Consider the following 141983-nt stretch of genomic DNA (forward strand, 5'->3'; position numbering starts at 1 on the left):
GACGGACGGACAAACAGACAGACAGACAGACAGACAGACAGACATCGCTAAATCGGCTAAGAATTTAATTCTAAGCCGATCGGTATACTAAAAGATGGGTCTATGACAATTATTTCTTGGCGTTACATACAAATGCACAAACTTATTATACCCTGTACCACAGTAGTGGTGAAGTGTATAAACAGGGATGGAAAATGCAGTTCTATAGTACTTTTTTCAAAACTTTTCACCCAGTCAGTACCATAGTACCCCCGCGAGTTATTTAGTACCTTTTGTTTATACAGTTTCAAGCCGATATCAGATTTATAGTACAATATTTTGAGAAAGTCGTAAACAAACTTTTATATTTGACAAAATAGACAAGTTCATGCGGGAAGAATTTTCTTGAAGAATGTTTTGGTCGGCATGCATGTGATTCTATATATCGCTTTCACACGAACACTTTATAGATAAGAAGTTATCGATCGCGCACTAAAATAATGCGAACCATTAAAGCCACGGTTTAAACTTGAGACAAAAATAATGTAAATCGTACCAAAAAATATTATTTTGCAAAAATTTATTTCTTCGGAAAGTTTTGTTTTGTGTTTCTATAGAAAATGTTGTCAACATTTTTTCTTTTGGAAAATTGGTCATTTTTTCTATAGAAACTTTTGTAAAATTTTGTTTATTTTTGTCAAAATTGTATTTCTGTATATAGAAATAAATTGGAGAATTTGTCATTTTTTATATAGAAAATTTTTTAAACATTTTATCAAATTTGTTTGCTATAGAAAATTTTGTCAAATTTGTTTGTTATAGAAAATTTTGTCAAATTTTTGTTGAAATTATATTTCTATAGAAAATTTTGTAAAAATTTCATTTTTATAGAATATTTTTTAAAAATTTTATTTCTATAGAAAATTTTGCAAAATTGTTTTTGTATTGAAAATTTAGTCAAAATTTGATTCCTATAGAAATTGTGTCAAAATTTGATTTCTATAGTAAATTTTGTCAACATTTTATTTCTATAGAAAATTTTGTCAAAATATTATTTCTATAAAAAAGATTTTATTTCTATATATAGAAAATTTTGTAAACATTTTTTTTTTGTAAAAACTAAAAACTAAAAAAAAAAATAAAATTCATGAGTTCACAAACAAAATTTTAGTTTCTTTAAAATTCAGTCTAAAGGAGCTCTTGACAATAATCTTCCAATGGAATTTTTGATAAAATTTAGTGAAAGTACTTTTTCGCTCAAAAAATGCCTTTTTCGAACATTATTAAAATTGTATTTTCCATCCCTGTTATAAAATCAATTTTAAGTTATGCGCTTTACAGACTATCATTTATTCCGGATTCGGTGTTTGTAAAGAATCTTACCATGTGTCGAATCGATACGACTTGTCGGCGATGACTTAATAATCGGTAAATGTGTTATCGATCCCATAAACATGCAGCAGTATCGATTATGCCTTCGGACTTAACTTATAATGTGCACAATATATGGGATATGTTCGACACGAGCACTGTCGTCCGGAATAACTGATAGTCTCCCAGCAAAAAAAGAGCTTCCAAAAAAGTAGTTTGGATCCCCAATGTGTGATCCGGAAGTAGTGCAAACTTGGATCATCTCCAATGAATTTTACACGGGCAGTACTCCCTTTCTGGATCCTTTGCATTGCTTTAGAAGTTGTGCCCTGGAAGTTAATTTGAATGAAGAAATTTGAAAAGCGAAAAAAAATGTTAACCAATTTCACTTTTTTTTCATCCATATGTTTTATTACACCATTATTTTCCCATTATTTAATTTTTACAAATTGAAAAACTTTTTCGCTGCGACCAGGGGTTGGACCTGGGTTTGCTGGCACCATAACAGAGCGCCTTAGCACACTCAGCCACAAACGTCATTGAACATAAAGCGTCGAAAGGTCAATTCAAATGTTTGTAATATGATCGTAATACGACGCCAAGGAATAACATTCTAATTGCTTCTCGAGATATTATTTATTAGTATGAACGAAAAATGTTTATAATTTTTTTTTTTTTTTATATTATGCATCGTTTTTTTATTTTCGGCATATATTTTCGTATAAATATATTTTTTCCATTTAAAATCAACAAAAAAAATTAAAAATTCTCGCAATTTGCAAAACTTTGTCAAAAGAACTTCCATGGAAGCGAAAAAGCCAAACGGCACATGTTGAAATCCCAGCGGGATTGGGGATTTGAACCTGTGCCGCTTTAAAAAAAATGTTTGTGGAACCACTTCCAATTTTTTTGCTGGGCTGTAAAGCGCATTATTCGAATGGCAATGAGATTAGTTGTTGATTACGGGTAGAAGGTTAAAAACTTTGGCAAAAAATACGACAATTATTAATACATTTTTCTGATTTAAACCGATATTTTTGGTTAATTGGCTGCTAAATTTGAGTCGAAAAGAGTCAACATATTCGGCGTCGACTGGCAAAAAATGGTCGGCAGCGCGACTCGGCGGCTCCATTCTCTGCTTGTGACCATTGCATACAGGAAAAGCAACCCTAAGGGCTTCTGCTAAATAGGACGCTAGTCAGAGATAAGACAAAATTTACTATTTAGACTATTATATCTCTTGCAGCAGTACCCAGCAAAAAATTTTGGAAGTTCTTCCAAAGGCACAACTTCAAAAGCACTCCCAGAAGATGCACTCCCAATGATATTCTTTATTTTAACTTCCCAGGAATTTATTTTAATTCAATTTTTATATCATGTTTTTTTCATACTTTTAATGGGTAATTTTAACTTTTTTCGTTTCAAATAGGTTGCAAACAAAGCAAGAATTCATAAAATGGTACAAATCATTTAAATTTAGTCAAACACAAGTAAGGAAAGTCTAAAGTCGGGCGGTGCCGACTATATTATACCCTGCACCACTTTGCAGATATAAATTTTCGATACCATATCACATCCGTCAAATGTGTTGGGGGCTGTATATAAAAGTTTGTCCCATATACATACATTTAAATATCACTCGATCTGGAAGAATTTGATAGACTTCTACAAAATCTATAGACTCAAAATTTAAGTCGGCTAATGCACTAGGGTGGAACACAATGTTAGTAAAAAAATATGGGAAACGTATAAATCTGAAGCAATTTTAAGGAAACTTCGAAAAAGTTTATTTATGATTTATCGCTCGATATATATGTATTATAAGTTTAGGAAAATTAGAGTCATTTTTACAACTTTTCGAGTAAGCAGAAGCGATTTTACAAGGAAAATGTTGGTATTTTGACCATTTTTGTCGAAATCAGAAATACATATATATGGGAGCTATATCTAAATCTGAACCGATTTCAACCAAATATGGCACGCATAGCAACAATGCTAATTCTACTTCCTGTGCAAAATTTGAACTAAATCGGAGTTAAAAATTGGCCTCTGTGGTCATATGAGAGTAAAACGGGCGAAAGCTATATATGGGAGATATATCTAAATCTGAACCGATTTCTCCCAAATTTGGCACGCATAGCAACAATGCTAATTCTACTTCCTGTGCAAAATTTCAACTAAATCGGAGTTAAAAATTGGCCTCTGTGGTCATATGAGTGTAAATCGGGCGAAATCTATATATGGAAGCTATATCTAAATATGAACCGATTTCAACCAAATTTGGCACGCATAGCTACAATGCTAATTCTACTCCCTGTGCAAAATTTCAACTAAATCGGAGCAAAAAAATGGCCTCTGTGGTCATATGAGTGTAAATCGGCCGAAAGCTATATATTGGAGCTATATCTAAATCTGCACCGATTTCAACCAAATTTGGCACGCAAAGCTACAATGCTAATTCTACTCCCTGTGCAAAATTTCAACTAAATCGGAGCAAAAAATTGGTCTCTGTGGTCATATGAGTGTAAATCGGGCGAAAGCTATATATGGGAGCTATATCTAAATCTCAACCGATTTCAATCAAATTTGGCACCCATAGCTACAATGCAAATTCTACTCCCTGTGCAAAATTTCAACCAAATTGGGGTAAAACTCTGGCTTCTGGGACCGTATTAGTCCATATCGGGCGAAAGATATATATGGGACCTATATCTAAATCTGAACCGATTTCAATAAAATTTGGCACACTTGACTATAGTACTAATTGTTCTTCTTGTGCAAAATTTTAAGCAAATTAGGTTAAAACTCTGGCTTCTGGGGCCATATAAGTCCATATCGGGCAAAATATATATATGGGAGCTATATCTAAATCTGAACCGATTTCTTCCTAAATCAATAGTGATCTATTCTGAGCCAAAACACATACTTGTGCCAAATTTGAAGTCGATTGGACTAAAACTGCGACCTAGACTTTGATTACAAAAATGTGTTCACGGACAGACGGACATCGCTATATCGACTCAAGAGCCCACCCTGAGCATTTTTGCCAAAGACACCATGTGTCTATCTCGTCTCCTTCTGTGTGTTGCAAACATATGCACTAACTTATAATACCCTGTTCCACAGTGTGGAGCAATCGTAAAATCGCTTCTGCTTACTCGAAAAGTTGTAAAAATGACTCTAATTTTCCTAAACTTATAATACATATATATCGAGCGATAAATCATAAATAAACTTTTTCGAAGTTTCCTTAAAATTGCTTCAGATTTATACGTTTCCCATATTTTTTTACTAACATTGTGTTCCACCCTAGTGCATTAGCCGACTTAAATTTTGAGTATATATATTTTGTAGAAGTCTATCAAATTCTTCCAGATCGAGTGATATTTAAATGTATGTATACGGGACAAACTTTTATATACAGCCCCCAACACATTTGACGGATGTGATATGGTATCGAAAATTTAGATCTGCAAAGTGGTGCAGGGTATAATATAGTCGGCACCGGCCGACTTTAGACTTTCCTTACTTGTTGAAAATATTTGAGGTCAAACGTTTCCGACAAGCTTAGAATCCATTAAAAATTATAAAAAAATTATAGAAATTAATTATATCACAGAATTTTTTAATTTACATCCAAAACATTGAATTCGGATCATACCTAAAGAAGTGATGCAAAATCAATGCAACGGCTGTTGAAATGGAGGACTTCCATCCTATGACAAAGCCATGTTAAATTCATCGCTTCTGCGTCAATTTTGCACCACTTCCGGATCCAAAAAGAACATTTTCATTACTTTTTTGGAGACGCTTTTTTTGCTGGGTATTTAAATAATTTCCAGACGTATTTTTACACCTGGTCTAAAAATTTGAAATATCTGGCGAACTGTTTGTTTCGAATCCAAGCGAAATTTTCGGTATGGTTAAATTCGTAAAGTGAAGAAAATTTCGTTAAAAGATGAAGCATTATAATAAAGGAGACTCGTTCGGTGCAATAGCAACCACTGACACCTAAGAGATGTCCTTCGGCTGGTCCAATGTCGATACATTCATTTGAGGGTTTTAATGAGAAACTATTTCCAAATTAAAAAAAAAAATTAAAGCGAATTTTGATCGCTAGCAAATTTCCTTGGAATATAGAGATGGTCTTCATTTCATTCCTTAGAAGCATCGTATGTAAAAAAAACATTGAAAAATAAATATGAAAAATCAAATGCAGCATTTTCTGTCGTCACAAAGGAAAATAAACATCATCAGCCCGCATCAAGGATTATCATCGATGCAAATGATTGTTAGAGGAATGTTGTTAATTTGCGGATCATTAAAATGTTGTTGCCATACTCATGCTGCTCATATTTCAATAATATCAGCATTTAGTTCCACTCTACATATCCTTCGAAGCATTCATTTATTTATGAACAAATCAACTTCAAATCGATACGGATTATTTAGAGCACCATCATTGTTCTTCATGTCATGTCCTGGTTGACAATGTTCAGGGTGAGCAATTATTCCCCACACTAAATGTTTACACAAAGTATAGCGTTTTGTATTCGCACAATCACTAAGCATTTCATAGCGATTAGATGATTGTGCTCAACTGATTTCAAAATGTTGTGGATTAAGTTGTCATTCGAATCGATTACAATTCAATTGAAAATTCATCCAGGGTTCCCGCATCGTACATTCAATCAAATATGAGGAAGATGTGAACGATTGTATCCTTGTGGAATGTGACATTACATTTCGTTGTGGTTATCATTAATAATTAAAACAAAGTTCGTAAGATTTGCTTTAAAAATTTGGTTCATGTGTATTTGAAACATAGTCTTAGACTTATGTTGAGGAGTTTTCATCTTAAAGTTTAAGGTTTTTTGCACTAAAAAACGGTTCTTATAATTTAATGTGTATTTAAATGGCCCATCTGGCGAAAAAATGCCTTCTTCTGATTTTGTTACGTTTACACATTCACTGAAAAAAATAATGTCGTGAGGTCAAGGATTTCATGTCCTTAAAATACGAATGCAAATTTTGCTTAGTATAGAAGACGCATTTCTCTAATATAAAGTTTATTTCTATGTTCAAAAGTCGATAAACTTTTCTATGAAGTCGTGTTGTCCTTATAATTAAGTGATTTGACTTGAAAATGGGTATCATAACATGAAAGAAAAAATTTTTGGACTGAGGCCAACTTGACTTTAATAATTCAGAAAAATTCTTTACTCTTAATGAAATTGTCTTTAAATTTGTTGTCTTTTTGCATCTTGGCTACAAAGCAAAAAATCGTTAAAAAATAGGACATGGTTTTCAACACTTTATTTTAAAGACGTTTTTTACTTGAAACATAGCATAATTTCTGCTGGAAGATGAGTCTGAATTTGAAAAATAAAGTTGTCGTTAATTCGTTTTTAAAGGACTTTGATAGCATAAAGGGTGATACGGTCAAAATTTGGTCAAGGGAAAACGCGTGTAAATCGGTGAAATCGTTTATTTCAAAAATCAAATTAAATTTCTTTTTCAAGTTCAATTAGTATAAAATTCAGGAAAAATATTCAGTTAGGCTTTCGCTTTTCCAAATCCGAATTGCCGGGCCTCACGCTTGACACCTGCCATCAGATTTTGTACAGCCACCTTGTCCACCTTCTTCGCCGCAGAAAGCCAGTTTGCCTTGAACTGCTGCTCGTCCTTAGCAGTTTTTTTGGTCTTCTTTAGGTTCCGCTTGACAATAGCCCAGTATTTCTCAATTGGGCGGAGCTCTGGCGTGTTGGGAGGGTTCTTGTTCTTGGGAACCACCTGCACGTTGTTGGCGGCGTACCACTCCATGGCCTTTTTACCGTAATGGCAAGATGCCAAATCCGGCCAAAACAGTACGGAACAACCGTGTTTCTTCAGGAAAGGCAGCAGACGTTTATTCAAACACTCTTTCATGTAAATTTCTTGGTTGACAGTCCCGGAAGCTATGAAAATGCTGCTTTTCAAGCGACAGGTACAGATGGCTTGCCAAACCAGATATTTCTTTGCGAACTTTGACAGTTTTATGTGCTTGAAAATATCTGCTACCTTTCCCCTTCCTTTTGCCGTATAAAACTCCTGTCCCGGAAGCTGCTTGTAGTCGGCTTTGACGTAGGTTTCGTCGTCCATTACCACGCAGTCAAACTTCGTCAGCATCGTCGTGTACAGCCTCCGGGATCGCGCTTTGGCCGTCGTATTTTGTTTATCATCGCGATTTGGAGTAACTACCTTCTTGTAAGTCGATTGTCCGGCTCGTTTTTTGGCTCGATGCACGGTTGTAGACGATACACCCAGCTTATTTGCGGCATCTCGGAGAGAGAGGTTAGGGTTTCGCTTGAAACTACCGATCGATTTCCCCCTGATCCAGACTTCCTGGCTGTCGACAAACGTTCGCCAAACACTTTATTTACATTTGTAACGGTTGATTTGGCAACTTTTAGCGATTTTGCCAGCTTTGCGTGCGAGTAGCTCGGATTTTCGCGATGCGCGAGCAAAATTTTGATACGCTGCTCTTCTTGCTTGGACGGCATTTTGACAACTGAAGAGTGAATTCCAAAATCAAAATAGGAGCAACATTCTACACACACACCTTCAAAATGAGGGGTGTTCAGGTTTTTTAAATGCAAAATTGAAAGAAATACGTCAAGTTTATATTGATCAAATGTTGAACGTATCACCCTTTATGAAGAAAAAAAGCTGAAAAAACGAAAAATTAAAATTTGCTTCCTAGAAGTAAGTACACAAAACCCAAATTTAAAAGAGAATTGTGTCTTAAAAGTGTCCGTACTTGTATTCTCCGCTTCTTTGGCTCGGAATCAATACCAAAATTTTTAGAGTAAAGACAAAATCTTTGAAATCGGGTATGCTTGTTTTCAGTGTTTATACGATATTAGACGCACGGACGAAAATATTAATCACATTCTCGCCCAGATGTGTGATTTTGCCTTCAGATATCCGTCTGAATCTTGTTAATTTCCCACCATTACGATTTTAGTAGAATTAGGCCCATTGGACACCGAAATGTACTACCTAGAGGATAATGAAACGACTGACCCGTTTCAAAACTGTAACAACTAAAAATATTAAACTTTACGCAAAATCAATATTTAATAGTTCTTTTTTCACCCAGACTATCGTTTGCCTTAAATGCAAAATATTTTATAACTCCAATTGTTTAGCAATGCCATCCAATTAAGTTAATGCAGACAAAAACAAATGACCATCAATTTACTCCATAAATAATGTGTTTCGATTAATTGACGACATATAAACTGGAAAACAAACAAATTGTATCGAAAGGTCAAATGGTGAATTTTCTTTAATTTAGTAAAAACAACTCCTTTGGAAAATTGGAGAAAGGATATGCCTCCCCATTCGTCTTGATAACCCACATACCCAATGTTCAAACGAACGAAGAAAATGATTCAAAAACTATCTGTCGCCAAACCATTGGACAATCTATGAAGATAGGAAGTTATGTTGTTATTTATCAATTGACCAAACTATGGTCAATATGGCGAAATTAAGGGACAATAGAAAGGCGATGTCGTCTCCATCGCATTCTACCATTTCTTTTGTAGAAATAGTGTATATTTCTTTTTGCTATTTGCTAAAGAATTCTACTAATCTAAACGCATAAATCTCTTGGTGTTCACAGCTATAGATGTTGTATGAATGGACGGAAGAACTATGTCATAGTGGGTCAGGATTTAAAATAATTAGAATTATAAGAACACAAAATAAACACGATCATTATTCAGATTTTATTATTTATAAATTTCGCATGATCCGTTAAAACCAGGGATCCGGAGCGGTCCATTTTTTTCGCTCCGCTCCGCTCCCACTCCGGAGAAAAAAAACCGCTCCGCTCCACGCTCCGCTCCGAGAAAAAAAAAATCGCTCCGCTCCACGCTCCGCTCCTCTTCCAGAAAATTATAGTACAAACATTGTATTATTTGTTCAATTGAGTTTTATTTTATTTAGAAAAATCGGGCGGTACATATATGGGAGCTATAGCTAAATCTGAACCGATTTCGATGATTTTTTGCACATATAGTTAGTGCTATAGAAGATTACATTTCGCCAACTTTGAGTAAGATCGGTTGATAAATAATGCTTTTATGACCTAATTTGGCAAAATCGGGCGATACATATATATGGGACCTATATCTAAATCTTAACCGATATCGATGAAATTTTCAGACTTAAAGGGTGATACAGAAGATTATTTTGTGCTAAATTTGACGACGATCGGTTAGTAAAAAAGTGCAACGTGACCCCATTTGTCGAAATCGGGCAATACATATATATGGGAGCTATATCTAAATTTGATCCGATTTCTTCCAAATTCAATAACGTTCGTCCTTGTGCCCAAAAAAAACTCCCTGTACCAAATTTCATCAAAATCGGTTAATAATTGCGACCGAAATCCTGTGAACAACAAATACATGGACAGACGGACACCAAGCGCTAGATCGACTCAGGAGGTGATTCTGAGTCGATCGGTATATATTTTATGGGGTCTAAAACCAATATTTCTGGTAGGCACATTTTTTGGCAGATCAAACTTATTATACCCTAACCACTATGTGGTTTAGGGTATAATGACTTTAAAACAATGTGTTGAAACATTTTATTAATTTTGAAGATTTTTTCAGAAATATTAAATCCATTTTGACTTCATAAAAACGAAATTTGCATTCATGTTAGGATACACATTTTTATGTCGAATCATTTAGCTATAAGGATAAACAGACTTCATTGAAAAGTTTAGAGACTTTTAGACAAGGAAAAACTTTTTTTCAGAGAAATACGTCTTCTATTCTAAGAAAAATTCGTATTTGAAGCATGTGAAGTATTTGGCCTCCCGACAATATTCTTTGCGGTGCACCATCTACTATTTAATATGTGATAGAAACCAAATTTATGAAAATGGACCAAAATGGACCAAATTCTGTTTGGTCTGACCATCGGACCAAATTTAAAAATTAGAACTCTTTTGGACCAATTTTGGTCCGATCGGACCAAAACGGCAACCAAAATTGAAACTATCCATAATTTTAATTAAATTTTCGAGAACTAATATCAGAAATAAAAGAATGCTAGGATATAGTACAATAGTAAAGCAAATATGAAATTCCTTACACTGAAAAAAAGCATGCCCGGTTCCAAAGATTTTGTCTTTACTTTAACAGTTTGGGTATTAATTCCGAGCCAAAGAAGCGGAGAATACAAGTAAGGATACTTTAAAGACGTAATTCTCTTTTAAATTTGGGGGGTTATGTATTTGCTTCTAGGAAGCAAATGTTAATTTTTCATTTTTTTAGATTTTTTCGTCAGTTGTTATCAAAATCCTTTAAAAACGAGTTAACGAGTTATTTTTTTCCATATTAAGACTCGACTTCCAGTAGAAATTATGCTATGTTTCAAGTAAAAAGCGTCTTTAAAATAAAGTGTTGAAAAACATGTCTTATTTTTTAACGATTTTTTGCTTTGTAGGCAAGATGCAAAAAGGAAACAAATTTAAAGACAATTTTATTAATTTTAAAGAATTTTTCTCAATTATTAAAGTCACGTTGACCTTACCTCAAAAATTTTATCTTTCATGTTATGATACACATTTTTAAGTAAAATCACTTAATTATAAGGACAGTACAACTTCATTCAAAAGTTTATTGCCTTTTGGACAAGAAAAAAAAACTTTATTTTAGAGAAATGCGTCTTCATGGAATCTTTGACTTCACGACAATATTTTTTTCAGTGTAGAAAACTAAAAAATTAAATATAAATAAGATCGTTTAATTGCATTTATTTGACGTTCATTACAAACATCTTTGTAGTAATACGGGATGAAATTGATCGAAAGTACTGTTGTTACATTTACAACACATACTAGAGATATATTTTGACATTTGCCGTTTTTGAAAACAATTACTAAAAAAACACGTTGTGTTTTCCCCAATGTACGTACGTACAAAAATACATATCGTACATTTTAAACGTTTGCTCACACTAGCTAAGTACTAGCTAAATTTGAAATTACATACACAGTGTAATTTCAAAGTTACACATTTCATTCAAGTAATATTTTATTCGGAGCGGAGCGGTTTTTCATTTGGAAACCGCTCCGCTCCGCTCCGGATTTTAGAAATGCCGCTCCCGCTCCGCTCCGGCTAAAAAAGGGCTTGCTCCGCTCCGCTCCGGATCCCTGGTTAAAACCCATAGTTATATATATATATATCGTAAACTCTGAAGATTTTAACTCTAATAAATAGTAATTTTTAGGTATTATCTTTTTGCCAACACTGGTTTAAACAGCTGACATACGTTTCGTGTTTTGTTTCACGGCCAAACATCTTCAGGTTGATCTGTAATTTTATTATGAGCCACCCTGGTGCAATGGTTGGCATGCCCACCTTGCATACACAAGGTCGGGGGTTTGGTTCGGCCAAATACCGAAAAGTTTTGAGCTTAACATAGAATCGGGCAGCACTTAGTGATAAGAGAGAAGTTCACCACTGTGTTATCACAATGGACCGAATAGTCTAAGTGAGCCTGAAATATCAGGCTGCCACTATACCTAACTAACCATAATTTTATTATCAAATGCGTAGAATGTTCATCGCGCGGTTCTTATTGAAAAATTGTGTCCAGCGATGAAGCTCATTTTTTGCTCAGTGGCAGAATTGTCGATTTTGTAGTGAAAATCAGCCAAAGACAAAAGCTACCGATGCTTCCAGCACAGTTTTGGGTGGTTTATGGGCTGGTGGCTACATTGGACCGTCAATTGGCCAACATCGTGCGATTTAACGCGTTAGACTAATTTTTAAGGAGCTATGTTAAAGCTCATGTCTACACACAGAAAATAAATTTGTTGTGCCAACCATTTTTTTTGGCCAACCGAATTATTTGGTTCCATCTACTAACAGAATCAAATTGGCATAATTAGTTGTAACAACCAATACAATATAATTTGTTAATTAGGACAATCAAAAGTTGCCTGGTGTAACTGCGTTTACAATTATCAGGGTAACCAATATTTTCCTACCGCTACTATATGTGAATTTCCAAAAGGGTGCAAATTATACAAAAAATTAAATTAGCTTTTCTTAGTTTTCTCTTCATTTATAATAAGATATACAAAGGAAATAAAAATAATTTAAATAAATTCAAAATTTATGCTACTATGACTGTCCACTTCTGAGAGGTTAAGTATATGCTATTCCATACCAAATTTGGCAGGATTAAGAATGTCCGTAACTACGGCGAAAAGCTGTCGAAGAAAAGGATAGCAAATCTAATATTAGCTAAGAGGCACATTCTAAATAATTTTATTTTTAAATCTTACCTAGTTATTTTTAAATCTTACCTAGTTTTGGTGTCCCCTAGAAATATATAATATGCCTACCAGAACCACCGGACTTAGAGTCAGTGTGACAAATTCAATACGATTTGAAATAAATAATTCAAAACGCTTCGGCTTCGGTTAAAAGGCCTCTTGACTTCGAAGGCCGCTTCGTCGCCGATTATCGATTTTTGGCCGAATGCCAAAGCCGAAACCGATTCTTCGGTCGAGCTCTAAAAGACAATAGCGGGGTGCAAGGTGCCGAAAGATTTTTTTTTATCTTATCTTATATAACACTTTTTATTTATAAAATTGTAATTTAAAATAAAAACAAAATAATTTCAAAATAAAGCGTAGAATGTAAAATTTGCCACAATTAGGTTTTATAATATCAAAGTTTTATTTTTAACCCTTTGACTACTTAGTCCACTTAGGAGAACATTCAAAAACGACACCAAACTCTAACTCCCCAATTAGTTTCGACGTTATTTTAAAGTAGACGCTTTATTAAAAATATTTCCATAGTGGTAAAGTGCGTTTTTATAAATTTCATTAACAATAAACGACAAATTCGACATTTTGAGACCATTTTTCTACTGCATATCTCTAGTAAATTGACATGCACATAAGAACTGTAGCTGATATTTTTTTTTTTTCGAATTCTGTTTTGCAGTTTTTCTCACACTTTGATAGTATCAGAATTCAACAATCAAGTTTTCAGAACCTACTCATATATGTCATGAACTAATTGAGAAATGTCCTCACAATTACAATGTTTATACCCTGCTCCAAATCAAATTAATCAAAATAAAAACATAAAGTCAATTAAACAAGTGATTGAAAATATATACACTTTTAATACAAAAATAATTGATACAATCGTTTACTTAATCAAACTAAGAACACAAAATAATTAAGAAACTGAGTAAAAATTTTCGTTTTTATGAAACAATTAATTGTTCCAATTAACAATCGAAATATTTAATCGATGTCGATTGAAAAACACTATTAATTGTTTAATTGATTTAATAAAAAGGTTAATGGAAAATTGGATTGATGTTTAACTATATAATTAACTAAATCAAATTTTATTGATTATAGCAATCAAAATCAATTAAATTTTTAATCGAATCGATTAAAAAATTGATAGAAATTTTCAAATCAAATCAGTTAATGTTTTAATCGAATATTTTTTATGACCCATTAAAACTCTGGTGGATACTATCTTTTTCGTGATTGAAGACATATCAATTAAAAACTTAATTGAATCGATTAATTTCGTGATAGAATCAGAAAAAAATTGTATGTGTAGTGAAATGGTTAAGATTAAAATGTTATAATAAAACTCTTTATTAATGGGAAAACACTCGCATGTACTTTAATTATAAGAATCTCATATTCTTGTTGTACAGGACTTAATCAAATAAAAAAAACAACAACAACAAACCACACTAATATACGTAAATGAATTCATTACATTCGACATGGGATTGTTGTAAATCAAGGTGTGAAGAAGTCAAATGACAACATTTAGTTTTTCCACATTTCACATCCCCTTTCCATCGATTCTATCCTTTGCAGTACTAGTCATTTTGGGAGTGAATATTGGGTCATGGTATCGAATGGTAGAAATTGAGTCTTGTTGTTTTGATATATTAGAGCCATTTATCAAAGTTATCGCAAAGCTATTGCGATGATCACTAAAACTTTTTCCCTTTGCCATAATGCCATCCGATGTAGTGTCGCATGTATTCATCTTTCCCACCCTTTTTCTTCTAAAAGATTGTTGGGTAATCATGGCTATTTGTTAAATGAGAGTTTAAGAAACTCCCCTGGATATCTTCATTGCGGATGTTTGTCATTTATGCTCATCCACAATGTCCTTAGCTTACTCACACACAATTTGGGGTGGCACAAGGACGAGTGTGATTTCTTTATGGGCTATGGTTAAGGTTTGTTTTGAAGGATTGTTACATCATAAAGAAAATCAAGAATATTACAATCCGTACAATTATTTTGCGGAATAATTTTCTGTAATAATAAAAATATTGGGCTGTTTGAATCAATAATGTATTAATAAGGTTTATTTTAGTATTTTGTACCGCCGGAATATACAGTTCACCTTGTATTGTGGATGCAATATCTAAATCTCTGTTCGACGCATAAATAACAAAATCGTGGGAGCTGAACATATCGCGAGAACGGTTGCAACACACATTGGAAAATGAACCTTGATTAAATATATTGACATTCCAAAAAGTGCAAACAGTTACTTCCATTCGAAATTTAACAGTTTGTGAACAAACAAAAGAATTGGCATTGTTTGTGAACAAACAATGCCAATTCTACTCCCTGTGCAAAATTTCAACTAAATCGGAGTTAAAAATTGGCCTCTGTGGTCATATGAGTGTAAATCGGGCGAAAGCTATATATGGGAGATATATCTAAATCTGAACCGATTTCAACCAAATTTGGCACACTTAACTACACTACTAATTGTACTCCTAGTGCAAAATTTCAACCAAATTGGAGTACAACTGTGGCTTCTGGGACCGTATTAGTCCATATCGGGCGAAAGATATATATGGGACCTATATCTAAATCTGAACCGATTTCAATAAAATTTAGCACACTTGACTATAGTACTAATTGTTCTTCTTGTGCAAAATTTTAAGCAAATTAGGGTAAAACTCTGGCTGCTGGGGCCATATAAGTCCATATCGAGCGAAATATATATATGGGAGCTATATCTAAATCTGAACCGATTTCTTCAAAAATCAATAGGGATCTATTCTGAGCCAAATTTGGGTTCTTGTGCCAAATTTGAAGTCGATTGGACTTAAACTGCGACCTAGACTTTGATTACAAAAATGTGTTCACGGACAGACGGACATGGCTATATCGACTCAGGAGCCCACCCTGAGCATTTTTTCCAAAGACACCATGTGTCTATCTCATCTCCTTCTGGGTGTTACAAACATATGCACAAACTTATAATACCCTGTTCCACAGTGTGGCGCAGGGTATAAAAAGAACATTTGTTACTAAAAGTAGGTTCTAAATACTATTTTCTTCACGTTCCGTAAAGCCGGCAGAGAACTGAACTGGGTGGCGCCGACGCCGATATTTAAGAGAAGCGAAGACAAAAACTGGTATTATATTAGAGAAATTTTCCTCATGACTGCCACCTACTGACACAGTTTCGCTTCACAGTTTTGTTCTCTTGTATTTTCATTCTCTCTAAAGTTGGAATTGGTTGTAGTTGCCACATTTGTTACCAAATTATTAAACACGTTATAAAAACGTATAAAGGGGTATTTATACGAAGTAAAATCGGAGGTGTTTTTGGTGATACTTTAGTCAATTAATTAACAGTGCATTACAGTACATGTTGAAAACATAAAAATAAATGGAAATTCAGAAATTTGGGCAATTAAGCGTGAACGTAATTTACCAGTAGAGTTAAAAAAGCGATGAATACTGTATTCCAAAATTTAGCACATGTTTAAATTTAGGAAATATTTTGGATAAAATGTTGTATTAGCTCCCACACAGATACCTTCGCGTTCTCATCTGCATCGGATTAGATTTAGTTATAGCTCTCACACCCAGAGAAGATATATGATCACTTCAAACATGTTTTAAGAGCAGAATGTTATTTTTGGATAATTTTCTCGAAAATTGTGTATCTGGTTTCAACAACAATGAATACGTTTATCGAGGAAACAACATTTTTGCCACCAGAAAGTTCCATTTTCACCACCGGATGCAGTTCTCTGAGCCTCATTAATTCATTGGTTTACTTTTTGTATAACACTGCTAAGGAAAAAAAAACCTCGTGGAAGTGAGAAAGATGTGAGATGCAATCAGGCAGAAATAAAGTTTTTTGAGCACAATCCTTCTTTGGGAGAAAATTCTTCCAAGCATACAATATTTTTGGGCTCAAATGCTTCCAAACATGTAATATGTTCACATAAAACAAACATAATAATGTTTCGGCAACATCCTATAATATATATGCTTCTTGCAAAATATGTTTGAAACGTATGTTAGAGAAGCGATTTTTTGAGGGTGTATCAATGTAGCCGTGATTTGTTTGTGAGTTTGCTCGTGAGCGTGAATTTGCAAAAAATTTATTCACGCACCTTCGCAAACAAATTACATTTTTCACTCACGAAAAGAACGAATAACACTATCTCGTATTTCTATTGTCAAGTTTCTTCTGTTTTGCCGTAATTAAAGAGAATAAATTAATGAAATTGTGAACCAAAATATTAAAATTTTTCATATGAAATGGGTAAATATACGAAATTCTAAAGGCTCCATCCATTAGAATTCTTTAACTCTATTCTTCCAGAACCCTACCGCCGCAATCCTTCTGCAGTTGGAAATATTGAAAATGATTCGTTTGAATATCAGCCTTGTCAAAATAAACTAAAATTAAGACCTGAAGATGAGATTAGTTTGGATAGCATTTTTTCGTCGCTACTGGAAAAAATCGAGCCATCCGATGTCCAGTTTCGAGAACTCACATGGGACATTACAGCTAAAGATATGGTCAATGAGAAACAAGCGTTGCTATTTGAAGATCGGCTTTATATTTCCCAACTGAGAAACAATAATTGCAAATTAAACGAAGATGTGAAAATATTCATGGAACGTGAATTGGAGGAGATAGGAACATTTCATTTCCGCGTAGAAGAAAGTTATGATGGCTATGTGGTTTTCGGCAACAGTCATGTGGCCAAAGGGAAGAGTAAATTTCCCAGTGGTCATACAATAAAGGGCAAATATGATGAAAAGCTACAATTGATTTGCGAAAAAAGAACTGAATATGGTTATGTGGACAAAGCAAGAATTGTAAGTTCATAACAAAATATTTTCGATAATGGCATTACAGTAAGGAATTAACTAACCCTTCGCCATAGACCAAGAAATGTATTCACAGCGCCGTGGTTTGTCTGCACACCGTAGATGCCACTTTTTCGTCTCCAAATGAGTGACTTTCTAATTTGGCTTTAATTTGATTTCTTTCTTCCTCTTGATGAAATACCAAATATTGTAAAAGCATATAAAATTCTGTACATTCACACCTTTTTTAATGCAAATTTACTAATTGTACGGTAATTCTCGTTTTCCAAAAAGAAATTGAGTCACTTGACTGCGCAGTTGAGTGCGATAACTGCGCACTGCAAATAAACAAAATCATTGTGAGTTGACATGAGACGTCTTGGTCTATGCTAGTCAACGTCTTTCTATGATATCTAAACCCAAAGATATGAACTTGAAAATCGACATAAGTTAATTGTTTTTAACTATGCAATAAACAATTGACAAAACATTTTGTTTGGATAGGTTAGGTTAGGTTAGGTGACAGCCCGATGTATCAGGCTCACATAGACTATTCAGTCCATTGTGATACCACATTGGTGAACTTCTCTCTTATCACTGAGTGCTGCCCGATTCCATGTTAAGCTCAATGACAAGGGACCTACTTTTTATAGCCGAGTCCGAACGGCGTTCCACATTGCAGTGAAACCACTTAGAAAAGCTTTGAATTACTGAGCTGGGATAATCCACTGCTGAAAAACTTTTTGGTGTTCGGTCGACCTTGTGTATGCAAGGCGGGCATGCTAACCATTGCACCACGGTGGCTCTATCTTGTATGGATATATAAAGCCTCAGACTCCATATTCCGTTATTGGTGGTCAGATGGTATTTCAAATGGGCCATATCGGAACACTTTTAGGTATAGCCTCCATATAAACCGGTCCCCAGATTAGACTTTGTGAACCTCCTGAGGCCGTAATTCTCATCTAATTTGGTTGAAATTCGCCATAAGATGTCAGTATATGTCCTCTGCCTACACTGAAAAATATATGTACGTAGTATTAAAGATTACCCAACATAAATTTCAGGATGCCCAATTTACACAATATTAAGGGGAAATTTCTTTAAAATAGTGAAATGTGAAAAAGTTTAAAAAATTTGCTTCAAAAAGAAATTATAAAAATTTAGGACACAAATATTGGAAATTTGCCTGCCTCCGATAAAGTCGTATATCTTTGAACTAGGGCAAACTTTCCCTAAAGTAAAGAAATATATTTTGAGGTAAAGAAATCCTTAAATGAACAGAAATATTGAATCATTAGATTTAACATAAAAACGATTCAAATATAGGTTAAGACTTATATTGAGGATTTTGTATCTTTGGTGTAAAATTTTTTTGGGAATTAAAAACATACTATTTACTTGGAAGTATTTGTTATAACTTGGATTTTTAAGCAGGCATTGTTTCTACGTGAATTACTTTATTAATATATCGCAAAAAGAGAATGAAAATTCCATAAATGAGATCTATATCCAAATTTGAATTTTATTGGTCAAACTCGATGATGGGCTATATGGGTATATATCCATATAGACCAAGCTCTTAGATTGATTCTACATACCGCAACTTTTATACGATGTATTTGAAATTGAAAATTTAGAGGTGATTTAGGTCCACAAATAGGTATGCTATATATGGTGTGCATCGGTCCATGTTTTGATATAGCCCCCGATTTGACTCCTTAAGCGTATACACACCGCAATTTTTACCCGATCTGAAATACGAAATATGGGGGTATTTTGGTCCACAAATAGGCGTGCTAAATATGGTGTGTATCAGTTTGGTATAGGCCGACCTCCTGATTTGACTTCTTATGTCTCTACACACCTCAATTTTTATTCGATATGCCTGAAATTGGAAATATATTTTAGATCCAGAAATAAATGTGGCTAATATGGTGTGTATAGGTTGATGTTTTTTTATAGCTTCCATATAGACCTATCTCTCAATTTCACTTCTTGGTCTAATAGACACCGCAATTTTTACCCTAGTTGCCTGCAATCCGAAATATAGAGGTATTTTGGTCAATAAATAAATGTGCTAGATATGGTATGTATCGGTGCATGTTATGGTATTATTCGATATGCCTGAAATTGGAAATGGAGAGGTATTTTAGGTCCACAAATATATGTGCTTAATATGGTGTGTATCTTTCCATTTTTGGACCGATATAATATCTATCACTTGGGTGATGACGGTATCTATAATCAAATCCACCTGGAATTCTTTATATTTCCATGTAACCCCCTACTACGATCAGTTTTCAGGTTTTAAAATTCGGCCCGGTCGAACTTAGGCCCGTATTTACTTGTTTCTTAAATGAAAATATACCACAACTATTTGAATGCATTAAACACTAATTTCGCTCTCATGAAAAGTTTGTGTCCTTCATTGGTGAAATGTTTATATTGGTACAACATTTTTCTATCCCATTTATGTTAGAGTGTGCCTAATAGGGTTTTCTTTTTCCTGCACTTTTTTCATTCCCGGGAAAGCGGGAATTTTTTAGAATTTCCCGGGATCCCGGGATCTCGGTCAAAGGGAAACCTACTTTGATGTGGAATACATTTAGACATTTCAATAAATTAGAAATAGCCTAAAGCTACGGTTATAAGCAGGGCTGTGGAGTCGAGCCAATTTTGCTCGACTCCAGCATTTTTCATCAGCTCGACTCCGACTCCGGAGTCGACTCCGGGTAATATAACTAAATCTCATATTAATACCACTAATTTGTAGTTCTATTGTGGGGGTACCATAAGTGGATCGATATAAAGTATCGATATAAAGTATGTGCAAAAAAAGGTCTTAATTTCACATTAGATGCCAATTGAGCTCTATATTTCAAATTTAGGGCAATGTTTAATAAATAAAATAATGATATAAATACCCATCATAATATGAGAAGATACCAACAGTATATGTACACGCAAAGAAAAAAAACGTTTGGAAAACGTGTACCGAAAACGTTTTTCTTTTGTTATAGTTTTTTGAATTGCTTCGAAAATTTTAAACTTTTATCACCAAAAAAATTCGTTTGTTACAAAATTTTTATTTTTTCAATAAAAAAAGTTATTTTTGAAATAACATCACAGTCCATTTCGTTTATATCAAACACTGTTCTTTTCTGACTTTAGGTCTTTAATAAGACACATTTTACAGTTCAAAATTTAATATAGTACAATGTAATGTTGAACATGTTTTCGGAATCTTCCGAATATATCTGGAATATATGTAAAAAAAAAAACAAAAGCAAAAAAAAACTTTGGCCGAAGCAGGGATCGAACCCACGACCCTTGGCATGAGAGTCGGACGTAGCTACCACTGCTCCACGGTGCCAAACTAACTGCTTGTTTCTGTTAAATAAACTTTGTTTATTCGGTTCGTGGGCGCCGCAAGCTATGCTATATAAATATAACTTATATGGATATTTATCTATTGATGACCATAACAGGTACATAGCTCAGTGGTTAGTGTGTTGGCTTACAATGTGCCTGGTCCGCGGTTCGATTCTCCGTCCAGGCGAAAGGTAAAATAAATTTTAAAAATTTATAAAATCGTATAATTTCTTCTACATTGTTGGTATTACAGGAAAAGGTGTTAAGAACTAAAAATCCTCATGGTTGTGAGAAAGATGTGAGGGACAATGCAATTAGCAAGAAAGTAATGTTTTTTTTTGAGCTAGTCTTTATGAAATTGTTTTTACATCCTGGAAAAGAATAAACGTTTATCACAAAAAGTATATACTTTTCTTCCAAATACACTTCCTTACAGCGAAAAGCAAATGAGAAACGAACTTTGTTTGTCTAAAATTTCGTTTGGGAGGAAAGAATTATTTTTTTGCGTGTATTTGTGGACCAAAATTTTTGATACTATCTGAAATCCTTTAAATTTGTTGCGAGCTATATAAAGATTTATATTCCCATATGCATGAATTTGAATCTGAATCGATTTAGACAAAATTGTATATACTTCTACAAAATCTATGTACTTAAAATTTAAATCTAACGTTATGGAACGTAACACAATTTTAACCAAAAATAAAAATGCTAGGAAAGTCTAAAGTCGGGAGGTCTGATTATAATATACTCTGCACAACTTTATTTAGATTTAGATCTACATTTTGATAAAATCTCAAATTCTACAAAGTCTCGGACAATATTTGGGAAATATTTATAATTGTTTAGACAATTTCGCAAAAATGCATTTATGATCCATTCATTGAAAAATTTGACTCATTTCTACAAGTTTTCGACTTAGCAGTGAGTATCAGTGAGCATACAATTTTGGAAAAATTTTTGTCTAGTAAATAAAATTTTGCAAAATTTTATATAGAAATAAAATTTATATATAGAAATAAAATTTTGCACAATTTTCTACAGAAACAAAATTTTAACTAAATTTTCTATAGAAATAAAATTTTGGCTAAATTTTCTATAGAAATCAAATTTTGACCAAAATTAAATAAAATTTGGCAAATTTTTTTATAGAATTTAAAAAAAATTGTGTAGCAAACAACATTTTGCAAAATTTTCTATAAAAAACAACTTTGAAAAAATTGATATGGACATTAAAATGGATCGATCCAGATGGGCATCTGCTAGTCTAACATTCTAGGAAACATAAAAAGATAGCCGTAATTGGAAGTTGATTTTCATTTACAATCATGCTGTACATTGATCGAATGAATAACGCAATGGAAACTAATTTGCGTAAAAACTTGCTTAGTTACAAAAATGTGAAGTGTTTTAAAAAATTTGGTTTAGCCGGAGTCGGAGTCGAGCAAAATTTTTACGACTCCGACTCCGACTCCAGCAAAATCTTCAGACTCCGACTCCGGCTCCACAGCCCTGGTTATAAGGGAGTAATAATAATAATATATATTATGTTGTTCTCTTACATCAGCCATAAATCATACTAAAATACGAAATATTTTGTAATAAAAAACATTTTGACAATGGTTAAGGCAGTCTCTTTCGGTATAGTTTTCGGAAGAACACTATTTATATAGTGGGATTTTTTGTAACACTAAAAACCAGTTTGAAAATGAAAGAAACTTATTTCGATTTCACCATCGTTCAACGGGGTCAATAAATGCACATATTCAGTCAATATTCCCAAAAGGGAAACACTACCATGTAATACGACATTCACATTACACTTTCAAAATCCACTTTAACTAGATTTCAATTGTCGTATGCCCTATAAACAAGGGCTTTAAACCCCAATTTTAATAGATTTCAAGCCTAATGTGTATAAAGTATAAATTTGAAATTAAATTAAACATCTTTAAAAAGGTTGGAATTTTTTTATTTCATAAAAAGAACATCCTTGCAATAATTATGAAATTATGCAATTGCAAACGTGGGTTACATAAGGTAAAATGTCCCGTTGTTTTTAAAGGTTTACTCATCCTACCAGTCTATCGGAATGTCGGTTTACAGAAATATGACAATCATAAATTAGGAAGTGCAAACTTCTTTTTAACAATTGGGAGCCCGTTGGATTCTAGATTGGAACCCACGACTATGTATGCTCCTCAAGGCAACTACTACGACTTGGTACCATAGTTATTCACATTACACTTCCAAAATCCACTTTAACTAGATTTCAACTGCCATTTGCCATATAAAACCATCTATTATACATAAAATATTGTAAAGAAAATTTCCCGGGAATCCCCGCACTTCATTCCCGGGAAAGCGGGAGCGAAAAAATAGCAATTTCCCGGCAATTCCCGGGATCCCGTTCCCGGGAAAAAAACCCTAGTGCCTAAAAATTTGGTACCGTTTTAGTTCGTATTTATTTGTGTGTTTTACTATGGCAATCATTTGAAATTTACTCCTTGTTGTTTTAGGAAAGAGCATTAAACGTCCGTCTTATGGATGATAAATTGGTGGCATGGCGTACTACACAAATTAATAAGGATATGCAACGTTTTAAGGCTGTCATTAATGTCAAAGATCGGGATGATATATTCATATTGGACGGCGGTGTGCTTTTATTTATACGTTACCTGCTCGTTAACAATTTCCGAGGCGATTTTAATTATTTTACAATGAATTTATTTGGTAAGTATATTTGTTTACATATCGGAATCAAAAAATAAAACATGGTACAATTATTTGTAAGGTAGCCTCACTACCAAAAATAGCAACAACAAGTATATACGGCCGTAAGTTCGGCCTGGCCGTATCTTATGTACCCTCCACCATGGATTGCGAATCAACTTCTACTACAGACTGTCATGCACAATCGAATTACTTGCACACAAAAAAATAAAATATGAATTTGTACATAAATTTGTACATTTTTATAAATTTATGGAATTTTTCATAAAAAATGTGTACACATACATAATATATTGTTTTCATAAATACTTGTTATGAAATTATGAATTTTTTAATAATATGTACAGACGGTTTCATAAAATTAATGAAATTTTACTTAATATATCAAAAATACTGGTTTTCTCTTAGCGTGAGAGAGCCACAACATAGAGTTACTCTCATATGTATACAATACAATCATATAATACGAGACAAAAACCAAAACGTAACGTTTTGAAGGCAACACGTGATTTTGTTGTGTTTGAGTTTTTCAGTACAGTTTTAGTCGCCGTCGCGATTCGAAGATTTTTTATTGCTTTAGAAAAAATTGACGAAAAAACAATATTAACTGGAGGCGTTGGTGCTCATGTTTATTAATAATATAAAAAATTATAAAACTATGTTCTTTGCTGGCTGGATTTTAATGCGGGTTTTAATAAATTGGTACATACACGCAAAGAAAAAAAACGTTTAGAAAACGTGTACCGAAAACGTTTTTCTTTTGTTAGAGTTTTTTGAATTGCTTCGAAAATTTTAAACTTTTATCACCAAAAAAATTCGTTTGTTACAAAATTTTTATTTTTTCAATAAAAAAAGTTATTTTTGAAATAACGACACAGTCCATTTCGTTTATATCAAACACTGTTCTTTTCTGACTTTAGGTCTTTAATAAGACACATTTTACAGTTCAAAATTTATTATAGTACAATGCAATGTTGAACATTTTTTCGGAATCTTCCGAATATATCTGGAATATATGTAAAAAAAAACAAAAGCAAAAAAAAAACTTTGGCCGAAGCAGGGATCGAACCCACGACCCTTGGCATGAGAGTCGGACGTAGCTACCACTGCTCCACGGTGCCAAACTAAATGTTTGTTTCTGTTAAATAAACTTTGTTTATTCGGTTCGTGGGCGCCGCAAGCTATGCTATATAAATATAACTTATATGGATATTTATCTATTAATGACCATAACAGGTACATAGCTCAGTGGTTAGTGTGTTGGCTTACAATGTGCATGGTCCGCGGTTCGATTCTCCGTCCAGGCGAAAGGTAAAAAAATTTTAAAAATTTATAAAATCGTATAATTTCTTCTACATTGTTGGTATTACAGGAAAAGGTGTTAAGAACTAAAAATCCTCGTGGATGTGAGAAAGATGTGAGGGACAATGCAATTAGCAAGAAAATAATTTTTTTTTAGCTAGTCTTTATGAAATTGTTTTTACATCCTGGAAAAGAATAAACGTTTATCACAAAAAGTATATACTTTTCTTCCAAATACACTTCCTTACAGCGAAAAGCAAATGAGAAACGAACTTTGTTTGTCTAAAATTTCGTTTGGGAGGAAAGAATTATTTTTTTGCGTGTACATTTTGACCAATTAACAATCAGGGGAAAAAATTTAAGAGAAAAGTTACATATAATGCATGACGTTTTTAGTATATATTATGTAAAATTACATATTTTTCAATGACAAAAATATGTATACTTCGTTTATAATATTAAAAATTACATTCATATTATGTACACATTCATAGTCAATGAAAACCTGTATTTTTTATTTTATGAATTGTTTTCATATAATTTATGAATCCCGTGTTTGGAAAATTTATGTGAACACTATTCATAAAATAAATGTATTATTTTTTTGTGTGTGGGTTGTGGTAACACTTGCCGATGGCAAGGTATCTTAAAATTTCTTAACACCGTCTTCTCAATTGTATTTTAGTCCAAACGGGGTATATAGTAAAAAAACAAGGCCGATTAAGTACGTATATTATTCAATTTGACAACATTTTCTATAGAAATTAAATTTTGGTAGATTATTTTTGGGGATCGGCTATATATAACTATAGACCGATATGGACCAATTTTGGAAAGGTTGTTAGCGGCCATATACTAGCGCAATGTACCAAATTTCACCACGTACCAAATTTCAACCGGATCCGATGAATTTTCCTCCTCCAAGAGCTCCGGAGGTCAAATCTGGGAATCGGTTTAAATGCGGGTTCGGGTGAATTTTGCTCTTCCAAGGGGCTTCGGAGGTCAAATCTGGGGACCGGTTTATATGGGGGCTACATGTAATTATGGACCGATATGGACCAATTCCTACATGGTTGTTAGAGACCATATACTAACACCACGTACCAAATTTCAACCGAATTGGATGAATTTTGCTCATTCATGAGGCCCCGGAGATCAAATCAGGGGATCAGTTTATATGAGGCTATACGTAAAATTGGTCCGATTTCGCCCATTTGCAATACCATCCGACCTACATCAATAAGCCACCGTGGTGCAATGGTTAGCATGCCCGCCTTGCATTCACAAGGTCGTGGGTTCGATTCCTGCTACGCCCGAACACCAAAAAGTTTTTCAGCGGTGGATTATCCCACCTCAGTAATGCTGGTGAAATTTCTGAGGGTTTCAAAGCTTCTCTAAGTGGTTTCACTGGAATGTGGAACGCCGTTCGGACTCGGCTATAAAAAGGAGGTCCCTTGTCATTGAGCTTAACATGGAATCGGACAGCACTCAGTGATAAGAGAGAAGTTCACCACTGTGGTATCACAATGGACTGAATAGTCTAAGTGAGCCTGATACATCGGGCTGCCACATAACCTAACCTAACCTACATCAATAACAACTACTTGTGCCAAATTTCAAGTCGATAGCATGTTTCGTTCGAAAGTTAGCGTGATTTCAACAAACGGACGGACGGACATGCTTAGATCGATTCAGAATTTCACCACGACCCAGAATATATATACATTATGGGGTCTTAGAGCAATATTTCGATGTGTTACAAACGGAATGACAAAGTTAATATACCCCCATCCTATGGTGGAGGGTATAAAAACATATGGGAAATATAAAGCTAAAGCCATTTTATGGCATAAAAGTGCATTTATGATTTATGCGACGATACACATATATTAGGGATATATGACAATTCGAGGAATTTTTATTTTACCTCCTTAGCAGTGGTGGATATCGGCTAGATTTCAGCAAGATATGTGGCCAATTGTCGGGTTTGTGACAATATTTGTCCACATCGAGGGACATTTACACAGCCGCAATTTTATCTAAATCTTCTGTGCAAAGTATGGGGACATCTTCGCTGACGTTGTGCCAATTTTGCCTAAATCGGAAGAATATATTGCGCTCTATCTAAATCTGAACCGATTTGGATAAAATTCGACACAGTTAGATAGAATGTTAAATCTTTCTTCTTTGTAAAATAAAACGAATTGCAGTAAAATTCCGTTGAAATTGCGTGTATACATGGTAGCTATGTCCAAATCTATACCAATTTCAAATAAATTTGGTACATAAAGCTAAAATCTTAATTTTACTCTCAGGGAAAAATTTCAAGTAAATCGAAATGAAAATTTGGTCTCCTGTTATTATATGAGTCTAAATCGGACGAATGAAATATATAGAAGCTATATCTAAATCTGAACCGATTTCAAACAAATTTAGCACAGATTGGTAGAATATCAATTTGACTCTCTGTGCAAAATTTACGTGAATCGGTGTTAAAATTTGGCCTCTACGGTCATATGAGTCTAAATCGGGCGAAAAATATATACAGGAGCTATATCTAAATCTGAACCGATTTGGTTGATATTTTGCAAGTTTTTCAAGACTCATAAAATATTCAGATGAACGGAATTTGAAGAAGATCGGTTGATAAATACGCCTATTATGACCCCATCGGTGACAAATATATAGGCAGCTATATCGTAATCTGAACCAATTTTTTTCCAAAATCAATAGCCATTGTCTTTGTCCCGAAAAAAGACCCTGTGCCAATTTGAAGACGATCGGACTTAAACTGCGACCTGTACTTTGCACATAAAAATACATGAACAGACAGACAGTCGGACAGACAGACGGACATAGCTAAATCGACTCAGAATTCAATTCTAAGACGATCCGTTACTAAACGATGGGTCTCTGACTTTTTCTTCTTGGCGTTACATTTTTTTTTTCACTCTATTCAACCGTCGAACGGAACGGACGTGTTTTTCAATAGCGGATAAACTCATCGTAATAGGTACCAACTAAGAATTTCAAGTGTGGTGGGATATTAAGCCACCATGCAGCGAAATTCCAAGTCATCCACTGGGTTGCTAACTTCAGGGCCCAGTGGACGGGTATCCACTGGAGTTATAAATCTGGGCAATGACCAAGAGTTAGGCCCAATTAGTCGACCTGTAGACGGGTCGACAGGTGGCGACACTATGACAAGTCGAACCTTTTCTAAGGTAACGACATCAAAAGGAGGTAATCCCTCACGAAAGGGATTCAAGGAACGCAGAAATGCTTTGTTTATCCTAAAGAAGTTAGGATCAGTCGACCCAAGCACGCTGTCGGCTAAACAAAGCGATTCCTTAAAATGGGCTCAAGGAATTCTTGAGACTGGAACGATCGCCGGATGAGCTGCCATCCTCCAAAAGGGATCAAAGATCGTTTGCCTCAGTTGCTAAAGACAGCCTTGTGATGGCTATCATTAATAAAGGAGCGTTGGACGGTATGGTTCCAAAGCAAAAATGGGGGGAAATTGAGAATGCTCTGTCTGTCGTCTACTCACAGGTGCTGGAAAAGTTTCCCGGCCCAGATCCTCGACACCAACAGGCTGGTTGGTATCAAGGACGATTTAAGCTAGTCGCATTTGAGGACCAGAAGTCTATAGAATGTTTTAAAGCTGCTCTGATACTAATTGGTGAAGTTTGGGAAGGAGCTGCTCTAGAGTTAGTCGAGAAGAAAGACATACCGGCTAGACCTAGAGCACATGCGTGGATACCTGCAAACCCTTCTGACCCTGAATCTATTTTAAATAGACTGAAACGATGCAATCCAGATCTTCCAACAGCTGATTGGAAGGTTGGCCGTTTGGATGAAGTGGATGGACCAAGACGGCATGCAGTGTTTATATTGAACACTCAGTCTTTGCCACATCTGGCAAAGTCCCAGGGCCGTGTATGTTATGGCTTTCATTATATCCAAATGAAGGTGTATAAAAACGATCAGCTAAAGGATTCAGAAATGGACAAGCCTCTGTCTGAATCAGAAGTAAGCGGATCCTCTTGCGAAGTCGAGGGAGATACCAAAGTTGAAGACATGGATAGATACCGTATGCGTGAGGAGGCTTCTATTGCCTCAGAACTCACCAAAGTCGAACCTATGGTTATTGCGAGAGTCACCGATATCTCTGAAGAGGACATTCTTGATGACTCGATCGAAGCGGCTGATGTGACGGTTGTTGAAAATCTCGATGGTCCTACGGATCCTCCAGATAAATCTTCATCATTGTAAGGCTGCATGTGCTGCCTTAAAAGTTCTCCTGATGAAAGGGGACATAGATATAGTTCTTATTCAAGAACCATATGTTTACAAAAACAAAATATGTGAATTAAGTACTCCGGGGTTCAAACTATTGCAGTATACTGGTAATGATGTAAATCGAGCCTGTATAATTGCTAAAAACGAGCTCAATTTGTTTCTGCTTCCCTCAATGTGCAATACAGACACTGTCGTTGCAAGTTTAGAAATAGCCAAATGCAAATATTGGGTATCTTCGGTCTACATGGGACATGACAGGGAGATGCCTCCATATGCCGTTAAGACCTTAGTGGAGGAGTCACTGAAAACAAAGGCGAAACTCATTATGGGATGCGATGCGAATGCACATCATAGTATATGGGGAAGTAGTGATACTAATGCAAGGGGAGAGTCGCTAATAGAGTTTATTTTGCGTACTAATCTGGTAGTTTGCAACAAGGGAGATGTCCCAACCTTTGTCACTAAAAACAGGCAAGAGGTTTTGGACATCACCTTGGCCTCGCAAGAACTAAATGAAATGATATCTGAGTGGCAGGTTTTAAGTGAACACAGCTTCTCAGATCATCGCTACATCAGTTTCAAATTTGACGTTCATATCACCAAGATCATATTTCCGCCAAATGTTAGGAAAGCTGACTGGAATAGGTATAGGGAATCGTTCAATATGATGATACCGGAAATAACAGAGACAAATATGAGAAATGTGCAAGATATCGAACACGCAGTGGAGCGGATTACTAAGGCCTTCAACATCTCACTGAAAGCTGCATGCCCTAGAGGAAAGCCAAGGGGGAAACATCGACCACCATGGTGGTCTACGGAATTAAGTAATATGAGGAAATCCTGCAGGAAGCTCTTTAACAAGGCAAAGTCCACCAGAGCCCCTGAGGACTGGGACGCTTACAAGAAGAATCTGAGAGGATACAAGCGAGAACTGAGAAAGGCTCAGCATAACTCTTGGAATGCTTACTGCAGCAGTATTGAGAATACGTCCGAGGCTTCCAGACTACGGAAGGTTCTAGCATCCACCAACTCCGCTCCAGGTTTCATTAAAACATCGGAGGGCAATTGGACAACGTCCAGTAAGGAGACGCTGGAGGTACTATTGGACACACATTTTCCTGGAAATCAGACGGTTGAACCATGTACTGGCGGTGCCACAGTTGCTCAGCGGTCGTTTCCTGTCGAGGAAATTGTATCGGAAACTAGAATAAGATGGGCGCTAAATAGCTTTGGACCATTCAAATCCCCTGGACCTGATGGAATTACTCCGGCGGAGTTACAAGCTGTAACTGACAAAATTATCCCCTGGTTGTCGGTGATATATAAAGGATGTATCAACTTATCATATATCCCAGGAAAGTGGAGGGAAACAAAAGTCGTTTTCATACCTAAAGCGGGAAAAGCCTCTCACTCGAGGGCGAAGGATTTCCGACCAATCAGCTTATCCTCATTCCTACTTAAGACTCTGGAGAGGATGATAGATATTTATCTTAGAACTAGCATCGATTCAAGTTTGTTCTCGAAACGACAGCATGCATACTCGAAGGGCAGGTCTACTGAGACCGCACTACATGAACTAGTCAGCTTTATTGAAAGCTCACTATCTGTCAAAGAATACACAATCGTGGCGTTTCTAGACATCGAAGGGGCGTTCAATAATGTCCATCCGAGCTCGATATTAAATGGACTGACAACTCTGAATGTTGATCCATGTATACTCAGGCTGTTAGACGAACTGCTAATGAAGAGACGTATTTCAGCCACACTAGGACAAGCAAACATACAAAGGTATGTGAACAGAGGCACTCCCCAAGGAGGAGTCCTATCACCTCTTCTTTGGAATGTTGCTATAAATAGCCTTCTGGTTACTCTAGAAAAAGAAAGGATAAAAGTGGTGGCATACGCAGATGATGTGGCTCTGGCAGTCAGGGGAAAATTCCCATCCACAATCAGAGATATTATTCAGAGGGCCCTCCGGATGACTGAGAAATGGGCGAAAGACAATGGTCTTGGGGTAAATCCTGCAAAGACAGAATTAGTCATGTACTGCAAAGATCGCAAAACTCCCACGGTTAGGCCTATTTCCTTAGGGGGTATTGAAATTCCCTTTGGTGATTGTGCAAAATACCTTGGCGTTATTTTGGACAGGAAGCTGAACTTTAAGCTTAATATTGAAGAAAGGCAACTGTAGCTTTGTACTCGTGCAAAAAGGCAATAGGAAAAAAGTGGGGACTAAAACCAAAAATTGTGCATTGGCTATACACGGCAGTGGTTAGACCTATAATGCTATATGGTGTTGTAGTCTGGTGGCCGGCACTTCAGAAACCGACTTGTTTAGATAAAGTTCAGCGTATGGCTTGTTTGTGTATTTCAGGCGCATTCAGCAAGACAGGAACAAATTCCCTTAATGTCATGCTGCATCTATTGCCTTTAGACATTTTGGCCAAACAGTCAGCTGCAACAACAGCTGTGCGGTTGCGCGAGCTATCGCTGTGGTCGGAAAAAGGTTACGGTCACAGTTCTGTCCTCAAAATAATGCCAGATGTGCCTAACGTAGTGGATTACACTTTGGCGACATCACTTTTCGACAAAAAGTTTGAGACTCTAATCCCCAACAGTGAGGCGTGGTGCGCACAGACCCCGGGGAATAAAGAATATATAGATTTCTACACTGATGGCTCCAAATTGGATAGACAAGTGGGGTTCGGAGTATATTCTAATGATCTGGAACTTCGAATAGCGAAAAGATTACCTAATCACTGTAGTGTTTTTCAGGCTGAAATATTAGCAATAAGAGAGGTGGCGAATTGGCTGAGAAGTAATGTTCCAAAAAATGTGGGCATTAATATATACTCAGACAGTCAACCTGCAATAAAATCCTTGGATTCTGTGTTCCTCAACTCGAAAACGGCCATCGACTGCCGCAAATCTCTCAATGAGATGGCTGAGCAGTACAATATTCACCTAATATGGGTGCCTGTCCATAGAAACATACCGGGGAACTGCGATGCGGATGAGTTGGCAAGGCTAGGGACTACCTTACATATTCCAAGGGAACTAGAATTTGTTGGTATGCCCCTAGCTACCTGCAAGCTCATGCTGCGTGAGAAGGCTGTTATGATGGCAAATGTTCGATGGGAGAATTGCAAGGGTTGTAACGACACCAAGCAAATATGGCCCCATTTCAACTTAAACCGCACACTAGATATGTTAATGTACTCGAGACGTCAGATATCACTCCTGATATCTGCTATAACGGGTCGCTGCCTTATAGGCGATTTTGCAAAAACTATTGGCGCGAAGTATAATGACTATTGTATGAGCTGTCATGATGAGGAGGAAAAAGAATCAATTAAACACCTCTTGTGTGAGTGTCCTGCATTTTGTGTAAAGCGCAAGCAACTTTTAGGAGCATATAGCTTCAGATTACTGGCGGATCTGGAAAACGTTAACTTAAGCAGTCTGCTAATGTTTTTGGAACAATCTGGTTGGTTCAACAAAGAAAAATAATCAAGAAGGTTCTGCGGTTAAAACTAGAAGTGCCCATATGTAATAGGTACTTTTAGTTAATGTGGTATCACAATGGACTGAATAGTCTAAGTGAGCCTGAATCTTAATCGGGCTGCCACTTTAACCTACATACAAATGCACAAACTTATTATACCCTATACCACAGTAGTGGTGAAGAGTATAAGAAGAATATACATGATTGAAAAAATAATTGGCTACATCGGAACTTTCATTTATTAAAATTGATTTAACAAAAACTTCATCAATTTTTATCACATCACAAAAATAAATTTTTAAAACACCAATTTTTTCGTTCGTGATTCCGTTCGATACATATTTTTTGATAAATTCATAAATTTTATTATAATAATATACAGAGAAAAATCCTGATTCAATCACGAAATTAATTCATCCAATTATTTTTTTAATTAAAATTCCTTCAATCACGAAAATAATAGTAAAACTCACGGAATTAACTAAAACTACAAAATTTACTTGATTAAGAAATTAATCAACTCTCAATTAATTTCTTAATTGCTTCAATTACAAATTTAATTGAGTGTGTGAGATTTGTCTCAAAAAGTTAGATAACGACATAGGGATCCACCGTGGCGCAAAGGTTAGCATGCTCATCTTTTAAACAAAGCGCCCTTGTTCAATCCCAGTTTCGATTGGACTCCAAAAAGTTTTTTAGGGATTATTTATTCCCTCTCAGTAATGCTGGTGATATTTCTGAGTGTTTCAAAGATTCTCTAAGTGGTTTCCCCGTAATGTGAAACGCTATTCGGACTGGACTATAACAATAAGTTCTAAAAAGAAACTAATGGCCTGTTCCTGTATATCGAACGAAAGCTTTCTTTCGTATTCCAAACGAAAGAAAATTGATTTTTGTTCTTTTATTTCGAAAGGCAAGTCACTTCATATTTTGTTGTCGAGTAATAAACGAACATATACAATAAGTGTCAAGAAAAAAGTAAAAGCATTGTTAACATTTGAATGAATTCTCAGGCCAAAAATTTACAAATACTCATTTTTAATAATCAATGTAAAGGGTGATTCTTTTGAGGTTAGGATTTTCATGCATTAGTATTTGACAGATCACGTGGGATTTCAGACATGGTGTCAAAGAGAAAGATGCTCAGTATGCTTTGACATTTCATCATGAATAGACTTACGATCTGCCACAACGTCGAATTTTCAGTGAATGGGCCCTAGAAAAGTTGGCAGAAAATCCGCTTTTTTATCGACAAATTTTGTTCAGCGATGAGGCTCATTTCTGGTTGAATGGCTACGTAAATAAGCAAAATTGCCGCATTTGGAGTGAAGAGCAACCAGAAGCCGTTCAAGAACTGCCCATGCATCCCGAAAAATGCACTGTTTGGTGTGGTTTGTACGCTGGTGGAATCATTGGACCGTATTTTTTCAAAGATGCTGTTGGACGCAACGTTACGGTGAATGGCGATCGCTATCGTTCGATGCTAACAAACTTTTTGTTACCAAAAATGGAAGAACTGAACTTGGTTGACATGTGGTTTCAACAAGATGGCGCTACATGCCACACAGCTCGCGATTCTATGGCCATTTTGAGGGAAAACTTCGGAGAACAATTCATCTCAAGAAATGGACCGGTAAGTTGGCCACCAAGATCATGCGATTTGACGCCTTTAGACTATTTTTTGTGGGGCTACGTCAAGTCTAAAGTCTACAGAAATAAGCCAGCAACTATTCCAGCTTTGGAAGACAACATTTCCGAAGAAATTCGGGCTATTCCGGCCGAAATGCTCGAAAAAGTTGCCCAAAATTGGACTTTCCGAATGGACCACCTAAGATGCAGCCGCGGTCAACATTTAAATGAAATTATCTTCAAAAAGTAAATGTCATGGACCAATCTAACGTTTCAAATAAAGAACCGATGAGATTTTGCAAATTTTATGCGTTTTTTTTAAAAAAAAGTTATCAAGCTCTTAACAAATCACCCTTTAGTTCTAAATTTGCAGAGATTTTTCTTTTAAATTTAATGCAACATGAATATTGCATCACATTGCAAGCGCTTTCATAACGTAAAGAGTCAATTTATTTTTCAAAAACATAGAGTCCTTTTAGAAGATCTTCATCGAGTTTGCGTTTGCACGTGAAATAAAATAAAACTTTTGTAAATCGACAATAGGGCTGTTTTCTTTTAGCACTGGATACCCTAAGCCGATATGGACCAATTCTTGCATGGTTGTTAGAGACCATATACTAATACCACGTACCAAATTTTAACCGGATCGGATGAATTTTGCTCCTCTAAGTGGCTCCGGAGGTCAAATCTGGGGATCGGCTTATATGGGGGCTATATATAGTTATGGGTCGATGTGGACCAATTTTTGCATGGTCATTAAAGAACATATACCAACACCATTTACCAAATTTCAGCCGGATCGGATGAAATTTGCTTCTCTTAGAGGCTCCGCAAGGCAAATCAGGGGATCGGCTATATATAATTATGGACCGATGTGGACCAATTTTTGCATGGTTGGTAGAGACCATATACTAACACCATGTAGCAAATTTCAGCCGGATCGGATGAAATTTGCTTCTCTTAGAGCAATCGCAAGCCAAATTTGGGGGTCCGTTTATATGGGGGCTATACGTAAAAGTGGACCGATATCGACCAATTTTTGCGTGGTTGTTAGAGACCATATTCTAACACCATGTACCAAATTTCATCCGGATCGGATGACATTTGCTTCTCTTAGAGCAATCGCACGCCAAATTTGGGGGTCCGTTTATATGGGGGCTATACGTAAAAGTGGACCGATATGGCCCATTTTCAATACCATCCGACCTACATCAATAACAACTACTTGTGCCAAGTTTCAAGTCGATAGCTTGTTTCGTTCGGAAGTTAGCGTGATTTCAACAGACGGACGGACGGACATGCTCAGATCGACTCAGAATTTCACCACGACCCAGAATATATATACTTTATGGGGTCTTAGAGCAATATTTCGATGTGTTACAAACGGAATGACAAAGTTAATATACCCCCATCCTATGGTGGAGGGTATAATAATTTAACTAAAATGTAAATTACGATCTCCGTGTGAGTCATATATTAAAAAGTTCAACTTGTTTACAAATGTTATTGCATAACCAAAAACTACACTGTTAGAGAAATATGTTTTTCATATGTTCCGATATAAACAAAATGTGTTTCGGGCACAATTTTTAAACCCAATATGTAATGTTCCTAAACTAACACTAAATGTTTAGGACATCTATGTTAATATGTTAGAATATATTATGTTTGGGGCATGAATGTTTCCTAAAAATAATATGTGTGAATGCAAACATATATAAATTTACAAATTTCGACTAAACATACATATGAAATAGAAAGAAATAGAGATGGAAACCGGGAGAGTTGACGAAAGATATCAACATAACACAGCGAAAGAATCAAAAGAGAACAATTTCTGTGAAACCTCTCGTATGTTGTTTCGGAAAACTGTTTTATGATAAGGCCAAAAATTTGATATGCTTAGACTTAAGCATTATTATTTTTATTTTTAGTTAATTTGAATATTAGAATGAGTATTCGGAGTAAAGAGAATAGACATTCGGAACCAAGAGACTAGACATTTGAAAAAAAAAAACAGCATGTGTTTTCGCCTTGAGAGCAGAATTTATGTATATGTGTTTTTGTTTTGTTTATCATTTTGGCATTATGGGCACAATTTTGTTCTTGGTTCGTTAAAAGAAATCAGAGGTCTTCATAAAAATAACGAAAGGGCACTATACTCTTTTTAGAGTTGGGACAGTAAAATGAAATAAGGAGGAAATAGTGAAAAAATACACAGTAAAATGTATAAAAACAAAGTTTAGTTCCTCTTTATTAATAAGTAGTAATAAATAGTCCAAGAGGAGTTGACGGACGCCTTCAAATATAAAAGCGGGCATTAAGTTCGAGTTTTGCAGCTAAAACAATTTAAAAAGTTTAATTTCTTTAAAATAAATTATTAAAGAAAAATAAAAGGCATTTTAAAGCGATGGTGTTAAATGCTAGTAAAAAACTGTTCACGCCTAAATAAATTTATGTTTATATTATAAAATTATTTATGTATGTTTATACTCGACTCCACGTTCTCCCTTTGTTAGAGTTTTTGAATTTCTTCCAAATTTTAAAGTTTTGTTCCAAAAACAGTTTTTTGTTACAAAATCGTTATTTTTGCAATAAAAAAAAATATTTTATCCAAAAATCTGTCAATTTCGTTTATGTCAAGCACTGTTACTGACTATAAATCTTTAAAAACCCACATTTCGAAGTTTCATTATAAAAATTTAATATAGTATAAATATAAATGTGTAAATTAAAAAAAAAGTGTTCGGTCGGAGCAGGGATTGAACCCACGACCCTTTGCATGCAAGGCAGACATGCTAACCACTGCTCCACGTGGCAAACAAATTTATGTTTCTGTTAAATAATGTTATGTTTGCATGGGCTCGTGGGCGCTGCCCATAATGTAACTTATAACGATAATTATCTACTGGTGACTATACCAGCTACGTAGTCCAGTGTGTTGGCTTACAAACTGTTTGGATAGTGTGTTGGCTTACAAACTGTATGGTCCTCGGTTCGATTCTCCGTGCAGGCGAAAGGTAAAATTTTAAAAATTTATAAAAGTGTGTAATTTCTTCAACATTATTTGTATTAAAGAAAAAGGTGCCAAGAACTAAAATATTTCGTGGAAGTGAAAATTACGAGTATGTTAGGCAATGAGCATAATCGTCTTTGGGAAAAATTCTTCCAAGCATATAATATTTTTGGGCTCAAAACTCTTCCAAACATATAATATGTTCACATAAAACAAACATATTAATGTTTCGGCAGTGTCCAATAATATATGTGCTTCCTGCAAAATATGTTTGAAACATATGTTAAAGAAGCGATTTTTTTGTGAGGGTGTATATTAAAAAGTTCAACTTGTTTACAAATGTTATTGCATAACCAAAAACTACTAATTGTTCTTTAATGTTCGATATTTTTTAGAGGTTCAATGTGTACCATTAGACTTTTTGGACTTACTTCAGCAGAAATTCGATTATCACATAGACCCGGAGTTAATAATTTATAATTTTATTCGTATCAGCAGAACATTTTAACAAACTACTGGCTTTTCAGCAGTATGATTGCTGTTCCAAATTAGCAGATTGTTGTTGTTACAGCAAAAATACACCCATTCGCGAACAAATCTTTCTGAATTTAGACAAAAAATTAATTGAATATAAATTCAAAATATTTCCAGGTAAAATCCTACGTTGCCATCTGACGATACTCCAAGAACGCAAACAGATTAAAATGTTTCATCGAACATTTCAAAATGCCATAAGAGTTGTAAATACCCAATATTTCAATAATTATCCTCAGGAAATCTCGGAAACCTTTTACACTGCGAATGGAAAAATTATTCTACATTATTGGCATGGCTTTCAATATGTTCTGCACGAAACCAAAGGCTTTGCAGAGACTAAGGAGCGCATCGTGCCAAAACTGGAACTAATGTGGCGTTCTCAAAATGAGTTGCTCAATAAATATCGCCTACAAAAGAAACTAACCTACGAACATGCTACGGACTACTTCAATGACCATCCTGAATTGTCCGATTTTCTCATGGATTTCGTATTAAATGTGATTAAGTATAAACCACAAAATGTTTTGGAATTCACTGTGAATTTTTTTCAAAAATTCCGTCCACTACCAAAATATTAGCAAATCCTTCAAAATGTACTTGCAACCCTTGTTTGGCAAACCAAATTTCTTCAACTTAGAAGATATGGAATAGATTTAGGTGTATGAACTTGTTTTCAATAGATATTCATATGGAAACTCCTTAACAACAACAGAGTCGACTGTTTATTGTGTCAAAATAAATTTTAAATTCATTTGCTTCATTGATTTTGGTGTTTTAGTTTTATTTTATATATTTCTAATAAATTTCATTAGTTTTCTTCGTACGTCCATAGTGAAGTGATTGTCCATCCTCATGGCTTCCTGTGAAGAATGCTGTCATGAAGTAAGAATTCATTAAATATTACCTTCGATTACAAGATATTAGTAATATTTAATATATATAAATGTGTGTGTGTATTTCTAGGAACCTATTCCTCCGGCTGAAGGGGAAGGCATTCATGAAATCCATCCTGTGGAAGAAGTACCCAGGGAAGGCTATTTTGCCGTAAGTGTTCAGTGTTTCATTAGATTTGAATTGCGTATGGTTACCGGAACACAAGAAAGTTGTTGAAATTGAAGAAATTGTCCTGACTCACGCTGATGAAAACAGCGTCATTCCGTTTGTCATTCGGACATATAAAGTATATATATTCTTGATCGGGGAGAAATTCTAAGACGATATAAGCATGGAGCTATCGTCCTGAAATTTGGAACAGAATCGTCTTTTGTCTGCACGCAGGCCAAGTTCGAAGATGGGCTATATCGGTCCAGGTTTTGATATAGCTCCCATAAAAACCGATCGCCCGATTTGGGTTCTTGGGCTTATAGAAATCGTAGTTTTTATCTAATTTGCTTGAAATTGGAAATGTAGAGGTATTCTAGGACCATAAAGAGGTGTGCCGAAAATGGTGATTATAGGACCAGGTTTTGATATATCCCCCATATAGACCGATCTCCCGATTTTAATTCCACGGCTTCTATAATTCGTAGTTTTTACACAATTTGCCTGAAATTCGAAATCTAGAGGTATTCTAGGACCATAAAGACGTGTGCCGAAAATGGTGATTATCGGACCATGTTTTGATATATCCCCCATATAGACCGATCTCCGGATTTTATTTCTTGGGCTTCTAGAATCCGTAGTTTTTATCCAATATGCCTGCAATTGGAAACCTAGAGGTATTCTAGGACCATCAAGAGGGTTGCCGAAAATGGTGATTAGCGGACCATGTGTTTGATATAGCATCCATATAGACCGATCTGCCGATTTTACTTCCACGGCTTCTATAATCCGTAGTTTTTACCCAATTTGCCTAAAATTGGAAATCTAGAGGTATTCTAGGACCATAAAGATGTGCGCCGAAAATGGTGATTATCGGGCCATGTTTTGAATAGCCCCCATATTGACCGATCTCCCGATTTTTCTTCTTGGGCTTCTAGAATCTGTAGTTTTTAGCTAATTTGGCAGAAATTGGAAATCTAGATGTATTCTAGGACCATAAAGAGGTGTGCCGAATATATTGTGAATCGATACAGTTTTTGATATAGCCCCCTTATAAACCGGCCCTCCGATTTGGGGTCTAGATTCAACAACTACAATAGATGTACTGAATATTGTGTGTATCCCTCCATGTTTTTGGCATAGCCCCCATTAGACCGATCAAATTGAAAATATACTGGCATTTTAGACCCACAAAAAAGAGTATATGATTTTGTTTTCATCGATCCATTTGGTAAGCCTCGGGGTTGCCATTTTGATCCGATCGGACCTAAATTGGTTTTCAAAATTTGTAAAAATACAATTTTGATAAAAATTTATCACAATTTTCATAGAAATAAAATTTTGCCAAAATTTTGTACAGAAATAAGCTTTCAAAAAATTTTGTTTAGATACAAAATTATGCAAAAATTTTAAAAAGAAATAGAATTTTGCGATAACTTTCTAGAGAAAAACATTTTTGGCTAAATTTTCTATAGAAATACAATTTTGGCTTGCCACTTTTTGAAAATTCCCAACGTTAACGCTGGTGGGCATACTATCGAAATTAACATTGTGGACATTTACCTGGCCGCTTTTATAGTTCACACAAAATCGTTGCTGAAGATGACGCTGATATTCGAAGCAATTATCACTGATTCCTCCAAAGGCAGCTCTTTCGAATAAAACACAAACTGCTTGTCATTATTTTGGTAGTGACAATTGTCGTAGTTATTGTTTTTGCACACCAAAAGAATTTTCTTCGTAAAAAGAACTAAAAAAGTACGAAATTTGTCATTGTTTTACAACCAAAGAAACTTTCCTTTAACCCTTTGACGACGAATGTGACATATATTTCCCATTTCGTATTTCCGTTGTAAAATCTACATTTAAACAAAACAAGTAAGGAAAGTCTAAAGTCGGGCGGGGCCGACTATACTATATCCTGCACCACTTTGTAGATATAAATTTTCGATACCATATCACATCCGTCAAATGTGTTGGGGGCTATATAAAGGTTTGTCCCAAATACATACATTTAAATATCACTCGATTTGGACAGAATTTGATAGACTTTTACACAATCTATAGACTCAAAATTTAAGTTGGCTAATGCTAATGGAACATAATTTTAGTAAAAAAAAATATGGGAAACATTTAAATCTGAGGCAATTTTATGGAAACTTCGCAAAAGTTTATTTATGATTTATCACTCGATATATATGTATTAGAAGTTTAGGAAAATTAGAGTCATTTTTACAACTTTTCAACTAAGCAGTGGCGATTTAACAAGGAAAATGTTGGTATTTTGACCATTTTTGTCGAAATCAGAAAAACATATATATGGGAGCTATATGTAAATCTGAACCGATTTCAATCAAATTTGGCACACATGACTATACTGCCAATTGTACTTCTTGTGCAAAATTTCAAGCTAATCGGGATAAAACTCTGGCTTCTGGCTCCATATTAGTCCATATCGGGCGAAAGATATATATTGGAGCTATATCTAAATCTGAACCGATTTCAATCAAATTTTGCACACTTGACTATACTACTAATTGTACTCCTAGTGCAAAATGTCAACCAAATTCGGCCACAAATCTGGCTTCTAAATCTGAACCGATTTCAATCAAATTTTGCACACTTGACTATACGACTAAGTGTTATGTTTGTACAAAATTTCAAGCAAATCGGTATAAAACTCTGGCTGCTGGGTCCATATTAGTGCATATCGGGCGAAAGATATATATGGGAGCTATATCTAAATCTGAACCGATTTCTTCCAAAATCAATAGGGTTCTATTCTGAACCAAATTAGGAACATGTGCCAAATTTGAAGGCGATTGGACTTAAATTGCGACCTAGACTTTGATCACAAAAATGTGTTCACATACAGACGGACGGACGGACATGGTTATATCGACTCAGGGACCCACGCTGAGCATTATTGCCAAAGACACCATGTGTCTATCTCGTCTCCTTCTGGGTGTTACAAACATATGCACTAACTTATAATACCCTATTCCACAGTGTGGCGCAGGGTATAAATATGGGAAACATTTAAATCTGAAGCAATTTTAAAGAAACTTCGCCAAAGTTTATTCACGATTTATCGCTCGATATATATGTATTAGAATTTTAGGAAAATTAGAGTCATTTTTACAACTTTTCGACTAAGCAGTGGCGATTTTACAAGGAAAATGTTGGTACTTTGACCATTTTTGTCGAAATCAGAAAAACATATATATTGGAGCTATATCTAAATATGAACCTATTTCAACCAAATTTGGCACGCATACACGCAAAGAAAAAAAACGTTTGGAAAACGTGTACCGAAAACGTTTTTCTTTTGTTAGAGTTTTTTGAATTGCTTCGAAAATTGTAAACTTTTATCACCAAAAAAATTCGTTTGTTACAAAATTTTTATTTTTTCAATAAAAAAAGTTATTTTTGAAATAACAACACAGTCCATTTCGTTTATATCAAACACTGTTCTTTTCTGACTTTAGGTCTTTAATAAGACACATTTTACAGTTCAAAATTTAATATAGTACAATGTAATGTTGAACATTTTTTCGGAATCTTCCGAATATATCTGGAATATATGTAAAAAAACAAAAGCAAAAAAAAAACTTTGCCCGAAGCAGGGATCGAACCCACGACCCTTGGCATGAGAGTCGGACGTAGCTACCACTGCTCCACGGTGCCAAACTAAATGTTTGTTTCTGTTAAATAAACTTTGTTTATTCGGTTCGTGGGCGCCGCAAGCTATGCTATATAAATATAACTTATATGGATATTTATCTATTGATGACGATAACAGGTACATAGCTCAGTGGTTAGTGTGTTGGCTTACAAAGTGCATGGTCCGCGGTTCGATTCTCCGTCCAGGCGAAAGGTAAAAAAAATTTTAAAAATTTATAAAATCGTATAATTTCTTCTACATTGTTGGTATTACAGGAAAAGGTGTTAAGAACTAAAAATCCTCGTGGATGTGAGAAAGATGTGAGGGACAATGCAATTAGCAAGAAAATAATGTTTTTTTTTGAGCTAGTCTTTATGAAATTGTTTTTACATCCTGGAAAAGAATAAACGTTTATCACAAAGAGTACATACTTTTCTTCCAAATACACTTCCTTACAGCGAAAAGCAAATGAGAAACGAACTTTGTTTGTCTAAAAGTTCGTTTGGGAGGAAAGAATTATTTTTTTGCGTGTAGCTACAATGCTAATTCTACTCCCTGTTCAAAATTTGAACTAAATCGGATCAAAAAATTGGCCTCTGTGGTCATATGAGTGTAAATCGGGCGAAAGCTATATATGGGAGCTATATCTAAATCTGAACCGATTTCTTCCTTTGAAGTCGATTGGACTAAAACTGCGACCTATACTTGATTACAAAAATGTGTTCACGGACAGACGGACATGGCTATATCCAAGGCCGTAGCCAGGATTTTAATTCGGGGGGGTTACACTTAAAAAAAATATATTCATATAATCTCATGTGTAGAAAATTTTATTTATGCATAGGTATGTATACAATATTTTTATACCCACCACCATAGAATGGTGACGGGGGCATAATAAATATCGAAATATCGATTTCCGACTATATAATGTATATATATTCTTGATCAGGGAGAAATTCTAAGACGATATAACGATGTCCGTCTGTCCGTCTGTCTGTTGTAATCACGCTACAGTCTTCAATAATGAAGCAATCGTACTGAAATTTTGCACAAACTCGTCTATTGTCTGTAGGCAGGTCAAGTTCGAAGATGGGCTATATCGGTCCAGGTTTTGATATAGTCGCCATATAAACCGACCTCCCGATTTGGGGTCTTGGTGTTATCCAATTTTGTTGGTGTTATCCAATTTGCCTGAAATTTGAAATCTAGAGGTATTTTATGACCATAAAGAGGTGTGCCAAAAATGGTGAGTATCGGTCCATGTTTTGGTATAGCCCCCATATAGACCGATCTCCCGATTTTACTTCTTGGGCTTATAGAAACCGCAGTTTTTATTCAATCTATCTAAAATTGGAAATCTAGAGGTATTGTAGGACCACAAATACATGTGCCAAAAATTGTGAGTATAGGTCAATATTTTGGTATAGCCCTTATATAGACCGATCTCACGATTTTACTTCTTGGGCTTATAGAAACCGCAGTTTTTATTCAATTTACCTGAAATTGGAAATCTAGAGGTATTGTAGGACCACAAATACGTGTGCCAAAAATTGTGAGTATCGGTCCATGTTTTGGTATGGTCCCCATATAAAACGACCTCCCGATTTGGGGTCTTGGGTTTTTAGAAACCGTAGTTTTTATCCAATTTGTCTGAAATTGGAAATCTACAGGTATTTTAGGACCATAAAGAGGTGTGCCGAAAATGGTGAGTATCGGTCCATATTTTGGTATAGCCCCCATATATACCGATTTCAAGATTTTACTTCTTGGGCTTCTAGAATCCGAAGTTTTTATCCTATTTGCCTGAAATTGGAAATCTAGAGGTATTTTCGGGTCTTAAAGAGGTGTGCCGAAAACGGTGAGTATCGGTCCATATTTTAGTATAGCCCCCATAAGAACGATCTCCCGATTTAACTCCTTGGGTTTCTGGAAACCGTAGTTTTTATCTGATTTGCCTGAAATTGTAAATATTCTGGTATTTTAGGCTCACAAAAACGTGTATCGGATTAAGTTTTTATCGATCCATTTGGTAATGCCTCTATATAGACCGACTTCACTTCTTGAGGGTGTAGAAGGCGCACTGATCATGAAAATTGCTTGAAACTCAATGTAAAATTTCTATATTTTACTTCTACAGATTTAAGATTTCAAATCAAGACGTTATTTTATAATTTTCTTGCACACTTACAAGAGATGTTAATGATTTCTTTAAAACTCAAACAAAAATGGTTCTTATAAATCCAGAATCTGATATAGTCCTCATAGGTGAAATCTTTAAATTTATCTTCGGGAATATCCTCAAGTCCTCAAGCCCTCCTGAAATTTCAAAGGAAACCCTAATATTTGGTTCATGGTGGTGGGTATTTAAGATTCGGCCCGGCCGAACTTAGTGCTGTATATACTTGTTATAATATTAAATTGAGCCGACGGGCTTTTTGGGCCGCAAATAAATCAATGACTTCTTCAGTCGGCACATTTATTCGGCGATGAACCGACATTAATGCCAATCCTTTGAGTCTGCTCTCGCTAGTCGAATTTCTAAGATACGTATTTAATCTCTTCATTGTTGAAAATGAACGTTCGGATGAGCACGTAGTAACTGCAGGGATAGAAAATGCAGTACTATAGTACTTGTTTCAAACCTTTTTCACCCCGGTCAGTACCGTAGTACCCCCGCGAATGATTTAGTACCTTTTGTGTAGACATTTTTGAGTCGATATCAGATTTATGGTACAATAGCTTTGACAAAATATTTTAATATTTTGAGAAAGTTTTTATCAACCTTATTTGCTAATAGTCTTTTACAAATATGGCAAAACAGACATGTTCATGTGGGAAGAAAATTTCGATTTTGTAAAAGACATAGTCAAAAACAGGATTTTATTGAACTTCAAGAAAGTTTTAGTCGAAAAAAGAATGCGATTCTATATTATCGATTTTTTATTTCGGTAGAAATTGTTGTCAACATTTTATTTCTATATAGAATTTTTGCAAAATTTTATTTTTATAGAAAATTTCGTCAAAATTTTATTTCAATTGAAAATTTTGTAAAAATTTTATTTCTATAGGAAATTTTTGCAAAATTTTATTTCTATAGAAAATTTTGTCAAAATTTTATTTTCTTTAAAATTCAGTCTCTTGACAATAATCTTCCAGTGACCAACATTTTTAAAAGAATATGCACGTTTGGAAAAATCTCTTTATTGCTTCAATCGCTGAATTAGGCAGGTTCTTTTCGCAGGTTTTGCGCCATTTCATTTACACACGTGTGTGTGGCTGTTTCGTTGTTGTTGCTATGGCCAAACAAAGCGAGTCATGTTCACAAAAAGAACAACAAACACACATAAAAAGCAGAAATACATTTTCCAAAAATGAAATTTGTGGTGCGAGAACAAAAATAATTTGTTTTTTTTTCGACCGTCGTTTGACGGGCTTTTCAACTAGTATTCTATGATTTGTGCAAGTTTTATAGGTAGGTTAGGTTAGGTTAGGTTATGTGGCAGCCCGATGTATCAGGCTCACTTAGACTATTCAGTCCATTGTGATACCACAGTGGTGAACTTCTCTCTTATCACTGAGTGCTGCCCGATTCCATGTTAAGCTCAATGACAAGGGACCTCCTTTTTATAGCCGAGTCCGAACGGCGTTCCACATTCCAGTGAAACCACTTAGAGAAGCTTTGAAACCCTCAGAAATGTCACCAGCATTACTGAGGTGGGATAATCCACCGCTGAAAAACTTGTTGGTGTTCGGTCGTAGCAGGAATCGAACCCACGACCTTGTGTATGCAAGGCGGGCATGCTAACCATTGCACCACGGTGGCTCCCAAGTTTTATAGGTAAGCGTTTTTCAAAATAAAACCTCCAGCTTTTCTTCAACATCTTCGATAAGATTTTTCTATGCAGCTAAAAATATATATTTATTTATATAAAAATATTCATTCATTTCGGGGGGGGGTTTGATCCCCCTCATCCCCCCCCCCCCTGAATACGGCCTTGGCTATATCGACTCAGGAGCCCACCCTGAGCATTTTTGCCAAAGACACAATGTGTCGACTCCTTCTGGGTGTTGCATACATATGAACTAACTTATAATACCCTGTTCCACAGTGTGTCGCAGGGTATAAAAATATATTCTACCGACGCAGAACACATGTAGCTATGAAGTTGTAAATTTAAATTGGGGTATGTAGGTGGCAGCCCGATGTATCAGGCTCACTTAGACTATTCAGTTCATTGTGATACACTACATAGTGGTGAAATCCTCTCTTATTACTGGGAGCTGCCCGATTCCATGTTAAGCTAAATTTCAAGTATAGGTTGTCTGAGGTGGCTGTGTTTTTGTTATAATGTGTATCAACTTATCCTTTATCGATAACGGTTTAAATTGACTAATTCGGCTACATATATGTAAAACTATAGTTTTTCTAAAAAGGTACCGACACTAGTGGGACATATGTGTTCCATTCATCGTCTAGAGTAAAAAAAAATGATCAACCAACACAATGTGGGGAATGTATGGATACTGATTACTATTATTACCCCCAAAAAACCCTTAAACACTTCTTGGTTTATACTTTTTAACAATAAATTTTTGTTTGAGAGCTTACACAAAGTGCTCAAAACCAACATGGTCATGAATACACGCAGAGAAGGAATATGATCACCTCAAACATGTTTCAAGAGCAAAATGTTATTTTTGTATGGTGACCATGTAACATGTTTGTCACTAAAATGTTATTTTATCGTCAAATATAACCTGCTTGCCGAAATCAGATACATGATTTCCGAGAAAACAACATGGTTGCGAAAACCATGTTCACGGTCACCACCCAAAAATAACATTTTGCTTTTAAAACATGTTTGAGGTGATCATATTCCTTCTCTGGGTGTACTTGCTAAGTCGCATATTAGTTTGTGCTGGTTGTATTTTACAAATGCTAACAAAGCTCATGATGTATTTTATAGTGAATTATGTAAAGTGTTTTAAAAAATTTTCTGACTATCTATTTATGATATAGTTTCATACTTTTTATGAAAAACTTTCGTTATTGTTGTGAAAAGTTTTCGAACATTCAGAAAAAAAAACAATTTGTAGTCCAAAATTCATTTGGTTGTAGTAACAAATTTGAAAAATATCATGACTATGTTATTTATGATATAGTTTCATACTTTTTATGAAAAACTTTCGTTATTGTTGTGAAAAGTTTTCGAACTTTTAGAAAAAAAAGCAATTTGTAGTCCAAAATTCATTTGGTTGTAGTAACGAATTTGAAAAATGTCATGACTACTTTACATCTGCAGGTTTTGAATAATTTTTAGTTCGGTTGCTTCACTTTTATTCATAGCATGCTGTCACCCAAATGAGAATTAGTATAGACATGTATTCAAAAATTGAATAAAGGAATACTCTCAAGCACATTATCAAAGACAATTTTATGTCACGAACGGAAATTTTACAACTTCAATGAAACTTCTCCGTTATTTTAAAGAAAATGTTTCGAACTTTTTACGAAGAAATTTTAACTCATAATGTTTCGTAAAATATTCATAAATTCGACATTTGAAGAAAGTTTCGTTAAAAGTACGAACTTTTTACGAAGAAAAGTTTGTTGACGTTTCGTATAAAATGTTCTTCGTAAAATTTACGAAAACGAATGAAAATTTTGTTTTTTTAATGAAGAATCCATAAAGAATAATTAATGAAGGATGTTTCGTAAAATTAACGAAGAAAATTCTTTCGGTGCAGCTTGGAGAATCTGATGTGATAATATTTTTATTAGTTGATGTTGACTTCGTACCGCTTTCAACGCAGCCGATTGCCGTAGGAGGCGATTTTTTCATCTGCCTATGTTATCCGGATTTAGATTACCAGTTAAGGGAATTGGTGTTGGTTAAGCTCCGCCCCTATATCTATTTTTATTTACCTACAGGATAAAATTGAAAGTTATCCCAAAAGGTTATTTAAAATACCTTTTTAACAAAAGGTATTTAAATAATCTTTTAAATAGATGCTAACTCTTTATTACTTGACTTCTCTATAGTCTATAATTATGAACCAATTTTAGACGGTTAGATAAAATTTGTTCCTCCATGACGCTCCAGAATTGAAATCTTGGAAATCGGTATATATGGGGCTATATGGTACATAATTGGGGACCGATGTTGACCAATTTTTGCACGGTTATTAGTGGGCATACACTAACATCACGTACCAAATTTCAAAAAGAGATCGGATGAAAGTTGGTCTTCCAAGATGCTCCGGAAGTCAAATCTGGGAATCGGTTTATATGGGTGCTATATATAATCATAGGGCGATGTGAAGTAACTTTCACATGGTTGTTAGAGGGCATATACTAAAATCATGTACCAAATTTTAACGGGATCGAATGAGGCTCCGGTAATCCAATCCGAGGAGCAGTTTATACACGTAAACAAATATTCTTTCCTCCCTACCAAAATTAAAAAAAAAAAAAACAACAACAACAAATGTCGTACCCATTTGCTTTTGTGTGTTTTTTGATAATCGTTGATTGTTCTACACGATGTAAAAGCAATTTTATAAAGACTAACTCAAGAAAAAAATGGGCTAATTGCATCTTCCCTCACATCTTTCTCACTTCCATGAAGATTTTTATTTCTTAGCACATTTAATGTAGAAGAAATTATTGGATTTCATATTTACACCCACCACCATAGAATGGTGACGAGGGTATAATAAGTTTGTCATTCCGTTTGTAACACATCGAAATATCGATTTCCGACTATATAAAGTATGTATATTCTTGATCAGGGAGAAATTCTAAGACGATATAGCCATGTCCGTCTGTCTGTCTGGATGTCTGTCTGTCTGTCTGTTGTAATCACGATACAGTCTTCTATAATAAAGCAATCGTGCTGAAATTTCGCACAAACTCGTCTTTTGTCTGCAGGCAGGTCAAGTTCGAAGATGGGCTATATCGTTATATAGTCCCCATATAAACCGACCTCCCGATTTGGGGTCTTGGGCTTATAAAAATCTTAGTTTCTATCAAATTTGCCTGAAATTGGAAATCTAGAGGTATTTTATGACCACAAAAAGGTGTGCCAAAAATGGTGAGTATCGGTCCATGTTTTGGTATAGCCCCCATATAGACCGATCTCCAGTTTTTACTTCTTGGGCGTCTAAAATCTGTAGTTTTTATCCAATTTGCCTGAAATTTGAAATCTAGAGGTATTTTATGACCACAAAGAGATGTGCCAAAAATGGTGAGTATCGGTCCATGTTTTGGTATATCCCTCATATAGACCGATCTCCCGATATGGGGTCTTGGGCTTATAGAAACCGTAGTTTTTATCCAATTTGCCTGAAATTGGAAATCTAGAGGTATTTTAGAACCCTAAAGAGGTGTGCTGAAAATGATGAGTATCGGACCATGTTTTTATATAGCCCCAATATAGACCGATCTCCAGATTTTATTCTTGGGCTTATAGAAACCGTAGTTTTTATCCAACTTGCCCCAAATTGGAAATCTAGAGGTATTTTAGGACCATAAAAAGGTATGCCGAAAATGGTGAGTATAGGTCCATGTAATTGTTGTCCACTTTGCCTGAAATCGAAAATCTGTAGGTTTTTAGGAATATAAATAGGTGTGCAAGAAATGATTTTATTTTTAAGACTTCTAGAATCCGTAGTTTTTATCTAATTTGCCTGAAAAGAGAAATCTAGAGGTATTTTAGGACCTTAAATATGAGAGCCGAAAATGACGTGTATGGATCCATGTTTTGGTTTATCTCCCAAATAGACCGATCTCCCGATTTTACTTCTTGGACTTTTAGAACCTATAATTTTTATCAAATTTGCATGAAATTTTAAATCTAGAAATATTTTAGCAACATAAAGAGGTGTGCCGAAAATGGTGAATATCGGTCCATGTGCACTGATAATGAAAATTGCTTGAAACTGAATTATAGTTTCCAGATTTTACTTCTGGCGTTATTCCATCGTTTTCTTGCACACTTACACACGATGTTTATGATTCCTCTTAAGCTCAAACAAATATGGTTCTTATAAATCCAGAATGTGATCTAGTCTTCATATGTAAAATCTTTGAATTTATCTTCGGGAAGTGTACTGGTTGAACTGATCTGCTTGTCACCAAATCCCTCTGAAATTTTCACAGGAAACTATAATATTTGATTCATGGTGGTGGGTATTTAAGATTCGACCCGGCCGAACTTACTACTTTATATACTTGTTTTTTTTTTTAATATTATCTTTCGCCTGGACAGAGAATTGAACCATAGACCATACATTTTGTAAACCAATACACTATCCACTAGGCTACGTAGCTTTTATTGTCATTAATGCACAAGAAACGCATTCACTCAAGCAGTTATATGTATAGAGCATTGGTGTGAGCGCCCACAAGCCGATGTAAAGAAACTTTATTTAACAAAAATATACCTCTAGTTGGCCACATTCTTAAAAATACAACTTTTGGGAATGGGGATAATGTAATTTTACATATATTCCAAAAATGTTCGAAAAATTTCGAAAAGATGTCCGGCATTCCATATTACTATACTAAACTTTTACTATGGAACTTCAAAACGAGTTTTATTAAAGTCTTAACGTCAGAAATGAACGAATGGACTGTAATTTTAGAAAAATGTTTTGTTTATTTTAAAACTAAAATTTTATAACAGAAATTTTTTATGATGATAAAAGTTTTAAATTTGCGAAGTAACTCAAAAAACACTTAACAAACGAAACGCGTTTTCTATACACGTTTTCCAATTTTTTTTTTGAGTGTATGTTAGAAATTATATACTGACTTCATGTCCAAAATTCAACGGGTTCGAATGACAATTGCTACTCCAAAAGGCAACAAAACGGAGTAGTCCGAGGACTAATCAGTAGAATACCGCCAATGGAATAGGAATTCGTAACTCAAATTGACTGTGGCGAAGCGGCAGAAGTGAAAGAGAATCGAAAAAGCTTTTTGCCAAGCAAGACCTTTTTTCAATTCAGCATTCAAAAATCCAAATTGTTCGGCTTAATACTGCCCTTGATTGTCTTCCTCTCTAAAGGTAGTCGATGTTGATCACACCTTGTGAATTGCAGAAAAAAGGAGTCATCACCTTTCTTCGGATACATTTGCTGGGCACAATACACTTTAAAGAAGAGTTACGTCAAAACGGAAAAGTTACCTCAAACATAATCATAGAATACTTGTTTCTGTGATATTACGATTTTTTTACTTAACCAAAATCTAAAATGGGTATTTTCATATGAAGGAACATTATTTGAAAAAATTCTTAAATAAAAAATCTTTAAATCCTTAAATTCGATGATTTTTCACTAGCTTGACTATAAAGATAAAAAGCGTGTAAACACACAAAAAAATATATATTTTTGTCTTCAATCATGAAATTAATTGATCTACAGAATACAAACCAAGAAAAATGAAACTGCTCCAACAATAATTGCCAAATGTGTAACTCCGTATGAAAGAAATTTCTTTCGCAAAAATATTGCTGCGCACCGCCGCAAAACTAAAGACTTACTCCGCTTAAACATGCTTGGGTTTAATTTTGGCAATCCATTCTACATAAATGAACAATTATCTCAGCATTATTTCAAAGTGTTTAGAGAAGCGAGAAGATACAAAAACGAGAAACGTCTGCACTCTGTATACACTATGAGAGGTGTCGTATATGTGCAGAGAGAACGATGAGCCAATACAACTTAATTCTATCGATAAACTAGCAAAACTTTTTCGCAATTCAACAGAACAAAACTAAAATCATATTTATATTCGAAATTATGATTATCACCTATGTTCCGATATCCACTTCAATTCCACTTCCACTATTCACGTCCAATCCACGAACGTGATAATTTGGTGTTCTTAATTCCACGTTCTTTTTTTAACTTTTCTGTAACCAGCTGGGTTGCACAAATCACCCAAAAATTCACTAAGGCGGAAATCAAAATAAGTGGAATCAATAGACTTATTAAAATTTATTATTTTTTAAATTAAAAATGATGCAGTTTTAATAAAACTCATGTATTAAATATAAAACATTTCAAATTTTTTACGCGAGTACTTTTTTTTAACCGGAAATACAACCATCTTGGACATAATTCTACTTTCATCAAGACTTTTGCAAGTGAATTGATTTCACGAACATTCCGGTGAAAGTGGATTGTACGACACGAAAATCGTGGAATTGATTCACATTCACCTGGAAGTGGATTTGGGAACATTGGCATATGTCCAATATAAATATTTATACAATACCTTTTATGTACTACTATTTCTACAAACTTCATAAACAATCAATAATACTAATAGTTATGAAGAACATTCTTATTGTAAACCAATATTTAAAAAAATTTTGAGTGTTGCTGATGGCTTAATATTTAACAGAAACTATTTAAAATATGTCATTAAATAACAATAATGTTTACAAAAACGCATTAGCCGATATGGTTTAAGTCCTTGTAAAACAACGTATTGGCCTTCATGTTTGCCACATAAACGCACAAAATCTAAAGAACAAAATTTGACCTTTGAACATTCGCAGTTTGATGTCATATGTTTATCTGAGACATGGTTTAATACTTCTATAACTAATGCTTTTGGATCTGTAACAGTATATAAACTATATAGAGCTGATAGAAAATCACACGGAGGTGGTGTAGCAATTTACGTAAAAAAACGGCCCTAACGCAAAAGTAATTTCATGCACTGATGAAACTGATCAGATTGAACACATTTTCTTGACTATCAGCCCAAAAGAATGCAATATATTTCTGCGAACAGTGTATAGACCAAATTCTACGATAAAAACCGACACTTTTATGAACAAATTGGAATCCGCTGCTCTTTCATATAACGATATTATATTATTAGTTGTCCAGCAAAAAGTAGTGAAAATTTTATTTTTGGATCCGGAAGTGGTGCCAAATTGACGCAGAAGCGATGAATTTAATATGGGCTTGTCATAGGACGGATGCCCAATATTTCAACAGCCGCTGCACTGAATCTGCATCACTTCTTAAGGTGTGATGTAAATTCAGTGTTTTGGATGTGTATAAAGAATATTTGTGATATTTTGGACAAATAATTAATTTAAAAATTTTTTTTCTGATTTTTATGTTAGTGCAATGTAACGCTTGTCTGCGCAGAAAAAAATATCATCAAAATATTTCCAATTAAAAAGTTAATTGATGTTGAAAATTTTTTCACTTAATAAATTAATTGATACAATTAACTTTTTAATCATGATAGAAACATTAAGTTAATCAAGTCAATTATTGAAAATTTTAAAATTTTTAATTAAAAAATTAATTGATACAATTAACTTTTTAATCAAATTCGGAAGACTAATTCAGTTAAAAAACCCTACTTATTTTTTTAATTAAAAATGTATTTCAAACAATCATTTGTTGATCCAAATAAAAACTCTAAGCCAATTCAGAAAGTAATTAAAAATAGCTACCTTTTTTAATTAATAAATTAATTGAGTTTTGCAATCAACATCAATTAAATTTTTAATTGAATCAATCAAAAAATTAATTGAAATTTGCTGAAAAAATCAATTTTTTAATCAAGCATTTTTTCTATGCCCAATTAAAACTGTGATTGATACTATCATTTTCGTGATTGAAGACATTTCAATTAAAAAATTAATTGGATCAATTAATTTGGTGATTGAATCAGAAAAAACATTTTTTGTGTGTGGAACGTTTGTCATCAAATATTTTCAAAATTCGCAATTTTTCTACAAAGGATTTAACATTCTTTTCGGCTAAATTTAAATAGTTTGTACCATTTTATTAATTCTTAATATGTTTTTAACCTATTTATAAATTTCCCCTTTAAAAATATGAAAAAAGCGGGTTATAAAAAATTGACTCAAATAAACTTCCTGTGCAGTTAAAATAAAGAACATCTTTAGGAGAGCATTTTTGGAAGTTCTTTTATATGATCAACTTTCTGCTCCTTGGTTTTCGAAACACGACCTGATTTTTATCACCTACAACGTTCAAGTAAACTCACCTAAATCACAATATACATATCGGGATTTCAAAAACATAAACTACGAAAAATTGGAGGATGAGATTTTAAATATTAAATGGGATATTAAATATACTATGGTCTCAGTAGATGATCAAGCATTTTCCCTAGAGTATAATATTGAAAAATTATATGAAAGTACTGTGAAGCTAAAAACCAAAATTGTTAAAAACTGCAATAGCCTGTGGTTTTCAGACCGTATAAAACAGATGATTATAGAACGAGATCTTGCTTATCAACGATGGAAATGTTTTAAACTGGATGACATGAAAGAACATTTTCGAAAAAAAGTGAATGAAGAAATAAAGAAAGCAAAAACTGCTTATTATCAGAATCGTTTCAACAATGCAGTCAGTGTACAGAAAACTTGACGTGCAATACGAGAATTTGGTATTGGGAGGTCAGAAAACACTATTCAAGGGAACGTACATGTAGATGAAATTAACAGAAATTTGGTCAATATACCCATAATACAATCCATCCCAAGCCATTACAATTTCCTTTATGACCAGAATATGGATTCTTTTAATAAACTTGCATTTAACCAAATTACAGAGTTGGACTTTCTCGTCACCTGTTCCAAGATAACATACATCGAAAGTTCTTAAAAATTATTTAACCTGTTCTGTTACCTTTCATTGTTTATTTCTTTAATTGCATCATTCAAAACAGTAGTAGTACGACTTATAGCAATTCTATCTTTCTTATCAAAGGTTTTCGAAAAATTACTGCATCGCCAGATAAGTTCTTGTATACATAAATACAAATTACTTACATCAAGACAATCCGGATTTCGATCTCAACGTAGCTGTACTACAGCCCTATTGGATGTCAGCGAAGATAGTAGTTCTGATATTGAAAACAATAAAATTAATATCCTGGTTTTACTAGATCATTCAATGGCGTTCGATACAGTAGATCATGACATTTTGATAGCAAAACTTAAGTACATGTTTCACTTTCTTATTTGATCAGTCACAATCTTATTTGATCAGTCAGCTTTTGTAATGAATACCCGATCAGAACCAGTATGGACCCTTGAGGTACTCGTGTTGTACCTCAAGGGTCCATACTGGGAGCCCTTCTATTCACCAGGGTCCATACTGGGAGCCCTTCATGATTTGCCAAATCAATTACAATTTTGAAAAATACATCTATGCCGATGATGTTCAAATGTACTTAGCAGGCGATATAAACAAGTTACAAGAAACTGTTAGAAACATAAATTTGGATTTGCAAGGAGTCCATCAATGGACATGCGCAAATGGCTTAAGCTTAAATCCATCGAAGTCAAAGTGCATTTTAATAAAGAAAAAAAACACTGCAAATGAGTTTGAATGTTGACATAATTCTAAAAAGAATCGAAATTGTTGAAAATGCCAAAAACCTCGGTATATGTTTCAATTCGTCGCTTACATGGTCCACTCATATTGGAAATAAAATTGGATCAGCTTACAACAAACTCAGCGTTCTTTGGAATACACAATATTATATATGCGAGCTTTTTCAAACGCTGACGCAAACAGCAAGAAAAAACTCAATCTTCTATTTAGTAACATAGACGCACAGAAAAACCATGTTTGGACATGGTTGCCGCATCCATTTAATGCTTATCTAGAGCATGTAATTGCCGCGAAACCATGTATTTTGTCTTTGTAAAAATAGTTTTCGAGCGGAGAAAAATGTATGGTGGCAATAAGCATTTGAATGGTTCTCAAATAACGCAAACATGTTCTATCATTTAAATGATAGAATTTGAGACCATTAAATGGCCAGGAAAATCATGTACCTGACCATTCATTTTTTTACTTTTTTACAGGGAAAAAAGTATTTTTATAGGTTAAGTATAGACATGTCTAGAACCATACATGGCCATAAAGACCATTTACATTTTTTCGTAACCATTTAATTTTTTAACTTGTTTGCAGCGAAAAGAATTTTATAAAAACATTGAGCAGGTACACACGAATTTCATTTTGCTCGTCAGTCGTGTGTTGATTGTTTCTTGGAATGGACGGAGAATACGGATTTACTGTGTTTTGTGTTAATTTATTTATTCAGAAGTGGCACGTGGTTTTATGTGAACACAAAAAAGGAAAGTGTAATTGAAAAAATGTACCTGTTTTTGTGTTCTGCATTTTGCTATACGGTATCATTTATTTTTATTTGCAGTTACATGATGTCTGCGTTTGTACATTTAGTGGGCTCGATGTAAATATGGAATAATTACTTATTGTTGAAATTTAAATAAAATAGAGTGTGTAAAAATATATGATGTTTGCTTGAACGACATTATAAATACAAATAAACAATGAATTAGTTTATAAATAAATAAAAACAAACAAATAAAATTAATTTTGTGTTTTCTTTTCTTAAGTGGCGTCCTTTTTTCGACGATGAAAAAAGTTTTTTTATAAAGATCAAAACATGAGGACAATTACATTTTTCTTAGAACCATGTTCACTGAGCCAACATGGTTGCAGGTTAAAATGTTACATGGTCGCCGCAAAAATAGCTCCTATCATATTATTTTGCTCTTCGAATATGATTGTGACAATCATGTTTCTTCTCTGCGTGTAAACAGGTATGTCTATGGCTTGAGGAAATATAATCACACATCTACTTTCAAAACTAAAATATATGGTTTATCCTTTAAAACTCTTTTAAAAAAGTAAAGCCTTGTGTTGCTTGCACAAGATTATACATCTCAATGAACCAGAATACCTATACGAAAGATTGATTTTCTGTCGGTCAAACAGAGGGAAGAAGCTGGTACCATTTCGACACCAAAGTTTAACATCAAAGTGACAGTTCTTTATTCACGCTGTGCGTCTCTGGAATGCTACAAACAAATCATCAGCAACACCTCTCAATTCAAAACAAAAATATATAACTACTTTTTGAATACGTAGAATTTTACTGTTACGTTTAATTTGCTTTGAGATTATATATGTAAATTGTATTAGTTTTACATATTATATACCTTATTTTGCTGAACCATATAACTCAATCAATATATATTCCTATGCTATAATTATAAGATTTATATCGTGTTGTATAGGAAATTCGCATAAATAAAACAAATAAATTATTTAATTTTTAATTGAAATGTCGTCAATCACAAAATGATAGTATCAATTAAAAAATGAATTGAAAGTCAGTTATACAATTAATTGATATTATTAATTTTTGTGATTTTGTTTCAATTAAAATATTTGTTGAATCAATTGAAGTATTTATTGCATATTTTTTTAAAACTCAATTAAGACTTTAATTGGAAAATTTTTCGTGAAATTTTTATTTGTGAATATGAAACGTCTTTGAAGACTTTATTATTGAAGTGTTTTTCGCTTGAAACATGGTATGATTTAAGCTTGAAGTCGTGAATTTGACACATCCATGAAGGAAGGATAAAAGAATGAAATAAAGTTTGTTTCCCAATATGAAGTACTCATTCCTTCAAGTATTTGCTAAATTTTATTTCAGATGTCGATTGATCCTCAAGCCGATGAATTCAATAACCCACCATGTTATCTACCCCAACCAAACGATGAAATAATCACCAAAGAAGATTTTCAACCCATGGGCCCTATTGGTCCTTGGGCAACTGGTAAAGTCGATTGGAGTCCCATGGCTGGTTTAACAGGAACCCGTCCCGTTGTCGATCGTTATTCTATAACACGTTTCAGTCCAAATGAATGGAGAGCTAAAAATTTTGAGACAGTAAAAACTACCAACCAAGTATTCGATAGAGCCCTGAAGTAATTTCCACAAGATATGATATACAATTCAATCTTATTGAAATATACTTTTCTCGTATAGAAATCAACACAACTCCAAATCATCGCTAATGCGTATTTCTTCGATGGTACAAAAGACTCAGGCTGAGACAACAGAAAAGGTCTGTCAGAGAGCCCGTTTAATAGACAAATGGAAAACTACCTTAGGAGCTGCCATTAAAGCAATGGCTGACGAAATCAGTACTTTGGAGGAGGAAAGAGTTCGTCTGAAAAAGTCCTTGGTTGTTTTGGAATTACCCGAATCTATTGCCAAGGAATGCATCGATAAACGCTGTGGTCGACCAGATACCGAATTAGTGCGAGATGCTCCCGAAGAGGAACTTGTAAAGGAATTGGCCTTAATTGCTGAAATAAGACAGCTGTTGAAGAAGACCTTGGAGGACTTTGAGCAACAACAGGTTGAAAACCGTACAGCACGTCAACGATTGGAATACGATTGGAGTGACAAAAAGGAGGCCTATGAAATTGATTCTGTCAATGCTCATTTACATAACAAATCTTCAACCATAATGTTTCGTCCGGGAGCTGTGAGACAACCACCAGAGTAAGTCCCGATTACGCAGTGTTGTGGACGAGACACTTCACACCAAAAAAAAAATTATTTCCAATCAAACGAGATTGAAGACCTACATATATATATATACCTTATATCCAGAAAATTGTGTTTTATCCAATTTAATGGAAAAATACTAACTTGGATGGATTAATATAAGGAAAAATGCCCCACTGTGCAATCCTGCCCAGAATATTTTGGTATCGGGAGAAAGGGCGTGTAGTTTATGGCTAAAAGGTTTTTATATTCGAAATCAATCCAGAAAATTGTGTTTTAATATTTTTCCATTAAATTGGATAAAACACAACTTTCTGGATTGCTTTCGAATATAAAAACCTTTTAGCCATAAAGTAAATTTCATATCTTACTCAGCTAAACATTTTAAGGATTAGGTTAGATTAGGCGTATTATCGTATACTTGTGATAATCCTTTTGTACTTCGATTTAAGTAAAAATGTCAAGGCATCCAAATTTTCATCAGATAAACGCGATCTTGTCATATTTTCTACGGGCCTTTTATCATTGCTTTTTATTTTATGTGGCACGAATTCCATTTCACACGAACTTGTTATTCAAAAGAACTTATCGTTTACTTCGATTTTTGATGAAATTGTGCTCATGTATAATAAATTCTTACTCAAGGTGTACCATAAATGTTTATTAACTCAATTTGTCGGGTATGAAATCTAAGGACTGTTTACACTGAGTGAAGACTCCAATTTATTAATAACATAAACAATAAAAAAACACACAATTTTAACAAATTGGGATTATTTTTTCGGGATCCCGAAATTTCCTGGATTCAAAATAAAAAATCCCGCTGACAGCTCTAATTCTATATGTATGGAATATATTTCCCAAATCTGTGATGTACGCAGATGAAAGGGTAACACATCGAGCAGAGTCCTTACGAAATAATTTCAAAACAGTCTATGCAAGCAGAGTAAATTGTAAAGAGAAGATTTTTTTATATTTTGCAGACTTGTAGCATTTCTTTAAGTAAGTAAAAGAAAAGAATTTCATATAATACATAACTCCAAACCTGGTTTAATATACTGAACAGAAGAAAATCCCCACCAAAGTCCCCAAATCAACAAATTTGTCCACATCCACGATTTGGGGAAAAATCCCCAATACTGGCAGCACTATTCTCAATTACTTGAAACAAGTGATATTTCTCTTCTACATGTTCATTTATTTACATAAAAAGTAGTATGGGATTGGGCATGGACGAATTCAAAGCTAATTCAAAGCCATTCGCATTCATTTTATGGTGTCAATCAATAATCTTGCCTTAAATCAATAGCAGTATGTAATATATCTGAGGCTAGGTCTTCAACTCTTGAGAGGAATTCCCTCATCTCTCCTTGACCTTGACCATTGACTAAAACTTGAGGGTTGGAAAAGCCACTACGTAATCGAACCAGCACACTGACAAGGTCACTTATTATAGCTCCGCTATTGTCCTGGGCCTTGACTCCAACAAAACATGCCACAGTAGCTATAAGGACAAAGGAAAGTTTAGATCAGTACATATAGTGAGGAGCAAAATTCTACCTGTTACGAGAAAAATTGCTAATATTTTCGTCGACAACATGGTATTAGTTGTCAGCTTGAAACTGTTGTCTACATCAAATACGAGTTCGTTATATAGGCAAACAAGCTTTGATATTTTAGCCATACCAAATTAGCCTTTAACAAGAACGCTATATTTTTCCATTGATTCTAGCGATTTTACGGACTGGAAAATTGATTTGTAGTAATTGTCTTAAAAACGAGACTAATCAAATGTTATATACCAGAAAGGTATTCATTTGCTGTTATAGCGGCCATCATAGGATGGGGATATAATAATTTGGATAATGAGTTTATAACACTTGTGGTACCAACCATATGCTGAACAAGTCCCACAGATTTTATACAAAGAAAAATTAACGTCAAAATCTTTATCCGTTCAAAAGTTGCAGAATTATTTCCAAACACAAGGATATAATAAATAACAAATTGTCTAAAAATGTGGAAACCAAAATTGCAAGTGCAATATAACAATAAATATACTTCGTTTCTTTGCAAAACCTAACATAACATGGAATGATCCAAATTAGCAATTCAATAAGTATTCTTTCCTCAAGATATTGTAGCATAGTAAATAAAAGAAATCGTGATGTTTTATTTCCACCTGAGAAACACGAACTTAGTATCAGTCTTTAGGTACATTTTTCTATAATTAAGGCCTGTTCCAAACCGAAATTTATACTAATATTAGCCTAGTACTAAGATAATGTTTTCCCACGAAAAACTGTTAACTCCATATAAAAAACGTTAGCGCGGAATAAATGCGAAATCTTTGTTCTGAGCATTTTCAAACACATATTTACAATTTTACACATATTACACATATTACAACCCTGGATTTTTCGCACGAAAAAATAGGCAGGTATATAATTTCGCATAAATAAGTTAACATCCCTGGGCTTGAGACCCTATTTACCGAGATAAATGAAGATATTCGTTTTTCGCAAAAACGAACTTAGTACTAGGCAATTAGTAAAAATTTGACATAAATGAGGTGAGAATAATTTCACTAGCCTAGCCCCATAGGCTAGTAAGAAATTTGACATTTGTTGAAAATTCTTGGCATTTACGACAATATTTAGCTTGGCATGTTTATATTAGCTCCGTTCAAGAACCCGATAATTTTTGATAACTATCATAAATTTTTACTGGAAGTCGTTCGTTTACACCAAAAAGCCAGCAAAAGAGAGCCGGAGAGAGACTACATTTGACAGTTATCAATTTTTTTGATATTATGGCTTGTCGTGCATTTGTTTTGTTTTGACGTTGAATAGATGTCAAATTTCTCTAGTAAAGTTGTCATTTCGTACAGCAAGCTAGCAATTTCTTCTCACCATAGTAAATTGATATATCACCATAGTAAAAAGTTTTGAACAGGCCCTTGGCCTACATTTTCTTTCCTTGTGGTTTCACTTTTTATTTTTTAGTGTTACATTGCAATGACGCTACAGCTATACCCCTTTCCGACCTATAGCCGATCCACGTGATAGATTTTCCTAAATTTTTCAATTCTGTTATTTATGTGTACATAGAACATTTTAAATTATTAAGTTTGTTCAGTTTGATCCTGTATCCTGTTTTTTCAGGATACGTACAATTGTTGCAGTCCGGTAAATTCCGGTAAAAGTCCGGGCATAAAAATATCAAAAAACACAAAATAATCACGAAGTTACTGTGTGCATACAATATTTAAAATGTTTTCTTATTGAAAACACTTGTTTGATGAAATATTCCACAATTCAAATAATGTTAATATATTTGCAAACTTACATCTTCCACTTATTTTTACAAATGCGCAAAGTACACTGCTGAAACTACAAAATTAATATGAAAAGCAAATATTTATAACGGTTCTTCACATCCTTAGACAAAGAGAGAGCATACACCATTATTTTTTTGCCGCTCTTATCGCAGTACGTCATATATTATCGCTTTGTTTTCACTCAATTATTACCTATTTGGTAAATGCTTGAATTCAACTCTTCCTCAAATATTATTATTTTCAAGTGTATATAATTCAAAAGTTTATCACACAATTGTATTTAGTATGTGTGTGTCTCGGCTTATGTCTGAGATATTCAATGTAATGTATACAGGGTGCTCTATAGCAAATATTAACGTATTCGAGAATGGTAACACCCAATAACAAAGATGTTCATTATAACAATGGAGCAAATTCATTTTTACAGTAGGCAGAGAGAATGAAAACACTAGAGAACGAAACTACGAAGCGAAACTTCGTCAGTAGGTGGCAGTCATGAGTAAAATTTCTCTAATATCATGTAGTTATTGTCGGCCCTTTTCTCAAATATCATACAGTTTGCGTCGTCGTCACCCAGTTCAGTTCTCTGCCGGCTTTACGAAACGTAAGGAAAATAGGATTTAAGGCCTGGTTATGCATCCAAAAACGGGTCGTAAGCGAAGCGTGGCGTGCCAAGTTCGAAGATGGGCTATATCGGTCCAGGTTTTGATATAGCTCCCATATAAACCGATCGCCCGATTTGGGGTCTTGGTCTTATAGAAATCGTAGTTTTTATCCAATTTGTCTCAAATTGGATATCTAGAAGTAAAGAAGTGTGCTGCAAATGGTGATTATCGGACCATGTTTTGATATAACCCCCATATGGACCGATCTACCGATTTTATTTCTTGGGCTTCTAGAATCCGTAGTTTTTATCTAATTTGGCAGAAATTGGAAATCTAGAGGTATTCTAAGAAAGTAAAGAGAAAATGGTGATTATCGGACCATGGTTTGATATTGCCCCCATATAGACCGATCTCTCGATTTTACTTCCACGGCTTCTATAATCCGTAGTTTTTACCCAATTTGCCTGAAATTGGAAATCTAGAGGTATTCTAGAACCCCCTTATAAACCGGCCCTCCGATTTGGGGTCTAGATTCTAGAACTACAATAGATGTACTGAATATTGTGTGTATCCCTCCATGTTTTTGGCATAGCCCCCATTAGACCGATCAAATTGAAAATATACTGGCATTTTAGACCCACAAAAAGATGATATGATTTATTTTTTATCCATTTTGCCGTTTTGGTTCGATCGAACCAAAATTGGTACAAAAAATTATTAAATTTAAAATTTTTCAAATTTTTTTAAAATAAAATTTTTCAATATTTTTAAAAATAAAATTTTGATAAAAATTTCTATAGAAATAAATTTTTAACAAAATTTTCATAGATATAAAATTTTTCTAAAATTTTGTACAGAAATAAGCTTTCAAAAAATTTTGTATAGATACAAAATTATGTAAAAATTTTAAAAAGAAATAATGTTAAGTTATAAAGTTATCGCAAACTTTCTATAGAAAAAAATTTTGGCTAAATTTTCTATAGAAATAAAATTTTGGCTAAATTTGCTATAGAAATAAAATTTTGGCTAAATTTGCTATAGAAATAAAATTTGGGCTCAATTTTCTATAGAAATAAAATTTTGGCTACATTTTCTATAGAAATAAAATTTTGACAAAATTTTCTATAGAAATAAAATTAGGTCAAAATTTTGTATAGAAATAAAATTTTAACAAAATTTTCAATAGAAGTAAAATTTTGGAAAAATTATATTAATTTAATTTGGGAAAATGGTCTGTTGGTACGAACTTTGTCCAATTTTGGAAAATTTTGGTCCAAAATAAAAATTCGTTGTGGCAACGTTGGTAAGGCCTCCATATAGACCAATTTCAGAACGTGAGGGTACAGAAGGTGCACTGATCATGAAAATTGCTTGAAACTGAATGTAAAATTTCCAGATTTTACTTCTAGTAATCATTTAAATAACAAAAAATTACGTGTCGTGAGAAATTGGCTGCTGATAACACCAAACCATTGATGGCGCTAGGTCCCTACTTGTCATTTACGCGTTTGGTTCGACACATTAAAATGCAAATAAAAAGAAATTAAGAGTTGGAAACATCTTGGAACAAGCGGGAAAATATATTTTTTATTAATTGCTCAAAATTTAACATTGTTTAATTTAAAAAAAAATAGGATTTTCATTACAAAAAAACGAATAAACAAAATTACAAACATGTATGAACCTAGCGCCGTCAGTGCAACATTTGGTATGACGCAAGCCAATTTCCCATCTTCTATAGTATATTGTCCTTGGGTTCGATTGGCTTTTGTTGTGTTTGAATTTTCAAGCCATACCGCCGTCGAATGAGAGTATTGTAATGCTATGGTCACACTGGGCAAATATTTGACAGAAATCAAAAAAGAATACGTCGCCACAGCCAAACCAGCTAGCATTTTAAGCTCATATTGGATATATAACATCATGGTAGGAATGTTTTCCAAAAACGGTATTCAGATATTTGGAAAATGGTCCTGGAAAAATGTTTGACACTCATTTTGGTCAAATATTTGCCTAGTGTGACCATAGCCTTAGGTTTGTTCGGCGAAGCGCTGATGTTCTACATGTTCTATAAAAATCCAAGCCATTTGAAATCGCTTTCTAGCATATTTGTGCAGACTAGGGCTGTCACCCAGGATAAATCCCGTCCCGAAATCCCTGGATTGATCCCGAATCTCGGGTTTTTTATTTCGAATCCCGGGATATTTCGGGATCCCGAAAAAATGATTCCAATTTGTTAAATTTGTGGCTTTTTGACATTATTTATTAATAAATTGGAGTCTTCATTCAAAGCAAACGGCCCTTAGATTTCATACCCGACAAATTGAGTTAACAAGCATTTATGGTACACCTTGAGTAAGAATTTATTTTACATGAGGTATTTCATCAAAAATCGAAGTAAACGATAAGGTTCTCCTTTGAATGATGAGTTCATGTAAAATGGAATTCGTTCCACATAAAATAAGAAGCAATGATAAATGATATTATGCAACGTATACGGGACTCGCAAAACATTCGAATATGAGAAATTTAACCAGATCGGCGATAAATATAAATGACAACTATATCTAAATCTAAACCGATTTTTTCTGAACGAGCTGCACTCAAAAATACACACACACATCGCTAAATCGATCCATAATTTAATTTTAAGAGAATCGGTATAATAAACTATGGAACTCTAACGGGTCCTTCTTGGCGTTAGATAACATACAAATGCAAAAACTTAAAACGTATTCCGTAGCTACTATATATATTTTAACCCCGATTTAGATTCATACGACCACCGGAGGTCTAAGATTCATACCGATTTATTCGAAGTTTTGCATTGAGAGTAGAATTAACATTTTAGCAATGTGTGTCAAATATGGTACATTTCATCGAATATGGGGAAGTATATTGTAGTCATATTCTACACAGGAAAATTTCACCAAAATATTTCCAATTAAAAAGTGTATTGAAGTTGAAACATTTTTCAATTAAAAAATTAATAGGAGAAAGGCGGGGGCGTTTGACAATACAAACTTTTCATTAAAATATGACGTTTTAACGGATCGAAGTAAGCAATCGCTTTCTCTTTTTTACCTACTTGAACAAATTAGTTTTATTAATTAATTTATTCTTTTTAAGATTTTATTTATTGAATTTATACTTTTGGGCAGGAATTTTGATTGCAAATAAAAATCCCATGATTAACCACAATAATTTATTTCATATAAGATATAAATAATAACTTTTATACTTCAATCATAGGCAAGCATCGGAACAATATTGGGAACATTTCACAAAGGAAACATTGGAAGAATGTGAGAAGTGCCGTCAAAAATCTGTAAAACTACGACAAACTCTAAATGCAACACTTCTCAATGCTGCAAGGGATATTCGAACCCAAGCGGATGTGGTGGAAAAGGCGTTTGTGGCACGTATTAATTGTACCCAAGAAAATGTAAGGCGCTTCGAAATCGATCTCAGAGATGTTAGTATTATCGCTTTCAAATTTAAGAGCGTTAATCTGATTTCATTCAAACATTTCCCCTTATAGTGTTTACAGAATCTGGCAGATACAGAGACACGTATTGAACATCTACATCGTGCCGTACGTAGCTTTGATGCTGCCATGAAAGTTGCTCAGACTCGAATGGATAATCGCAGTTATCGGCCCAATGTAGAGAACTGTCGCGATTCAGCTCAACAGGATTTAATTGATGAAGTTGCCTCAATTCAAAGTGGCGTAACGGCCATGCTGCAGGAACTGGATGAAGCTGAGAAAGTTAAAAATAAGCTAATGCAAACTCGTAGTACATTGGAGCGTGAGATAATGTTGAAAAGACGCACATTGTGGATCGATAGGGAGCGTTGCATGTTGCTACGATCGCATTACCCTTCGGCAAATGCTTTAAGCGGCTATGCAAGTATTTGAAATTTTCCAAAATATGAAATTATTAAATAAATTTCTCAACTCAGATATATATTGTGAAGTGAATTAAGTTTATTTATCATTTAGTATATTAGCGATGATCATATTTCTTATCAATGAGTGCTGACCGATTATAAACAGTAGCGTGCAAAAACAAGTACATGATCTGATGATGACATGATATAACCACCCAACCAAACTCAATGTTTCTTTTTGGGTACTTTTAAAACTTTTGGACATAAAGGGTGATTTGTTAAGAGCTTGATAACTTTAAAAAAAAAAAACGCATAAAATTAGCAAAATCTCATCGGTTCTTTATTTGAAACGTTAGATTGGTCCATGACATTTACTTTTTGAAGATAATTTCATTTAAATGTTGACCGCGGCTGCGTCTTAGGTGGTCCATTCGGAAAGTCCAATTTTGGGCAACTTTTTCGAGCATTTCGGCCGGAATAGCCCGAATTTCTTCGGAAATGTTGTCTTCCAAAGCTGGAATAGTTGCTGGCTTATTTCTGTAGACTTTAGACTTGACGTAGCCCCACAAAAAATAGTCTAAAGGCGTCAAATCGCATGATCTTGGTGGCCAACTTACCGGTCCATTTCTTGAGATGAATTGTTCTCCGAAGTTTTCCCTCAAAATGGCCATAGAATCGCGAGCTGTGTGGCGTGTAGCGCCATCTTGTTGAAACCACATGTCAACCAAGTTCAGTTCTTCCATTTTTGGCAACAAAAAGTTTTTTAGCATCGAACGATAGCGATCGCCATTCACCGTAACGTTGCGTCCAACAGCATCTTTGAAAAATACGGTCCAATGATTCCACCAGCGTACAAACCACACCAAACAGTGCATTTTTCGGGATGCATGGGCAGTTCTTGAACGGCTTCTGGTTGCTCTTCACTCCAAATGCGGCAATTTTGCTTATTTACGTAGCCATTCAACCAGAAATGAGCCTCATCGCTGAACAAAATTTGTCGATAAAAAGCGGATTTTCTGCCAACTTTTCTAGGGCCCATTCACTGAAAATTCGACGTTGTGGCTCGTTAGTAAGTCTATTCATGATGAAATGTCAAAGCATACTGAGCATCTTTCTCTTTGACACCATGTCTGAAATCCCACGTGATCTGTCAAATACTAATGCATGAAAATCCTAACCTCAAAAGAATCACCCTTTACTTCTAATAAGATTTTGCATAAAATTAAATTTTGTTGCCATGTTGTTGCTTTATTTCGTGCAATGGGATTGAAGTAAGGGAATTGTGCCGAGTAGGGAATATTACTGGTATAGCCATTATTTAATAATTTTCATCGGAAACAAAAAAGTGTGGAAGAAGTACTAGTATCCCAGCAAAAAAATTTGGAAGTTCTTCCAAAATCACAACTTTAATAGCACTTCCAGAAGATGTACTCCCAATGATGTTCTTTATTTTAACTACACAGGAAGTTCTTTTCATTCAATTATTTTATAACATGCTTTTTCATATTTTTAATGGGTAATTTTAACTTTTTTTGTTACAAATTGGTTAAAAACAGTTTAAGAATTCATAAAATGGTACAAATTATTTAAATTTTGCCAAAAAGAAATGCGAAATCAAATCTGGAAAATTGTGAATTTTTGAAAATATTTTAAGTCAAACGTTTTAGACAAACCTTAGAATCCATTAAAAATTATAAAAAATTTTTATTTGACAAAATATCACAGAATTTTTAAATTTAAGGTGGGTATTAAGTTCGAGTTTAGCCGCTAAAATCGTCATTTTTTCACGATTACTTTTCTTTAATAATCCATTTTAAGGAATACAAACTTTGTGAAAATTTGCTTTGTGTTATTCCCAAGTTATAATAAAATTTGCAACAAATATGTATAATTTTATGCCTTTTTTACTGATTTAGTTTTCACTTTAGCGGCTAAACTCGAACTTAGTACTCACCTTAACATCCAAAACATTGAATTCGGATCACATCTAAAGAAGTGATGCAAATTCAGTGCACCGGTTGTTGAAATGGAAGACTTCCGTGCTATGACAAGCCCATGTTAAATTCATCGCTTCTGCGTCAATTTTGCACCACTTCCGGACCCAAAAAGAACATTTTCATTACATTTTTGGCGGCGCTTTTTTTGCTGGGATTATAAATTTGTCAATTATTCTAATCTTCGTAATTATTTTTTAATGAATTTGGACAGTTTTGTTGGAATTTCGTAACGAGAAAATGCAAAAATTGAGTTTGTTTGGTAATATTTTTATAGGCACATCAACTCAAAAGTATAAACAGGTGCTCAGTTTTGCACGCTACTTTATATATAGCTTAATGACGAACAAAATTGCAAAGTATTTTTTATTTTCTTTTTAATTGCTTATAATCATTTGAAATTGTTTGGACTTTTAATTTGAATGCGTCATCCAACGTTTGCATTTTTATACCCTTCACCACTACTGTGGTACAGGGTATAATAAGTTTGTGCATTTGTATGTAACGCCAAGAAGGAAAAGTCTTAGACCCAACGTTTAGTCTTAGCATTAAATTCTGAGTCAATTTAGCGACGTCCGTCCGTCTGTCTGTAGATGTAATTTTGTGTGTAAAGTACAGCTCGCAGTTTAAGTCCGATCGTCCTCAAATTAGGCATAGAGTTTTACTTTGGCTCAAAGACAATCGGTATTGATTTTGAAAAAAATCGGTTCAGATTTAGATATAGCTGTCATATATATTTATCACCGATCTGGTCATAATTGACGTATTTATCAACGTATTTTCTTAAAATTTCGCGTAGAAAAATATTTTAGGGCTCTCGTAAAATATGCAAAATATCAGTCAAATCGGTTCAGATATAGCTCCTATATATATCTTTCGTCCAATTTGCACTTATATGACCTCAAAAGCCAGAGTTTTGCTCTAATTTGCTTCAAATTTTGCACCAGGTGTACGTTTAATAGTATCATTAAGTTTGCCAAATTTGGTTGAAATCTGTTCAGATTTAGATATAGCTCACATACCAGTATATACCTTTCGTCCAATTTGCACTTATATGACCTCAAAAGCCAGAGTTTTGCCCTAATTTGCTTCAAATTTTGCACCAGGAGTACGTTTAATAGTATCATTAAGTTTGCCAAATTTGGTTGAAATCGGTTCAGATTTAGATATAGCTCCCATACCAGTATATATTTTTCGTCCAATTTGGATTTATATGGCCTCAAAAGCCAGAGTTTTGGCCTGATTTGCTTCAAATTTGGCAAAAGGAGTACGTTTAATAGTATCGTTAGGTGTGCCAAATTTTCAGATTTAGATATAGCTCCAAGATATATCTTTCCTCCGATTTGGACATACTCGTATATGGCATCAAAATGAAGAGTTTTGGCCTGATTTGCTTCAAAGTTTGCACGTTTAATAGTATCGTTAAGAGCGCTAAATTTGGTTGCAATCGGCTCAGATTTAGATATAGCACCCATATATATCTGTTCGCCAGAGTTGGGGAAGTAGGATAAATGGAATGTTTTATATTTTAGACTCATTTTGAATGGGATTTTCCTCCAATTGACTCGATAGTTTCCTCCAATTGTCTCGATAGTTAATATGCTATTTAAGTGTGTCTAGTTTGATCTAATTTGGTTCAGATATAGATAAAGCCTCAATATATTTGTTCTTCCGGTTTATGCAAATAGGGTCAATATACCCACATCTTACACAAAATTCTGTGATTAGTTCCCCATATCGCAGTCATATGTGTAGTCATATTCTCGCCCGACTTGGCCAAATAATATATCACAACTCACATATCTTGGCGAGATCTAACCATTATCCTTGTAAAATCGCCTCTGCTAAGTAACAAAAATTGTAAAAATTACTCAAATTGTCCTATATCTCGAATACATATGTATCGCCCGATTAATCATAAATGCTCTTTTGTACACGCACAGAAAAAACATGTTTGGACATGGTTGCCGCATACATTTAATGCTTATCTAGAGTATGTGTTTCTCGACCATGTAATGGTCTCAAAATCATTTACCAGACCATTCATTTTTTTTACTTTTTTGCAGAGAAAAAAGTATTTTTATAGGTTAGGAATAGACATGTCTTGAACTATTACATGGCCATAAAGACCATGTATATTTTCTCGTGACCATTTAATTTTTTAACTTTTTTGCAGCGAAAAGAATTTTATAGAAACATTGAGTAGGTACACACGATTTTAATTTTGCGCGTCAGTCGTGTGTTGATTGTTGCTTCGAATGGAAGGAGAATACGGAATTACTGTTTTGTGCTAATTTATTTATTCAGAAGTGGCACGTGGTTTTATGTGAACACAAAAAAGGAAAGTGTAATTGAAAAAAAATTACCTGGTTTTTGTTCTGCATTTTGCTTATGGTATAATTTATTTTTATTTGCAGTTACATGATGCCTGCATTTTCAAATTTGATGGGCACGAAGTAAATATGGAATGATTACTTATTGTTGAAATTGAACCAAAATAGAGTGCGTAAAAATATGTGATGATAAATAAAACAAATAAATAAAGTTAATTTTGTTCAAACAAAATTATTTTTTATCAATATAATAACATTTTAGATGAGAACAATTTTATTTTTCTTAGAACCATGTTCACAGAGCCAACATGGTTGCAGGTGAAAAATGTTACATGGTCGCCGCAAAAATAGCTCCTATCATATTATTTTGCTCTTCGAATATGATTGTGCCAATCACGTTTCTTCTCTGCGTGTACAATTGCATTCAAATTGCTCTAGCTTTATATTTCCCATATTTTTTACTAACATTGTGTTTCATACCAGGGCGAAAGCCGATTTAATTCTAGAGATTTGCTAGAAGTACAAAAAAATTGTCTCCAAATCGGTTAAGATATAAATACGAGTATTTGTATATGGGAATATAAACCTACATAATAACTCCCAAAAAAATTGAAGGAGTTGAGATGGTAACACAAACTTTGGTCTATGTTACATAGGGGTGAAGGGTAACATCCCAGCAAAAATAGCATCGCCAAAAAAGTAGTGAAAATGTTCTTTTTGGATCCGGAAGCGGTGCAGAAGCGATGATTTTAACATGGGCTTGTCATAGGATGTCCACCATTTCAACAGCCGTTGCACTGAATTTGCATCACTTTTTAAGATGTGATGAGAATCCAGTGATTTGGATGTGAATAAAAAAATTTTGTGATATTTTGACGAATAAATAACTTTTAAAATTGTTTATGATTTTTAATGCATTATAACGCTTGTCTGGAACGTTTGACATCAAATATTTTCAAAAATTCGCAATTTTTCTAGAAAGGATTTAGCATTTTATCGGCAAAATTTAAATAATTTGCACTATTTTATTAATTTTTAATTTGTTCTTAACCCATTTGAAATAATAAAATTTTAAATTTCCCATTAAAAATATGAAAAAGCGAGTTATAAAAAATTGACTCAAATGAACTTCCTGTGCAGTTAAAATAAAGAACATCTTTGGGAGGACATTTTTGGAAGTGCTTTTAAAGTTATGCCTTAGGAAGAACTTCCAAATTTTTTTGCTGGGATATAATATAGTCGGCCCGCCGGACTTTAGAATTTATTTACTTGTTTTTTACTAACATTGTGTTTCATCCCAGGGAGCCACCGTGGTTAGTATGCCCGCCTTGCATACACAAGGTCGTGGGTTCGATTCCTGCTTCGACCGAACACCAAAAAGTTTTTCAGCGGTGGATTATCTCACCTCAGTAATGCTGGTGACATTTCTGAGGGTTTCAAAGCTTCTCTAAGTGGTTTCACTGCAATGTGGAACGCCGTTCGGACTCGGCTATAAAAAGGAGGTCCCTTGTCATTGAGCTTAACATGGAATCGGGCAGCACTCAGTGATAAGAGAGAAGTTCACCAATGTGTTATCATAATGGACTGAATAGTCTAGGTTAGGTTAGGTTAAAGTGGCAGCCCGATTAAGATTCAGGCTCACTTAGACTATTCAGTCCATTGTGATACCACATTAACTAAAAGTACCTATTACATATGGGCACTTCTAGTTTTAACCGCTGAACCTTCTTGATTATTTTTCTTTGTTGAACCAACCAGATTGTTCCAAAAACATTAGCAGACTGCTTAAGTCAACGTTTTCCAGATCCGCCAGTAATCTGAAGCTATATGCTCCTAAAAGTTGCTTGCGCTTTACACAAAATGCAGGACACTCACACAAGAGGTGTTTAATTGATTCTTTTTCCTCCGCATCATGACAGCTCATACAATAGTCATTAAATGAATAATGAATAGTCTAAGTGAGCCTGAAATATCAGGCTGCCACTATACCTAACCTAACCATCCCAGGGCGAAAGCCGATTTAAATGTTAATTCTAGAGATTTGGTAGAAGCATAAGCGTAGGAAGGCCTCTGGGGAGGGGGCTTAGACCCCCCCCAGAAAAAATGTAGGCCCCCCAGAATTTGAAAACCTATTTACGATTTTACATTTTTATAAAAATTAAACAAGTATATACAACCGCACAAAGTTCCGCTAAAGACTTTCATGCACAATCGAATTACTTGGGTTGTGGTAGCAGTTGCCGATGGCAATGTTTGAAGTCTGATATTTATGAAATAGAGCCGTGATTGAACCTATGGTTTAGTTGAATAACTAACAGCCTGTTTCTGTATGTCGAACGAGTTCAATCGATCGACTGAAATGCATAGAAACAGCTGTTTTTTGGTTATAAATTCAACTGTTTGTTTCCATTTTAGTCGATCCACAGAGCTCATTCGATATACATAAACAGGCTGTAAAGCTCCTTTATTATATTGTTTAGTCTGGTTTAGTCATCTTAATTAAAAAATAGTAATTGGTATTAAAAATATTCTTTCATAAATTAATATCTTAATAATGCTGCAAAAAAGCGTCGCCAAAAAAGAAGTGAAAATGTACTTTTTGGGTCCGGAAGTGGTGCAAAATTGGCGGAGAAGCGATGAATGTAACTCGTCATAGAACGAATGTCCACCGTTTCAACAGCCGTTGCAATAAATTTGCATCACTTCTCACGGTGTGATCCATATCGTTGTGTGATATTTTCCCAAATAAATAATTTTTATTTATTCGTTTTTTATTTGATTTTTGGTCGAACTTTTGTTAGAATTATATAAATATTTATAAAGACCTCGAGCTTCAAGAAACATTAATTTATAATAATTTTTATATTTTTTATGATTTTTAATGCATACTAACGCTTGTTTGAATATTTTCAAAAATTATCGATTTTTCTATAATGGATTTAGCATTTTTGTGGCAAAATTTTAATAATTTTTAACATTTTATTTATTCTTACTCTTTTTTTAACTATTTGAAAAAAGAAAACAAAAATTACGCATTAAAGTATGAAGAAACTGAAGTAAAAAACTTCCTGTTTAGTTAATATAATTAACTTCTTTGTGAGGACATTTATGGAAGTGCTTTTAAAGTTGTGCCTTTAAAACAAATCCCAATTTTTTTGCTGGGAAAAGTGTGGAACTACTTTTAGTTGCTTTATTATATATTATTTTGATGTCTATTTTTGTATTCTTTTTTATGAAATAAAACAATAATTGAACCTATAAGTTCAGTCTATAAGTTCTTAGCTAGGGGGGCTATAGCCCCCCTAGGAAAATTGTCAAGCTACGCTAATGGGTAGAAGTACAAAAAATTGTCTCCAAATCGGTTAAGATATAAATACGGGTATTTGTATATGGGAATATAAACCTTCATAATAAGTCCCAAAAAATTTGAAGGAGTTGAGATGGTAACACAAACTTTGGTCTATGTTACATAGTGGTGAAGGGTAACATATAATATAGTCGACCCGCCGGAGTTTAGACTTTATTTACTTGTTGTTTACTACCATTGTGTTTCATCCCAGGGCGAAAGCCGATTTAAATGTTAATTCTAGAGATTTGGTACACCCTCACAAAAAATCGCTTCTGTAACATATACTCCCAAACATATTTTGCTTCAAGCATATACATTTTTGGGTATTGCCCAAACATTTATATGTTTGATCTCTTCCAATATATAATATGTTTGAAAGCATATTGGTCTAAACAATATATGTTTGGTTAGTCTAAGTTCCAAACATTTTGTATTTTTGCATCCAAATTCAATATTGTTGTCTTCCAAAAAACAATATGTTATTATGTGAACATATAATATGTTTGAAAGCATTTTGCACCCAAAAATATTATATGCTTAAAAAAAATTCTCCCAAACAATATTGTGCTCAAAATTTTATTTATTTATTTATATATTTACAATCATAATGAATTATGAAAATAAACAGGTAATATAGGTGCTAACAACATAGGTTTTCGACCTGAATGCTCAAAATTTTGTTTCTGCCTAATTGTATATTCCCTCACATCTTTCTCACTTCCACGAGATTTTTTAGTTCTTAGCACCTTTTTCTGTAATACAAACATTGTAGAAGAAATTATTCAATTTTATGAATTTTTTTAATTTAATTTTACCTTTTGCCGGACGGGGATTCGAACAGCGGACCACACAGTTTGTAAGGATCAAAGAAGTAGCTGATCAATTGCCCAAGGGAAAATAAAATGTTAATTTTGTAATAACAAGCAACAACCACCAACTTAATTCAATATCGCTCCCTGTTAAATAGCGCTCCAAGCTACTAAACACATATATGTTTATAGGCTATTTCTAAATTAATATATGTTTGCATCCAAGCATATTATATTTACAAACATTTTATGTCCCAAACATAATATGTTCTAACATATTAACATATATGTCCCAAACATGTTATGCTAGTTTATGAACATTATATGCTTGCACTCAAAAATATTGTGTTTAAAAATTTGTGTTCCAAACATATAATGTTTATAGCCAAACATATGAAAAACAGTCTTTTTCAACCGTGTAGAGGTATAAAAAATTGTCTCCAAATCGGTTAAGATATAAATATTTGTATATGGGGATATAAACCTTCATAATAACTCCCAAAAAATTTGAAGGAGTTGAGATGGTAACACAAACTTTGGTCTAGGATATATGCTTACATTTAATCATGCACACTGAAAAAAAAAGCATACTCGGTTCCAAAGATTTTGTCTTTACTTTAAAAAATTTGGTATTGATTCCGAGCCAAAGATGCGGAGAATACAAGTAAGGATACTTTTAAGACACAATTCTCTTTTAAATTTAGGTTTTGTGTACTTGCTTCTAGGAAGCAAATTTTAATTTTTCGCTTTCTCAGCTTTTTTACTTCATATGCTATCAAAGTCCTTTAAAAACGAGTTAACGGCAACTTTATTTTCCAAATTAGGATTCGACTTCCAGTAGAAAGTTTGCTATGTTTGAAGTAAAAAACTTCTTTAAAATAAAGTTTTGAAAAACATGTCCTATATTTGAACGATTTTTTGCTTTGTAGTCAAGATGCAAAAAGACAACAAATTTAAAGACAATTTCATTAAATTTAAAGAATTTTTCTGAATTATTAAAGTCAAGTTGACCTTAGCCTATAAATTTTTTCTTTCATGTTAAGATGCCTATTTTTAAGTCAAATCACTTAATTATAAGGACAGTATGACTTCATTGAAAAGTTTATCGACTTTTGGGCAAGGAAAATAACTTTATTTTAGAGAAATGCGTCTTTTATGCTAAGCAAAATTTGTATTCGTATTTTAAAGACATGAAATCTTTGACCTCACGACAATATTTTTTTCAGTGTATCAGGTTATTTTTTTTTTATTGTACAAATAATCTTTTCTATTTGCTAACATAACCCAAGGCAGACACTAAATCAAGGAAAACATAAAAATCGCATAGCTTTTCTATTATCTAAATTACAGTTGAATATCGACTAAATTAAAGCTATTGTATACACCTAGAAAAAAGTACCTTCGAAAATGAAGTAAACAATTTTTATCAATTTAGTCTAGCAATTTTATTGTAGTAGTGGAACGTGTTCTATGTAGGAAAATATTAACTAAAATGTCGTATACATTCTTCCTCATTCATACAAATAAAAGTCTAAGGCTTGAAGTTCGAGTCTCATTTGGGCCAGCCGAAACTAAATTTTATTTGTCCAGTTTCTTTATTATTTGTGGGCTTTGCTTGATTTCGGAACAATTTAAGAAATTTACCAGCTAAAACATACCACAAAAATTCCAATCTTACCATGTTTTAAGAAAATACCTTCCTCATCTGTAATATGATGAAAAGTTAATTATTATTCAGGGTGTATGTACTTATAAACCTAATTCCTTCTTTATTTTTCGTAATCAGTTCCTTCAAGAAATATTAATATAATTAACGGGGTTTTAGAATATGTATCCTTGTTTTTCCAATTCTTTACGGATTTGTTGGTTATCTCTTATTGCATCTAACCACGCCGTTGCAGAAGGATCATCAAGCTCTCCGCCATATCTGTAAATACGTAGATTTTCCATAAATTTCCATTTACATATATCATAACTTTTACAGTTTGTTTTTATACCTTCGTGGTAAACATTCTGGCTTGATGTGTTGGTGTAATGATGACATATCAGATCCATGGATAAATAAATGTTCCCGCATTCTCGCATTTAAGAATGGTTTGAAAATCTTTAGAGCTGCATTAAATACGGCATTTTGATTAACAATGTGTATGGATTCGACACGGGTGGGCATGGAAGACTAAAAATGATTAAAACTTCAGTTATTATTTTTTAACTGAAAAAAATATATGCTTAAATATAATCTGACTTAAAACCAGATTTTAAAACAATGTTGTCTTTCTAAACCAAAATCATTTAATTTATTTATTTTATATTAAACTTAAGTTGCACTCAAAACAAAGTTTTTTATTATTTTTTTATGCAACTATTTTGATTTTTTTAATCAAAAATGTTTTCTCAATAAATATAATGACAATTTTTTGAAGCTTCATAATTAAAAATTTAAAAATGTTGTGTACATTTTTGTTTGAAATTAAATCTTCATATTTTGCCAAAATTTTTGGAGAGTATGTAATTGATTTAATTCAACTTATAGTGATTTCGATTGGTAAAAAATGTGTTGCATATTTCCACCTTACCCCCCTAAATCGAAACTGGAAAATTCAGTGCAGCCTGCACAAAATGTTTACATTCGATTGACGGGGTGTTACCCATCGCAAGACCCAAAGTGTAACCCATATTGCAATGTAGCTACTCTACGGTGCAGAAGGTTACTCCCAGTTGTTGAAGACGATTTTATTCTTCGACTTAAATAATGGAATTGTTGAAAATATAAAAGAAAGTGTATGATGCATGTATTGTGGTTGCTTTTCAATTTCTTCGCCACAGCTAGGGATGCCAGATTTTGAAGAGGCAAAAAGAGCACATTCAGCTTATAAAAAGAGCACATACGAAAAAAAGAGCACACTTTTTCAAATAAAATAAAAACATTTAATACTACGTTCGCACTAGACACGAAAACCTCGTAAACGAGGATTTTGGCCGTAATCCTCCTAGATCTCAGTAGATTTGCAATAGGTAAATATCAGCTGGTTCGTAGAGGATTGCAACAAAATCACATACGGGTTTGTGTTTGTATTGATATGTATTGAAATCTACGAAATCTCGTTAGTTTGCCAGTGCGAACACTTGAGATTTGTAAAGAAATATTGGTTCTAAATAGCGAGATTTCGTGTCTAGTGTGAACGTAGTATAATTCCAATTTATTGAAATATAATTGATCTAAGCATAAGAAAAAGGTTCATAACATAAACATAAAATAAACCACTTTCAACTCAAGCTAATTTTCTTACAATACTTTTCAAGTCATTTTTTTGGTGTTTTGTGAAAAATGTTATTGAAAAAAGTTTGTTTACGTTTAGAACAGAGTTCAAAGTGAAGAAGCAACATCGACGTGCTCTTTTTCGACTCTGATATATAAAGTAAAACACTATTTAATTAGAAAATAACGGCGTAGGGAAATCTCGTAGTGTGACATTTACGTATGTTCAGTTTACTTTTACCATTTATTGAAACGCGTTTGTGTAATATTTGTTGTGAATCAGTGTTGCCAGGTTGGGGGTTTTCCCCCCAAATTTAGGGGTTTATTACATGTTTAGGGGGATTTTTAGGGGTAACATTTATTTGGGGGGATTTTTGGGGGTAAAAAAATATCATAGATCTTATTAAGTGGGGCAATTCTCAACAAAATTTGGAACAATTCTGGCATGCATTTTGAGAAAAATATAAGGGAAGTCAACCCATGTTCCTAAATACAAGCAAGTATGGAATGACATTCTTTTTTAAACGAATCTGTTGAAGAGGCATTTTTAATATTTGATACAATTAAAAACAAGGTCAGGTTAGGTTAGGTGGCAGCCCGATGTATCAGGCTCACTTAGACTATTCAGTCCGTTGTGATACCACATTGGTGAACTTCTCTCGTATCACTGCCCGATTCCATGTTAAGCTCAATGCAAAGGGATCTCCTTTTTATAGCCGAGTCCGAACGGCGTTCCACATTGCAGTGCAACCACTTAGAGAAGCTTTAAAACTCTCAGAAATGTCACCAGCATTACAGAGGTGGGATAATCCACCGCTGAAAAACTTTTTGGTGTTCGGTCGAAGCAGGAATCGAACCCGAATTTGTGACAAGTGGGGCAATGATTTTTATTTACTTCAAAAGAAAATTTTTAGCATTAAAAAAACTTATTTTGTCTAAAATTTTGTTCCTCAGAAAAAATCTTGTTTCAGTTTATATATTTGTGTTAAATTTAATTTTTAAAGTGTATCACTACAGGATTTTTAACGAAATGTTGGGCCTCTTTTTGTACTATTTACATACTTAAAATTTTTGGGGGTTTTTGAAAAGTCTAGACCAATTTAGGGGGTTTTTTCTTAAGATTTGGGGGGAAGAATCAAAAATTACCTGGCAACACTGGTTGTGATGCATAAAAAGAACACAAAAAGAGTACTTAACTAAATATAGAGCACTTTTGCGTGCTCTTTTAGCCTATCTTGTTTTAAGAGCACATTTTGTAAAAAAGAGCACATGTGCTCTTTAAAAGAGCACGTCTGGCATCCCTAGCCACAGCTGATTAACTTTCCAACAAGAAACATTTCAATTTTTTAGTGCCGCGACAACAAAATCGATATTAAACATTTTTAAAATAAAGGCAAAATGCAAAAAGCAAATGTGCTTGTTTAATAAAAATTTTTCAGCGGTGGATTATCCCCCCTAATGATGCTGGTGACATTTCTGAATGTTTCACAGCTTCTCTAAGTGGTTTCACTGCAATGTGGAACGCAGTTATCGGCTCTTGTCATTGAGCTTAACATAGAATCGGGAAGCACTCAGTGATAAGAGAGAAGTTCTCCACTGTGCTATCAAAATGGACTGAATAGTCTAAGTGAGCCTAAATGAACTATACCTAATCTAACCTTACGTGATTTTACACAATTCGTCTAGGTTAGGTATACTCGTAGATCTGTCAACATTTTTCTTCGTTATTTTTTACGAAAACAACGAAAATTTCTTTGACTTCCGAAATCGTTTTAAAAGAAATCTTCATATCAGTGGCTTAAATCCAATACCCAAAATTATTGAAATGAAAACAAAATCTTTTGTAAACTTTTTTCTAGAACACATACTTACCGCAACTACAGCGATAACATTTGTTGCCACGCTGGGACTCAAATGTAACAAGTGGCCCAATGAAAAGCCTTGCAGATCGAAAATGCCAATGCCTCCTACAACCTGAGTAATTGGTTCCAGAATTCCCATTTCCATAAGACAAACCGTAGCACGAAATATATCGTCTGTTTTCACTTCACTTGGTTTCCAAATTCCGAAGCGATAAATCATTATACGTCGTCCACATTGATCACGATACGGCGTGACATGAACAATGTCTTTTGAGGCAATATATGACAGATCTAACGGGCGTACTTTTTCGAAGAATATTTTATTTTGTTCGCGGAATTTGTAATAGTTGCTGAGCTAGAAAAATTTTTTAAATTATAAAATTAAATTTTTTTTTAATTTGTAATGATAGAACGTACCAATTTGTAACTGTTTTCAATATTCCAAAATCGTGCTCTCAGAAATCGTATTAGGAATTCATCATCTGTTCGATGTGGATGACAATCATCATGCTCCAGTATAAAATTGCGAAATTTTTCAATGTCTTGAACTCTAGTCTCTTCACATTCCCCCTGACTGATGGCAACTTTCTTAATATCATCTGGTAACTCTGGGCCCAAATCTAGTTTGTATTCGAAGGAAGGCATTTTACTGAAACTAAAAATGACAAAGTATTTGTAAATTTTATTTATATTTCCCTGTAGGAATTTCTTGAACTGACTCAAAATCAAACTAACTTTGTACAACTAACTTATAGCTAACTCATAACTTATACAGTTTTGAGTCAGTTGTATTTTAGTATCAAACTCACTTTTTCTCGATAAGTAATGAGTTACCCTTTCACTCACTCTATGCTGATGCAGATATAAGTAAACAAATTTCAATTTTGTGAAGTTTTTGAAAAACTATTAGTTTGTAATCAGTTAGCATTGACTTTTCATTTCATATCAAAAATATTGATTTATTCATTCTCGTTCATTAAACTAAACGGGTTGTCTTCGTTGTGCCTTGTTGCGGAAAAGATGGATAAAGAAAACAAGAAACCCGGTATCAAACTAATGAATGGCGTTATAATTTCAAATCCAATTTCCCAAAATTACCTAAAACAACGTAAAGTTGACCAAACTACAGGTATAAGTGATAATTTTAACAATAATACAGTAACGGCTTCCCGGCTTAAAGATACCATAGAGAAGTTAGAAGGTAAAAAATATATATGCATTGATTTGTCTATAAATCTAAGTGAATTTCTTTAAATTAAACACTGTCGTAAGACAAAACAGCATAATAATGGAAGCCATTGTCACGCAGAAAGTTTTAACTGAGAAACTTTTGGGTAAAGAGAAACGGTAAATTAATTTGAGAAAGTCCTTTCCTATAACAGGTTAGCTGATAAGTCCCCGGTCTAACAAAGAAAAACACATTTTTTTTGTCAAAATTCGTTTTTATTATTCAACATAGTTCCCTTCAAGAGCGATACAACGATTATAACGACCTTCCAATTTTTTGATACCATTTTGGTAGTTAGTACTCCTTCGGTTTTGCCTAATAAGCCTCAGTTTCGGCGATCACCTCTTCATTGCAGCCAAATTTTTTCCCTGCGAGCATCCTTTTGAGGTCTGAGAACAAGAAAAAGTCGCTGGCGGCCAGATCTGGAGAATACGGTGGGTGTGGAAGCAAATCATGAATTTTTGCAATCGTTCTCAATGACTTGTGGCACGGTGCGTTGTCTTGGTGGAACAACACTTTTTTCTTCTCCATATGGGGCTGTTTTGACCTTCAAACGCTCCCATAACGCCATATAATAGTCACTGTTGATGGTTTTTCCCTTCTCAAGATAATCGATAAAAATTATTCCATGCGCATCCCAAAAAACAAAGGCCATTACTTTGCCAGCGGACTTTTGAGTCTTTCCACGCTTTGGAGACGGTTCACCGTTCGCTGTCCACTCAGCCGACTGTCGATTAGACTCAGGGGTATAGTGATGGAGCCATGTTTCATCCATTGTCACATATCGACGGAAAAACTCGGGTGTATTACGAGTTAACAGCTGCAAACACCGCTCGGAATCATCAACACGTTGTTGTTTTTGGTCAAATGTGAGCTCGCGCGGCACCCATTTTGCAGAGAGCTTCCGCATATCCAAATTTTGATGAATGATATGACCAACACGTTCCTTTGATATCTTTAAGGCCTCTGCTATCTCGATCAACTTCATTTTACGGTCATTCAAAATAATTTTTTGGATTTTTTTTTTATGTTTTCGTCGGTAACTACCTCTTTCGGGCGTCCACTGCGTTCACCGTCCTCCGTGCTCATTTCACCACGCTTGAATTTTGCATACCAATCAATTATTGTTGATTTCCCTGGGGCAGAGTCCGGAAACTCATTATCAAGCCAAGTGTTTGCTTCCACATTATTTTTTCCCTTCAGAAAACAGTATTTTATCAAAACACGAAATTCCTTTTTATACCCTTCACCACTACTGTGGTACAGGGTATAATAAGTTTGTGCATTTGTATGTAACGCCAAGAAGGAGTAATCATAGACCAACCTTTTAGTATACGGATCGGCTTAGAATTAAATTCTGAGTCGATTTAGCGATGTCCGTCTGTCTGTCTGTCTGTCCGTCTATCTGTCTGTTGATGTATTTTTGTGTGCAAAGTACAGCTCGCAGTTTTAGTCCGATTGTCCTAAAATTTGGTATAGGGTCCTGTTTCGGCTCAAAGACGATCCCTATTGATTTTGGATAAAATCGGTTCAGATTTAGATATAGCTGCCATATATATTTTTCACCTATCTGGTCATAATTGGCGTGTATATCAACCGATCTTCCTAAAATTCCGTACATCTGAATATATTATGGGTCTCGAAAAACTTGCAAAATATCAGCCAAATCGGTTCAGATTTAGATATAGCTCCCATATATAGCTTTCGCCCGATTTACACTCATTTGCCCACAGAGGCCAATTTTTAACTCCGATTTAGTTGAAATTTTGCACAGGGAGTAGAATTAGCATTGTAACTATGAGTGCCAAATTTGGTTGAAATCGGTTCAGATTTGGATATATTTCCCATATATAGCTTTCGCCCGATTTACACTCATATGACCACAGAGGCCAATTTTTAACTCCGAGTTAGTTGAAATTTTGCACAGGGATTAGAATTAGCATTGTAGCTATGCGTGCCAAATTTGGTTGACATCGGTTCAGATTTAGATATAGCTCGCATATATATGTTTTTCTGATTTCGACAAAAATGGTCAAAATACGAACATTTCCCTTTTAAAATCGCCTCTATTGAGTCGAAAAGTTGTAAAAATTACTCTAATTTTCCTCTACTTCTAATACATGTATATCGAGCGACAAATCACAAATAAAAGTTTGTGAAGTTTCCTTATCGGTTCAGATTTAGATATAGCTCGCATATATATGTTTTTCTGATTTCGACAAAAATGGTCAAAATACGAACATTTCCCTTTTAAAATCGCCTCTATTGAGTCGAAAAGTTGTAAAAATTACTCTAATTTTCCTCTACTTCTAATACATGTATATCGAGCGACAAATCACAAATAAAAGTTTGTGAAGTTTCCTTATCGAAAATTTAGATCTACAAAGTGGTGAAGGGTATAATATAGTCGGCCCCGCCCGACTTTAGATTTTTCTTACTTGTTTTTTCTTCCATTTTTTCACTATAACAAAAGTTGCTTCACAAAAGACGCTCTATCTCACAAACTAATTCACTTACAGACGTCAAATTTTGACACGAATCATTTGAAGGTTGGTACTATATAAAAATAATATGCATTTAATACTAGCGACGCCATCTATGTGTCAGACCGGGGACTTATCAGCCTGTTACAAACACCAGATGATTTGACAAAGACGAACAATACCATTAATGAAAGTAACAGCTCAAACTATGTAGGTATTTTGTTATTTTACTACAAATTTAAAAATTGAAAATTAATTATTTCAGGCTCTTTGTACACGCAAAAAAAATAATTCTTTCCTCCCAAACGAAATTTTAGACATTCTCATTTCTCATTTACTTTTCGCTGTAAGAAAGTTTATTTGGAATAAAAGTATATTCGTTTTGTGATAAACCTGTATTCTTTTCCAGGATGTAAAAACAATTTCATAAAGACTAACTCAAAAAAAAAAACATTCTTTTCTGACTAATTGCATTTTCCCTCACATCTTTCTTACTTCCACGAGGTTTTTTAGTTCTTAGCGCCTTTTTCTGTAGTACAAAGAATGCAGAAGAAATTATTCGATATTATACATTTTTTAAATTTTACCTTTCGCCTGGACGGAGAATCGAAACGCGGACCATGCTATTTGTAAGCCAACACACTATCCACTGAGCTATGTTGTTGTTATTGTCATCAATAGATAACTATCCATATAAGTTATATTTATATAGCATAGCTTGCGGCGCCCACGAGCCGATTAAACAAACTTTATTTAACAGAAACATACATTTAGTTGGACACCATGGACCAGTGGTAGCTACGTCCGCCTTGCATGCCAAGGGCCGTGGGTTCGATCCCTGCTTCGACCGAACACCAAAAAGTTTTTTTTTGTTTTTTTTTTACATATATTCCAGATATGTTCGGAAGATTCCGAAAAGATGTTCAATATTACATACAAATATATTAACTTTTTACTATGAACTCTAAAATGTGTTTTATTAAAGACTTAACGTTAGAAAAGCGCTTGATATGAACGAAATGGACTACCTTTTTAGTTCAAAAATAGTTTTTTTATTAAAAAAAATAAAAAATTTTGTTATAAACGAATTTTTATGGTGATAAAAGTTTGAGAATTTCGAAGCCATTCAAAAAACTCTAAGAAAAGAAAAACGTTTTCGGTACACGTTTTCCAAACGTTTTTTTTTTGCGGTATGTCTTCGCTCCTTAACGCAAAATTACATAAAACGTTGACAGGATTTTTTTTGGTGGAGCTCATTTTATTGCCTCCAATATTGATGGTATACATGGAAAACTGGCAATAAAAAACGTGAAAAGGGTGTTCGATATAAAAGCAAATCGGTTTGTTATATTCTTTCTTATATAGTTTTTGTTTTTTTTTTTTTAATTTTCCAGATGCGATGGGGAAGATGATCCGGTAAAAGCGCTAATAAATGCTTTTAAGCTTAATATTGTAAAACAACAATATTGTAAAACAACGTCACTTCCAGTCAGTGTGCGTGATGAAGAATTTGAAACCCAACAGCAACTGAGCCAATTTAATAAAAAAAATGTTACCAAAATATTAATTTAAGTAACTTTTTTTGTTTTTATTATTATTTTTTTATAAATTTATTTTACTTGTTTTTGTTACAATGAATTATTTTATTTTTTTACATTAATTCGAAACAAAATCATTTACATATATAAACATCTATTTTATTAACCAACCACAAAGTACCTCACAATGAGTTAGATATTGGTTAATAATGTAAGAGGACATTATTAGTTACCCATTTAGTGACTAGTTTATGGTAAGCTGGTGACAACTGTATAATTAGCTAGTCAGTCAGTAACTTTTGGTTAGCTGAAACTTATGCAGAGGTGAATGAGAACTGTCTCGTTCCAATGACAACACATGTTAAAACTGAATAGGATTTACATGGGAAATGGGTGGGATTTTGCGTCACCTGTGATTCAGTTTTGATTAACCACCCAGCAAAAAATTTGGAAGTTCTTCCAAAGGCACAACTTTAAAAGCACTTCCAGAAGATGTACTCCCAATGATGTTCTTTATTTTAACTACACTGAAAGTTATTTTAATTCATTTTTATAACATGCTTTTTCATATTTTTAATGGGTAATTTTAACTTTTTTTGTTTCAAAAACAGAGCAAGAATTCGTAAAATGGCACAAATTATTTAAATTTTGTAGAAAAAAATGCTAAATCCAATCTGAAAAAATTGTGAATTTTTGAAAATATTTGAAGTCAAACGTTTCAGACAAGCGTTAGAATCCATTAAAAATTATAAAAAATATTTTTACAAAATATCAAAGAATTTTTTAATTTACATCCAAAACATTGAATTCGGATCACACCTAAAAAAGTGATGCAAATTCAGTGCAACGGCTGTTGAAATGGAGGACTTCCGTCCTATGATAAGCCCATGTCAAATTCATCGCTTCTGTGTCAATTTTGCACCACGTCCAGACCCAAAAATATCATTTTCACTAATTTTTAGGAGACTTTTTGCAAAATTGGCGCAGAAGCGATGAATTTAACATGGGCTTATCATAGGACGGATGTCCACCATTTTTACAGCTGTTGCATCACTTCTTAAGGCGTGATGCGAATTAAGTGGGTTGGATATATATTGATAAATTATGTGATATTTTGACAAATAAATAATTTTTACGTCTTTTCATGATTTTTATTGCATTATAAGGCTTGCCTGGAACGTTTGACTTCATATATTTTCATAAATTCCATATTGTTTTAGAATGGATATAGACATTAAAAAAATAATAATAATTTGTACCATTTTATTAACTCTTCTCTATATTTAACCTATTTCATAAAAAAAGGTAAAATTACCCATTAAAATAATTATGAAAAGAGCGAGTTATAAAAAATTGACTCAAATTAACTTCCTGTGCAATTGAAATAAAGAACATCTTTGGGAGGACATATTTGAAAGAGCTTTTAAAGTTGTGCCTTTAGAATAACTTCCAAATTTTTTTGTTGCTGGGTAATTTAAAGTTATATGTACACTGTTAGAAAAATATGTTTTTCATAGGTTCCCATATAAACAAAATGTGTTTCGGGCAGAATTTTTAAACACAATATATTTAAGAGCAAACATGTAATGTTCCTAAACTAACACTAAATGTTTGGGACACATGTGTTAATATGTTGGAATATATTGTATTTGGGGCATGAATGTTTCATAAAAATAATATGTGTGAATGAAAACATGTATAAATTTACAAATTTCGAGTAAACATATTGAGATATTTTATTCAGAGAGCGACAGAGAGAGAGTATAGAGAAAGCTACCGAGATGGAAACCGGGAGGGTTGACGAAAGATATCAACATAACACAGCGACAGAATGAAAAGAGAGCAATTTCTATGAAACCGCTTGTATGTTGTTTCGGAAAACTGTTTTATGATAAGGCCAAAAATTTGATTAAGTCTAAAGTTTAAATATTATTAAGTCTAAATATTATTTAATTTGAATATTAGCATGAGTATTCGGAGTAAAGAGAATAGACATTCAGAACCCAGAGAATAGACATTTGAAAAAAAAACCGCACGTGTTGTCGCGTTGAGAGCAGCATTTTATGTATGTGTGGACATGTGTTTTGTTTATCATTTTGGCATTATGGGCACAATTTTTTTTTCTTGGTTCGTTAAAAGAAATCGGAACGTACGAGGAGAAAGTCAAAATATTCAGGCAAAGGAAATTAACATTAAGAAAAACGATGGAAAATATACAAAAATTACAAAGGGATCTTCATAAAAATAACGAAATGGCACTATACTATTTTTAGAGTTGCAACAGTAAAATGAAAAAAGCAGGAAACAGTTAAAAATTAAATTGTAAAATCTAAAAAAACAAAGTTTAGTTCCTCTTTATTAATAAATAGTCCAAGAGAAGTTGACGACCACCTTCAAATATAAAAGCGGGCATTAAGTTCGAGTTATGCATCTAAAACAATTGAAATAGTTTATTTTCATTAAAATGAATTATTAAAGAAAATTAAAAGGCAAACCAGGGTCATTTTAGAGCGATAATGCCAACTTAATACCGGCCTTAAAGGTAAAAATAAAATTAAGTACAAAACACAATAAGTTTGAAATGCATTTAAAATAAATTTATGTGTATATTATAAAATTATTTATGTATGTTTATACTCGACTCCACGTTCTTCTTTTGTTAGAGTTTTTGAATTCCTTCCAAAATTTCAAACTTTTATACCAAAAACAGTTTTTTGTTACAAAATTGCTATTTTTGCAATAAAAATAATATTTTATCCAAAAACTCAGTCCATTTCGTTAATATCAAGAGCTTTTTCTGACTGTAAATCTTTAATAACCCACATTTCGAAGTTTCATTACAAAAATTTAATACAGTATAAATATAAATGTGTAAATTAAAAAAAAATTGTGTTCTGTCGGAGCAGGGATTGCACCCACCACCCTTTGAATGCAAGGCAGACATGCTAACCACTGCTCCACGTTGCCAACAAATGTATGATTTTGTTAAATAATGTTATGTTTGCATGGGCTCGTGGGCGCTGCAAACTATGCTATATAAATGTAACTTATAACGATAATTGTCTACTGCACGGATGAAAAAGACTGTTTTTCATATGTTTGGCTATAAACATTATATGTTTGGAACACAAATTTTTAAACACAATATTTTTGAGTGCAAGCATATAATGTTCATAAACTAGCATAACATGTTTGGGACATATATGTTAATATGTTAGAACATATTATGTTTGGGACATAAAATGTTTTTAAATATAATATGCGTGGATGCAAACATATACTAATTTAGAAATAGCCTACAAACATATATGTGTTTAGTAGCTTGGAGCGCTATTTAACAGGGAGCGATATTGAATTAAGTTGGTGGTTGTTGCTTGTTATTACAAAATTAACATTTTATTTTCCCTTGGGCAATTGATCAGCTACTTCTTTGATCCTTACAAACTGTGTGGTCCGCTGTTCGAATCCCCGTCCGGCAAAAGGTAAAATTAAAATAAAAAAAATCATAAAATTGAATAATTTCTTCTACAATGTTTGTATTACAGAAAAAGGTGCTAAGAACTAAAAAATCTCGTGGAAGTGAGAAAGATGTGAGGGAATATACAATTAGGCAGAAACAAAATTTTGAGCATTCAGGTCGAAAACCTATGTTGTTAGCACCTATATTACCTGTTTATTTTCATAATTCATTATTATTGTAAATATATAAATAAATAAATAAAATTTTGAGCACAATATTGTTTGGGAGAATTTTTTTTAAGCATATAATATTTTTGGGTGCAAAATGCTTCCAAATATATTATATGTTCACATAATAACATATTGTTTTTTGGAAGACAACATTATTGAATTTGGATGCAAAAATACAAAATGTTTGGAACTTAGACTACCCAAACATATATTGTTTAGACCAATATGCTTTCAAACATATTATATATTGGAAGAGATCAAACATATAAATGTTTGGGCAATACCCAAAAATGTATATGCTTGAAGCAAAATATGTTTGGGAGTATATGTTACAGAAGCGATTTTTTGTGAGCGTGTGGTGACTATAACAGCTACGTAGCCCAGTGAATAGAGTGTTGGCTTACAAACTGTATGGTCCTCGGTTTGATTCTCCGTCCAGGCGAAAGGTAAAATTTATAAAATTTATTAAATTGAATAATTTCTTCAACATTATTTGTAAAGGGTGATTTGTTAAGAGCTTGATAACTTTTTTTTTTTAAAAAACGCATAAAATTTGCAAAATCTCATCGGTTCTTTATTTGAAACGTTAGATTGGTCCATGACATTTACTTTTTGAAGATAATTTCATTTAAATGTTGACCGCGGCTGCGTCTTAGGTGGTCCATTCGGAAAGTCCAATTTTGGGCAACTTTTTCGAGCATTTCGGCCGGAATAGCCCGAATTTCTTCGGAAATGTTGTCTTCCAAAGCTGGAATAGTTGCTGGCTTATTTCTGTAGACTTTAGACTTGACGTAGCCCCACAAAAAATAGTCTAAAGGCGTCAAATCGCATGATCTTGGTGGCCAACTTACCGGTCCATTTCTTGAGATGAATTGTTCTCCGAAGTTTTCCCTCAAAATGGCCATAGAATCGCGAGCTGTGTGGCATGTAGCGCCATCTTGTTGAAACCACATGTCAACCAAGTTCAGTTCTTCCATTTTTGGCAACAAAAAGTTTGTTAGCATCGAACGATAGCGATCGCCATTCACCGTAACGTTGCGTCCAACAGCATCTTTGAAAAAATACGGTCCAATGATTCCACCAGCGTACAAACCACACCAAACAGTGCATTTTTCGGGATGCATGGGCAGTTCTTGAACGGCTTCTGGTTGCTCTTCACTCCAAATGCGGCAATTTTGCTTATTTACGTAGCCATTCAACCAGAAATGAGCCTCATCGCTGAACAAAATTTGTCGATAAAAAAGCGGATTTTCTGCCAACTTTTCTAGGGCCCATTCACTGAAAATTCGACGTTGTGGCAGATCGTAAGTCTATTCATGATGAAATGTCAAAGCATACTGAGCATCTTTCTCTTTGACACCATGTCTGAAATCCCACGTGATCTGTCAAATACTAATGCATGAAAATCCTAACCTCAAAAGAATCACCCTTTATTACAGAAAAAGGTGCCAAGAACTAAAAAATTTCGTGGAAGTGAAAAAGATGTTCCCTCAGAACAATCTTCTTTGGGGAAAATTCTTCCAAGCATATAATATTTTTGGGCTCAAACTGCTTCCAAACATATAATATGTTCACATACAACAAACATATTGATGTTTCGGCAGTATCCTATAATATATGTGCACCCTCAAAAAAAAACGCTTCTATAAAATATTTTGCTTCAAGCATATAAATTTTTGGGTATTGCCCAAACATTTACATGTTTGATTTCTTCCAATATATAATATGTTTGAAAGCATATTGGTCTAAACAATATAATATGTTTGGGTAGTCTAAGTTCCAAACATTTTGTATTTTTCCATCCAAATTCAATAATGTTGTCTTCCAAAAAACTATATGTTCTTATGTGAACATATAATATGTTTGGAAACATTTTGAACCCAAAAATATTATATGTTTAGAAGAATTTTCTCCCAAAGAAGATTGTGTTCAATTTTTTTTTTGCCTAATTGTATATTCCCTCACATTTTTCTCACTTTTTCTGTAATACAAACATTTTAGAAGAAATTATTATATATATATTTTTTTTTAATTTTACCTTTTGCCAGACGGGGATTCGAACAGCGGACCACACAGTTTGTAAGCCAGCACACTAACCACTGGCCTACGTAGCTGTTATGGTCATCAAGAGATAATTATCGTTATAAGTTATATTTATATAGCATAGCTTGCGGCGCCCACGAGCTGATGCAAACATAACATTGTTTAACAAGATAACATTGTTAAACATACATTTGTTGGCAGCGTGGAGCAGTGGTTGGTCGTCCGCCTTGCGTGACAGGGGACCTGGGTTCGATCCCTGCTTCGACCAACACCATTTTTTTTAAAATATATTTTTTAACATATATTCCAGATACGTTCGGAAGTTCCCGAAAAGGTGTTCAGCATTACATACTATTATATTAAATTTTTACTACGAAATTGTAAAGTGTGTTTTATAAAAACTTAAAGTCAGAAAAGAAAAGTGCTTGATATAAACGAAATGGACTGAGTTCAAATCAAATATTATTTTTTTATTGCAACAATAAAAATTGTGTAACAAATAAAGGTTTTTGTATACAAGTTTAAAATTTTCGACGAAATTCAAAAACTCTTACAAGAGAAGAACGTGAAGTCGAGTATATATAAATATTTTTCCATCGAATCCTAAGGTTAACGATAACCATTCAAAAGCACATTATATTTAAATTCTAAACAGTAATTTTAAAACAGCACATACATTTATTTTGGTGTGAACAATTGTTTGCTAGCATGTTACACCATTAATTTAGAAATACAAATAAATATGAATTTTTATTAACGAATAATTTTGTACTTAATTTAATTCTTAAGGCCGGTATAAATTGGCATTATCACGTTAAAATGGCCATGTTTACCCTTTTACTTTTCTTTAATAATTTCTTTTAAAGAAAATAAACTTATTCAATTGTTGCTTTGGATCTTTCCCCACCATGTTATAATACAATTTACCGGAAAAAGTTGTAATGTTATTCTGGTTTTGCCGCTAAAATGAGAAATAATTTTAGCGGCAAAACTCGAACTCATTAATAAAGAGGAACTAATCTTTGTTTTTATAGATCTTCAAAGGTCGATACTTTCAATGAAGTCGTGTTGTCGTTATAATTAAGTGATTTGACTTAAAAATGGGTATCATAACATGAAAGAACAAATTTTGGACTAAGGTCAACTTGACTTTAATAATTCAGAAAAATTAATGAAACTGTCTTTAAATTTGTTGCATTTTTGCATCTTGACTACAAGGCAAAAATCATTCAAAAATAGGATATGTTTTTCAATACTTTATTTTAAAGACATTTTTTACTTGAAACATAGCATAATTTCTACTGGAAGTCTTGTTTTTAACGGACATTTTATAGCATATGAAAAAAAGCTGAAAAAGCGAAAAATTGAAATGTGCTTCGTAGAGTCAAGTACACAAAACCCCATTTAAAAGAGAATTGTGTCTTAAAAGCATCCTTACTTGTATTGTCCGCTTCTTTGGTTCGGAATCAATATCAAAATTGTTAAAGTGGAGACACAATCTTTGGAACCGGACATGATTTTTGTTCAGTGTATAGTGCCCTTTCGTTAGTTTTATGAAGATCCCTTTAATTACCTTTGTTTGAATATTTTGACTTACTCGTCCTACGTTCCGATTTGTTTTGACGAAACAATTGTGCCCGTAATGCGAAAATGATAAACAAAACTCATGCTCCCTTTTTCAAATATATTTTATCTTGGTTCCGAATGAATTTTCTCTCCGAGTACTCATTTTAATATTTTACTTAAGCATATACAATTTTTGGCGAAGTCTTATATCACAACATATATATTTTTACTCATAATATGTAAATTTATACTTGTTTATATTCACACGTAGTATTTTTCCTACATTTAATGACATTTTTTTGTGTATATGTATTTGTAATGCGCCAATTGGTTACTTTCATTATTTTACTCCCAGCATACACTTTGTCTCTCTTTGTAAACACATATATGTTTATGGGCTATTTCTAAATTAATATATGTTTGCATCCAAGCATATTATATTTACAAACATTTTATGTCCCAAACATAATATGTTCTAACATATTAACATATATGTCCCAAACATATTATGCTAGTTTATGAACATTATATGTTTGCACTCAAAAATATTGTGTTTAAAAATTTGAGTTCCAAACATATAATATTTACACCCAAACATATGAAAAACAGTCTTTTTCGTCCGTGTGCTTCCTGCAAAATATGTTTGGAACATATGTTAGAGAAGCGATTTTTTTTGAGGGTGTATAATAAGTTTGCAATTCTGTATGTAACACATCGAAATATCGATCAAGGGTGAAATTCTAACCCGAACTAACTATGTCCGTCTGTCTGACTGTTGTAATCACGCATCAACCTTTAATAAAAAAGCTATCTTACTAACATTTTGCACAGATTCGTTTTTTTCTCTTCACACAAAAAAACATATCACCAAAATATGTTCAATTAAAAAATTAATTGAAGCTAAAAACTGTTTCAATAATTCGAATTAATTGATACAATTAACTTGTTAATAATTAAATCTATAATTAAAATTTTTTAAGTTTTACAGTCGACATCAATTAAATTTTTAATTGAAACAATCAATGAAATTATCAAATGAAGTCAATTAATTTTTCAGTCATATATTTTTTTCTCAACTAAAACTGTGTTCATACTATCATTTTCGTGATTGAAGACAATTCAATTAAAAGATTAATTTGATCAATTGATTTCGTGATTAAATCAGATTTTTTTTTTTGAGTGCAGACAGGTAATATTCTAAGATACCCGATTTTCCCCAAATCGCTCGAAAGTTGAAATCTAGAGGTATTTTAGGTAAATAAAAAAATGTGTTAAATTTGGTGTATATAGGTTCAGGTTTTGATATAGCCCGCATATAGACCGATCTCCCGATATGAATTTTTGGAGCCATAGGATCCGCATTTTTTCCGATTAGTTTGAAATTTAAATTTAGGTGATTAAAGATAATTGGCATATTTTGAATATATCGGTACATGTTTTTATATATGGAACACATATACCATTGTCCCGATTTGACTTTTTGAGAGCATCGAAGCCGGACTTTGTATCCGGTTGGCTCGAAAAATTAAATGGTGTATAGAAATTTGAAATTGAAAATTTGCCCTTTTTGCATCGTTATTATGTTGAACCCCTTGACTTATCACAGATCCAATTAAACACAATTATTCGTCATCTCAATACCTTTCATTTAAATACTAGGGATCTATAAATTGAAAATCGAATAATCGATTATTCGAATTTTGGCATAAAAATCTAGAAAAATCGAAATCGATTATTAACGTAAAAATAATCGCAAAATCAATTTTGGATTTTCAACTATTTCTTAAATTTGACTATTAAACATCGATTTTCTGTTTTCATATTCATTGGTTTCAGTTGAATTGAAAAATACCTACATGTGGGGAAAATTTTTCTAAAAATTTTTTATTAATAAAATTCCACCGAAATAAAGAATCATTAAATCTCCGTACATATTAAAATCTTTATATATTAACATTTTAAATATAAACATTAAACAAATTAAAAAGAAAATTAACATGTTTTACTATTTTTTTGGTGTTTCATATCAACTGGTGCTTATAAGACTCATAAAAAGACAAATAGATTTCATAAAATAGAATATTTTATATAATCTTTATTTCAATGAAATACGATTATGAAAAATCAAATATTCGAATTTTAATTGGTATAAATAGTCGAAAACGATTTTTGATTAATAATCAATAATCGAAAAGTCGAAAAATCGATTATTGGTTTGCACTATAGATCACTATTAAGTACCAACAACGATATAATCGGACATTTCCAACTCGAGATATAATTTGTTTAGTAGAAAAAGAGCGAAAAACTAAAAATAATTGGATATCTCAAAAACTGTTCTCATCTTGATACGATATGTGTGTTGATTCACTTACATAAAAGGATCGTTTTGAAACGTAAACACTGTTCACGATTATTCCTGTGGGTGTAGAGAAATACCGGATCCGGAAGTGGTGCAAAATTTGTGCAGATGAAATTAATATGGGCTTGTCAGTCGTTGCACAACCAGCACCATAGCAAGCTGGTCAGCCATTTCATTAAAATAGTTACGGCTGTCTATTGACGTTTTCGAGTAGAGCAACTCAGAGTACAGGTTGAAAATGTTGACGATGACTACTTCCAATAAATACAAATATTTCCAAAAAAGTAATGCATTAAAGAATTAATTAAATTTTGTAGCACTATTTCCCAATCTGCTTCTCCAACCGATTCTTTTTATAAAGGAATGAAGTGACATTAAATTGCACATTACATTCTGAAAAAAAGTTTACTCCAAGGAAAGCATATAAGCAACACAATGCGGAAAAATGGCAAGGTGTGTTGAAAATAGTTATATTCAGAAAAGCATGGAGAAAAAAAGAAAGAGTAATTTTGGCTGGTCTACTAGGGATTTAGAAAGCTTGCGTAGACTCAAAAAAAGTTTACTTGGATCCAAAGATTTTAAACTTCCTTTAAGGATTTTGGTATTGATTCCGAATCGAAGATGCGACTACATTTTTAGCGACCTATCTTCCATTAAATCTAGGATCAATAAAATGAAAATTATGATATAGATCTAATTCATCGAATTTTCATTCTCTTATCGCGATATATTAATAAAGCTATTAACGTACAAACAAATATGATTTTAAAAAATCCAAATTAACAAATTTCAATGTTTTCTTAGTTCGAAAAAAAATTTAAACCAAAGATGCTACATCCTCAAAATACGTCTTAGCCTATATTTGAAGCGTTTTTATCTTAAATCTAAAGATTCAATATTTCAGTTAATTTAGGGATGATTTCTTTAAATCAAAAATGTGTTTCTTTACTTTCAAAAAAAATTTGCCTTAGTTCAAAGATGTGCGTCTTTAACAGAGGGACACAAATTTGCAAAATTTGTGTCCTAAGTTTAATGAAAAAAAATTTTTTTGAAGCAAAAATATTAAACTTTATTTTAATTAAAATTTCATTATTTTAAAGAAATTTGTCCTTAATAGTGTGTAAATTGCTCATCCTAAAATTGAGGTTGCGTAATCTTCAATATCACGTAAATATTTTTTTCAGTGTACAATGCTAAGTACAGTGACTCTTCCCAGAAGTGAACACCCACATTCGCCAAAATGTTGTCCCTATTTAAGAGGCGTGCACTTATGAGAGACTCATTTTAATGTCATAATATATCAAATGTCTCATGAAAAGTGCCCACTTTTTCAGAGTGCCCACTTTTCAAGGTTTCACAGTTCATACATATCAAGTTGTTGTCAATCAATGAAATGAAACTTCAGATTTTTTACAGAAATTGGTTTGACTATTATTTGCAATTAATTTTTATTAATTCTTATGTTGTAAATGTTAAAACATGCTTAAGATAAATACAATATTAATGAAATCAATTTGGCAGAGGTCTGAAAAGATTACATGAAAAGTGTCCAATTAAAATGCATGAGATTTCTTTCATTGGCAGAAGTTGTAAAGTCACCTTATTTGGCAGTTTTAATCTTTAAATGAATTAATAAATGTTTTCTACAAGCATCATGCAAATTAAAGGAAATGGGGTCTGGGTTTTTCAGAAGTGCATTTTTCATCCGTTTTTAGATGTTACTGAATGTCAAATGAAATGACCGAATTAACGGCTTGATACCCTCAGAAAGGCATCAGAAACATTACATGCACTGAAAACGCAGCGGTTCCAAATATTTTTTCTTTACACTAATGATTTTGCTATTGATCCTGAGCCGAAGAAACGGAGAATTTAAGTAAGGAAGCCTTTATGACGAAATTTTCTTTTAAATTTGAATTTTGGATACTAGGAAACAAGTTTGAATTTATTCGTTTTGTCAGATTTTTGCTCCGTGTGCTTAACATAAATTTCCATATTCAGACTCGATGTGAAATAGAAATTATGCTATGTTTCAAGTAAAAACATCTCCTATTTTGAACGATTACTTTCTTTGTAGTCAAACAAAATTCTCTTCCATAAAAAGATCTAATTGTTAGGCCGAGTCACTCAATTTAAAGATAAAACGATTTCATTGGACATTTTATCGACTTTTGCACAAGGAAAAAAACTTTACATCCGAGAAATGCGACTTCTATGCTAAGCAAAATTCGCATACGTATTTTAAGGACACGAAACCTTTGGCCTCACAACAATAGTTTTTACAGTGTAAAAAAAATTTTGTAGGTTGAAAGAATTTAGCCATTTGTGGTCGAATTTACACATTTTACAAAATTCTGAACTAAACTATGCGAAATACGAATTTATTAAATCTTTATGCTTTATTTATGTATAATGTTCGCACCTTTTGAATTCATTTAAGGCACACAAAAACAAATATTAAAGTCAAGGAAACTTTCTTATATTGGAGAAATTTTAACTAAAACATAATAATTTCTGAAATATAGTACACTTTTCTTTTTTTTTAATATCTACAAAGGTGGGCACATATAAATTGATATAACACATTTTGGAAATTTTTTCTTAGTACAGGGTATTATCTAACTTATTCGTATTTCCCCGGGTAATCCTTAAAAAAATATATATTTTTTTTGAAATATATTGAATCCGTTTTATGCACTTTTAACTAAATCAGAAAAATTCAAAATTCGTCAAATCTGTTTTATGATAAAGCCAAAAATTTGATATGCTTAAGTCTAAATATTATTTAATATTATTATTAGAATGAGTATTCGGAGTAAAGGTAAGTACTATGTTCGCTTTTCGCGTTGAAATTTTCGTGGTTACTTTATTAAAACAGCTCAATACAAAGCAGATAAATTGACTCAATTGATGCGCAGTTTCTTGTTCCTCTAGATTTCGACAAGACGTTACAGGAATAAGTTTGTTATCAATTATAATTTTGGTTATTTAAAGAAAAGTAATCGCGAAAATAAAGTGGTTTTCAACTCGAACACCGAACATAGTACCCACCTTAAGAGAGTAGGCATACGGAAACAAGAGAATAGACATTTGAAAAAAAAAAACAGCATGTGTTTTCGCCTTGAGAGCGGCATTTTATGTATGTGTGGTAGGCTGTCCATCAGTGCTGCCGCTACTACTTCAATCGAAGTATTTTGCTTCATTTTCACAAAATTTACTTCGTCACTCCTTCTTCCAAAAATCTGCTTCACTTTTTGTTCTGCTTCAAATTTTTTAATTTTTCCCCATATTCCTTTAATTACGATGAACATAGCGGTTATAATCATTGAATTATTAACCTATGTGGACCAATTTTTGCATAGTTCTTAGAGACCATATACTTACACCATGTACCAAATTTCAGCTGGATCGGGTGAAATTTGCTTCTCTTAGAGTCCCGGCAAGCCAAAATTGGGGGTTGGTTTATATAGGGGCTATACGTAAAAGTGGACAGATATGGCCAATTTGCAATACCATCCCACCTACATCAATACCAACTACTTGTGCCAAGTTTCAAGTCGATAGCTTCTTCAGACGGACGGACGGACGGACATGCTCAGATCGACTAAGAATTTCACCACGACCCAGAATTTATGTACTTTATGGGGTCTTAGAGCAATATTTCGGTGTGTTACAAACGGAGGGTATAATAAAATGAATTCTATTGTTTTGTTTTCAAAAATGTATGCTACTTCAATTTTATTCAATCTACTCCACTTTTTTCCAAAATCTACTTCACTCAATTTTTCACTAGTGGCAGCACTGCTGTCCATTACATCACTTTTAAAGAGAACATGTTCTCTTTTTGTGTTCGTATCTTTTTGTCCACTCTCTTTTTTTGGTGCCGTATTTTTATGTCCAACTGTGCTCTTTATGTACTCTATTTCAAAAAAATCCTAGATTGATGGAATTTTATTTATTTAGTAGGAATTCACCACTAATTGTTTACCGCACAGAAAAAATATCACCAAAATATTTCCAATTAAAAAGTTAATTGAAGTTGAAAATTTTTTCAATTAATAAATTAATTGATACAATTAACTTTTTAATCATGATAGAAACATTACGTTAATTAAGTCAATGATTGAAAATTTTAAAATTTGTAATTAAAAAATTAATTGATACAATTAACTTTTTAATCTAATTCGGAAGACTAATTAAAAATGTATTTCAAACAATCATTTGTTAATCCAAATAAAAACTCTAAGCCAATTCAGAAAGTAATTAAAAATAGTTACCTTTTTTAATTAATAAATTAATTGAGTTTTGCAATCAACATCAATTAAATTTTTAATTGAATCAATTAAAAAATTAATTGAAATTTGCTGAAAAAATCAATTAATTTTTTAATCAAGAATTTTTTCTATGCCCAATTAAAACTGTGATTGATACTATCATTTTCGTGATTGAAGACATTTCAATTAAAAAATTAATTGGATCAATTAATTTGGTGATTGAATCAGAAAAAATTTTTTTTGTGTGCGGGTTAAATCTGTTGACAAATTAAAGGCCGGAACACAATTGCGACGTTTCGACGTACGGCGTAAAAATTAGAAATTGATGTAATTGAACGTACGACGTAAATACGTCAATACGTTGTCGTCGTCAATTTATTTTGTTTATTTTTTAAGAAAATGTGATTCTTTTTGTTTTCTATTGTTTTATTATATATTTATTTCGTTGTTTCTATCATTAGAAACTATTATTATTTTAATTTTAACATCAATAAAATTATTAATTATTTAATAAAGAATTTTTTTTATTGTAAACTGTTTTTTAGTTAAAATGTTCTCTTTTTTTAACGCGAAAGTTCTCTTTTGAAAATTATCCATATGGAAACCCTAATATGTGGACATGTGTTTTGTTTATCATTTCGGCATTATGGGCACAATTTTTTTCTTGGTTCGTTATAAGAAATCGGAACGTACGAGGAGTAAATCAAAATATTCAGGCAAAGGAAATTAAAAAAACAAAAACGGTGGAAAATATACAGTAGTAAAAAAACTGTTCACGCCTAAATAAATTTATGTGTATATTATAAACTTATTTATGTATGACTCAACGTTCTTTTGTTAGAGTTTTCGAATTCCATCTAATTTTACAATTATTAATCGAGCTTTATGGACAGATTTAGACTAAGGAACATGATTAATAGAGTCATTGAAAAGAAAACACCAGATACAAATCTATACACGCCCGGATTGTATGTGTTGCTATACGGGCGAATGAATCTTTCCACAGCCTTTAGTATAGATCAGGCTGGGAGATATAACTCAATTTTGGGCTCCTTTATGCTAACTCCTTATGGAGAAAACACTTGGGAATTTTCCTCTTACAAATTGAATCATCTTTTCTCCCACTGTACATCATCTTTTCTCCCACTGGACATCATCTTTTCATATAACTACAAGTCCCTTAGTCTTATTATACCCTCCACCATAGGATGGGGGGTACATTAACTTTGTCATTCCGTTTGTAACTCATCGAAATATTGCTCTAAGACCCCATAAAGTATATATACTCTGGTCGTGGTGAAATTCTTAGTCGATCTGAGCATGTCCGTCCGTCTGTTGAAATCACGCTAACTTCCGAACGGAACAATCTATCGACTTGAAACTTGGCACAAGTAGTTGTTATTGAGGTAGGTCGGATGGTATTGCAAATGGGTCATATCGGTCCACTTTTACGTATAGCCCCCATATAAACGGACCCCCAAATTTGGCTTGCGAATCCTCTAAGAGAAGCAAATTTCATCCGATCCAGCTGAAATTTGGTACATGGTGTTAGTATATGGTCCCTAACAACCATGCAAAAATTGGTCCACTTCGGTCCATAATTATATATAGCCCCCATATAAACCGATCCCCAGATTTGGTTTGCGGAGCCTCTAAGAGAAGCAAATTTCATCCGAACCGGCTGAAATTTGGTACATGGTGTTAGTATACGGTCTCTAACAATCATGCAAAAATTGGTCCACGTCTGTCCATAACTATATATAGCCCCTATATAAACCGATCCCCTGATTTGGCTTGCGGAGCCTCTAAGAGAAGCAAATTTCATCCGATCCGGCTGAAATTTGGTACATGGTCTCTAAAGACCATACAAAAATTGGTCCACATCGGTCCATAATTATATGTAGGCCCCATATAAAGCGATATCCAGATTTGACCTCCGGAGCCTCTTGGAAGACCAAAAATTCATCTGATTCAGTTCAAATTTGGTACGTGGTGTTAATATATGGCCTCAAACACCCATGCAAAAATTGGTCGAAATCGGTCCATAATTATATATAGCCCCCATATAAACCGATCCCCAGATTTGAATTCATCTAAGTGGTGAACAATCGAACAGTGCTTTTTGTTTCTCCAGTCAACAACAACAACATGTGACAACGTACAGAAACTGGTTTCAAGGAGACAATAACAATTCAAACGCGTACATTAGTAGTGTTTTTCCTAGTTTTTACGACGGGCTCTTCTTTGCTTATTATATTTCATGTTAGCCTGATACCGAAACAGGCAATTAACGTCCAAATGCATTATATCTAATTTTACAATTATTAATCGAGCTTTATGGACAGATTTAGATTAAGGAACATGATTAATAGAGTCATTGAAAAGAAAACGCCAGATACAAATCCATACACGCCTGGACTGTACATGTTTCGATTCGGGAGAATGAATCTTTCCACAGCCCTTAGTATAGATCTGGCTGGGAGAGATAACTCAATTTTGGGCTCCTGTATGCTAACTCCTTTTTTTTGAATTCCTTCCAATATTTCAAACTTTTATACCAAAAACAGGTTTTTGTTACAATTTTTTTGCAATAAAAAAAATAATATTTTATCCAAAAGCTCTGTCCATTTCGTTTATATCAAGCACTGTTCTTTTCTGACTGTAAATCTTTAATAACCCACATTTCGAAGTTTCATTATAAAAATTTAATATAGTATAAATATAAATGTGTAAATTAAAAAAAAGTGTTCGATCGGAGCAGGTATTGAACCCACGACCCTTTGCGTGCAAGGCAGACATGCTAACCACTGCTCCACGTGGCAAACAAATGTATGTTTCTGTTAAATAATGTTATGTTTGCATGGGCTCGTGGGCGCTACAAACTATGCTATATAAATGTAACTTATAACGGTAATTATCTGCTGGTGACTATAACAGCTACGTAGCCCAGTGGATAGTGTGTTGGCTTACAAACTGTATGGTCCTCGGTTCGATTCTCCGCCCAGGCGAAAGGTAAAATTTATAAAATCGAATAATTTCTTCAACATTATTTGTGCCAAGAACTAAAAAATTTCGTGGAAGTGAAAATTATGTAAGGGAATGAGAATGGGAAAAATTCTTCCAAGCATATAATATTTGTGGGCTCAAAATGCTTCCAAACATACAATATGTTCTCAATAAAACAAACATATTAATAATTCGGCAGTATTCAATAATATATGTGCATCCTGCAAAATATGTTTGGAACATATGTTAGAGAAGCGATTTTTTTTTGAGGGTGCTGTTACTGCGTTATGCAAATTCTCTCGGGCACCATCTTTATTTCTTTTCTTTTCTTTTTATACCCTCTCTCTCTGTCTGACATTACTAAATGTATATATGATTATATTTCTAAAGTAATACATATATGTCTTGACGCCAAAATACATTACATTACAACAAGTATATACGGCCGTAAGTACGGCCAGGCCGAATATTTTGTACCCTCCACCATGGATTGCGTAGAAACTTCTACGAAAGACTGTCATCCACAAATTTCAACTCACTCGGATGAAATTTGCTCCTCAAAGAGGCTCCAAAACCAAATCTCGGGATCGGTTTATATGGGGTCTATAAACGATTATGGACTGATATGGACCACTTTTGGCATGGTTGTTAAATATCATATACTACCACCACGTACCACTGTGCCACCGTGGTGCAATGGTTAGCATGCCCGCCTTGCATACACAAGGTCGTGGGTTCGATTCCTGCTTCGACCGAACACCAAAAAGTTTTTCAGCGGTGGATTATTACATTTCTGAGGGTTTCAAAGCTTCTCTAAGTGCACGCTCACAAAAAATCGCTTCTGTAACATATACTCCCAAACATATTTTGCTTCAAGCATATACATTTTTGGGTATTGCCCAAACATTTATATGTTTGATCTCTTCCAATATATAATATGTTTGAAAGCATATTGGTCTAAACAATATATGTTTGGGTAGTCTAAGTTCCAAACATTTTGTATTTTTGCATCCAAATTCAATAATATTGTCTTCCAAAAAACAATATGTTATTATGTGAACATATAATATGTTTGGAAGCATTTTGCACCCAAAAATATTATATGCTTTAAAAAAATTCTCCCAAACAATATTGTGCTCAAAATTTTATTTATTTATTTATATATTTACAATCATAATGAATTATGAAAATAAACAGGTAATATAGGTGCTAACAACATAGGTTTTCGACCTGAATGCTCAAAATTTTGTTTCTGCCCAATTGTATATTCCCCCACATCTTTCTCACTTCCACGAGATTTTTTAGTTCTTAGCACCTTTTTCTGTAATACAAACATTGTAGAAGAATTATTCAATTGTATGATTTTTTTTATTTTAATTTTACCTTTTGCCGGACGGGGATTCGAACAGCGGACCACACAGTTTGTAAGGATCAAAGAAGTAGCTGATCAATTGCCCAAGGAAAAATAAAATGTTAATTTTGTAATAACAAGCAACAACCACCAACTTAATTCAATATCGCTCCCTTTTAATAGCGCTCCAAGCTACTAAACACATATATGTTTATAGGCTATTTCTAAATTAATATATGTTTGCATCCAAGCATATTATATTTAAAAACATTTTATGTCCCAAACATAATATTTTCTAACATATTAACATATATGTCCCAAACATGTTATGCTAGTTTATGAACATTATATGCTTGCACTCAAAAATATTGTGTTTAAAAATTTGTGTTCCAAACATATAATGTTTATAGCCAAACATATGAAAAACAGCCTTTTTCATCCGTGTGGTTTCACTATAACGTGAAACGCCGTTCGGACTCGGCTATAAAAAGGAGGTCCCTTGTCATTGAGCTTAACATGGAATCGGGCAGCACTCAGTGATAAGAGAGAAGTTCACCAATGTGGTATCACAATGGACTGAATAGTCTAAGTGAGCCTGATACATCGGGCTACCACCTAACCTAACCTAACCTAACCTAACGTACCAAATTTCAACCAGATCGGATGAATTTTGCTTCACCACCGGAGGTCAAATCTGGCGGTCGGTTTATATGGGAGCTATATATAATTATGGGCCGATGTGGACCAATTTTTGCACGGTTGTTAGAGACCATATACTAACACCATGTACCAAATTTCATCCGGATCAGATGAACTTTGCTTCTCTTAGTGGCTCCGCAAGCCAAATCGGGGGATCGGTTTATATGGGTGCTATATATAATTATGGACCGATGTGGACCAATATTTGCATGGTTGTTAGAGACTAATATAATTATGGACTGATAGGAACCAATTCCTGCATGGTTATTGGATACCATATACTAACATCAAGTACCAAATTTCAACCGAATTGGAAGTATTTTGCTCTTCCAAGATGCTCCGGAGGTCAAATATGGGGATCGGTTTATATGGGGCCTATATATAATTATGGACCGACATCGACCAATTTTTGCATGGGTGTTTGAGGACATATATTAACATCACGTACCAAATTTCAACTCAATCAGATGAATTTTGGTCTTCCAAGAGGCTCCGGAGGTCAAATCTGGTGATCGGTTTATGTGGGGACTATATATAATTATGGACATCATGTACCAAATTTCAGCCGGATCAGATGAACTTTGCTTCTCTTAGTGGCTCCGCAAGCCTATATATAATTATGGACCGATGTGGACCAATTTTTGCACGGTTGTTAGAGACCATATACTAACACCATGTACCAAATTTCAGCCGGATCAGATGAACTTTGCTTCTCTTAGTGGCTCCGCAAGCCAAATCGGGGGATCGGTTTATATGGGTGCTATATATAATTATGGACCGATGTGGACCAATTTTTGCATGGTTGTTAGAGACCATATACTAATACCATGTACCAAATTTCAGCCGGATCGGATGAAATTTGCTTCTCTTAGAGGCCTCGCAAGCCAAATTTGGGGGTCCGTTTATATTGGGGCTATACGTAAAAGTGGACCGATATGGCCCATTTGCAATACCATCCGACCTATATCAATAACAACTACATGTGCCAAGTTTCAAGTCGATAGCTTGTTTCGTTCGGAAGTTAGCGTGATTTCAACAGACGGACGGACGGACATGCTCAGAACATCCAAACATTTTAAAATAGTTAATGAACATTATATGCTTGCTGTTAAAAATAATCTGCCAAAAATTAAGTCCGAAACATATATTTTATGTATCGAAACATTTGAGAAAAATAATCTAATAACTATCGTTTTCAACTTTGGTGTGCTTGTCTTTCGGTCTTATCTATCTTTGTTACTTCGGAGTAGCGTTGCAATATTCTTTTAATCCATTCCACATTAGACATAATTAGAATTTATTCATTTGGATCATTCTCTTCTTCTTCTATTGTTTAACTTCAATGTACATACAGTTCCCAAGGTGTGTCACGTTTATATGAACTGGAGTCAAAATCAGATTCCGAATTGTGGAAGCGACTAAACCACAGACTTTTTAAATGCTATATCCGTCAAAAATGACCGTCAGTATCAAACGCTGAGTTTCCTGTATATAGAGACGTTAGACGTATCACATCAGAAGACGACACAGTCATTCAGCCCACCTGGCGAACCACAAAGCCAAAATGTGATCGGCTTACATAATACTTAGTAAATCTTCGAACTTTCGTTGATTAGATAGAATTCCACGTCCTTTGGAATTTGAAACTATAATTAAATTGCTTATTTTATATTGAATTATTGGAAGATCATGTTATGATAACGAGATTATATATTGCTTTCAGACCATATGTCTTACATATGAAATTGTCATGAAAACAATATGGGCAGAATAAAGGGTGATACAGTCAAAATTTGGTCAAGGGAAAACGCGTGTAAATCGGTGAAATCGTTTATTTAAAAAATCAAATTAAATTTCTTTTTCAAGTTCAATTAGTATAAAATTCAGGAAAAATATTCAGTTAGGCTTTCGCTTTTCCAAATCCGAATTGCCGGGCCTCACGCTTGACACCTGCCATCAGATTTTGTACAACCACCTTGTCCACCTTCTTCGCCGCAGAAAGCCAGTTTGCCTTGAACTGCTGCTCGTCCTTAGCAGTTTTTTTGGTCTTCTTTAGGTTCCGCTTGACAATAGCCCAGTATTTCTCAATTGGGCGGAGCTCTGGCGTGTTGGGAGGGCTCTTGTCCTTGGGAACCACCTGCACGTTGTTGGCGGCGTACCACTCCATGGCCTTTTTACCGTAATGGCAAGATGCCAAATCCGGCCAAAACAGTACGGAACAACCGTGTTTCTTCAGGAAAGGCAGCAGACGTTTATTCAAACACTCTTTCACGTAAATTTCTTGGTTGACAGTCCCGGAAGCTATGAAAATGCTGCTTTTCAAGCCACAGGTACAGATGGCTTGCCAAACCAGATATTTCTTTGCGAACTTTGACAGTTTTATGTGCTTGAAAATATCTGCTACCTTTCCCCTTCCTTTTGCCGTATAAAACTCCTGTCCCGGAAGCTGCTTGTAGTCGGCTTTGACGTAGGTTTCGTCGTCCATTACCACGCAGTCAAACTTCGTCAGCATCGTCGTGTACAGCCTCCGGGATCGCGCTTTGGCCGTCGTATTTTGTTTATCATCGCGCTTTGGAGTCACTACCTTCTTGTAAGTCGATAGTCCGGCTCGTTTTTTGGCTCGATGCGCGGTTGTAGACGATACACCCAGCTTATTTGCGGCATCTCGGAGAGAGAGGTTAGGATTTCGCTTGAAACTACCGGCAACACTCTTTGTCGTTTCAGCGGCTTCCGGTTTTCGATTTCCCCCCGATCCAGACTTCCTGGCTGTCGACAAACGTTCCACAAACACTTTAATTACATTTGTAACGGTTGATTTGGCAACTTTTAGCGATTTTGCCAGCTTTGCGTGCGAGTAGCTCGGATTTTCGCGATGCGCGAGCAAAATTTTGATACGCTGCTCTTCTTGCTTGGACGGCATTTTGACAACTGAAGAGTGAATTCCAAAATCAAAATAGGAGCAACATTCTACACACACACACCTTCAAAATGAGGGGTGTACAGGTTTTTTAAATGCAAAATTGAAAGAAATACGTCAAGTTTATATTGACCAAATTTTGACCGTATCACCCTTTATTCTTATCAAGGCTTTAAGAATCTAAGTAGGTCAAACTTAGGCGATAATAAGAATTTATTTTGTAATACTTTATACACCAGTGTTCCCCAAACCAATGATGGCTACTTTTATGTGATTTAATGTGTTTCATAATCTAATTCTGAAACTATATTGAGCTTGCATTAGAACAATAGGTTCGGGCCAGGAGAATGTGTGTCGATTCATCAAAAAGTTATGCGCACATATGTATAATATTGTGCTAAAATTAAAGTGAAATTCCTGCGGTTGTTGTTGTTGCAATAGCAATTTTGCACCACTTCCGTATCCAAAAAGAACATTTACACAATTGTTTTGGCGACGTTTTTGTTGCTGGGTAATTTAAGTTAAATTAAATTGGACTAGGCTATCCAATTGTGGCTAACTGTTATAACAGGATACACTGAGTCTACCAGAGTCCTTATGATAAAGCTTGATAAACTATTTCGCATATCATTGAGTACTGTCCGTTTCTATATTTATGAAATCGTATGTGGGTATGTTTGAATTAAGGTTGATAATTAAATTAAATTATTTCAGATTTGACACCCATTTAAATAGATATAATTATTATTAAACAAAAGCTATATTCAAACAATGTATATACAGTTTATCGAAGTAATTCACATTTCCAAAGTAGGTTTATTTATTTTATATGTACTCATTATTTTGTACTTATTCTCTTGTATATTTTGTTAAATGTTTACTTAGCAATTTTGCATTACATTAAAAAAATGTTTAACAAATCACTTAATCACTTAGTACACATTAATCCAGTATATGTACCTTTATTTACACAGGCCTTTTGCTGTTTAAATGCAATTCACAATTTCTATTGTTGACAATATAAAACGTTACTAAAAATTTTCAACAAATACGAACTTATCAAGAACGAATAGCATCCGAACCGTCTGCCTTATCTTAAGTAAAGCTTAGAATAAACTAAATACAATTTTCCAGAAGTTCAATTCTAAATGGAATATGAATCCCTTTGTACCCCACATGAGTGCATGAGAGAGAGAGCCTATGAAATGATAACGGCTCATTCTTGTTCACAATGAAATTATTTTACATGCCCATATCAAAGCTGAGAGATGAAATGAATGAATCGACTGCAGCCAGAACAAATGCCCAGCTGAACAATGGTGAGTGATAGTGCAGTTTCAGAAGTGATATCTAACAGATGTAAAAGTTGTATTGCAGGAAATCGCGATCAGTATGCTAGGCTAGAGCTAGATGCTTTTAGAACAAACTGCAAGCCAGAGATGGTATATGTTAAATGCTACGAATGTAGTAAAGAGAATTTCAATTTAGCTCAAATATATTGTTAAGACTTAAGAAGGCTTTCACGTTATAACTTCAAATATAAATAAAGATTTATAATAAATATGCCCGTATGGATGTGCTGAAGAAAGCTATTACACTAGAATGGACCAAAGTATATATTCATGCAGCTTGCAACTAATTGTTTAGACCTAATCTGAGCAATAGACAAGAAAAAACTTATTCATATCGGGCAAAAGTATAAGGTTTCTGAAATATATATTACTTTTATACAATCAATAAAAAATATGTTCACTTTAACGTAGCTCATAATCAACATATTGCAAAAAAAAAACAAACCTGACCCAGATCTATAAATCTTGTGATTACTTTAATAGCTTTTATATAATAATAATTATTAAATCTTATAAACATTAATGTTCTCTATTTATATGTTATATATTTACTTGACATGGTATATTTTATAAAAAAAAACATTGCTCATAGTATCTTTGATTTTATTGTACACGCAAAGAAAAAAAAACGTTTGGAAAACGTGTACCGAAAACGTTTTTCTTTTGTTAGAGTTTTTTGAATTGCTTCGAAAATTTTAAACTGTTATCACCAAAAAAATTCGTTTGTTCCTTAATCTATATCTGTCCATAAAGCTCGAAAAATAATTGTATAATTAGATATAATGCATTTGGACGTCAATTGCCTGTTTTCGGTATCACACGCAAAGAAAAAAAACGTTTGGAAAACGTGTACCGAAAACGTTTTTCTTTTGTTTGAGTTTTTTGAATTGCTTCGAAAATTTTAAACTTTTATCACCAAAAAAAATCGTTTGTTACAAAGTTTTTATTTTTTCAATAAAAAAAGTTATTTTTGAAACAATAACAGAGTCCATTTCGTTTATATCAAACACTGTTCTTTTCTGACTTTTGGTCTTTAATAAAACACCTTTTTCAGTTCAAAATTTAATATAGTACAATGTAATGTTGAACATTTTTTCGGAATCTTCCGAACATATGTGGAATGTATTTAAAAAAAAAAAAAAACTTTGGTCGAAGCAGGGATCGAACCCACGACCCTTGGCATGAGAGTCAGACGTAGCAACCACTGCTCCACGGTGCCAAACTAAATGTTTGTTTCTGTTAAATAAACTTTGTTTATTCAGTTCGTGGGCGCCACAAGCTATGCTATATAAATATAACTTATATGGATAATTATCTATTGATGACCATAACAGGTACATAGCTCAGTGGTTAGTGTGTTGGCTTACAAAGTGCATGGTCCGCGGTTCGATTCTCCGTCCAGGCGAAAGGTAAAAAAAAATTTTAAAATTTATAAATTCGTATAATTTCTTCTACATTGTTGGTATTACAGGAAAAAGTGTTAAGAACTAAAAAACTCGTGGATGTGAGAAAGATGTGAGGGAAAATGCAATTAGCAAGAAAATTTTTTTTTTTAGTTAGTCTTTATGAAATTGTTGTTACATCCTGGAAAAGAATAAATGTTTATCACAAAAAGTATATACTTTTCTTCCAAATACACTTCCTTACAGCGAAAAGCAAATAAGAAACGAACTTTGTTTGTCTAAAATTTCGTTTGGGAGGAAAGAATTATTTTTTTGCGTGCAGGCTAACATGAAATATAATAAGCAACGATGAGCCCGTCGTAAAACTAGGAAAAAACACGACTAATGTACGCGTTAGAATTGTTGTTGTATCCTGGAAACCAGTTTCTGTAAGTTGTCACATGTTGCTGTAGTTGACTGTAGAAACAATAAGCATTGTTCGACTGTTCACCACTTAGGTGAATTCAAACAAATTAGCTTTCTAAAAATAAATTTCGTGTTGTTGCATTACTATGTAACAAAACGAAATAAAAATACGATTAAGGGACTTGTAAGTTATATGAAAAGATGATGTACAGTGGGAGAAAAGATGATTCAATTTGTAAGAGGAAATTTCCCAAATGTTTTCTCCATAAGGAGTTAGCATAAAGGGCCCAAAATTGAGTTATCTCTCCCAGCCAGATCTATACTAAAGGCTGTGGAAAGGTTCATTCGCCCGAACCGAAACATGTACAGTCTAGGCGTGTATAGATTTGTATCTGGCATTTTCTTTTCAATGGCTCTATTAACCATGTTCCTTAATCTATATCTGTCCATAAAGCTCGAAAAATAATTGTATAATTAGAACTTTGTTTGTCTAAAATTTCGTTTGGGAGGAAAGAATTATTTTTTTGCGTGTACATAACTGGTACAGTCATTTGTAAAGAACCAAATATAAACTGACGTTTATCTAAAAAGCACGGCCTGCAAATATCAATATCATACCATTCTGAAATACCATTGTCAAAAATCGGAATTCGAGCAGAAGACAAGGAAAATTAATTTTCCTCGAAAATTTGACATTCCTACCAATCGAAATTTTGATAAATCGAAAAATTATGTTTGGAACAAAACCGAAATTTTCAAATAAAACAAATACTGAGATAAAATACAAAAATAGTAAATGTCAGCACATTGAAAAAAAGCCCATTTCCGAAGTTATTGTCTTTACAAAATGATTCCGAGTCAAAGAAGCGGAAAATTGAAGTAAGGATACTTTTAAGGCAGAATTCTCTTTCAAATTTAAGTTTTGCGTATACGATTCCTTAGGTAACAAATTTTAATTTATTTGTTTTTTCTTCATGTGCAATTACAGTCCTTTAAAAATGTGTTAACAACAACTTACATTTTCAAATTCAGACTCGACTTCAAACAGAAATTGTGCTATGCTGCAAGCAAAAATCCTCTTTAGTGTTGAAAAACATTTGCTATTTTTAAACGAGATTTTGCTTTGTTGTCAAGATGTAAAAAAACAACAAATTTAAACGCAATTTCATTAATTTTGAAAAATTGTTCACAATTATTAAAGACAACTGACCTTAGACAAACAAAATTTTCTTTCATTTTAAGATACCCATATTTAAGTCGAATCGCTTAATTATAAGGACAACACGACTTAATAAAGAAGGTTTTCTATGCGAAGCAAAAAAACACATTCGTGTTTTAAGGACATGACATTTTTGGCCTCACGACAATTTTTTTTTCACAACCCATATATCAAGCACTATTCGTAGTAATAAATTAATATAATTCTATGCAAATACGATCATTCTTTCGAAATTTTGCAAAAAAAATGTTTTTTGGAACATGTGTAAAATTACATTATTATCATTTCCAAAAGTTGTATTTGGTACAGCATTTATAGGAAAAGGACCTACTATATGGTTTGCATCCTTTAAATAAAGTTTCTTTACATCGGTTTGTGTGTGTCCAACAATATGGCCCTGCAAGCATTTTCTTTCACTGAAGATTCTTCCTCAATGTAGGTTTACTTTAGAAAATTTTAACTAAAATAGTGTTCTAATCACTGAAAAAAAAACATACTCGGTTCCAAAGATTTTGTCTTTACTTTAAAAAATTTAGTATTGATTCCGAGCCAAAGAAGCGGAGAATACAAGTAAGGATACTTTTAAGACACAATTCTCTTTTAAATTTAGGTTTTGTGTACTTGCTTCTAGGAAGCAAATTTTAATTTTTCGCTTTCTCAGCTTTTTTTCTTCATATGCTATCAAAGTCCTTTAAAAACGAGTTAACGGCAACTTTGTTTTCCAAATTAGGACTCGACTTCCAGTAGAAATTATGCTATGTTTGAAGTAAAAAATTTCTTTAAAATAAAGTTTTGAAAAACATGTCCTATATTTGAACGAATTTTTGCTTTGTAGTCAAGATGCAAAAAGACAACAAATTTAAAGACAATTTCATTAAATTTAAAGAATTTTTCTGAATTATTAAAGTCAAGTTGACCTTAGCCTATACATTTTTTCTTTCATGTTAAGATACCCATTTTTAAGTCAAATCACTTAATTATAAGGACAATACGACTTCATTGAAAAGTTTATCGACTTTTGGACAAGGAAAATAACTTTTTTTTAGAGAAATGCGTCTTCTATGCAAGCAAAATTTGTATTCGTATTTTAAAGACTTGAAATCTTTGACCTCACGACAATATTTTTTCAGTGATTGCACTATGCTTCAAAAGAGTTAATACTTTTTGCAAAATGTAAGAAAATTGATTAAATTTAATAAATTTGTTTTTGTTATTTAAGAAAATATCATATGTTGAAGGAAAAATTGGATTTCAAAATTGTTAAAATATCTTTAGCGCTATGAAAAGTTGAAGATAGGTACAAGTTTAGTAAAATTTACTCATTTGAGAGATTTATGAACCTAATTTAAGCAAACTTATTCCATTTTACGAAAACATAAACTATTTTTTTGTAAAATTGGGTACTATATTTGTATACAACTTGTTTCCTTATTCTTAGTTAACTTATATTTAGTTCACATTAAAGTAAGCAAAAATTATTCAAATAATGAACATTTGCTCACATTTGACAAATTTAATTAAAATCAACTAATTTTCATGAACTAAAATAAAGCCAATTTTGCATTAGCTTCCCCTTTTTGGAATATATATGCTTAAAGCAGAATATGTTTGGGAGTATATGTCACAGGAGCGATTTTTTGAGGGTGCAGTCATGTTGTACGAATCAATGAATTGTTGTCTTTCCTTAATGTAAAAAAAGCGAGTTTTGATTTAAATAATCTCCTAATTAACTAAAATATTGAATTTTTCGATTAAAGATAGAAAAGGTTCAAATGTGGGCTATGATTGATTTTCAATGCGAGCAAACTTCTCCCATTGTAGGAAAATATAAACTATTTTTTTTTTTGTAAAATTGTGTCCTATATTTGTATACAACTAGTTTTCTTGTTTTTAGTTCACTTATATTTAGATCACATTAAAGTAAGCAAAGCTCACATTGGACAAAATGTAACCAAAATCATGAATTTAAATCACACTGATATCACAAAAATAAGTAAATAGTTTTCGACAAATTTAAGAAAATTTTTAGATATAATTAATTTTTTTTTCACTTGTTGAATAAAAATTCGTCGTTTGAAGGAAAAAATGGAATTGAAAATTGTAAGAATGTATTTAGGTCCATACGAAGTTCAAGATGGACCCATTTGTAGTAAATTTCACAAATTTAAAGAAATAATGCACTATATGTACGAATTTAGTAAATTTTTATGCTTCATTTGTATATAATTTTTTTCCAGTTTAACTAACGTACGCAAAATATTATTAGAGTAAAGGAAACTTTCTCCAAACATAATAATTCCATGAACTAAAATAAAGCTAAATTGGCTTTAGTGAAATAGATGGTTCACATTTTTGAGTGTGGTTAAACAAAAATCTTTCCACGTTTTGTTTTACTTTTATTCGCTTCAATTTATAACATTTTATATAATAACACGCCCAGAAAAAAGTGTCTTCGAAACTAAAGGAAAAAATGTTTACCAATTTAGTTTAGCCATTTTATTTCCATTAAGTTAAATTTTTGTGTGAAATCATAAAATTTATTTGTTTCAGTAAAAAATCCTAAACTGAAAGCAGTTAGGAATAGTTCATTAACTAGAATAAGGCATGGAATTTTACTAATATTGTTTTCTTCGCTGGGTATAAGAATTTACTTCTCAACAAGAAAATTTTATTCACTGATAACAAAGCATTCGTAAAAATAAACAAACACCGAACTAAGACCAAGTTTCCTCAAATTTAGTAAAATTTCTTATAAAACGATAACACTGACTTCCTTTATTATAGAAAGCTTATCATACATACGAATAACATTTGGCATAGAAAAATATTTTAGTTCATTCGTACTAAGAAGTATTCAATCCTTTCAAAACTTAAGGAAACACACTTGTTAGAATATAGGAAATTTTCCTATATTTCTTTTATCTACCTGTAATCGATACCTGTCATCGATGTAATCGATATGTTTGCACGTGGGTTGTTTTTTTTTTTAGTTGGAATCGCGTTGTTATGGAATACGGAGAGATTGTTAAAAAATAATATAGTAATAATAATATAATAAATAACAAAATATTTGTTATTTTAAATTAGAGAGAAAATTTTTCGAGAATTTTTTTTTTTCAAAATTATTGAAATAATAAACAATAAGTCTATCAATGTTCGTGATGGTGTATAAAGAAAGAAAACAGCAACAGAATTTTGGAATCTTTAATTATCAGGTAACATTCATACAGTGACGCTAACATTTTGTGAAAAATATTGGTTTATGATTTTTTATATTTGTAGGTATTGAAATTGTAAAAGGAGGACAAAATCGCTACACGGATGAAAAAGACTGTTTTTCATATGTTTGGGTATAAACATTATATGTTTGGAACACACATTTTTAAACACAATATTTTTGAGTGCAAGCATATAATGTTCATAAACTAGCATAACATGTTTGGGACATATATGTTAATATGTTAGAACATATTATGTTTGGGACATAAAATGTTTGTAAATATAATATGCTTGGATACAAACATATATTAATTTAGAAATAGCCTATAAACATATATGTGTTTAGTAGCTTGGAGCGCTATTTAACAGGGAGCGATATTGAATTAAGTTGATGGTTGTTGCTTGTTATTACAAAATTAACATTTTATTTTTCCTTGGGCAATTGATCAGCTACTTCTTTGATCCTTACAAACTGTGTGGTCCGCTGTTCGAATCCCCGTCCGACAAAAGGTAAAATTAAAATAAAAAAATCATAAAATTGAATAATTTCTTCTACAATGTTTGTATTACAGAAAAAGGTGCTAAGAACTAAAAAATCTCGTGGAAGTGAGAAAGATGTGGGGGAATATACAATTAGGCAGAAACAAAATTTTGAGCATTCAGGTCGAAAACCTATGTTGTTAGCACCTATATTACCTGTTTATTTTCATAATTCATTATGATTGTAAATATATAAATAAATAAATAAAATTTTGAGCACAATATTGTTTGGGAGAATTTTTTTTAAGCATATAATATTTTTGGGTGCAAAACATATTATATGTTCACATAATAACATATTGTTTTTTGGAAGACAACATTATTGAATTTGGATGCAAAAATACAAAATGTTTGGAACTTAGACTACCCAAACATATATTGTTTAGACCAATATGCTTTCAAACATATATATTGGAAGATATCAAACATATAAATGTTTGGGCAATACCCAAAAATGTATATGCTTGAAGCAAAATATGTTTGGGAGTATATGTTACAGAAGCGATTTTTTGTGAGGGCGTAGTTAGGCATTTTTGATAAAAATGTTTGAAGGTTACTTAATGGTACATCAGATTTACAATTTAACAAGAAATGTGGTAATAAATTACGAATGCAATTTTTTTTATTTCATTTTAAATACAATTGCGTTGCTTATAATCTGTAGCTGCATTCACGGATGAAAAAGGCTGTTTTTCATATGTTTGGCTATAAACATTATATGTTTGGAACACAAATTTTTAAACACAATATTTTTGAGTGCAAGCATATAATGTTCATAAACTAGCATAACATGTTTGGGACATATATGTTAATATGTTAGAACATATTATGTTTGGGACATAAAATGTTTGTAAATATAATATCCTTGGATGCAAACATATATTAATTTAGAAATAGCCTATAAACATATATGTGTTTAATAGCTTGGAGCGCTATTTAACAGGGAGCGATATTGAATTAAGTTGGTGGTTGTTGCTTGTTATTACAAAATTAACATTTTATTTTTCCTTGGGCAATTGATCAGCTACTTCTTTGATCCTTACAAACTGTGTGGTCCGCTGTTCGAATCCCCGTCCGGCAAAAGGTAAAATTAAAATAAAAAAAAATCATAAATTGAATAATTTCTTCTACAATGTTTGTATTACAGAAAAAGGTGCTAAGAACTAAAAAATCTCGTGGAAGTGAGAAAGATGTGGGGGAATATACAATTGGGCAGAAACAAAATTTTGAGCATTCAGGTCGAAAACCTATGTTGTTAGCACCAATATTACCTGTTTATTTTCATAATTCATTATGATTGTAAATATATAAATAAATAAATAAAATTTTGAGCACAATATTGTTTGGGAGAATTTTTTTAAGCATATAATATTTTTGGGTGCAAAATGCTTCCAAACATATTATATGTTCACATAATAACATATTGTTTTTTGGAAGACAACATTATTGAATTTTGATGCAAAAATACAAAATGTTTGGAACTTAGACTACCCAGACATATATTGTTTAGACCAATATGCTTTCAAACATATTATATATTGGAAGAGGTCAAACATATAAATGTTTGGGCAATACCCAAAAATGTATATGCTTGAAGCAAAATATGTTTGGGAGTATATGTTACAGAAGCGATTTTTTGTGAGCGTGTATGCAGCATCCTATTAAAAGTGAAAGGAACAAGAAGAAGAAAAGCATTACGTTTTACAGTTCGTAACTTTACATGGAAATTGGAAATAGTGGAATAATAAACTAATATTTCAAATCCAGTCGATGCTGTTAATTCTTAATAAATATATTTAATATATTAATAAAACATGTCTTTTGTTGAAGAAAAATGCATATATAAATAAATAAAACTGTATTTAAAAACGAAGGTAAGCAGTTCTAATTATGAAGTAAAAGGTTTACCACAAATATGTTAGATTTGTCCAAATTAATGAAAAAAGTTCAATAAAATCATTCCATATATGAATTCAATTCAGTTAATTTTTTTCATTCTGTAGTATAGTGGTACATAAATATATGAAAATGTTAACTAATATATGGAATGCATTCTACCTAATTTCTACGAAAATCACATCGTTCAAACAAATAAAAATGTCTTTGGCGCTATACAAAGTTCAACTTTCTTCACAATGAGTTCATTTTAACTTAAAGACGTGGTCACTTTTTTCTGCGTACAATTCCTTTATTAAACATCTTCCCATCCCTGCATATTTTCAATAACACCAATGCGCCTGCTACGAGCTTTAAGAACAAAGAGATATTTTAGAATATCCTCCCTTCAAAGCATTGTCCCCCACAATAATCTTTGCTAATTAACCAGCCTCTTGTATATGTTAAATTAACTGGCACATAAGAAAGGAAGCAACTTCAAGATGAGTATCACTAAATATGGAGAATTACAACAGAAAACAAGTTTAGAACTATGAACAAAAATATTTTTTTTATTTATTATGTGGATCATTGCAAACAACGTGTAATGTAACGACAAAACATCGATGAGTAAACCATAAAAACGAGAGTTTGTTTTCATTACTATCGACGTGAGTGTCAGATGACGTCACATTCAGGAATGTCCACTTGAACTTGAAGCAAATGTGACAAGCTATTCTCGTCAAAAATACAACACGTAGAAAAAAGTCTGCTGTTATATTTCTGTAATTTGTTTATGTTGTCATTAACACGTTTTAAAGGTCATTAATAGCACTTAAAGAAAAAATCTGAAAAACGAATAAATTAAAAATTGTTTCCTAAATTCAAGTTCGTAAAACTCAAATTCAAAGAGAATTGTGTCCTTATGTACCCTTACTTCAATTCTCCGCTTCTGTAGATCGAAATCAATACCAAAATCATTAGCTAAAGAGAAAATCTTTGGAACCGGACATGCTTGTTTTCAGTGTTCCTAACATATTGATTTTATGCTGTTGAAATAGCCCCTAAATTAACACTATTTTCCTTCGGCAAATTAATAAATGTTTTAGTGAAATTGGGTTAAAAAATACACGGACGAAAAAAACTTTTTTTCATATGTTTCGGTATAAAAATTATACATTTGGAACTCAATTTTTTAATTTTTTGGCGATTTTCTATTCTTTTTATACCTTCCACAATAGGATGGGTGGTATATTAACTTTGCCATTCCGTTTGTAACACATCGAAATATTGCTCTAAGACCCCATTAAGTATATATATTCTGGGTCGTGGTGAAATTCTGAGTCGATCTGAGCATGTCCGTCCGTCCGTCTGTTGAAATCACGCTAACTTCCGAACGAAACAAGCTATCGACTTGAAACTAGGCACAAGTAGTTGTCCGGCTGAAATTTGGTACATGGTGTTAGTATATGCTCTCTAACAACCATGCAAAAATTGGTCCACATCGGTCCATAATTATATATAGCCCCCATATAAATCGATCCCCCGATTTTGCTTGCGAGGCCTCTAAGAGAAGAAAATTTCATCCGATCCGGCTGAAATTTGGTACATGGTGTTAGTATATGGTCTCTAACAACCATGCACAAATTGGTCCACATCGGTCCATAATTATATATAGCCCCCATATAAACCGATCACCAGATTTGACCTCCGGAGCCTCTTGGAAGACCAAAATTCATCTGATTCAGTTGAAATTTGGTACGTGGTGTTAATATATGGCCTCAAAATCCCATGCAAAAATTGGTCGAAATCGGTCCATAATTATATATAGGCCGCATATAAACCGATCCCCAGATTTGACCTCCAGAGCCCCTTGGAAGGGCAAAATTCTTCCCATTTGGTACATGATGTTAGTATATGGTATCCACCAACCATGCAGGAATTGGTTCCTATCAGCCCCTAATTATATATAGCTCCCATATAAACCGATCCCCAGATTTGACTTCCGGTGCCTTTTGGAGAAGCAAAATTCATCCGATCTGCTAGATATTTGGTACGTGGTGATCGTATATGATATTTAACAATCATGCCAAAAGTGGTCCATATCACTCCATAATCATATATAGCCCCATATAAACCGATCCCGAGATTTGGTTTTGGAGCCTCTTGGAGGACCAAATTTCATCCGAGTGAGTTGAAATTTGGTACATTGTGCTAGTATATGGTCGTTAACAACCATGCCTAACTAGGTCCATATCGGTTTATAGTTCTATACACTGAAAAAAAGCATACTCGGTTCCAAAGATTTTGTCTTTACTTTAAAAAATTTGGTATTGATTCCGAGCCAAAGAAGCGGAGAATACAAGTAAGGATACTTTTAAGACACAATTCTCTTTTAAATTTAGGTTTTGTGTACTTGCTTCTAGGAAGCAAATTTTAATTTTTCGCTTTCTCAGCTTTTTTTCTTCATATGCTATCAAAGTCCTTTAAAAACGAGTTAACGGCAACTTTATTTTCCAAATTAGGACTCGACTTCCAGTAGAAATTATGCTATGTTTGAAGTAAAAAACTTCTTTAAAATAAAGTTTTGAAAAACATGTCCTATATTTGAACGATTTTTTGCTTTGTAGTCAAGATGCAAAAAGACAACAAATTTAAAGACAATTCCATTAAATTTAAAGAATTTTTCTGAATTATTAAAGTCAAGTTGACCTTAGCCTATAAATTTTTTCTTTCATGTTAAGATGCCCATTTTTAAGTCAAATCACTTAATTATTAAGACTTCATTGAAAAGTTTATCGACTTTTGGACAAGGAAAATAACTTTATTTTAGAGAAATGCGTCTTCTATGCTAAGCAAAATTTGTATTCGTATTTTAAAGACATGAAATCTTTGACCTCACGACAATATTTTTTTCAGTGTATATATCCCTCAGATAAATCGATTTCCCATCACACAAAAATTGGTCCATATCAAGTTCATAATTGTATATAGCCCCCATATAAGCGACCCCCATATTTCAATTCTGGCTCTCTACGTACCGTACAAAAAGTCCATATCGATTCGTAATTATTTGTAGACTTAACTATATATAAATTTTTTGTCTAATATATACCACGTATGGACTAACTCACAATTTAGAAAACGATGTTAAGAAGTTTTAAGATACCACAACCCAAGTATTTCGATTGTGGATGACAGTCTTTCGTACACTGTTAGAAAAATATGTTTTTCATATGTTCCGATATAAACAAAATGTGTTTCGGGCACGATTTTAAACCACAATATATTTAAGTGCGAACATGTAATTTTCCTAAACTAACACTAAATGTTTGGGACATCTATGTTAATATGTTAGAATATATTATGTTTGGGGCATGAATGTTTCATAAAAATCATATGTGTGAATACAAACATATATAAATTTACAAATTTCAACTAAACATACATATGTTGTGATATTTTATTCAAAGCGACAGAGAGAGTATAGAGAGAAATAGAGATGGAAACCGGGAGAGTTGACGAAAGATATCAATATAACACAGCAAAAGAGTCAAAAGAGAACAATTTCTGTGAAACCGCTTGTATGTTGTTTCGGAAAACTGTTTTATGATAAGGCCAAAAATTTGATATGTTTAAGTCTAAATATTATTTAATTTGAATAAAGAGAATATACATTCTGAACCAAGAGAATAGACATTTGAAAAACAAACAGCTTATGTTTTCGCCTTGAGAGCAGCATTTTATGTATGTGTGGACATGTGTTTTGTTTATCATTTTGGCATTATTATTTTCTTGGTTCGTTAAAAGAAATCAGGGGTCTTCATAAAAATAACGAAAGGGCACTATACTCTTTTTAGAGTTGGGACGGTAAAATGAAATAAGGAGGAAATAGTGAAAAATTACACAGTAAAATGTAAAAAAACAAAGTTTAGTTTCTCTTTATTAAAAAGTAGTCCACGAGGAGTTGACGGACACCATCAAATATAAAAGCGGGCATTAAGTTCGACTTTTACAGCTAAAACAATTTAAAAAGTTTATTTTCTTTAAAATGAATTATTAAAGAAAAATAAAAGGAATTTTAGAGCGATGGTGTTAAATGCTAGTAAAAAACTGTTCACTCCTAAATAAATTTATGTTTATATTATAACATTATGTATGTATGTTTATACTCGACTCCACGTTCTTCTTTTGTTAGTTTTTGAATTCCTTCCAAATTTTAAAGTTTTGTCCAAAAACAGTTTTTTATTACAAAATTGTTATTTTTACAATAAAAAATAATATTTTATCCAAAAATCAGTCAATTTCGTTTATATCAAGCACTGTTACTGACTATAAATCTTTAATAACGCACATTTCGAAGTTTCATTTAAAAAAAAATAATATAGTATAAATATAAATGTGTAAATTAAAAAAAAAAACAAAAAAAATGTTCGGTCGGAGCAGGGATTGAACCCACGACCCTTTGCATGCAAGGCAGACATGCTAACCACTGCTCCACGTGGCAAACAAATGTATGTTTCTGTTAAATAATGTTATGTTTGCATGGGCTCGTGGGCGCTGCAAACTATGCTATATAAATGTAACTTAAAACGATAATTATCTACTGGTGACTATAACAGCTACGTAGCCCAGTGGATAGTGTGTTGGCTTACAAACTGTATGGTCCTCGGTTCGATTCTCCGTGCAGGCGAAAGGTAAAATTTAAAAAATTTATAAAAGTGAATAATTTCTTCAACATTATTTGTATTACAGAGAAAGGTGCCAATAACTAAAAAATTTCGTGGAAGTGAAAATTACGAGTATGTTAGGGAATGAGCACAATCGTGTTTGGGAAAAATTCTTCCAAGCATATAATATTTTTGGCTCAAAATGCTTCCAAACATATAATATGTTCACATAAAACAAACATATTAATGTTTCGGCAGTATGCAATAATATATGTGCTTCCTGCAAAATATGTTTGGAACATATGTTAAAGAAGCGATTTTTTTTGAGGGTGTAGAAGTTTCAACGCAATCCATGGTGGAGGGTACATAAGATTCGGCCTGGCCGAACTTACGGCCGTATATACTTGTTTAAATTTTGACTTTAAACCGCCAAAGCTCATTTTCTAAGACTGGTCTCAAAGAATTTCATCGGAAGACAAAAAAATTAATGGAGGATCCCATATTATTATATTTGAAACCTCTTTTAGTGGAAGAATGTTATGTTATTCATGATCTGGCAACAATACAGATATTATTATAGTATTCTGTTTTTTATGTTTCGTTAGAATTAATTTTCACATACATTTTTTTATTATTATTCATCCATGGAGTAATCCTTACATACTAAAACTGTTATACTACAATATATACAAAGTGGTATCTTATGCCTCAGTTATTAATAACAATGTTAAATTTTTCTCTATAGTATATTTACCCTCATACAGATCAAAAAATTAATAGTATTTATTAAATTCAATGCATAATCGGCGAACAGGATCGTACGAAAGTACTAAATGCGAAGCAGTTCAAAATTACGAGTAGGTCTTAACGGTATATTGAACGATATACTGTTAAGAAGGAAGACAGATTTAAATCTACCGTTAATAACATCAACCGTAAAACAGATATTCAGCATGGTACGTCTACTTTTCAGTATAGATAATTTGAGAAGTGATAGTCTTTGTAAGACGGCAAAGTTTCAGGTGTCCCGTTATTTCGACGTAAACAAAACAGTAAAAATTGCTTCTGTACAGATTCAATACTCTTGCAATGAATTTGATACTGTGGGTCCCATATTAAAGATCCATATTCAAGAATTGGACGCACAAATAAAGTGTACAAGTTTCTTATTACAGATGGGTCCGAAAATTCCTTACTCCAGAACGTGACAAATCCAAGTGATCCATATGCTTTATTGACAATCATAGATCTGTGTGATGTAAAATCTAGTCTCCGATCCAACAGTATGCCGAGATCCTTAAAGGATTCAACAGTTTCAAGCATTGTGTTATTTATGTAGTAATTTGTATCGACGTGGTTTAATCTGTAAAAAGAGATATATTTGTATTTCCTTATGTTCAGATCCATCATATTTAGAGAACACCAGCTGTACATGCTATCTAGATCACATTGAATATCTTGAACATTATTTCTTAACATCTTTACATGAAGAATTCGATTAACCCAGAATGTTTGTGTCACAAAATTTTATTATAATTCATTGAAAATCGATTTCCTCGCAATAAAAATTCACAAAATAACAAATTAAACTAATGATGGGATGTAAATTAATCTGATGATTTATTGAACATTTTCATCCAGAAATTGTTGATATGGGAAAGGATCCATTTTATACCAATTTTAATTGGCTGCACTTTTTTTGCAAACTTTTCCCTCTCGATAAGCCACCATCATGTTCTCATGGGTCAGCTTCTTAATATATCCAAGAATGTAGCATCTAAATTTTTTAGTTTTCTGCAGAAAAATTTATATTTAGTGATTTCCTTTTCATTTCATTTCTCATTTTGATTTACCAATTATTATAAACTATTTAGCTTTTAATTTCAGTAAATTGTCCAAAATGTTCCACATTTTGTTATTTCTTCTAATTGACAACGAATTTCGTTGCACAAAGTAGTAATGAAACATTTTCGTCATTTGGGTAGAAAAATAAGCCGTTTGAAGTCAAGTTGAAATTCTGTTGATAATGTTGAAACAACAACAACAACAACAGAGCAGGAATACGATCACCCCAAACATTTTTCAAGAGCAAAATATTATTTTTGGACGGTGAACATAAAACTTTTTGTCGCAAAAATGTTGTTTTCTCGACAAACTATAATATCACCAAAATATTTCCAATTAAAAAGTTGATTGAAGGTGAAATTTTTTTCTATTAATAATTTAATTGATACAATTAACTTTTTAATCAATATAGAAACCTTAAGTTAATTAAGTCAATGATTGAACATTTTTAAATGTTTATTTAAAAAATTAATTGATTCAATTAACATTTTAATCAAACTCGGAAGACTAAGTCAGTAAAAACAAGTATATACGGCCGTAAGTTCGGCCAGGCCGAGGCTTATGTACCCTCCACCATGGATTGCGTAGAAACTTCTACTGAAGCCGATGGCAAAGTATCTTAAAACTTCCTAACACCGTAATATATACCACAGAGTCCATACGTGGTATATATTAAACTAAAAAATACGTATATAATTAAGTTTAAAGTTTCTATAGAAATAAAATTTTGACAAAATTTTCTATAGAAATAACATTTGGAAAAAATTTCTATAGAAATAAAATTTGGAAAAAAATTCTATACAAATAAAATTTTGTCAAAATTTTCTATAGAAATAAAATTTTTGACAAAATTTTCTATAGAAATAACATTTTGACGAAATTTTCTATAGAAATAACATTTTGACAATGTTTTCTATAAAAATAAAATTTTGGTAGATTATTTTTGCCTCGAGTGGCAACCATGATTATGAACCGATATGGACCAATTTTTGTGTGATTGGGGATCGGCTATATATAACTATAGACCGATATGGACCAATTTTGGCATGGTTATTAGCGGCCTTCTACTAACACCACGTTGCAAATTTCAACCGGATCGGATGAATTTTGCTCCTCCAAGAGGCTCCGGAGATCAAATCTGGGGAACTGTTTATATGGGGCCTATATATAATTATGGACCGATATGGACCAATTCTTGCGTGTTTGTTAGAGACCACATTCTAACACCATGTTCCAAATTTCAACCGGATCGGATGAATTTTGCTCCTCCAAGAGGCTCGGGAGGACAAATCTGGGGATCGACTTATATGGGGGCTATATATAATTATGGACCGATGTCGACCAATTTTTGCATGGTTGTTAGAGACTACATACTAACACCATGTACCAAATTTCAGCCGGATCGGATGAAATTTGCTTCTCTTAGAGCAATCGCACGCCAAATTTGGGGGTCCGTTTATATGGGGGCTATACGTAAAAGTGGACCGATATGGCCCGTTTGCAATACAATCCGACCTACATCAATAGCAACTACTTGTGCCAAGTTTCAAGTCGATAGCTTGTTTCGTTCGGAAGTTAGCGTGATTTCAACAGACAGACGGACGGACGGACGGACATGCTCAGATCGACTCAGAATTTCACCACGACCCAGAATATATATACTTTATGGGGTCTTAGAGCAATATTTCGATGTGTTACAAACGGAATGACAAAGTTAATATACCCCCATCCTATGTTGGAGGGTATAAAAAGTGATGGATTTTTTAAATTTTTAAATAGAAAATTATTTCAAAATATATTTTTTTAAATCAAACTAAAAACACAAAGTCAGATTAAAAAGTAATTGAAAATAGTTACCATTTTAATTTAAAAAATTAATTGAGTTTTTCAATCAACATCGATTAAATTTTTAATTGAATCAATCAAAAAATTAATCAAAATTTTCAAATTAAATCAATTAATTTTTTAATCAAATATTTTTTAATTTTCAATTAAAACGGTGATTGATACTATCATTTTCGTGATTGAAGACATTTCAACTAAAAATTAATTGGATCAATTAATTTCGCGATTGAATCAGAAAAACATTTTTTGTGTGTGGTTGCCCGATTCATATACATAATTTTCGAGAAAATAACATGATTGAGACAAACATGTTTTCTCGACAAACATATATATGGTTGCCGCATTCATATACATAATTTTCGAGAAAATAACATGATTGCGACAAACATGTCCCATATTCACCGTCCGAAAATAACATTTTGCACTTTAAAAATGTTTGGGGTGATCATATTCCTACTCTGAGTGTACCCTCAACAAGATAAGGTGTTACATTTCAAAAAATCTCATCCTGTGTTTATTGTGCTAATTTTTCACCATGCGAATTACCGATTTATTTATTCTATGCATGAAATCTTCCAAGTGTATCACTAAAATCCATACTTAAAAGGCTGTGATGTACATCCTTAAAAATTTACAAATATGGCCATTGTGAGACGTGCCCACCAAAATCAGATTTAGAGACATTAACCTCTAACATTGCTACGTATTCAATAATAAAGGAAAAAACCTGACCTTGGACAACGACAACATGAAAGAGTAATACAAAAACATATGTATACGAAATTCAGGTTTTGGATCAGAACTAATAAAGGGTAAACTATTCCAATAATAACGACAGCAAGCTTTGTTCGACCAGTTTTTATAAAGAGGCTTGGTCTCTTTTTTGTTACAGTTGTAGAATTATTTACATTGACAGAAAAAGAATGCGTACACTAATGAAAATAGTCCTGAGAGTCTGAAATGGAATAACCCCTCTAATATATATTGATTAAATCGCTAAATATCATTGGATTAATTTCGCTTCAGATTTAAACAATGATGGCTTTCTAACCATATTTTATTATCCGATGTTAACTCATTAACCTGCAAAATATCAGCCATTTTTTAACCCTTCCTCTTCCAATTCGGTACAGTATATTATATGCAAAGTATCTGCCATATTGAGTAAGATTTATATGTAGCTCCCAAACATATATTACAGTAAACTTTTGATCTATACGATAAAACAACAACATCCAATATTAATGAGCGTAACAAGCTGTTTCAATTATTATTGAAGTATGGATGATTTTGAAGGTTAAATAGTAATACTCGTAAATAAATAAAGTCATAAATTAACAATTGTTGTTTTTAGAAATACACCCACCATGAAAGAAAATGTTGGTTTTGTTTTAGAAACTTTTAACTAAAATGATTTTCTAATTGCAACATGTTACAAATCAGTAATTACTTTTTGTCAAATTGAAGAACATTTATTAAAATTAATATGTTTTTCTGTTGTTAAAAATGTCTTTAGCGCTGTACACGCTCACAAAAAATCGCTTCTGTAACATATACTCCCAAACATATTTTGCTTCAAGCATATACATTTTTGGGTATTGCCCAAACATTTATATGTTTGATCTCTTCCAATATATAATATGTTTGAAAGCATATTGGTCTAAACAATATATGTTTGGGTAGTCGAAGTTCCAAACATTTTGTATTTTTGCATCCAAATTCAATAATGTTGTCTTCCAAAAAACAATATGTTATTATGTGAACATATAATATGTTTGGAAGCATTTTGCACCCAAAAATAGTATATGCTTAAAAAAAATTCTCCCAAACAATATTGTGCTCAAAATTTTATTTATTTATTTATATATTTACAATCATAATGAATTATGAAAATAAACAGGTAATATAGGTGCTAACAACATAGGCTTCTGTAACATATACTCCCAAACATATTTTGCTTCAAGCATATACATTTTTGGGTATTGCCCAAACATTTATATGTTTGATCTCTTCCAATATATAATATGTTTGAAAGCATATTGGTCTAAACAATATATGTTTGGGTAGTCGAAGTTCCAAACATTTTGTATTTTTGCATTCAAATTCAATAATGTTGTCTTCCAAAAAACAATATGTTATTATGTGAACATATAATATGTTTGGAAGCATTTTGCACCCAAAAATATTATATGCTTAAAAAAAATTCTCCCAAACAATATTGTGCTCAAAATTTTATTTATTTATTTATATATTTACAATCATAATGAATTATGAAAATAAACAGGTAATATAGGTGCTAACAACATAGGTTTTCGACCTGAATGCTCAAAATTTTGTTTCTGCCCAATTGTATATTCCCCCACATCTTTCTCACTTCCACGAGATTTTTTAGTTCTTAGCACCTTTTTCTGTAATACAAACATTGTAGAAGAAACTATTCAATTGTATGATTTTTTTTTTAAATTTTAATTTTACCTTTTGCCGGACGGGGATTCGAACAGCGGACCACACAGTTTGTAAGGATCAAAGAAGTAGATGATCAATTGCCCAAGGAAAAATAAAATGTTAATTTTGTAATAACAAGCAACAACCACCAACTTAATTCAATATCGCTCCCTGTTAAATAGCGCTCCAAGCTACTAAACACATATATGTTTATAGGCTATTTCTAAATTATTATATGTTTGCATCCAAGCATATTATATTTACAAACATTTTATGTCCCAAACATAATATGTTCTAACATATTAACATATATGTCCCAAACATGTTATGCTAGTTTATGAACATTATATGCTTGCACTCAAAAATATTGTGTTTAAAAATTTGTGTTCCAAACATATAATGTTTATAGCCAAACATATGAAAAACAGTCTTTTTCATCCGTGTACGAAGTTCAAGACAGGTACACTTTTAGTAAAATGTACTCATTTCGGAGACTTGTGAACTAAATTTAAGCAAACTTGTTCCATTTTAAATATGAACTATTTTATTGTGCACTATATTTGTATACAATTTTTTTCTTATTTTTAGTTCACGTCATTAAAGTTAGCAAAAAATTATGCAAATATGAAAAATGTTCTCACATTGGACAGAATTTAACTAAAGTCAAGCATTCTTCTTATTCATTTGGCATTAGCGCCACTTTTTCAAGTGTAGAGAATATTTAACCTTTGAAAGGCCAGAAAGAATGCTACCAAGTTTCGCCGGTTTCCCAAGAGGGGATATAAAACAAAACTGTTAAAAAGAACGGACGATGGTGGCAAAGTGTTTTTTTATTCATTATATACAGAAAATGCAGGAACACTGAAACACATTTTGGAATGCTCATTGATATGAAATTAAATTGTTACTGCTGTTAGGCGCCATTAATTAGCTTTAATATCAAAAACATTGATATTTAATGGACGTGACAGCTTTTAACTTTATTTGAGTTCATTGAAAATATTGTTTGAGTTAAAATTTCCTAAACATGGGAAAGTTTCTTTACTTTAATATATACCTATATATAAAAATAAAGCATACAATTTTACTACACTCAGAAAAAAAACACTGTTGTTAATAACAACTACTGCCTGCTGTTTTAGCTGTTTTTTTTTTTGCTGAAACATCAAACAAACTGCTAGTTTCGAACAGCAAACATACAGCTAAAAAACGGTAGTTTGTTGAAATTTTCTGCTAATCCGAATAAAATTATAAATTAAATCCGGTCGATCTAATAATAAAATTACTGCTGAAGTAAGCCCGAAATAGTTGAATGATTCACATAGAACCTCTAAAAAACATTACACAATAAGTAGTTTTTGACTATATAATAGCATTAGTAAACAAATCGCCCTTTTTAATATACGACCCACTCGAATATCGTCATTTACACCCAGAAAAAAGTGTCTTCGAAATAATAAAATTTACTTGTTTCAGTAAAAAAATTCCAAACTGAAAGCAGTTAGGAATAGTTCATTTACTCGAATAAGGCATGGAATTTTACTAATACTGTTTTCTTCGCTCGGTATCAGAATTTACTACTGAACAAGAAAATTTTATTCGCTGATAACAAAGCATTCGTAAAAATAAACAAACCCCGAACTAAAACCAAGTTTCCTCAAATTTAGTAAAATTTCTTATAAAGTGATAATTCTGACTTTCTTTATTATAGAAAGCTTATCATACATACGAATAACACTTGGTATAGAAAAATATTTGAGTTCATTGGTACTAAGAGGTATTCAATCCTTTCAAAATTTAAGGAAACTCACTGGTTAGAATATAGGAAATTTTCCTTTGTCTACCTGTAATCGATATGTTTGTGAGTGGCTTGTTTTTTTAGTTGGAATCGCGTTGTTATGGTATACGGAGAGATTGTTAAAATATAAAATAGTAAAATAGTATAATAAATAACAAATACAATATATGAAATATTTGTTATATTAAATTAGTGAGAGAAATTTTCGTTTTTTGAAAATTATTAAACATAAATAACAAACAATAAGTCTATCAATATTCGTGTACAAAGAAAGAAACCACCAACAGAATAACAACCAATTCATTCATTAGGTAACATTAAGGACGCTAACCTTTTGTGAAAAAATTGGTTTATGATTTTTTATATTTGTAGGTATTGAAATGAGGACAAAATCGTTAGGCAGCAACTTATTAAAAGTGAAAGGTTCAAGAAGAAGAAAAACATTACGTTTTACAGTTGATAACATTACATGGAAATAGTGGAAGAGTTGATTCTTAATAAATATATTTAATATATTAATAAAACACGTATTTTATTGAAGAAAAAATTATATAGGCAAATTTTAAATAAAAAATAAATTTGTATTTAAAAGTAAATAAATTGTATTTAAAAACGAAGATAAGCAGTTCTAATTTTGAAGTAAAAGGTTTACAACAAAAATGTAAGATTTGTCCAAATGAATGAAAGAAGTTCAATAAAATCATTCCATATATGAATTCAATTCAGTTAAATTTTTTCATTCTGTAGTATAGTGGTACATAAATATAGGAAAATGTTAAATTATATATGGAATGCATTCCTAATTCTACCTAATTTCTACGAAAATCACATCGTTCAAACAAATAAAAATGTCTTTGGCGCTATACGAAGTTCAACTTTCTTCACAATGAGTTCGTTTTAACTTAAAGAAGGGGTCACTTTTTTCTAGGTGTAGGTTATGTGGCAGCCCGATGTGTCAGGCTCACTTAGACTATTCAGTCCATTGTGATACTACAGTGGTCAACTTCTCTCTTATCACTGAGTGCTGCCCGATTCCTTGTTAAGCCTAATGACAAGGGACTATTTTTTATAGCCGAGTCCGAACGGTGTTCCACATTGCAGTGAAAACACTTCGAGAAACTTTGAAACACTCGAAACTTTTCTTCAAAGAAGAAAAGTTTCTTTCTCTTTATCCTGCCGTATGTCATTTAATCCCCAATAAAGAAGATAAAAGATAAAAGATAAAAAAAATATTTTCAATGTGGCGAATATCAGAAGGCAATACAAAACATTCAGCGGTTTCGAAAATTATGAAAATTGCTGTATTGACTTTCAGTTAGAAGTGGGGTTAGCTTTTATACGCATTTTGCTTGAAAAATATTCGCAACAATGTTAATTAATAACCCAATAACACAGGATGAGCGTTTTTCAAATGCAACACCTTTTCAGTTTTCTACATAAACTCAACTTGGCTTGAAACAGGTCATCTTCAATACATTTTCAAATTGTTTGCGAATTACTTCCAAACCGCCAAAATGTCGACGAAAACTTTGATAATGTGTTAAAGATAATTGGAGAAAACTTTGACCAAACACTACCCTAAAATGCAACGAAAAAACCACATGTTTTCCATACTACTTTGTGCAACGAAGTTCGTGGAAGAAATAAAAAAAATGTGGAAATTTTTTGATAATCAACTGAAATTACTCAAAATATTTTATAATAATTGGTAAGTAAAAATAAAACACGAAATGAAAATTTAAGGAAGTAACTAAACTCAAATCTCTTTGCAGACAACTAAAATCTTTGAATGCTGCATTCTTGGAAACATTAAGAGGCTGACCGATGAAAAATAATAGTGGCTTATCGAAAAGAAAAAGTTTACATAAATCAAAGTGCAACCCATTAAACTTTATTTATGTTTTCCCATATCAACAACTACTGGATGATAATTCGCATCACATCGATAGTTTCATTTACATTGCATCATCGGTTTAATTTGGTATTTTTCACCCTCAAAAAAAATCGCTTCTTTAACATATGTTCCAAACATATTTTGCAGGAAGCACATATATTATTGCATACTGCCGAAACATTAATATGTTTGTTTTATGTGAACATATTATATGTTTGGAAGCATTTTGAGCCAAAAAATATTATATGCATGGAAGAATTTTTCCCAAACACGATTATGCTCATTCCCTAACGTACTCGTAATTTTCACTTCCGCGAAATTTTTTAGTTATTGGCACCTTTTTCTGTAATACAAATAATGTTGAAGAAATTATTCACTTTTATAAATTTTTTAAATTTTACCTTTCGCCTGCACGGAGAATCGAACCGAGGACCATACAGTTTGTAAGCCAACACACTATCCACTGGGCTACTTAGCTGTTATAGTCACCAGTAGATAATTATCGTTTTAAGTTACATTTATATAGCATAGTTTGCAGCGCCCACGAGCCCATGCAAACATAACATTAGTTAACAGAAACATACATTTGTTTGCCACGTGGAGCAGTGGTTAGCATGTCTGCCTTGCATGCAAAGGGTCGTGGGTTCAATCCCTGCTCCGACCGAACATTTTTTTGTTTTTTTTTTTAATTTACACATTTATATTTATACTATATTATTTTTTTTTAAATGAAACTTCGAAATGTGCGTTATTAAAGATTTATAGTCAGTAACAGTGCTTGATATAAACGAAATTGACTGATTTTTGGATAAAATATTATTTTTTATTGTAAAAATAACAATTTTGTAATAAAAAACTGTTTTTGGACAAAACTTTAAAATTTGGAAGGAATTCATAAACTAACAAAAGAAGAACGTTGAGTCGAGTATAAACATACATACATAATTTTATAATATAAACATAAATTTATTTAGGAGTGAACAGTTTTTTACTAGCATTTAACACCATCGCTCTAAAATTCCTTTTATTTTTCTTTAATAATTCGTTTTAAAGAAAATAAACTTTTTAAATTGTCCATTTGTTTTGTTTTGTTATTGTTGGTTTTGTTCTTTAAGCATTGTTGTCGTTTTTTTATTTCAGCTTAAAACCATACATTGACTAAACTACAAGAGTAGCTTAACCAACAGAGGAAAAGAATGTTTGTCAAATTTATTTGGGCAAAGCCCTATAGACTGCAAGATGGTTGGATGGACGCACGTTTCGGAATTACCACATTCCTCATCAGCATCCTCTACTTGCAGCAAAACTATCAACCAATTATCAGAATAAATTCAGGCAGTTTATTAAACCCAACAAAAACCACACTTGAACCCTCCGAAAAAAGGTTTTACATTGATAGCCGGCTTATGCCAAATAAATTCGAAACAAACATATCTCTTTTCCTATGCCACTGTCAAATCATCGATTTGAATTCACATGGCTGGGTTTATTTCGAGCGTGCCTCCTCTTCTTTTTCCATTTGTTTTGTTTTGTTATTGTTGGTTTTGTTCTTTAAGCATTGTTGTCGTTTTTTTATTTCAGCTTAAAACCATACATTGACTAAACTACAAGAGTAGCTTAACCAACAGAGGAAAAGAATGTTTGTCAAATTTATTTGGGCAAAGCCCTATAGACTGCAAGATGGTTGGATGGACGCACGTTTCGGAATTACCACATTCCTCATCAGCATCCTCTACTTGCAGCAAAACTATCAACCAATTATCAGAATAAATTCAGGCAGTTTATTAAACCCAACAAAAACCACACTTGAACCCTCCGAAAAAAAGGTTTTACATTGATAGCCGGCTTATGCCAAATAAATTCGAAACAAACATATCTCTTTTCCTATGCCACTGTCAAATCATCGATTTGAATTCACATGGCTGGGTTTATTTCGAGCGTGCCTCCTCTTCTTTTTCCATTTGTTTTGTTTTGTTATTGTTGGTTTTGTTCTTTAAGCATTGTTGTCGTTTTTTTATTTCAGCTTAAAACCATACATTGACTAAACTACAAGAGTAGCTTAACCAACAGAGGAAAAGAATGTTTGTCAAATTTATTTGGGCAAAGCCCTATAGACTGCAAGATGGTTGGATGGACGCACGTTTCGGAATTACCACATTCCTCATCAGCATCCTCTACTTGCAGCAAAACTATCAACCAATTATCAGAATAAATTCAGGCAGTTTATTAAACCCAACAAAAACCACACTTGAACCCTCCGAAAAAAGGTTTTACATTGATAGCCGGCTTATGCCAAATAAATTCGAAACAAACATATCTCTTTTCCTATGCCACTGTCAAATCATCGATTTGAATTCACATGGCTGGGTTTATTTCGAGCGTGCCTCCTCTTCTTTTTCCATTTGTTTTGTTTTGTTATTGTTGGTTTTGTTCTTTAAGCATTGTTGTCGTTTTTTTATTTCAGCTTAAAACCATACATTGACTAAACTACAAGAGTAGCTTAACCAACAGAGGAAAAGAATGTTTGTCAAATTTATTTGGGCAAAGCCCTATAGACTGCAAGATGGTTGGATGGACGCACGTTTCGGAATTACCACATTCCTCATCAGCATCCTCTACTTGCAGCAAAACTATCAACCAATTATCAGAATAAATTCAGGCAGTTTATTAAACCCAACAAAAACCACACTTGAACCCTCCGAAAAAAGGTTTTACATTGATAGCCGGCTTATGCCAAATAAATTCGAAACAAACATATCTCTTTTCCTATGCCACTGTCAAATCATCGATTTGAATTCACATGGCTGGGTTTATTTCGAGCGTGCCTCCTCTTCTTTTTCCATTTGTTTTGTTTTGTTATTGTTGGTTTTGTTCTTTAAGCATTGTTGTCGTTTTTTTATTTCAGCTTAAAACCATACATTGACTAAACTACAAGAGTAGCTTAACCAACAGAGGAAAAGAATGTTTGTCAAATTTATTTGGGCAAAGCCCTATAGACTGCAAGATGGTTGGATGGACGCACGTTTCGGAATTACCACATTCCTCATCAGCATCCTCTACTTGCAGCAAAACTATCAACCAATTATCAGAATAAATTCAGGCAGTTTATTAAACCCAACAAAAACCACACTTGAACCCTCCGAAAAAAGGTTTTACATTGATAGCCGGCTTATGCCAAATAAATTCGAAACAAACATATCTCTTTTCCTATGCCTGAATTTATTCTGATAATTGGTTGATAGTTTTGCTGCAAGTAGAGGATGCTGATGAGGAATGTGGTAATTCCGAAACGTGCGTCCATCCAACCATCTTGCAGTCTATAGGGCTTTGCCCAAATAAATTTGACAAACATTCTTTTCCTCTGTTGGTTAAGCTACTCTTGTAGTTTAGTCAATGTATGGTTTTAAGCTGAAATAAAAAAACGACAACAATGCTTAAAGAACAAAACCAACAATAACAAAACAAAACAAATGGAAAAAGAAGAGGAGGCACGCTCGAAATAAACCCAGCCATGTGAATTCAAATCGATGATTTGACAGTGGCATAGGAAAAGAGATATGTTTGTTTCGAATTTATTTGGCATAAGCCGGCTATCAATGTAAAACCTTTTTTCGGAGGGTTCAAGTGTGGTTTTTGTTGGGTTTAATAAACTGCCTGAATTTATTCTGATAATTGGTTGATAGTTTTGCTGCAAGTAGAGGATGCTGATGAGGAATGTGGTAATTCCGAAACGTGCGTCCATCCAACCATCTTGCAGTCTATAGGGCTTTGCCCAAATAAATTTGACAAACATTCTTTTCCTCTGTTGGTTAAGCTACTCTTGTAGTTTAGTCAATGTATGGTTTTAAGCTGAAATAAAAAAACGACAACAATGCTTAAAGAACAAAACCAACAATAACAAAACAAAACAAATGGAAAAAGAAGAGGAGGCACGCTCGAAATAAACCCAGCCATGTGAATTCAAATCGATGATTTGACAGTGGCATAGGAAAAGAGATATGTTTGTTTCGAATTTATTTGGCATAAGCCGGCTATCAATGTAAAACCTTTTTTCGGAGGGTTCAAGTGTGGTTTTTGTTGGGTTTAATAAACTGCCTGAATTTATTCTGATAATTGGTTGATAGTTTTGCTGCAAGTAGAGGATGCTGATGAGGAATGTGGTAATTCCGAAACGTGCGTCCATCCAACCATCTTGCAGTCTATAGGGCTTTGCCCAAATAAATTTGACAAACATTCTTTTCCTCTGTTGGTTAAGCTACTCTTGTAGTTTAGTCAATGTATGGTTTTAAGCTGAAATAAAAAAACGACAACAATGCTTAAAGAACAAAACCAACAATAACAAAACAAAACAAATGGAAAAAGAAGAGGAGGCACGCTCGAAATAAACCCAGCCATGTGAATTCAAATCGATGATTTGACAGTGGCATAGGAAAAGAGATATGTTTGTTTCGAATTTATTTGGCATAAGCCGGCTATCAATGTAAAACCTTTTTTCGGAGGGTTCAAGTGTGGTTTTTGTTGGGTTTAATAAACTGCCTGAATTTATTCTGATAATTGGTTGATAGTTTTGCTGCAAGTAGAGGATGCTGATGAGGAATGTGGTAATTCCGAAACGTGCGTCCATCCAACCATCTTGCAGTCTATAGGGCTTTGCCCAAATAAATTTGACAAACATTCTTTTCCTCTGTTGGTTAAGCTACTCTTGTAGTTTAGTCAATGTATGGTTTTAAGCTGAAATAAAAAAACGACAACAATGCTTAAAGAACAAAACCAACAATAACAAAACAAAACAAATGGAAAAAGAAGAGGAGGCACGCTCGAAATAAACCCAGCCATGTGAATTCAAATCGATGATTTGACAGTGGCATAGGAAAAGAGATATGTTTGTTTCGAATTTATTTGGCATAAGCCGGCTATCAATGTAAAACCTTTTTTCGGAGGGTTCAAGTGTGGTTTTTGTTGGGTTTAATAAACTGCCTGAATTTATTCTGATAATTGGTTGATAGTTTTGCTGCAAGTAGAGGATGCTGATGAGGAATGTGGTAATTCCGAAACGTGCGTCCATCCAACCATCTTGCAGTCTATAGGGCTTTGCCCAAATAAATTTGACAAACATTCTTTTCCTCTGTTGGTTAAGCTACTCTTGTAGTTTAGTCAATGTATGGTTTTAAGCTGAAATAAAAAAACGACAACAATGCTTTTTAAATTGTTTTAGCTGTAAAACTCGAACTTAATGCCAGCTTTTATATTTGATGGTGTCCGTCAACTCCTCGTGGACTACTAAAGAGGAACTAAAGTTTGTTTTTTTACATTTTACTGTGTAATTTTTCACTACTTCCTCCTTATTTCATTTTACTGTCCTAATTCTAAAAAGTGTATAGTGCCCTTTCGCTATTTTTATGAAGACCCCTGATTTCTTTTAACGAACCAAGAAAAAAATTGTGCCCATAATGCCAAAATGATAAACAAAACACATGTCCACACATACATAAAATGCTGCTCTCAAGGCGAAAACATATGCTGTTTGTTTTTCAAATGTCTATTCTCTTGGTTCTTTATTCAAATTAAATAATATTTAGACTTAAGCATATCACATTTTTGGCCTTATCATAAAACAGTTTTCCGAAACAACATACAAGCGGTTTCACAGAAATTGTTCTCTTTTGCTGTGTTATATTGATATCTTTCGTCAACTCTCCCGGTTTCCATCTCTATTTCTCTCTATACTCTCTCTGTCGCTTTGAATAAAATATCACAACATATGTATGTTTAGTCGAAATTTGTAAATTTATATATGTTTGTATTCACACATATGATTTTTATGAAACATTCATGCCCCAAACATAATATATTCTAACATATTAACATAGATGTCCCAAACATTTAGTGTTAGTTTAGGAACATTACATGTTCGCACTTAAATATATTGTGGCTTAAAATCGTGCCCGAAACACATTTTGTTTATATGGGAACATATGAAAAACATATTTTTCTAACAGTGTGTGAATTCATATTGCTGGAAATTTATTCTAACTCTCTGGCCAAATTACCAGAATTTTAATGTGTTTTATAACAATATTGTGACACAACAACGTTCTTGAGGAAATCGAATTTTGTGGTTTTTGTGGGTCAGTTGCAAGAAATACAAAAATATGAAATATTTTGGACAATAGACTGAAATTAATCCGAAAAGTTAACTATAATTGGTACGTTAAAAAGTGAAATGAAAACGTAATGGAAATCACTAGTCGATTGTTTGCAGAAAACTAAAACCATTGGATGCTATATTCTTGGAAGATGTTGGCCAATGACGAAGGAAATGATGAAGGAAACAACAAAGAAAACTTTCCAGAAAACTTTCAAAATGCAACAATTCCCATATCAAAAACTTCAGGATGAATGTGAATTACATCAATTTACATCCCGTCATCAGATTGTTATTTTGTGAATTGCTCTTGTTGGAATCTATTCTAACACGCAGGCCAGCAAGTTCCTCGATAGTAATTATTTCAAATAACCAGCATATTAATTATGGAGGAAATCGAATTATACATGTAAAAATGTTTAAGATAACTAAAGTTGTATTGAAAGTTTTATTTATTAATACGTTTAATAAGATAATTATATTTTGATTGGTATTATATTACTATTATTTTTATATATTATTAATGTTATTTTTAATATTATTATATTTTTTACCGAAAAAATTAAAAATTATACAAAATCCCTAGAAATTTAGCGTTGACTTTCAGTTAGAACTGGGATTGAATTTCATACAAAATTCAATACTTATTTGTGCAACGAAGTTCGTGGTCAATTGCAAGAAATAAAAAAAATGGAAAATTTTAGACAAATAACCAAATAGTTTATAAAAATAGGTAAGTGAAAATAAAAAATGAAATAAAACTTTAAGGAAGTCACTAAATGTATATCTCTTTGCAGAAAACTAAAATTATGGATTCTACGTTCTTGAAAACATTAAAAAACTGACCGATGAAAAAATGGTGGACAATTAACTGGAACTGCTTCAAATAGTTTATAATAATTGGTACGTCAATATGAAAAATTAAATCAACACTTTAGAGAAGTCACTAAATTTAAATCTCTTTGCAGAAAACTAAAATCTTTGGATGCTACATTCTTGCAAACATTAAGAAGCTGACCAATGAAAAATGAGTGGCTTATCGACAAGAAAAAGTTTCCAGAAACATTACAAGTGCAACCAATTAAAATTGTTAATAACAACAAATTGTTGAAATCAACAACTTCTGGATGAAAATGTGCATCACATCGTCAGTTTAATTCATATGCTATTATCAGTTTAAAATGGATATTTTGTGAATTCCTTCTGCTGGAAATCTATTCTAACACGCGGTCCAGTACGTTCCTAATTTCAAATTGCCCGCATGTTAAAAATGTTTAATGCTGTTTTATGACACCAACAGGAAGGAAATCGAATGATCAATGCAAAAGTGTTTACAAATAATGTTTAAGATATTTAAAGTTTTGTTGTTTTGTTCTTATTTGTTGATATGTTTAATAATAATATTATTTTTCAATTGGTATTATAGTGTATTATGTAGTGTAGTGTATTATTATATATTTTATTTTGATGAAAATGAATAAATTATACAAAATTCATAGAATTTTGGCTTTGACTTTCAATTTGAAGTGGGGATATCATTCATACAAATTTAGGTTGAAAAGTATTTGCAACACCCAGAAAAAAGTGCCTTCGAAACTAAAGGAAAAAATTTTCATCAATATAGTTTATCCATTTTATTTCCATTAAGGTAAATTTTTGTGAAAAATAATAAAATTTACTCGTTTCAGTAAAAAAATCCTAAACTGTAAGCAGTTAGGAATAGTTCATTAACTAGAATAAGGCATGGAATTTTACTCATACTATTTTCTTCGCTGGGTATAAGAATTTACTACTGAAAAAGAAAATTTTATTCACCGATAACAAAGCATTCGTAAAAATAAACAAAAACCGAACTAAAACCAAGTTTCCTCAAAATTAGTAAAATTTCTTATAAAATGATAATTGCGACTTCCTTTATAATAGAAAGTTTTTCATACATACGAACAACACTTGGTATAGAAAAATATTTTAGTTCATTCGTACTAAGAAGTATGCAATCCTTTCAAAATTTAAGGAAACACACTTGTTAGAATAAAGGAAATTTTCCTAAATTTCTATTGTCTACCTGTAATCGAGACCTGTCATCGTAAGCGATGTGTTTGCGCGTGGGTGTAATCGATATATTTGCGCGTCGGTTGTTTTTTTAGTTGGAATCGCGTTGTTTTGGTATACGGAGAGATTGTTAAAAAATAATATGGTAAAATAATATAATAAATAACAAATAAAATATATAAAATATTTGTTATTTTAAATTAGTGAGAAAAATTTTCGTTTTTTTAAATAAATCTATCAATGTTCGTGATAGTGTATAAAGAAAGAAAACACCAGCAGAATAACAACCCTTTCATTTGTCTTCATTTTGGAATCTTCAATTATCAGGTAATATTCAGTGACGCTAACCTTTTGCAACAAAAATGTTTTATGATTTTTTATATTTGTAGGTATTGAAATTGTAAAAGGAGGACAAAATCGTTAGGCAGCAACTCATTAAAAGTGAAAAGTACAAGAAGAAGAAAAAGTGCGTTTTACAGTTGATAATATCACACGGAAATTGGAAATAGTGGAATAATAAACTAATATTTCAAAGAGATTCGATGCTGTTGAATCTTGATAAATATATTCAATATATTAATAAAACATGTCTTTTATTGAAGATAAAATTGCTTATAGAAATAAATAAAATTGTATTTAAAAACGAAGGTAAGCAGTTCTAATTATGAAGTAAAAGTTTTACCACAAATGTGTAAGATTTGTCGAAATGAATGAAAAAATTTCAATAAAATCATTCCATATATGAATTCAAATTAGTTAAATTTTTTCATTCTGTAGTATAGTGGTATATAAATATAGGAAAATGTTAACTAATATATGGAATGCATTATTCCTAATTTCTACGAAAATCACATCGTTCAAACAAATAAAAATGTCTTTGGCGCTATACGAAGTTCAACTTTCTTCACAATGAGTTCATTTTAACTTAAAGAAGGGGTCACTTTTTTCTGGGTGAACGATGTTAATTTTGAATTTGACTCGCATCGAAAATTGTTTGACAAATTATTAAGTAGCGATGCATTTCAATTTGAGGATAACACTTGAGATATTATTGCTAATGTGTTTCACTGTTGAGGGTAATGCACTCAAAAAAAAGTGAACTCACTATTTCACTAAAGCCAATTTAACTATATTTTAGTTCATGAAATTATTATATTTGGAGAAAGTTTCATTTACTCTAATAATTTTTTGCGTACGTTAGTTAAAGGACTAAAAGACGGGAAAAAATTATACACAAACGAAGTAAAAAGTTTTACTAAATTCGTACTTCTCACAAAATAGTTCATTATTTCTTAAAATTTGTAAATTTTACTACAACAGCGTCCATCATGAACTTCGTATGTCACTAAAGACATTCTTGCAATTTTTAACTCCAATTTTTTCCTTCAAACTACAAATTTTTTTTTAAAAAGTGAAAAAAAAAATATTTATGTCTAATAAATTCTTTGAATTTGTCGAAAAATATTTACTTATTTTTTTGATATCGGCGTGATGCCAGCGCTTGTAATACTGTTTAGTTAAAAATTTCTAAAACTATTCAAAATTTTCTAAAATTAATCAAAAGTTTTCTTCCTGGTGGCATTAGCGTAGCTA

The 141983-nt window shown here is 33.0% G+C and overlaps 4 protein-coding genes and 1 long non-coding RNA gene across 5 annotated transcripts; 2 read left to right on the forward strand and 3 right to left on the reverse strand.

The window, feature by feature from the left end:
• Window positions 1-16891: 16891 nt before the first annotated feature.
• Window positions 16892-38723, forward strand: LOC142225450 (ciliogenesis-associated TTC17-interacting protein). The gene is made up of 4 exons (XM_075295208.1): window positions 16892-17003; window positions 17064-17566; window positions 23452-23665; window positions 38074-38723. Exons 1-4 carry the CDS (start codon window positions 17000-17002, stop codon window positions 38535-38537), a joined length of 1185 nt encoding a protein of 394 aa, XP_075151323.1. The 5' UTR covers window positions 16892-16999; the 3' UTR covers window positions 38538-38723.
• On the forward strand, window positions 38681-67011 carry Tektin-A (Tektin A). The gene is made up of 6 exons (XM_075295207.1): window positions 38681-38841; window positions 38923-39003; window positions 58221-58495; window positions 58557-59078; window positions 66282-66504; window positions 66571-67011. The coding sequence occupies exons 1-6, from the start codon at window positions 38812-38814 to the stop codon at window positions 66946-66948; spliced, it is 1509 nt and encodes a 502-aa protein (XP_075151322.1). The 5' UTR covers window positions 38681-38811; the 3' UTR covers window positions 66949-67011.
• Window positions 60262-60783, reverse strand: LOC142225451 (uncharacterized). Its single transcript, XM_075295209.1, has 2 exons — window positions 60645-60783; window positions 60262-60588 (listed from the first exon to the last, which is right to left on the reverse strand). Exons 1-2 carry the CDS (start codon window positions 60766-60768, stop codon window positions 60368-60370), a joined length of 345 nt encoding a protein of 114 aa, XP_075151324.1. The 5' UTR covers window positions 60769-60783; the 3' UTR covers window positions 60262-60367.
• Window positions 67012-77151: 10140 nt separating the features above from the next.
• Window positions 77152-108801, reverse strand: LOC142225452 (alpha-tocopherol transfer protein). The gene is made up of 5 exons (XM_075295210.1): window positions 108644-108801; window positions 80944-81181; window positions 80537-80881; window positions 77403-77581; window positions 77152-77332 (listed from the first exon to the last, which is right to left on the reverse strand). The coding sequence occupies exons 2-5, from the start codon at window positions 81169-81171 to the stop codon at window positions 77227-77229; spliced, it is 858 nt and encodes a 285-aa protein (XP_075151325.1). The 5' UTR covers window positions 81172-81181; window positions 108644-108801; the 3' UTR covers window positions 77152-77226.
• Window positions 108802-128274: 19473 nt separating this feature from the next.
• LOC142225708 (uncharacterized) lies at window positions 128275-128596 on the reverse strand. Its single transcript, XR_012719372.1, has 2 exons — window positions 128532-128596; window positions 128275-128464 (listed from the first exon to the last, which is right to left on the reverse strand). It is a non-coding gene; the product is annotated as an uncharacterized LOC142225708 (long non-coding RNA).
• Between the last annotated feature and the right edge of the window lie 13387 nt (window positions 128597-141983).

The sequence above is a fragment of the Haematobia irritans genome, chromosome 2, assembly GCF_050003625.1.
Source record: "Haematobia irritans isolate KBUSLIRL chromosome 2, ASM5000362v1, whole genome shotgun sequence".
NCBI classification, from domain to species: Eukaryota; Metazoa; Arthropoda; class Insecta; order Diptera; family Muscidae; genus Haematobia; species Haematobia irritans.

Coding starts and splice junctions, on each gene's coding strand:
- Tektin-A (XM_075295207.1), top strand. CDS start 38,812: ATGGCTTCCTGTGAAGAATGCTGTCATGAA. Junction 58,496..58,556: donor GTATTCGATAGAGCCCTGAA/GTAATTTCCACA, acceptor TTTCTCGTATAG/AAATCAACACAACTCCAAAT. Junction 59,079..66,281: donor GCTGTGAGACAACCACCAGA/GTAAGTCCCGAT, acceptor CTTCAATCATAG/GCAAGCATCGGAACAATATT.
- LOC142225451 (XM_075295209.1), bottom strand. CDS start 60,768: ATGGCTAAAATATCAAAGCTTGTTTGCCTATATAACGAACTCGTATTT. Junction 60,589..60,644: donor AGCAATTTTTCTCGTAACAG/GTAGAATTTTGC, acceptor TTGTCCTTATAG/CTACTGTGGCATGTTTTGTT.
- LOC142225450 (XM_075295208.1), top strand. Junction 17,567..23,451: donor ATGTGGACAAAGCAAGAATT/GTAAGTTCATAA, acceptor TTGTTGTTTTAG/GAAAGAGCATTAAACGTCCG. Junction 23,666..38,073: donor TTTTACAATGAATTTATTTG/GTAAGTATATTT, acceptor AAATATTTCCAG/GTAAAATCCTACGTTGCCAT.
- LOC142225452 (XM_075295210.1), bottom strand. CDS start 81,171: ATGCCTTCCTTCGAATACAAACTAGATTTGGGCCCAGAGTTACCAGAT. Junction 77,582..80,536: donor ATGTTATCGCTGTAGTTGCG/GTAAGTATGTGT, acceptor AATCATTTTTAG/TCTTCCATGCCCACCCGTGT. Junction 77,333..77,402: donor CCAGAATGTTTACCACGAAG/GTATAAAAACAA, acceptor ACGTATTTACAG/ATATGGCGGAGAGCTTGATG.